The 144,179-nt window shown below is 40.8% G+C and overlaps 1 protein-coding gene across 1 annotated transcript; it reads left to right on the top strand.

The window, feature by feature from the left end:
* The first annotated feature begins 74,057 nt into the window (after nucleotides 1-74,057).
* Nucleotides 74,058-131,230, top strand: LOC132830975 (calcium-binding and coiled-coil domain-containing protein 2-like). The gene is made up of 16 exons (XM_060848942.1): nucleotides 74,058-74,104; nucleotides 74,222-74,268; nucleotides 77,628-77,817; nucleotides 87,185-87,284; nucleotides 88,653-88,822; nucleotides 96,430-96,588; nucleotides 99,394-99,543; nucleotides 101,662-101,810; nucleotides 103,035-103,104; nucleotides 103,960-104,130; nucleotides 105,308-105,523; nucleotides 120,169-120,264; nucleotides 120,685-120,838; nucleotides 127,368-127,426; nucleotides 129,698-129,738; nucleotides 129,878-131,230. The coding sequence occupies exons 3-16, from the start codon at nucleotides 77,638-77,640 to the stop codon at nucleotides 130,050-130,052; spliced, it is 1,890 nt and encodes a 629-aa protein (XP_060704925.1). The 5' UTR covers nucleotides 74,058-74,104; nucleotides 74,222-74,268; nucleotides 77,628-77,637; the 3' UTR covers nucleotides 130,053-131,230.
* Nucleotides 131,231-144,179: the final 12,949 nt, after the last annotated feature.

The raw sequence follows: 144,179 nt of genomic DNA, 5'->3' as shown, positions 1-144,179 counted from the left end.
AGCTTGTTCTTGGCTTTTCCACCATATCCCTTTATCCCTTTAGCCCTAAATGCTATAGCTAACTCCTTCTTGAAATCATACAATGTTTTGGTCATGATTGCTCCCTGTGGTATTGAATTCCACTGGCTCATTGCTCTCTTGACGAAGAAATTTCTCCTCATCTCAATCCAAAATAGTTTCTCTGCTTCCTTAGACTATGAACTCGCCCCTGGCAACATCTTTCCTGCATCTAACCTGTCAAGTCCTGTTAGAATGTGATAGGTTTCCATGATATCTCCCATCATTCTTCTGAAGTCCAACAAATATAATCCTGACTGATTCAACCTCACCTCATACATCATCCCTGCCATCCCAGGAATCTGTCTGGTAAAGCTTTATTGCACTCCATCTAAAGCAAAAGCATCCTTCTTCAGATAGGGAGACCAAAACTGCTCACAATATTCCAGGTGTGGTCTCATCACGGCTCTTTATAATTGCAGCAAGACGTACCTACTTCTGTACCCGAATCCTCTCACTATGAAGACTAACATATCATTTGCCTTCTTCACCACCTGCTGCACCTGCATGCTTACCTTCAGCGATTGGAGTACAAAGACACCCAGATCTCATTGAACATTTCCCTCTCTCAATTTATAGCCGTACAGATAATAACCTGCCTTCCTGTTTTGTTCTAGTCAAGTGGATTCCATGTTATTCTGCATTTGTTCACTCACTCAGCTGATCTAGATCAAACTGCAGTGATTGGAACTAGGTGGACCTTGTTGACTATGAGGTCCTTGACTGGTGATTTTAACCCAGGGCAATCAGGAAAGTCCTTGTTGACCAATAGAAATGGGTGATTTAGAAGCTCCTCAGTCCAGGACACTGACTCTGAGCTGGCTGGCTACAGGCAGTGTATAGTGCACAAGTAAAGAAAGGGTGACAGGATACCAGTCTCTGTGCAGTTATTTCACATACTCCGTATTTCTGCATCTGCCTCACAGGTCACCTTCCCACTCAACTAGATATCATCTACAAATTTAGACGCAGCTCTAGCTCTCTCCACAGGTGCTGACATACCTGCTGAGTTTCTCCGGCACTTTTAGGTTTCTTTACAGATCCCCTGCAGCCAGTATTTTACTATGTTTGTGGAATTACCGTGAAATCGAAGCAATCACTGAGCAGTTAAATCAAGAAGTCAAAGTCCAACTTTTTTTTAACTGAATGCTGTATACATCCATGGCAAGGCCAGCATTACTTATCTTCTGTAATAACCTTTAAGACAGTGATGGTGAGCTGCCTTATTGAAACAACCCCATGGTTTGGTGGGCACTTCAGAATGGCAGTTAAAAGTCAATTATGCATCAGCCATACTGAGTGAGGATAGCAGATTACATCCTTAAAAGACTTTAGTGAACCACATAGATTTTACATGGTCACCTTTAAGGATACCATATTTTAATTCCACATGTATTTAAGTTATTTATTTGAATTTAAGTTCCTCAGCTGCTCTAAAGTGATTTGAACTGAAATCTCTGCATTAATAGCCTAGAAGCCTGACCTACTCAACTGAATTTTACTCTCCCATGGCGTTGGAATGGATATAAAATTGCATGTAATGCCATTGTCACTTTTCCTAATTCCCATTTACTCTCTCAGCCTCACAGTAACTTTACCTGTGGCAAGGAAGGCAACAGACTTTGAGCCAATAAATGCCCTTAAGTATTCAACTGAAATGACCACCTAAAGGTTTCTTCCTGCTCCAAAACACATTTTCATGAAGCAGTTGGAGATTGGATCCTCACCCTCTCCTTCACTGAAGTTTGGCCGTCACACTGGTTTTTTGATAAATGCACCATAGGCCCTACACCCCCCCTTAGTCCTCTCTAGTGACACTGCAAAAGGTGCTCACTTCTCTCCCCATCAACCCTCCACTCCCAAACTAACTTCCATCTGGCTCCAGTGATGATCTTTGCTGGTGATTGGATGTAGTTCCAAAAATGGCCACTACTCCCAGCTGGAGCAGAGCTGGGTTTGCTGTCCGCCTTTTCAGCTTAACAACATAACCTCTATGCTACCCAGCTTATGTTTTTCAATGATCAGGCATTTGAAATGGATAAACATCACACTCAATGGGACTTTAATGCAGATACTTTAATTGTTTGCCCCATTATTTAATCCAGGGCCTGTGTTGAATTAACTATCTCATCCTGAGGAACATATGGGAGGAGAACAATATGTTTCCTGTTCTTGAATTGGGGGAAAAGGGAAATGGGGCTGTGTGTGGATTAGAGGAATCAGGAAATTAATCAAACAGTTCTCATTCATGATCAGAAGCTCATAACTCAGAAGCGGCTTGGAGATAAATTGAGTGCAACGTCAAATTCAGCTCTGACTGGGCCCTCCCCATGACACAATCTTCCACTAACTCATCATCCTTATGGAATCTAGAATTATCGAAAAGTGCATCTTAAGAGAAGATCATATAGCCCAAACTGGGTGTTTGAAAGGACCAGCCAAATAACTTCCTGTTACTTTTCCACAGCTGTTCAATTTTTTTCCCTTTAAGTATTTATTAAATTCCATTTCAGAGGTTTTTATTATGAATCTACTTCCACTGTCCTTGCATGCAGCCGGGTCCAGACTGGAATGAATGACTATGCCAAAAAAAATTCTCATCTCATTAATGTTCCTTTTATCAATTACCTTATATCTGTTTCCATTGGTCACCATTATCTGTGTCACTGCTTTCAGGAGAATACTAATGAATGAAGCAAGACACTACAGAATCGCATTTATTTTTATGTGACCTTTTATCCATTGGTTAATTATGAGAAAGCCTTGTTTCCTACCTCTAACCCTTCACCTAAAACATCACCTTACTGCCAACCCGACTACAATCAATTCCCTTAGTCATTCAGAACCTGTATGAATTCAAACAAAAGAGCTTCCAGGTGTACATGGCTCAGTTTTGAAAAAAGACTTTTACCCAACTAGCTGTCAAGAGCGTGACAAACCATTTACTGAGTTGGACTTTCTTGAACAATGTTTGCTGACACCAGTGGTTGCCAATTGCACATGCATACAATATTAAGCCCATTTTTAAAAGTAAATGGAAAGAATTTTACTTTAACACATTACTTCACTTACCTGATACACATTTATAATATTGTATGCATTAATTGGTATTTGTCACTATGTTTCCAAAAGATGATGTTGCTAATTCTACTGTCCCTTGATATCAGCAAGTGCAGCCTGTTTTGTAAACAAAGTCCCATTTATGAGGCCAGGGTACAAATTTGAAATCGTGGGGCTGGGGCATTTCCAATAAGGAGGAAACTGAAGACGCCATTGTAGAGGCCTTTGAGTTGCAGATACTCACCACTGGACTGCTTGCAGTTTGTAAGATTGATCCATATTCATCTGAAAGAGGAAAGATACAAAGAGACAGACACATGCACAAGGAGCTTTGGTTCAATAAAGAAAACTGCTTTCATTATCTCTCTCCTACCCTCAGGTATCATAGTTCCAGGGATACTGAAATGAAGTTAGACAAATAAACAGGTTTTCCTTGAATTTCCAGTCTGTGATGAGTGAGTCAACACCTGACAAGGTGACTACAGGAGAATGGAGCAAGTAATTTAAATCTCTTTTCCTCCAAAGGATACTAGAAGATGAGAGATTGGATTCTGTCCTGATACCCAATTCCTGCGCTGTTATGGAAGCAGAAGGGGAGTTTTTGATTTTGGCTTCATTTGTATAATGTATAATTAAAAGTACCTGGCAATTGGAATCTAATAGACCACAACTCTGAACATTGACACATATAGAACACAGTTACTGTTGTGACGAGGATGAATTCTGATGTGCGACTCCGATCATTCACCCCATTTGGCTCGTGTCTTTTTTCTCTTTCCTTTTCTTCATTACTTTCCTCTCCTTCATTCCATTTTCACTCTTTTCCATCCTACATTTCCTGCCTCACATATAAAAATGACTACAATCCCAAGCCACTAGTTCAGTTCCTTGATCAAAATAACTTTTACTTTTTCCTTTTAAAACCAAGACTTTATTGTCCAATATCTCGCTCCAACTCATCATTGTTCAATTCCTTACTTCCTTCTACCTTCTCTACTCTCCGCCAACCTTCAGACTTTAAACCCTGTGATTAGTATCGCTCAGCCACCGATGAATTGATTTATTTTCTAAAACAAAGAATTGAGGATGTTGAAGCTCTGAAACAGAAGCAGAAATTGCTGGAGAAACTCAGTCAGTCTGTCAGAACTGAAGAATGGTCACTGGACTTGAAATGCTAACCATTTCTCTCTCCACAGAGCCTACCAGACCTGTGGAGTTTCTCCAGAAATCTGGTTGTGAGGATGCCTTACAGTATGAGCTATTGATCATTAGGTTAACCAAGATGCATGAAAGTGATTTGAAAGCAGTAATCAGATTCAGGCAGAGCTTAAATGAAGATGTAACAGAGTTCGAATGACAAATTAATTATTTTTTTCAAATCCTTTATAAATATACTTCACATTTTCAAGCACCTCACAACCAAGGCCTTCATGAAGAATACTGACTGGTTATGTCAGGAACTGTGATTTTCAATAAATCACACATTTGCTAACATCCTTCCCTCGCAACTGTCAATGTCCTTGTCTTTTTTTTTAAACTGTCCTTCGGCTGTTCTTTAAACATTCACTGATCCCTCAAGATTCCATCACTCCAAGGGATTTATTACTTTTGCTCTTCCAACATTCTCCTCTTGTGAGAATTGGTGGTTTCCGGGACAAAGATGCAGCTATTCCTTCACCAGAGCCATATGCCTCTGGATATCTCATCTCTTTTGCTATAATGCAGATGACTGATTTTGTACATTAATTGCAAACCTGACTTGCTGTCTCAGGTTGAGAGAAACGTTTCTAAATTTTCCTTGAAGGTCTTGCATTGTTCGTGTAAGAAATGGTTTGGAGATTTGGAGAGTCTGAGGTGAGGGGCAGGGACTGGATGCACAAAATTTTTCTCTCATTTCCACAGGTCTTCCTTTGTTAATGTTCAAAATGTTACTACAGTCACAACTGATAAAAAGTCTATTGTTTATTAATAAATTATACTGTTCTTTCTCCCAAAACCTATCTCAGTTTGTTAAACACTAAGTGGACATTCTGTGAGTTACCACTAATCAGAAACTAAATTGGGCCAGTAATACAAATACTGTGGCAACAAAAGCAGGTCAGAGGTGAGTAACTCACTTCCCGACACCCCAAAACCTGTCCACCATCTCCAGAACAAGGCAGGAATGTGCTCCACTTGCTTGGGTGAGTACAACAACAACAACACTGAAAAAGTTTGACACCAATCGGTGCAAAGCAGCCAGTGGTGTCTCATTCACCACTTTCAACATTAACTCTCTTCACCACCGATGGATGCTCAGTAACAGAATGGTTCACTGTTTCAACTCGTCAAAGCTCCTTCCAAACTCATGCACTTCACCACCTTGAGGGAAAAAGGCAGTAGATACATTGGAACACCACAATCTGAAGCTCCCCTCCATGCCAGAAAACTCTATCCTGACTTGATAATACATCACTGTTCCTTCACTGTCACTAGGTCAAAATGTTGAAACGTTCCTCCCCAACACCGTGGGCGGCATGGTGGCACAGTGGTTAGCACTGCTGCCTCACAGCGCCAAAGACCCGAGTTCAATTCCCACCTCAGGTGACTGACTGTGTGGAGTTTGCACGTTCTGCCCGGGTTTCCTCCGGGTGCTCCAGTTTCCTCCCACAGTCCAAAAATGTGCAGGTCATGTGAATTGGCCATGCTAAATTGCCCGTAGTCTTAGGTAAGGGGTAAATGTAGGGGTATGGGTGGGTTGCGGATCGATGTGGACTTGTTGTGAATATGCGACATGGACTGCACTGGCTCAAAATGGCTACTAATCATTAGGGCAATTAGCAATAAGCAATTAAAGCTGGCCTAGCCACAACCAGCAAAGGAAGCAGTTTTTTAAACTACCTTCTCCTATTCTCTGGGATGTCCTGGTAAAGGATGACAAGAATGGACTGTCGATGGGGAGTGTTTCCGGTGGTGGATCCCAAGGTCAGCCTTTCCAATGAGAAATGCTCAGAGGGATTTCATCATGCGACTAGTGCCAACTTACCCACACCCAAGTATTGGTTACCAACATGTCGATCTTTGTGATGTACTATACTGCCTTTCCACACTAACCCTGGGCACTGCACTTCAGGCAGGATGTAAAATTTGAGGCCTGAGATATGATACAGATGAGGTTTACCAGGATAAGACCGAATGTGAGACACAACAGTTTTGTGGAGAGGGAGAAACTGTGATTGCTCTTCTTTGAGCGGGGAAGATTAAGGAGAGATTTAATAGAGGTGTTCAAAATTACACAGAAAAGAAACATCTCTGCATTGCTTGAGAAATAATTAGAGAATTCTCTAGCTTGCACTGGAGATTGCATTAATCAATGAAGACTGAAATTATTTTTACCTACAAATGTTTCCCCACCCCATAACTATGTTGAAAGAAGTGCACCACATAGATTTTCTGGCCATTCATTATATGAAGGGTCATCAATAGGCCATTCAACATGGTCCACTTCATAGCTGGGTGAAGGTCCTGTTTCTCAGTCCATGTTTATAATTACAATTATTTTGAAATCATCTATACTCAAATGTTATGACACATTTCTGGGACAAGCTGAAATTGAACTTGCTGGACCAGGGGCACTACCACTGTGCCACTCAAGTTCATACTGTTATGGCATCCACAGAAGGAATGGAAAATTGACTCAACCATTTTCCACCGCTTTTTCTCTCACACATGCACGCAGTTTAATGCCAATGTCCCTAGGTTTCGGGTAGCCTATTCAACATACACTAGGACTTTCGAAATCTGTCTGCCATAAAGGGCAGCACGGTGACTCAGCAGTTAGCACTGCTGCCTCACAGCACCAGGGTCCAAGGTTCAATTCCAGCCTTGGGCAACTGTCTGTGTGTTTGCACATTCTCCCTTTGTTTGTGTGGGGTTTCCTCCCACATTCCAAAGATGCGCAGGTCGGGTGAATTGGTCATGCTAAATTGCTCATAGTTGTTAGGTGCATTAGTCAGAAGTGGGGTGGGTTACTCTTCAGAGGGCTGGTGTGGACTTGTTGCCTGACAGGGCCTGTTTCCACACTGTAGGGAATCTAATCTATAGGTTGTGTTAAATTTGACAATTTCCATCTGGAATAGAAACAAAAGATCAAGTTTGCTTTTTGTTCAGTAGTTACCTCTTTTTCTTCAGCATCTTAACTCGTGCTCTGTGAAGGTCATCTGCACACATGTTACGCCTGTTGCCGGTTGTTGGAACCTCTGGAGGGACCTCAGAGTCCTTCTCCTTGTCATCCTCTATATCATTGAGAGTAACTGTTCCTGTGCTCCCCTTTTGCAGGCCATCTTTTGAAGATCCCTGAGGCAACCCCCTCAGAGGATCTTTCATTCTGCTAAAACATAAACAAAAAGTCCAATGACTCTCATTTCTTCTGAACTGCTTGCTGGAGATTCAGTGAGAAATGAATGGGGCTTAGTGTTCAGTAAGGCCCTAAATTCCTGTCAAGAGCCACAATCCCATTCATTCCTGTTGTATTCGAAGACGATTCTTCAGGCCACCCAGGCTGCCAACACATTAACCCCAACAGGCTCACTTAGGAAAACACAGAATGAAAAGGGACAAGCCTCACACTCCTGAAACCTTGAACTGGTGCCTTCAACAGTAAAAGACACAAAGGGAAAGGATTGGGAAAGAGAGAAAAGGGGAAAGGTAGAAATAAAATAAACAGTGGGCAGGTTAAAAAAAATTTAAGGAAAGAGATGCAAACAATGGAGGACTGGAACTTCCTAAATTCAGCAGCTACTGAGGCGTAAAAGGGTGAATCCAACACAATCAGGTCAGGACAAAATTGACAGTTGAGTCAAATAGAATGTTAGACTTGTTTTTTTTTCAAGTGATTCCTACACTTCCAGTCACCTAGCGATGTTCACCTCAATATTCCATTGTCAAAGGATTGGAACATGAAGATGGCACCAAATCATAACACAGCACAGAGAATCCCATGTGAAGTGATAGCTGCAATTAATTATTCATTGATTAGTCTGTCAGTACAGGGAAAACTCCCACTTTTTAAAAAAAAGCTGACTTCAAGGGGCAAAAACAGGTTTGAAGGTATGTTCAGAGTCAATGAGCTGGAATCCAAAATAGATTCAGTTCTTGGCTTGGGACAGACAAGATGCAGCAAACTTTCTCAAAGTTTCAAGCACGTCAGGGAGAACAACAACATGCATTTATATAGCATCTTTTGTTATGGACCAGATCAAACATAGGCCGAGATCCTAACGTTTTCTTCTTTAAAGGCAAGTGTAAGGTGCCGTGTTCCAGATGTAATTTGATTGGTTACACTATTTGGCTTTAAGCAAAACACGCTTCATTTGTACGCTTTTTAAATCATTTATATAAGTGATTTGGATGTGAACATGGGAAGTATAGTTAATAAGTTTACAGGTGGCAGCAAAATTGCTGGTGTAGTGGACAGCGAAGAAGGTTATCTCAGAGTACAATGGGACTTTGATCAGATGGGCCAATGGGCCGAGGAGTGGCAGATGGAGTTTATTTTGATCAATGTGAGGTGCTGCATTTTGGAAAAGCAAATTTGGGTAGGACTTACACACTTAATGGTAAGGTCCTGGACAGTGTTGCTGAAAAGAGACCTTGGAGTGCAGGTTCATGATTCCTTGAAAGTGGAGTCACAGGTAGATAGGATAGTGAAGAAGGGTTTGGTATGTTTTCCTTTATTGGTCAGTGCATTAAATATAGGAGTTGGGAGGTACAGGACATTGGTTAGGCTACATTTGAAAAACTGTGTTCAATTCTGATCTCCCTGTTATAGGAAGGATGTTGTGAAACTTGAAAGGGTTGAGAAAGGATTTACAAGGATGTTGCCAGGGTTGAAGGGTTTGAGCTATAGGGAGAGGCTGTATAGGCTGGGGCTGTTTTCCCTGGAGTGTCAGAGGTTGAGGGATGACCTTACAGAGGTTTATAAAATCATGAGGCACATAGATAGGGTAATTAGACAAGGTCTTTTCCCTGGGTTGGGGGAGTTCAGAACCAGAGGACATAGGGTTATAGGGTGAGAGAGGAAAGATTTAAAAGGTACCTAAAGGGTAACGTTTTCATCCAGAGGGTGGTGCGTGTACGGAATGAGGTGTCAGAGGAAGTGGTGGAGGCTGGTACAATTACATTTAACAAACATCTGCATAGGTATATATAGGTATAGAGGGATATGAGCCAAGTGCTGAAAATGGGATTAGATTAAGTAATCCAGTATATCTGGTCAGCATGGATGGGTTGGACTGAAGAGTCTGTTTCTGTGCTGTACATCTCTATGGTTCAGTTCATATACAAGCAAAGGAAAGAAGACCTGGTCTAACTTCAGCCTTTTTGGAAAACTTAACAGAATCAGAGATCATTTAATTATTAAATAGCAACTATTTCAATATAGCAACATCCCATAAATACACCCTTGGCAAGGCCAAAATCAGTAAAACAGATGGTCTCACATGTGATTCTGGCAAAGAGAACCCAAGCTTTTAATTGTAGCAAAGACAGAGAGAAGTAGCTGCTTTCACAAACAGCTTCCAAAAAACCCTGACAGCTGCTAGAAGTTAAATTAAAACCCTGGTTCTGTGGAAGCCTGACTCCACCCATTCAGGCTGCTTCTATTGTGCAAACTTTTAAAAAAACCCTCAAGGCCTCACAAGCTGCTTACTTTATTAGCTCTTAACAGACTGCTCACAGCCTCTGTATCAACCTCTCTTCATTTAAAAAAAAGCCAGGGCAAAATATGCCTCTTAGAGCCAAGAAAAAAACTTAAAGAACTGCGGATGCTGAAAATCTGAAACAAAAACAGAAATTGCTGGAAACACTCAGCGAGTTTGGCAACATCTGTGGGGAGAAATCAGAGTTAATGTTTTGGGGCTGGTGACCCTTCCTCAGAACGTATAGAACTTCAGCTTGAATTGGCTCTGCCATTTTATAAGATCATGACTAGTCACATTTCAGCCTGAACTCCACTTTTGTGCCCACTCCCTTCAACTCATTACTAATTAAAAATGCTTATCTGCTCCTTAAATTTATTCAATATCATGACATTCATTGGACTCTGGGGAAGCAAATTCCATAGATTTGCGACCTTTTGACAGAAGTAATTTCTTTACAACTCTATTTTAAATCTGCTAACCTTTATCCTAAAAGTATGACCTCTCATTCTCAATTGCCCCGCATGAAGAGATCTTCATTCCTAATGATTACTACATGGTCACACCCATCTGAAAAGGCACAGGGGACTTTGGTTTTACATCTCACCTGAAAAGCACCTCAAACTTCCTCCGCGCTGCACAGAAAGTTGTATATTATGTACTTTATGTTCAATTCTCTTCTAAATGAATGACAGCATCCTATTCATTTTCTTGATTACTTAATGTACCTGCACACTAACTTTTTGTGACTCATGCATAACATAATCTTAAATCCCTTTGCTCTTTGAAATTCCATGGTTGCTTTCCATTTTAAGTCATACTCTCCTTTAACAATCTTCCTTCCAAAATAAACAACTTCACATTTTCCCACATTATATCCTTCCGCCAGATTTTTGCACACTCACCCAATTTATCTATATCTGTCTTCAACCTCATGTCTTCGTCACAGCATACTTTCCTATCTATCAGAATATACTCTGCAAATTTAGAAAGCATTCCTTTTTTCTCCTCATCTAAGTCATTGATATAAATCATAAACTGCTGAGTCCCCAGCAGATCCATGTTGCCCTCCACTCATCACATCCTGCTACTCATACAAAGAGTGTGGCGCTGGAAAAGCACAGCAGATCAGTTAGCATCTGAGGAGCTGGAGAATCAATGTTTCGGGCATAAGCCCTTCCTGATGAAGGTGCTGACCTGGTGTGCCGTTCCAATGCTACACTCTGATTTCTAGCATCTGCAGTCCTCACTTTCGCCTAGTCATACAAAAATCCAATTACACATTCTCAGTTTTCTGGCTGACCACCAAATTTCTATCCTTGTTTATAAGCTACCTCGATACCATGAGATTTTATTTTCCACAATAACCTTTGACATGGCACCTCACCAAAAAAGGTTAAAGAGGACCCTTTGGATCTATTGCACTTCAATTCCAAGTTTTTTTTTAGATTAGATTACTTACAGTGTGGAAACAGGCCCTTCAGCCCAACAAGTCCACACCGACCCGCCGAAGCGCAACCCACCCATACCCCTACATTTACCCCTTACCTAACACTACGGGCAATTTAGCATGGCCAATTCACCTGACCCGCACATCTTTGGACTGTGGGAGGAAACCGGAGCACCCGGAGGAAACCCACGCAGACACGGGGAGAACGTGCAAACTCCACACAGTCAGTTCCCGACTCAGGCGACTGACTGTGTGGAGTTTGCACGTTCTCCCCGTGTCTGCGTGGGTTTCCTCCGGGTGCTCCGGTTTCCTCCCACAGTCCAAAGATGTGCGGGTCAGGTGAATTGGCCATGCTAAATTGCCCGTAGTGTTAGGTAAGGGGTAAATGTAGGGGTATGGGTAGGTTGCGCTTCGGCGGGTCGGTGTGGACTTGTTGGGCCGAAGGGCCTGTTTCCACAAAAAACTTGGAATTGAAGTGCATTAGATCCAAAGGGTCCTCTTTAACCACAATGCATGTTAATCCTTCAATAACTGTAATTGGTTAAATATGATCACTCTTTGATAAAACCATAATGGCTCTTAATTACTTTGAGTTTTTCTGAGTGCCCCTTTGACTGATCTCTATAATCTCCTTATTGATTGATTCCAACACCTTCCAGAACTCAGTCTATTGTTTCCTGTTTTCTGTCTCACCCCCTTCTTCTTGAATAGAGTGATTATATTTGCTAATTTACAGTTGTTGTGATTGCAATGAGGTCGTAAGCTAGATGCCATAGAATATGAGTTTCCTGTTTGGGGTTATTAATCTGGACCAATCAGGGAGCCTACAGTTCAGTTTGCTAAGTACTAATTCACTCATGATTCTAATTTTTGTAATTCCTCTCTTCCTTCCACCTCCTGATTTATAGCTGTTAATGGATTTTCATTTGCATTCTCTATAGTGAATGCATCTCCTTATTACATTCGTGCTCTCAAGAGGACCAACTCCACTTTTCTCACCCTTTTCCTTTTTAAAATAATGGTAGATATTTTTACTATCCATTTTCACATTTCTATCTAGCTTCCTTTCATACTCTGATTTCTTTCTCCTGACTAACTATAAATCATTCTCTGTCATTCTTTATAGTCTGATCTATCAACTCATCTGCCACTCATCTATGTGCAATAATATGCTTTTTTACTTAATTTTAATATACTTAGTTAGTTGACCACAGATGGCCAATCCTCCCTTTGGAATGTTTCTTTGTAGTAGTATTATACTTATACTGCATAGTTTGATATATCCCCCTTTAAAGTTTACCATTGTGTTTTGATTGATCTTTCTCCCAGCCTATATCAGTTCACTTCTGCTAGCTCAGGTTTCATCTCCACATAGTTGCCTTTATTTAGGTTTACAGTACCAGTCTTTGACTCAATCTTCTCCCTTTCATCAGTGGATATAAAATTCAAATCATATTGTGTTCACTGCAATCTAGGAATGCCTCAACTCTGAGGTCATTAACATATCCTGTCACATTACAAACGTACTGTTTCTGCAGTGAGGCATTTAGAAATGAATAAAGGAGTATATTAATTCTAAAAACTTATTTCCAGAGAGAATTATGGATATATTCTGCATCCCTTGCTCAATTCTGTTGCAGAAATATTGACTTTTGACACTTTATTTACTGTTTTTTGGACCCTGCTGTAAACCTACCTTGTGATCCAAAAATAATTTCTACTGGAAAGGTTGCAGATATTTTTATTATGAAAATGAAAGCCAATACAGGGACTTCAGTGCAGCTTTACGGGGCCCAGATCCTTTAATTGGGAAACCAACTCATATATCAAGTTGGCTTGTGAACTGAAACTTCTTGCAAACCACAGCTATGACATTCCCTACCTGCTGTGCGCCCTACACTTAAAGAAAGACTGCTCGCATTCACAATCAATGTTTGGCCCAGACTCCAAAATAACCAGGTTTTCAGTAGGCAATTATTTGGTGTGAGGGCTTGCCAAATTCAAGATTACTTAAAAAGAACATAATGCAAAATTCTTCTCAAGCTTAAGAGGGCAGGAGTAAATCAAGGCTAAAATAATGTCTTGAATCTGAATTCTGATTAATTATCCTGTGTGTATCAGAGGGTAATTTTAATTAAACTCACTCGAATCAGAATCAGACAGGGAATAAACCCTGGGCCAATCTGATCCCATTAGTTTACTGCCTGGTGAGTCTGGTGAAAATGATTCCTCCAAACCCCAGCTGAGTGCATTCATTATGGAATTTTCAACACAAATTAAATTGTTAATACGCAATTTTTACAACCTTATTTTACTCAAAGTTCACTGAGACATTTTTGAATACAATCTTATGTGAAGATTATTTTCTAAGGTATTGATTGCAGTTGTGATGAAAAGAGTAGTTAATCAGCATTCTGTGCATTTCAAATGTCGTTTTTTGAATATCCATGTGATGCTAGAAATTACTGACATAATCAACACACAAACACAACATATTAATTCTCTACATTGTCTATTTTATATTGCAGGTTTTGTAACCATCCCAAAACACAACATATTAATTCTCTACATTGTCTATTTTATATTGCAGGTTTTGTAACCATCCCAAAACACTGCACAGCCAATGAAGCTTTTCTGAAATGTACTCAGTTATTGTAGTGTAAGAAACGCTACCACCACTTAGAAACAGCAATGTGATAATGAAATAGATAATGAATCTGCAATTCACAGAAGCAGCTAAACATTTAAAAGTCGAACCTCCCTGAGACAGAAGCAATTTTAGTGACCCCGGTTTCTGAAATATGATTTCTCGGCTTTAGACATGGGGATAGGAATAAATCTATTGCAGCTCTTTGGTGACCCAAGATATCCTTTTGGAGAGGAACATCCCATGTATACCATATTAACATGGAAATGAACTGCGAGAGTTAGGGAGGTCCCTTTGACTAATTTCTCTCTTTGTATTTGCTTGCAGAAACAGGATGTTAGCAGTTCATTTTGGGAACAGACAGAGGCAGTTGCATCTTACTTCTATTACTGTTTGCACTTCATTAAGCAAAAGAGAAAAACATTGGCTCTTGCCTACACCTTAAGTTGAGAAAATACTAACTTTATTGTTCACACATAGAATGTGAAAACGTAGGAGCTTAAACTGAATTTGAAGGTAGAGCTCACAAAAGGAAGAAAAGCGACTAGAAGATTTATTTTGGAGAGAAAGAAATCTCCAGTAATCCACATGTTGAAAATAAGCAGTCAGGTTGAAGAACAGAAATAAAGTCTGCCAGCAGTTGTAAGAAGCTGAGACCAGGAGAAGAGAGCTGTTAAAAACCAGTGTTGTTTATACTTATTTGTTTAGTCCACTATTTAAACTATTGCAAAGAATTTGAGATTGAAGATTGGGCTTGAGCTGAGAAATCCTACATTTTACAAGACAGCTCTGGAAAAGCTCGGAGTTGATCCCAAAAAGTGAGGAACCTCTACAATATGAAGGTAACAGAGTCAGAGTCATAAAGAAAAAGGCTGATCAGAAACAACCAGCCAAGTAATTATAAGACATACTGAAGCTGTTAGGTGGGGGAGGCAGTGACAGAGTTGCATTATTGCTAGACTATTAATCTACAGACCCAGGTAGTGTTCTGGGAATTTGGTCCAATTCCGCCATGGTGAAATTTGAATTCAGTAAAAATCTGGGTATAAGGGTCTAATGAGACCCATGAAACTGTTGCTGATTCTCGGAATAAACCCATTTGGGGAACCTCACCTGGCCTACATGTGACTCCAGACCCATAGTATTGTGGTTGGTGCTTAATTGTTCTCTGGGCAACTAACAATAGGCAATAAATGCCAGCCGAGCCAGCAATACCTTATACTGTGACTGAATTAAAAACAAAGCAATTTTCATCCAGGAATAAAGTATTTCTCCCCAGAATGCTAATAAAAATGTGTAATTATTGTTGAGCAATTGTTCTGTAAATATTGTTTTAAGGAAACCCCATTGTATAAAGTTTGCAATATAGAAACAAACCATTCAGCAAAACAGATATTTACTTTCTACGAAATAATAGATACTTAGTACAGCGATCTAACTCAGCTACAATACCTGAAGGATTCAAAGGTCCATCTGGGATACTTTTTTAGAACACAGTGTAATTGGCCACTTACCCCAAGGTCACCCTTGTTTTCTGGTAACTGGCACAGCCAGATGAGCACCACGGCAAAACCCACTCTCTTGAGGTACAGGTAATGAATCAACCAAGAGGAGTGGGAGGGTAGGGAGTCAAAAGACAGGTACTGACATCATTAACTTATAATTTTGTGATTTTCTTATATCAGCCCTGGATTGATAGAGCAAGCTTCCAAACCACTATTTAATGTGTAACTCCACTTTGCTCCCTGTTTGTCACAAATACAGACAAAATTGGGAATGATACCTGCCAGGAGATGCAGAAAGTACAGTAAGAAAGTCGCTAAAGCTCACTCATCCCACTAACCCTTCAAGATTCAACAATAATCCAGTCCATAATATCACCTTGAATGAGCTACCTGCCTCCTGACACGAACACTGTCAATCTTACTTGTACACATAAAAATTTATGAAGAACTCTCTTGGTGACCCAAGAATATAGTGAAAGGAGAAGGCCTGTAGGAAATGAAGTGAATGCAGCCCATATCTCCATTCCTGATGTCACTGGAGCAGAACTTTATGATGTCACAGTAAGATGATATCAAGCAAACCACGGACAACATACCGATGGACATAAACAGCAACATAAAGGCCGTCACAAGAGCAACTCCTTTACTATAGGTTGGTAATTGAAAGCAAAAGTCTTCCTCAGTCTTACCTCATTTTCCCTCCAAATAAGAATTTTAAAAAGCCAATCCAGCACCTTAATTTACATTACCTTCCTGGGCTTCTCCTTTGACAAAGTACTTTTTTCTTATGATCCTTTTATTTTGCCAAATGTGGCCACAAATTAAATGCATTGTCAATAAATGTAAAGAAACTGGCATGAAATTATGATTTTCGAAGGCCTATAATTCACTGTGCAATCTGATGTCTTTGATATGAACAACTGCATTATAGGAAAATCAGAAAATTGGGCAGATGCACATCAACAACTAATCTCAAATAATGTGCAGAATTTTCACCTCCCTGGCTAAAGAAGTGGCAAGTAGCAGAAAATAATGAGGCGGTTAGCCCTGCAGAGAGACCTGCCACCTTTCTGTCACTAACCCAGTTAACTTCTGGGCAAGAACATCCATTGGCGATTTTCTCAACTTGTTTTCAATTAAGGCCCTTAAGTAGGCAATTTTTGACCTCTTAAAATCCTCAACTGGCTACCTCCTGGATTAACTGTCTATCTAGCAGGGGCAAAAGTTCCTATTTTCCAATGTAGAAACAAAGCGACATTCTACTTGGATATAGCAGCCTCCCCTGGCCCAAATCTGGAAGCAAACAGAAGCAGGAATGGCAGGAAAGAGGGTAATATCTGAAAATCACCACACACACACACACAGACACACACACAGACAGACAGACACACACACCTTGCACTAGTCTCTAATCCTAGTTTCCCATGATCCCTACCCTTCAACAATAAGGTTTTATTGTCTCAGAATTCTGCAAGTAATAGGACTCATTCGACTGTGTTTAGGACACTAGCCTCTTATTGCGCCCCAGATCTTCAGAAGCTGCTGACAAATGGTGGAAGCCTGCTATAGGCTTAGAAGCTTGTCTATACTCTACCTGTCAGGTCTTAATGAGCTGAGTCACATGTGATAGCTCATTTATCTTGAGGGTAGGGATGTCATGTCAGTCACCACCTAATATTCTCCCTGCCACCATGGCCACTCTCCACACTTTGGCTAAAAACAGGAAAATTGTGCCCAATGTTTCCTGGTTGCATGCATTATTACTTGGGAATGAGGTCATCTACTCTTTGTGACAGCAAAGTAGAAGTTCTGGAATAGACCTTCTCAAGTCTCTTCTTTTAAAACAAAAGTGATTTTGCAGTTTCCATCATTTTGTACTTTCTTAACTCTGGTCTGTGGATCAGCTCTCATCGGCCTGTTGCCTTTCTCCTGTCTGAGCCCAGACATTGAGTATTGACATTTGATAGAACTAATAAAGTTGACTGGGTGAAAACGTCTCCACTAGTTGCAAAGTCAAGATCTCATAGGGCTATTAATAAAATTGAGTTCTTCCAGAAGGAGGCACTAGATAGTGATAAGGAGCAAAGGGCATTAGTGTATTTTCATCTCCTCAGTCCAAAGTCACTGAGATTAATTGCAATTTCCACCTGTCATTACCCTCAATGAGATCAGCTAACTCAGCATGGATAGGCTGTTTTAAAATAATCTCACAGTTTTCATATGCAATCATGCAATTTAAATCTTCAGTTTCTAGATTGCTGATTTGGTATCATTCGACTAGGATACTCCATACCCAATTTTGTGGCGGGTTTGGAGACATGTGAGAATTTCTTTTAGATGATGTTCTGACTATGACAGATACATAAAACAAACCAAGGATAGTTGCACGAAATTAGAAACTAGAGGTAATGCTTTGGAATGGGATAGTGTGATCAACAATATCAAAGAGAAGCCATGGAGATGTTGTGTCTATGTGTGACCTTGATTCAGGTGTTTCAGTGCTGCATCAGGTGTATGTGGAAAGCTGACTGGCGGACAGGTTGGCACAAGTCCAGGAGGTGCCAACATGATGAAACTTCCTAGAAGAGGAAAGCAAGGACAGAAGTTTGGGTGTTTTGTATAGGACCAATGTTGTTTTGCAAAAGGGAATATAGTATAAAAAGTAAATTTTGCATTTATACAATGTCTTTATAAACTTGGGATGAAGGAATGAGAAGGTGTATTCACCATTGTAATGGAGTTGAGAGAAGTGTTCTGTCATATTAAATTGACAGAAAGAGATTCAATTAAAAATTTGTTTGAAAAGCCTCATCTCAGCTTTTCTCTCTCTACTGCGCTGCTGACTCAGAATCAGACAGATGAAAAGGCTTATTCAGAAATTAATAAACCAATTTCAGAAAAAGTTTACTTTATAGAACACCTGACACAACTCCTGGATATTCCAAAACACATTTCAAGGACACCCATGAAATACAACATAACAATCAACAGGTAAGTAATTTAGTGACAAAACAGAAACTGCTGCAAAAACTCAGGCCAGGCAGTATCTGTGGAGAGAAAGCAGGGTCAACATGTTCTGAAGAAGGACCACTGGATCTAAAACATTGACCCTGATTTCTCGCCACATATGCTGATGTTTCTCCAGCAATTTCTGGTTTTGATTCTGATTTTCAGCATCCAATTACAGGGGGTTTTTTTGGTAAGCAGTTTAGTGATCTTGGTTGAAGGATAAATGTTTTAAAGGAGGAGACATGGGAGCTTTGAACCAAGGTCTCAGACACAGTGTCCTCTGGGAGCCTGAATGTGTTTCTTATAGCTGAACACATATATCTACAGCATCTTTTAGAAATCAGCCATAATAGAAATGAACAGAAAATGTAATTAACAGTGAAAAATGACACTTTTTATAGTGCATGCCATTCTTTTCATTACAGTTTCAGTTTTTAATTTATGGACCTGTTTTATTACGCTCTCTAAAATAAGCTTGTAAACGTTCCACATGTTTTGTCAACGTAATCTTGACAGTATTAGAAATGGAATTTCTTAAAGGCACCCAAGATTTATCTTTTTTAAAAATGCCATACAGATTGGCAGTGAACCATATTTGATCCATAGGCTGTACTGGTGATCACAGTGGGGAATAGCACTCAGCAGAGTGCAGGAGGGGTTGAGCAAAGCAGAATGAAATTCAGTCAGGACTTTCACTCCTGATCACTAACTGGTGAAGCCACATTAAGAGCATATTGTGTAAGGAGAACATTGAATGTGGATGTGATACCTTCCATGGTTGGACTGCCTTCCCATCCATACTATCTGAGCTTATCAGGAATACTGCTTAGGCATGAGACACAGGGCAGGTGGCAGAATCTACAGCCATGCTCAAGCAATGAGTATCTTCAGTGGAAGAAATTATCACAAAAATAGATAGAAGATGACAAAAGCCTTGGAAAATGAACAGATGGCAGTGCCTGTTGGTTGCTGTAGAGCTTTTGGCAGAGTAACTCAGTTTCCTGCATTGATCGATATATCCTGAGTATCCATTTGTAGAAATAAAACAAAACAGTTCTGAAGAAGGTTCGCTGGACATGAAATGTTAACTCTGTTTTCTCTCCACAGGTGTTGGCAAACCTTTCTCCTGTAATTTCTGTTTTTGTATTGACTTGCAGGATTTGCATTGGGGCAAGAGTGGGGATGGAGGATAGACGCAAATCTACTTTTGCAGCATGAGGTATGAAGGCCATCGGTGTTGAAGGAAAAAGCTGAGGGCCTTTGCAATCTTTGTCTTGAGATCACAAACATACTGGTTCTAAATTTTAAAAATGTTAGAAAGAAATATAACCATAGAGCACCTTTAATAACCTTGAGATATCCCAAAGTAATTTTCACTTAGTGCAAGGTATTCAAAGGATATTCAGCATTGTAGGAAACACAGCACCAATTTGTACATAGCAAAATCTCACAAGCTGTAATGTAATAACAACCAGATAAACCATGTTTAGTAATGCTGGTGAAGAGATAAATGTTATTCAGCACATCAGAGTAAACGTTCTTCCTCTTCCAAAAATAATCTTTTTATGTGCACTTGAGAGGCAGGTCAGGCCAACAGTTTAACATCTCACCCAAAAGTTGGCATATCCATAGTGCATCAGTCCCTCAGTTTTGCACTTGAATTATTAGACTCGAAGGTGCCCTCAGGTCTCTGCACCAAGACTTGAACCCACAATGTTTACGAGGGTTAAGGTATTCTGACCCCTCTTCAACAATGCTTTGTACAACCCGTGCTTTGTAAAACTAAGTAGCACCTTGGGTCCCAGAGTATTTCAGATTATCTGCACTGATGGTCCTGACCATGTCCAGTTACACTAGCAGGTATTTCAAATTACTGTAGGAGCAAGATCACACAAGCAGTTTCCAACAGGAAGATGCTAGAGAGTGATTTAGGATGGGAATCCTGTTTGAATAATCCTCTTCTTATGGCCAGGACCATTTGCAAGATCCCCTCTAACTTCTGCTACATGTTAGGCTCCAACTTGACAACTCATTTCCTTTGCAGGTGAGATGGAATTGTGTTATTAAGCGAGCTTCAAATGTGCAAGCCGAGCCTGGAAAAATACATTCCAAAGTCCCGACTGGAATGAATGGAGTTTTTATTGTGGTTTCGGAACTGGTTGTCCATGGGAATATTTTGCAACCACACTCAATTCTGCAGCCTCAGCCTTGGTGCAGTCACACGCTTTTGTCAAGACATTCTTCACAGTTCTACTGCCAAGACACACAGGAGCCAAATGTTCTGATTCAACAGGCTCAGTTTATTCAGCTGTCTCACCATGTTTACTAATTTTTCAACATATACCATGAAGTTTACTCGATGGCAAATCTGTGTTTGGAATCATACTGGCAAGGACCGCCCAGTTCCAGTAAGACAGCAGGCATACTGTCAAAAACCTCCATTCCTCAAGATAGTGAGTGAAGGAAGTTTGGGGAGTAGGTGTTGTGGGAATTCTAACCAAGCTCCCAACTCGAATTCTGTCCAGTTAAAGTGTATACACATGGACACCAGCTTAGGGCTCAACCACAACTGTCTCCATGATCAAACTGCTTGCAAGCACTCTGAGAGAGATGGTTCAAAGAGTGAGTATTTTACCTTTGAAGAATATCCACTTAGTATGAGAGCACTGCTGGGGTCTAAGAACCATATACAACAAGGGTCATTTGCAACAAAAAATTGCATTGATATAGTGCATTTAATTTGGTCAAATATCGCAAAACGCTCCAAGGAAACATCAAATGAACTTTGTCAACAATCCATATAAGGAAGCATGAGGAGAGTTGATGAAAAGCATTGTCAGCAAGGTAGGTTTTAAGGAATGACTCAAAGAGGAGAAGTTTAGTCCTGCTTCTGTAATGTAGGGATTCTCATTTTTGCCTGACATACAGATGTCCCCATTCCAAAGCAGGCAAAAACATCGTTAAAGCATGGATATCAAGAGATGGGGAGTGGGTGGATTGCCCTTCTTTGCAACAGGCAGAATCAGTTGATTTTGGGGCTGTTGTGGTGTGGTGGTAATGTCACTACATCTGGGCCAGAAGGCTGGGGTTCAGGTTCCACCTGCTCCAAGGTAAACAAGTTGATTAAAAATATCTGAAGAAGACATAGGAGTGTGGAATTGAGGAAAAAGTGAGGACTGCAGATGCTGGAGATCAGAGCTGAAAATGTGTTGCTGGAAAAGCGCAGCAGGTCAGGCAGCATCCAAGGAACAGGAAATTCGACGTTTCGGGCATAAGCCCTTCATCAGGAGTGTGGAATTGCGGCCACATTCAGATCAGCTCTGATCTTATCAAATGGTGGAACATAGAAACACAGAAAATAGGTGCAGGATCAGGCCATTTCAGCCTGCATCACCATTCAATAGGTTCATGGTTGATCATACGATCTCAGTATCCCATTCCCAGCCTCTCCCCATTCCCCCATATCCCGTTAGCTGCAAGGGCCATGTCCAGCTCCCTCTTGAATCTATCTAATGAACTAGCCCAAACAGCTGCCTGAGGGAGAGAATTCCACAGGTTCACAACTCTCTAAGTGAAGATATTCTTCCTCATCTCAGTCCTGAATGGCTTACCCCTTGTTCTGGACTTTCCCAACATCAGGAACATTCTTCCCACATCTAGCCTGTCCAGTACCATCAGGATTTTGTATGTTTCTATGAGATCCCCCTCATTCTTCTAAATTTCAGTGAATATAAGCCTAGTTGACGCAGTCTTTCCTTACATCAGTCCTGCTTTCTCAGGAATCAGTCTGGTGAATCTTCACTGGACTCCCTCAATAGCGAAAATGTCTTTCCTCAGACTAGGACACCAAAACAGGCTAGAAGTAGCCAAATGGTATATTTCTGCTCATTATTCATAGGTTCATACTTATGTTCATATATGAGTGTGACAGGGAATTCCAGAGATCAGGATTTAAGCAGCTGTAAGTGAATCCATCAGTAGCGGACTAAGTGTTTACACAAGGCCACCTCTGGAAGAACACATACTTCCTGCAGTCTAGAGCAGATTAAAGAGATCAGAAGGAGCAAAGCCTTGGGGAGACTGAACAGATGGATAAAGACTTTAAGTTCATAACGTTGGTATCCAGGAGCTTATGCAGGTCAGTGAGCACAGGTGAGACACGTGAAAAGGACTGGATTTTAGTTATTATACGGACAGCAGAGTTTTTTTGGGATCCTTTGAGAGAAGAGGGAGGTTGTCATCACTGGAGCTTCTGTATTTGTCCTCCAGTGTAAAGCAGGGGACTGAACCCCAACCTTGGATATGGGCTACTTATGGTTACCCTAATTGGCTGTAGTAGTGTCAACCTTTGCAAACTGGATAATGTAAGGAATAACTCAAAGTCCTTTCACTGGTACCCCTACTAAAGTTCCACTTGCTTATTTCTCTCATCTGTGCAAAGCCAGTAGTACATTCTGGAACATACTTCACTGTTGACCGTGAATACAGACTTAGTTAGAGACAAAAAAAAACTGCAGATGCTGGAATCCAAGGTATACAAGCAAAAGGCTGGAAGAACTTAGCAAGCCAGGCAGCATCAGGAGGTGGAGAAGTCAACACTTTAGGTGAAGTCCTGAAGGTTACACCCGAAACATTGACCTATCTACCTCCTAATGCTGCCTAACTTGCTGTGTTCTCCCAGCCTCCTGCTTGTCAACAGTAAATACAAAACATTGAAAAGTCACAGATAGCACCAACTATTGTCAGTAGACACCAGGTTGACATCAGGTGGATATCACTTGCACATCAGAAAATTTCAGGTTGAAGTGCCACTCCAGAGGCTTGGGCATACAATCCAGATAGATTCTCTCACTACAGTGTGGATACTGATATCAGCTCAGCCATCATTCAGTTAAGGTGCTAGACCAAAGTTCTACCTACCCAGCCTGGTAAATGTAAGCAATCCAATGGTAATACTTTCAAAAGAACAGTGTACTCAGTGTCCTGGCCAATATTTATCCTATAATAAATATTACTAAAACAGGAGAGCAGGCTATTTATTTCTTTGCAGCTTCTGGGAACTCGCTTTGTCCACATTAACTACAGAATTTTCTTCATTATAGTACCATTCTCTACACTTCAAAAATATTTCAATGGCTCAGATGCACATAGGACATCTATGGTCATGAACAGTGCTAAGTGCAAATCTTATCATTTATTTTAAAATTGAAATACTTATATTGCGTTTCTGATGAAACTGTATTCCAAGAGTATTTGGATCATCAAATATTGCAAATTTTCTATAAAATGCACCCAAATGTCCTCATTGCGATAGCATTGCCCCTTTAAGGCCAGAAACTTGTAAAAGCTGTAAAACATAGCAGAGTGCCAAGCAGTGAATTTTACCTAACACAAAGCAGACTTTATTGGACAGCTGAAATTTACAGACTGTACACAGGACAAAGGTACAAAGTCACAAAGTCACATTAGATCAGTGAAGAAAACTCTACAGTTAACAAAAAAGAATTGCCTTTAACACTGAAGTCACGGAAATTTATCAAGGACAAAATTCACACCTGGAATAAAAGTTGATCTTATGGAAAATCTCCAAATCGACTACAGCTTTTAAGTTCCTCTTACTTCAAGATCACTTTTGAGTGACATCAGTGACTTTTAATGTAAAAATGGTATGCCTCCATTGCTAAGCCATCATTCAATGGCAAAACTCTCACATCGGATGTTGAAAATTTTGGAATCAAATCATTGAGAAACCTGAACATAATGTAGAAGGACACTTCTAGTATTGAGTGAGTGCTCTTGCAGATGTCATCCTTTGGATAGATGCAAGGATCCCATGGCACTGTTCCCAAGAACAGCATATCTGTTCTCACCTGTATCCTGGCCGATATATTTAACTCTCAACCAACATCACTAAAATGGATTAAATGGCCATTATCATGCTGTTACATATGGAAGCTTGCTCTATACAAATTGGCTACTTCATTTCCTACTTTAGAAAAAGAACTACACTTCCAAACAAATCTACCTAATTATTTATAAGCACATTGGGAGGTCCTGTTATAAAAGGCATATATATGGTAAATGAAAGTGTTTTCCTTTCATTTTCTTCTCATGTCACTCCTTGATTCTATGTTGACTTAAATGGCTCTCCAGCCAGTTAAAGCCATTATTATAGGTGTCCAAAATCTTCTGTTAGACAGGAGAAACATTCAAGACAATATTCACTTTCCTGCTGTGTAGCTCAGTTGGCTGGGTGAAGGATTGGCAGTACAGACCAACAACAACAGCGTGATCCAATTCCCACACCAGCTGAGGTTACCATGCTTGTCCCAGTTTATCAAATTTGCACCTCGCCTGAGGCATGGTGATCCCCAGTTACATACGCCATCACTAATCATCTGTCTCTTTTATCAGAGAGCAACCCTATGGTCCTGTGGATGCTGGGACTCAGGTGAAAAATGTCTCAACTGTGATGCTCTGTGCAGTCAAATGTCTTACCTATTCTCTCTGTCTGGTCTCACATATGAAGACTGCAATGTTAGCTGGCTGGCATTTGTTAGAGAGAGGTGAAGACAATAGCTTTGTAAGAAGAGAAAGAACATTTATGAAAATCATTATTCAAAAAACCTATTAGAATTTTAACTTATGCAGTACTGCACTATAATATGCATGTGTGTGAAGACTTTAGGAGTAACTAATTGATTGCTCCAGATAAAGCTCTGACTGGGTGCCATTTTGTTTTGTGACTAGCTTTGGCATCCCCCTGCAGGAAAAAGAAATGCTCAGACTATTTTATCCAAATTGAAACCAATTGTTTGCAAGTTGTTCTCAATGACTATTAAGCAGGGAGGGAGATGGGGGGAGCACGGTGAGGATTAAAGATTAGAACCAAAATGAAGAAATTAAACTTAAAACACAAAGAGCCAGGGGAATTTAAAAAAAAGTATGAGCAGGACAAAAGAGAATGAATTAAGGGAAAGTAGTTAAAAATTAATAGCAATAAATTTAAGGCTAGGAAGTATCATAAATATACTGCACCTGATCTTTGACCGCTTAATGTACCAGCCCAAGGATTGGGATGTGAGTTATGTGGAAAGACTGAAAAAGGAAGGATTGCGCTCCTTAGAGAAGAGATTAAGGGGAGTTTTAATAGAGGCACTAAAAATTATGAAGCATTTTGATCGGGTAAATAAGGAGAAATTTTCAAGTGCCAGGACAGTCAGTAACCAGAGGACATCAATTTAAGATGCTTGCCAAAAGAACAGGAGGGGAGATGAGAACTGTTTTTTTAGTAGTGAGTTGTTGCAATCTGGAAATGGAGAGTATGAAAAAGCAGTTAAAGCTGATTTACTAAAAATGTTCAAGATGAAAGTAAACAATTAAAAGTGAAATAAATTAGGTTTTACAATGAATAAAATAACTTATAAAATGTTATCACTGATATAATACAGGAAATGTACTTGCCAATTTGTGCACAGCAAAAACATGAAAACTAACCAGTAACCTGCATTATTTTGTGATGTTGATTGCAGGATAAATATTAGCCAAAGCATTGAGAGAACTCTCCTGCTTTTCTTCATAGTCATGATGTGGCACCTTTTATGTCCACCTTGGAGGGAAATAGGGCCTGGATCTAGCATCTCGTATGAACAACAACTCTCCAGCCATTGTAGTTCCCTTGCTATTTTTTAGCAGTTAATAGACTCCACACATTATTAATTGGAATGATTGGAAGAACAAAGTCATAAACTGAACAGATAATACGAGCAGTTTTTAATACAATCCCTACTGTGTGGAAACAAACTCTTCAGCCCAACAAGTCCACACCAACCCTCTGAAGAGTAACCCACTCAGATCCGTTCCCCTACCCTATATTTATCCCTGACTAATGCACCTAACCCACACACCCCTGAACACTATGGGCAATTTTGAATTACCAATTCACCTAACCTGCACATCTTTAGATTGTGGGCGGAAACCGGAGCACCTGGAGAAAACCCACGCAGACACGGGGAGAATATGCAAACTCCACGCAAACAGTGACCTGAGGCTGGAATCAAACCTGGGTCCCTGGTGCTGTGAGGCATCTGTGCTAACCACTGAGTAACTGTGCCACCCCAGTCAGGCTGACATTGTCTGTAGAGCAGTCCCTAAGTAGAAATATTGGAAAAGAAAAAACACATGGCAAATAAATTACTTGGTAATACAGAACTCGAGTATTGCTGAAAATAAAAGGAACATGCCATTGAAGCTTTTGTCTTTCATTCATCAGAACAAATGCAAGAATAGCAAAATTCAGAGGACAACAATGGGCACTTCTTTTTGTCATGCAGTCCTTTGAAACGTCTTGCTTCTGCCCAGATGGGAGAAAGTGAGGACTGCAGATGCTGGAGATCAGAGCTGAAAAATATGTTGCTGGAAAAGTGCAGCAGGTCAGGCAGTATCCAAGGAACAGGAGAATCGATGTTTCGGGTATAAGCCCTTCTTCAGGAACGCCCGAAACATCGATTCTCCTGCTCCTTGGATGCTGCCTGACCTGCTGCACTTTTCCAGCAACATATTTTTCAGCTTCTGTCCAGACATTAATTAATACAAGGGACGTGGGGCTTTGCTGGCTGGGCAGCTTTGTTGCCAATCCATATCTGGCCCTCAAGGTGGTGGCGAGCTGATTTCTTGAATCACTGCAGTCCATTTGCCATAGGGACACCCAAAATGCCATGAGAGAAGAAGTTTCAGGACTTGCCCAATCCCAAGAAAGTGTAATGGCATATTTCCAGGTCAGGATGAAGAGTGGTATTTTCCTGAGTGCCCCCTGTTTCAGCAATACTTTGCAAAATAATTCTTTAAAGGTGCCAATTAGTCATCAGGACTTTGAAAGTTTGCTGCAATGTATTGGACTTTTAAAAGCAGAAATATAACCAACTGAGAAGTTTGTAATCTTAACTGTGCACTCAATAGCTTGCAGTGACCTTTTGTTCACAAATTATTACAGACATTGTATAAGCAGACATCTCAAAAGTGGCATCTTCCCACTTCCTGAGATATGATTAGTGATGATGATTTCACTGGCAGGATATACTATGAATGTCCTGGAGTTTCCAAAAATAAAAGATTCATCTCCAGAACCCAACTTCTATCCACATCAGGAAAAAAATAAGTAAGGGGCATTAAGAGAAGTGTGTTTAAAATTTTTTTTCTTTAACACTTGATGTAATGAAGGAAACACTGTTACCAGTTCACTGTTTGTGAAATTTTGCTGTGTACCATAATATAATGACCATAGAGTCATATCGCATCGAAACAGTTCCTTTGGCCCATTATGTCTATGCAGGCCAAACTGCACTAATCCCATTTACTTGCACTTGGTCCATAGCCTACTATGCCCTGGCATTTCCAGTGCTTCTCCAGATGCTGTTTAAATTTTGTGAGAGTATCTGTCTTCAATCAATAGTGCCATGATATCTTTCATAACTATCTGAATGGAAAGGCAGTCCTTACCTTATCTCATTTCTGACAATACAGAAATGCCTCATGTGTAGAACTGAAGTGTCTGCTAGATTTTATGCTCAAGTTCTAAGTCAGGGCCAGAACCTATAACCTTCTGTCGCAGGAGTAAGAGCAAAACAATGGGACAACTGTGCAGAAACAAGCAAAATGATTCTGGCCACTTGTGCATCTCTGGATTCCATTTCTCCACCATCGATGAGCTGCTTTCAGTTTTTTTTAAATTTCAAAATATACTTTATTCATTTAAAAAAAACTTTGTGCATGTATATACTATATATGTACGTAGTCACAAATACAGTTCTGTCCAGTATCAGATCAAGGAAACAAACTTTGCAATTTGACTCTATCCAAACAAACCAGAATCAGACTGTTTTTACAGGTATTTAAGGCACCAGGAGGGTCCGATAACTGAACGTACTCCTATTTAACTTCAGCAGTAAGACTTCAGACTGTGGTCTTTCCTTACTGTGTCTTGGAAACAGCTGCCCCAAGCTTTAGTGCATCCAACAACATATAGTCCTGGACCTTGGAATGTGCTAATCTGCAACACTCAGTCAAGGTCAACTCCTTGCTCTGGAAGACCCACAAGTTTCAGACAGAGTGTCTTCCACTGAGTTGCTGGTCCTCCTGGCCTCGCTCTTGCCTCGATTTACCTTGGCTCTCAAGGTCAGTTCGAACTGGTCACAGATGCTCATCAATCTGACAGCGGATCTGAGCAGAAAATGGTGACATCATCTGTACTGCCTGTAATAGTCACTCCTCTCAGGCTGACATCCTTCCTGAGGGACTTAGCAAAAGACTCTATCCAACACACAAACAAGGCAAGAAAGAATGAGCAGCCCTGCCTGACTCCAGATCTGATCAGGAAACCTTCAAATGCCTTAAGCTTAACTCCAGCATTCCTCCCTTATCTTCTCTACTCTTTTTTGACTGCTCAAAATCAACCGCAAGGGCAACCTTTTGGTAACTTGCACGAGTACTGTTTAATGTGGTACTTCTTCAACATCTGTTAGGTAATGTTTAAGTCAAGAGCCCAGCAAGGTATTACTGCATGATAGGTGCGATATAATTGATTTTGTTTATTATCAAACATTTACCAATTAAGTCGATTTCTAATGGCAAGCTGATTAAGCTGAAAAACTTTCATGTCAAAAACTCATCGGAGATATACTCTTTTAAAAAGTGGAGGATATGTATGAAGTGTTTATAATGAGAAATACACTGAAAGCATGCAGAATAATTTAACAAATGACAAGTCAGGAGAAAAACTGAGTACAACATGTCAGAATAAAGTGACAATGTCAGGGTCATTACACTCAGTTGTGCTTATGGCACAGCGGTAGTGCTCTTACCTCCCTGGGTTCAAGTTCCACCTGCTCTAGAGGTATACAACAACATCTCTGAACAGGTTGATTAGAAAATATCTTTTCTTAAAAGGATGCCTAACATTCATAACTTGGCACAACTTTTGCTTTGGGAACCCAGGATGGTGGTCACTGTAGTAGTTAACACAGCAAATGCCTGCACCCACAGTGTCAGACTGTCTGCCAGCCCTTTAATTGCTGGAAGCTGTAGATCAGTCTAATAGCTGCATTCTTCACAAAGTGTACATCTCCCTTTTGCAATCAATTTTGAGAAAAACAGCCATAATGCTTCATCACTGTCACAAGACTGAGCTGCTACCTGATTTGTAACCTGCCTTTAACTCTTGAGCTATACTCCTTTCAGCAAAACAAATTGCCTTAAAAGCCAGGAGCAGAATGTGCCCAGCTGACAACAACATTTTACCAACAAGGTTTCCCACAAACACCACCCCATCCCCCCACCCATTCCCTCGTGTTGGACCAGTCTGTGTTTTGTGTAATTGAGTTATTTTGCATTAGGAATAAAATAGAATGTCAACAAAATAATAATATATCAGTAAAGCACAATGGAATGCAGAGATTCACAGTGGTATCAGTGGCTGCACTCTATAAAAATGCTAATGCAGAATAGCAATAAAAATGGAGAGGAGAAAATGGTGAGATTGGACAAAGATCTGGAGCAAAACTATTTTATGGTGCAACAGCCTGAAGGGTTTGAATTCAGTCAGCTATCTCAAGCATTTTAAAAGCTGGTCGAATTAAATGAATAGCGTGGGTTCTGATACTGTTCACTGTCCAGCACAGGGTATTTATGTCGGGCTATTCTGCAACGAACTTGCTTTCAAAAAAAAATTACATTGTCCACTGCTCATTTAATCATTCACCATTGTAAGTCTGGGTTAGTCAAATCATGCTCAGGAATGCCAACTGCTCAGAAAAAATGATCTCAGTCTTAACAACAGTGGATCAAACCTGAACATTCCTCCCTTGAGATAGTTTAACATTGCTTAAGTATAAAAATAAGGGGGGAAAATAGCTGCAACTATTCCACACATTTCACGAGCTTTGGATTTTCTAAGCTAATGAACATTTGAAATGCACTCAGGCAATTTTGGAGCCAACTTCCACACAGCAAGACCCCACAAAGCAATCTGATAGATTTTCTTTTGATCATATTGATTGATGAATAAACATTGGCCAGGATACCATGGAAAATGCCCCTGCTTTTCTTTATAATAGTACCAGGGTAGCTTATGTTCTCCTGAGTAGGAAAATAAGGCATCGCCTAGTGTGTCATCAATAAAACAGCTCCACCTAATAGTGCAGTACTCCCACAGGACTGCACTGGAAGGGTCAGCAGTGTTCTTTCTTTCTGGTTTCTGGAATGCTATGGGCTGGACCAATGCTGGCCAAATAAAACTTCTTTGCCCACCTAAGCTGAGGAACAACACAGGTCACCAAAAAACATATAGAAATAGGACAGAGTTGTTGGGAGTGGGGAGCAAGAGTGATAGAATTAAACCAGGAGAAAGGAGTCAGGTTTTTTTATCTTTAAACTCTACTCAATAATTCAAATCTGTGAAAGTGAAACCTGGACAATTTGTAGACCAGGAATATTTGAAGACTAATGTCACAGTCTTTACAAAGTGAAGTCATGAACCCAGTGAAATATCCTGCTGAATAGTACATGGATCAGCCAATTCAGCAGCAGCCTGCCAGCATTTAAATAGTTTATGCTGCATTAATTTGCAAATGTCAGTGCTGTGAATGGATCCACATTTGAAACCTTCAAACCATCACTTATAGCTGCAGTTGAGTAATTTGGCTCATAAATCTGAACATAAATCTGTTCGATTATGAATAAGAGGATATGATGTCAGTACAAACAAACAGGAGAAAAGGTGCGTTGCTGACAAAACATTTAAACAGTTACATCAAACTCCACTTTAACATTATCAGCATTCAGATAGCTCAGGGGATTGAGATTAATGCTTCTCACTTCACAACTCTACAACCACTGTAGTGGTCAAACTCTAACAAGACTAACTCTCATTCCCAAGTCAAAATGTTGCAGGTTCAAGTCCTCCCCAAGAGACAGGAACAGAATCGATACTAAGGAACTGCTCCATTCTCTATTATCGCAAATTTCAGATAAGATGTTAAACCAAAACATTGTCTGGATTTTGGATTAAAGATGCCAAGGGTATGATTCATAGGAAAGTAGAAACATTCTCACTGGCAAAGTCTGCCACTCCTCAGCCTGTGATCAAGGTCTCATTGTAATTTGAGGTAACTTTCCACACGGACGGTTGTTCAAGGATGGAATTGAACCAAGGTCCCTGGAGCTGTGAGGCAGCAGTGCTAACCACTGAGCCACCGTGTCATCCAAATTCCCTAGCTTCCATATCCTTCTCTGCAATCAATATTGATGTAAAATACTTCTTTAATATCTCATCCATCTGCTGCGGTTCCACACAAAGGCAGCTTTGTTGATCTTTAAGGGCTCCTATTCTCTTTCTGGATTAGTGGTGCTGGAAGAGCACAGCAGTTCAGGCAGCATCCGAGGAGCAGTAAAATCGACATTTCGGGCAAAAGCCCTTCATCAGGAATAAAGGCAGAGAGCCTGAAGCGTGGAGAGATAAGCTAGAAGAGGGTGGGGGTGGGGAGAAAGTAGCATAAAGTACAATGGGTGAGTGAGGGAGGGGATGAAGGTGATAGGTCGGGGGCGGGGGGAGGGTGGAGTGGATAGGTGAAGAAGAAGATAGGCAGGTAGGACAAGTCATGGGGACAGTGCTGAGTTGAAACGTTGGGCCACAGGGCGGTATGATTGATTGGTGTGGGTATCCTGGAGATGTTCCCTAAAGCGCTTTGCTAGGAAGCGTCCAGTCTCCCCAATGTAGAGGAGACTGCATCGGGAGCAACGGATACAATAAATGATATTAGTGGATATGCAGGTAAAACTTTGATGGATGTGGAAGGCTCCTTTAGGGCCTTGGATGAAGGTGAGGGAGGAGGTGTGGGCACAGGTTTTGCAGTTCCTGTGGTGGCAGGGGAAGGTGCCAGGATGGGAGGGTGGATTGTAGGGGGGTGTGGACCTGACCAGGTAGTCACAGAGGAAACGGTCTTTGCGGAAAGCAGAAAGGGGTGGAGAAGGAAATATATCCCTGGTGGTGGGGTCTGTTTGGAGGTGGCAGAAATGTTGGCGGATGATTTGGTTTATGCGAAGGTTGGTAGGGTGGAAGGTGAGCACCAGGGGGGTTCTGTCCTTGTTACAGTTGGAGGGGTGGGGTCTGAGGGCAGAGGTGCGGGATGTGGACGAGATGTGTTGGAGGGCATCTTTAACCACCCCTCAGAAATTGCATTGTCTAAAGAAGGAGGCCATCTGGTGTGTTCTGGGTGGAACTGGTCCTCCTGGGAGCAGATACGGCGGAGGCGGAGGAATTGGGAATACAGGATGGCATTTTTGCAAGAGGTAGGGTGGGAAGAGGTGTAATCCAGGTAGCTGTGGGAGTCAGTGGGTTTGTAAAAATGTCCTATTCTCTCCCTAGTTACTCTTTTGTCCTTAATGTATTTGTAGAATCCCTTTGCCCTCCTGATTCCCTCTTAAATATATTCCTCCTATGGATTCACTCATTCCCTGCTGTCTATACCTGACATATGCCTCCTTCTTTTTCTTGACCAAAACCTCAATTCCTCTAGTCATCCTGCATTCCCTTTACCTTGCCCTTCACTCTAACATGAAAATTCTGCTGAAGGCTCCACTGGAACGACAATATGGTCATTTCTGGACTTAAAAAAGTATCAGATACAGGGTGTCCACAGCCTCCTCCAAGAGTGACATAGATGCACAAGGCTGATCTCTCAATCAGAAACAAATGAAGATGACCCTTAATGTTCACGCACAGTATGATGTGGCATCAAGTCATACAGACCAGTGGCATTCCTGGCCAATACTGAAAATACTGTTCTTAGCTCCTTTACTCAGTTTACCCAGAAACAAAAACAGATCATGGAATTATTGCATTGTGGGAGATAGCAATGCACAGATTCGTTGTCATATTTCTTACAATGGAACTGTGGCTGCATTTCAAAGTATCTTGTTGACTAAAAGATGTTTTGGAATGTCCTAATTTTATAAATCGTACCACAGGAAAACGAGAACTTACGATAATTGCCACTTTATACTGGTCAATAAAAATAATTCCTGGGAGACCAGGAGAAAACTGGCTAGAAAAACAAACCAAGAGCACTAGAACATATCAAATTAATCCATTCTCCCAAAAAACCCAAACTAGCTTGTTTCATCTGAAGGAACAACAGCTGAAATGTTTCCATCTGCAAACAGTCCCTTGCATTTGAGTGACTAATGTTACATTTACACTTGGTTCATTTCAAATGGCTTTTTGAAATTATTTCAGTGAAGGGAATGTGTAATGTGAATCTAGTGTGCTTCGGGTGGTAATGATAATGTTCCACAGTGTAATGAAAATATGTACAAGGTATTGAACACAGCAGATTGCCCATGGGCACTAGTGTGATTTGATTTTTTTTTGTCTCTCCTTTCAGGTACGTGACAACATAACTCAAGGTTGAAATTGTAAACCTACAACTCAATGCTACAGTGAGTCTTCAATAAATTATTTATTTTCAATCAAAGTGTCTGTCTTCCAAAGATATTTTTAACAAGATAGATATTTATTTAGTGAAATGGTGATGTCATAGCATCTAAAGTGCCTTCAGAAAGCAGTGATTATTGTTATGGAAGTAAAATCAGGTCATCTTCCAGAACAAGGTTTCATCGAAACAAATCCAGAACTCAGTGATGGTGGTGGTGTGGGGAATAAGAGTTGTTGTTCCTTCAGATGAAACAAGCAAGTTTGAGTTTTTTTGGAAGAATGGATTGCTTTGATATGTTCTCGTGCTCTTGGTTTTGTTTTTCTAGACAGTTCTCTCTTGGTCTCCCAGGAATTATTTTCATAGACTCACCTGTGTTCCATCAATTAAACGTTCCCCTCTCTCCTCAAGCTTAAGCTTGACATGGTAATCAACATCCAATGACCCACCAACTTGGGTATACCCAGTCAACAAGGATATATTCCTGGAAATGGTGTTAATGATCTCTTAACTCCAGCCATTCAACCCACATGCTTCCATCACTGATCTCTGAAGACATCATTTGGCATCAATTTAGATAATTAGCAAACCCTTTGTTAAACAATTGGCTGATTTCAGAAATCATCCAGTCAACTGCTTTCCACAGATTTGATTTTTTATTTTATTTTTCTCATTTGTTATAAAAATGTGTTTATGAAAAAACAATATTTTATTGCCCCTGGGATTTTTCTGCCTGGTCTTAATTATAAGCAATACCCTTGAAATTAATCTCTCATTTGTGGAAATTCCAGTGTAGTACTGAACAGCTCGAATTTTAATTAAAAATAATATTCTACAGATGATGGAGATATGAAATAAAAACCAAAATGTGCTGCAGAAACTCAGCAGATCTGGCAGCACCTGTGGAGAGAGAAAAACAGTTAACACTTCGAGCCCCACATGATGCTTACTGCTACCAGACCTGCTGAGTTTATCCAGAACGTTATCCTTATTGACAACTTCTAATCTTGATGGACCCATTAAAATAAGTTAATCCAGTGAAACAGTACAGTTTCCCAGCAGCAGACGGAGTAGGTGATACATTGCCAGTCTCCAATTTAAGGCCATTTATGAATTATCCAACAACCATCATCCCACCCACCAATTGCTAATCTCAATCTATTGAAATAAGCATCCCTCAGCACACATGTACTGGACAAGGGTGGGATCAGCATCATTTTGCTGTCCTCGCAATGGTATAATCTGTTGCCGCACTGCTACGATGCCTAAAAAATCTATTTGAGTCTGCAAAATACAGAATCAAGAACTGGAATACAAAATGCTTTGCATTCAAATTGGATGTGCGGCAGAATGCTCTCATCGTTAATGAATTGCTTTTGCCTGATTTGAAACAGCAAACATGTCATTCTCTTTGCATCCAGAAACTTATGTATAAATCATGAAACCCACAGCAGGTTCTTTTCAATGTCATTAATCCTAATGTTTTCTCTGAACGTCAAACAAAGAAATCAATTGATGTGCAGTGTATGCAGATTTACTCAGTTCTGCCTCTCAGAGATAAGTGACTTCTTTTACCTCCCACAAACATCAATACTTAAACTGTTTCCCGTTATATATCCAGTCAGCAAACAAAGTTGGGATTGCAATAGGACTGCTCCCTCAGTCTTCAGTCACTGAAAACACCAAATTTGTATTTAGCTAGCAACTTTAATGCATTAACATGCCCCACAGCATTTACATCAGCAAAGATCAAACACAATTTGACATCATGTGCTCAAAATAATGATCGAAGAGATAGGTTTTAAGCAACATTTTGATGAAGGACAGTGTAATTAGAAATGTTGAAGAGGTTTATGGAGGGAATTCCAGTAATGAAGGATGGAGGCAGCTGAAGGCACAGTCAACAATTGTGGAGTGATTAACCTCAGGGATGTGGGAGAGTCCAGATTTAGAGGATTGCAGATATCTCAGCAAAGGGCTTAGGGCCTGATGGAATTTTTGAGAGAAGGCAGTGAAAGGTGTACTTCATGGTTCAAAGCGCAGGAAGAGTGGATGTAAGAAAGGTTAACAGAAATAATGACAATATCAAACCACTCATGCTGTGTAGCTCTAAGATTCCAAGGTGCAGACTTCGAGTAAGGATCGCATTGCTGCAAATTAGAAAGAGACAGACACTAGGTCAGTGTGCATTTGTGCTCAATATTTAACTTCATCTTCAGTTTTTCACACTGATTTGTTGGGGGTCAGATGTGTTGATCACTGTCACAAGGACAGCATGTTCCAAAGAAGCAGCAACTCCCTTTGAACTTTGTGCAACTGTGACATTCGAAGCCAGAGAATGCTGTCTGTGATTTGGAGTCAGAAGCACATTCCTTGGAGATTCCAGGCTGCAGAAACTGTCAGCACAGGACAGGTTTATGAAAGATGCAAAACAGGCTAACTCACCAGGAGCTGCTGAACCCTGCACATTGATTGGTCAGTACAGAATTCAGTTTGGCCTTTTTTGTCCCTTTGAACTATGATTGAATTGAGTTTGAATCAGAATAATGAACTTCCATATGTGTGTGTGTGTGTATGCATATAGGATAGCATGCGTATATGAGCATGTTGTAATATCTGTGTACTTACAAACATTGACTTGAGCACTTATGTGATTACTCAAGTACCAAATGTCATATACAAAACCGCTCTTATTAAACATTTGAATTAGAATGCCCAGAGTGCAATTCATGAGATATATTAAACTGGATTTAATCCTGCCTTCCCAGCAAGAATGATGGGTTCAGGTGTGGTGTCCAGTTAGTAGACAGGCAGAATCTGGGAGTTGCTGCAACATGTTCTCACGCCAAGTGGAACCATGAACTGTGACTCAGAAGCAAAAGGTTTTACTATTGGATGGTAAATGATACACCATGGGTATCTCTCTCATGAGTTTCCACAAAGTTTGAAGATGAGGCAAGCTGCCTTAAATCAGACATCCGCAGGAAGAAGCAGTGAACGTTATTGCTGAACATTCACTTCTATCCCTGAACGTGCAATGGTCCAGTGATGCTGTCGCTCTTACCAGTGATGCATGACTTTGAGGTCCGGTGTTGGACTGGGGAGGACAAAGTTAAAAATCACACAAACCAGGATGTTGGACTATAACCTGGTGTTGTGTGATTTTGAACCAGCAATGCAGATTTTCTATACGTGGTCTTCTGCAATGTTGGCTAAATATCCAAGATTACATGCACACGAGTGCAGCTTGTAACCTGATGTAATCCAATGCATAACTCCCTTGGTCTGAGAAAGAAGGGTCTGGCTTCAAGTCCCACTCCAGAGACTTGAGGCTAAGTACTCAGGCTGACACTCCTATTGAAGATGTGAGAGAATGCTGCTTTGTCAGAAGTACTGTTTTTTAGATTACATGGTGGTCTGTCTACTCAGGTGGAAGATCCCAGGACACTGTTTCAAAGAAGAACAGGACATTTTTCTCCAGTATCCTGACCAATACTCATCTCTTGATCAATATCAGGCAGGAATTACACAGTTAATGGTAAGGCCCTGGGGAGTGCTGTTGAACAGAGAGACCTAGGAGTTCAGGTGCATAGTTCCTGGAAAGTTGCAGCATAGATAGATAAAGTTGTCAAGAAGACCTTTAGCACGCATGCCTTCATTGCTCAGACCAATGAGTGTAGGAGTTGGACATCATGTTGCAGCTATATAGGAAATTGATGAGGCTACTTTTGGTGTGTTGTGTCCAGTTCAGGTCACCCAGCTATAGAAAGGATATTCATTAAATTATTACTGGGCTTAGAGGATTTGAGTTATAAGGCGAACTTGGATGGGCTAGGACTTTGTTTAGTGTAGGAGGTGAGGCATGGCTTTATAGAGTTTATTAGATCACGAGGGACATAGACAAGGTGAATAGCAAAAGGTCTTTTCTCTAGGATAGGGGAGCTCAAAATTAGAGGGTCTAGGTTTAAGGTGATAGGAGAAGGATTTAAAAGGGAATCTGGGTGCAACTTTTTCACCCAGAGGGTGGTTTGTATGTGGAATGGACTGCCAGGGAGTGGCAGATGCAGGTAGAGTTAGAACAATTAAAAGACATTTGGACCGATACATGGTTTAGAGGGGTATGGGCCAAATGCCAACAAGTGGGGCTAGTTTAGTTTGGGAAATCTGGTCAGCATGGGTGAGTTGGAGTGAAGGGTCTGTTTCCATGTCATGTGACTCTATGACTCTAAATGGGTGGGATGGTCATTTTCTCTTGATTGTCTTTAGGACCAATTGCCTGTTGTGTTTCTAAAAAATGAAAGCATTGGTTACACCATTATGCTGGCACTTACACCCCAGTGTTAGTTTGGGACACAGGAATTACTTCGAGTTCCAGTGACCTTTCAGACACAAAGGACTGAAAAATAACAGGCCTGGCCTGACTGGGAAATAACAGGCTTGGCTTGACTGGGAAATAACAGGCTTGGCTTGACTATTTTGGCTATTTGCGCGGTTTCTGTTGTTTTTGGTCCAAAATCATCAAAATAACGATAACATGGAAAATGGCAAACATTAACTTTTTCAATTAATTTATGTTGTTGTGGGCTATGCCAGCATTTATTGCCCATACCTAACAGTCTGGGGAAGGTAGTGGTGAGATGCTTTCTTGAACTGTCATAGTCTTTGGGGTGTAGGGACACGTACATTGCTTTTAGGGAGGCAGTACCAGGATTTTGATTTGGTAACAGTGAAAAATAGCAATAAAGTTACAAGTCAGGATGGTGTGTGCCTTGGTGGGAAATTTGAAAGCGATGGTGTTCCAATGCATCTGCAGCCCTTATCCTTCTAAGTGCTAGAGGTCTTAGGTTTGGAAGCTACTGTTGGAAAAAATCCTTGGTGAGTTGCTGTAATGCAAATTGTAGTTGGTACTACCACTACCATTGTGCATCAGTGGCTAAGCAAATGCAAAATGTGAAGTATGGGGTGCCAGTCAAGTGGGCTGCTTAGTCCTGAATGATATTGAGCTTCTAGAATGTTGATGGAGCTTTACTCATCCAGGCAAGTGGAGAGTAACACCATCACACCCCTGACTTATACCTTGTAGAAGGTGGGCAAGAGGTGAGAATTACTCACAGGAAGATTCTGACCACTTTTTGTATCCACTGCATTTATACAGCAAGCCCGGTTCCATTTCTGTACAATGGCAACCCCAGAATGTTGATAGAGAGGATTCAGTGATAGTAATGCCATTGAAGATCAAGAGGAAATGGTTAGATTCTTTCTGGAGATGATCATTGCTGGCATGAATGTTACTTGCCACTTATCGATCCAAGCATCTAGATCTTGCTGCATATGGACATGGGCTGCTTCAGTATTTGAGGAGTCACAAATAGTGCTGAACATTGTGCCAGTGGACATCCCCACTTCTGACCTTAAGATAGAGGGAAGATTATTGATGAAGCAACTGAAGCTAGCTATGCCTAGTAAATACCTTGAGGGATTCCTGCAGTGATGTCCTGGAAATGACTTTCAACTACAAATGTCTTTCTTTGTGTGAGATATAATTCCATTCAGCAGAGGACTCCCCCTAATCCCAATCAACTCTAGTTTTGTTTCAGCTCCTTGATGCCACATTTGGCCAAGTGCTGTCTTGATGTCAAGTGCAGGGAACCCTGGAGGTCGATTCATTTGTCCATGCTTAGTCCAATCGATGATTTCCCTAGGGGAAGTTGAACTGAACATCAGTGAATAGGTTATTAATGAGCAAGTGTCACCTGATAACACTGTCAACAAACCCATCACCTTGCTAATGCCTGCAAGTAGACTGATAGGGCAGTAATTGGCTGAGTTGGATTTGTGCTGATTTTTATGCACAAACTGCGTGCAGCAATTTAACACATTGCCTGCAAAATAGCTGTAGTAGATCAACTTGGCTAAGGACGTAGCTGGTTCTTGAGCATAAGCCTTCAATAGTATTGCAGAATGCTTGCAGGACCTAGAGACTTTGCAGTATCCAGTGCATTTAGCCACTTCTTGATGTCATTGGGATGAATTGAATTGTTTGAGGACTGCTCTTGAGCCGGGGAGCTCATGAGGAGGCCAAGACATTCTCACTAGATAATAGAGCAGATTTAATTAATAGTCACTCCTAAATCATTTAACTAATCACAGATTACTTTGATAGCTCTTCATTTTAACTGATTTTTCTTGCCACTTTTATTTTCATAGCTCTCCCGGACTATAGAATCACAGAGGTATGGACAGCTAATGAGCAGACAAAGAGAGACAGAGGGAATCTGCAAAGAGATTCCATTGATTTTCACATCTTCATTACGTCAAATGTTGATGATAGACATTTCCTGGTCTCCTGACCTCCCCAGATCCAGAAATCAACTCACCAGAGACAGCAAAATAAAATCTCTTACCAAAACCAATCAACTGCAATTGGAATAAGACATAAGACAGAAGGAGGCCCATCAACTGCTAGAGCATGTTCCATCGATTATATCATGTGTGATGTGCAAATTCAACTACACTTCTCCACCCATTCACACGGTCATTGCTGTAGTGCCCAACATTCTATTGTTCCAATTCTTGAATTTATTTAGTGACTGTCATTTTTCTGGGCTAGAGAATTCCAAATATTTACAACCTATTGAGTGAAGAAATATTTCCTCATCTTACTCCTAAATGTGTGATCCCTTATCCTAAGAATGACACCCTAAATCTAGCCATTTTAGTAAAGGGAATACAGACTCTCAGCTTCTGCTCTGTCCAGCCCCACTAAGAACTTGCTATATTTCAATGAGTCAGAGTATTTGTTGACAATCCCCAACCTCTCATTTGCTGCATTTCCCACTTTCCCATTTCACACGGTCATCTGACAGCACCATGCAACTCCCTCACTGAGTGACCACCATGTTAACTTGCAACTTGGTGCTGAATCAGAAAGCTACTACTTTGTGCTCATCACAAATCTGCATGGGTTGTTCTGAAAAACAGTACGGTAAATTTGTGCAACTCTTTCCCCATTGTTTTTGTAAATGGCATTCATACTTTGCTGTGAAAAGAGAAACAGAGTTAATATTTTGAGTCCAGGATGACTCTTAAGAACTAGAGTGTTCTGAAGAAGAATTATACTGGACTTGAAACATTAATTTTGTTTCCAGACCTGCAGCATTTCTCCAGCATTCTATGTAGTTGTTTTCACCTACAATATCTCCATTTACTAAATTATTCTTTAATCTAACTCTTGGTTTATAGCTTCCATGTCGACTATGTATATAGTATCATTCATGAACACCTTGGAAAACAAATGGTATCATGTGCCAGCATCAGAGGCTGACTTACTCCACTGTCCCTCAACATCTTTATTGATTTATTTCATTGCTTTCAGATGAAATATTCAGAACTTCAGTTTCTTGACTCTCACTTCTTAGTACATTCTAAGAAATGATTGCTACAGTTTTAAAAGCCATTTCTTTTCCTAATCTCTCTTTTGCAGATTCCTTAGATATTCCTACTACTACAACCAGTCTCTCATTTAACTTCTAGCAATTGGCTTTTTCTCTTATTATAACAGAAGCATTTAATTTTCTTTACATAAAGCTTTTTTGGTTCTAGCCTTTCTCCTTTCTTAATTTGGTGTCCTACAATTTCTGCTCTAAATCTAGGTTCACATTTCTGTTTGACCAAATCACTACCTGTAACTCTGCATGAGATATCATAGATATCTGCCAGAACTACCCCTTCCCTAAGGCATGGTGGCTCAGTGGTTAGCACTGCTGCTTCATAGCACTAGGGTCCCAGATTCAATTCCAGCCTCGGGTGACTGTCTGTGTGGAGTTTGCACATTCTCCCCATGTCTGTGTGGGTTTCCTCCCACAGTCCAAAGATATGCAGGTCAGGTGAATTGGCCATGCTAAATTGCCCAACGTGTTCGGTGCATTAGTCAGAGGGAAATGGGTCTGGGTGGGTTACTCTTCGGAGGGTCAGCGTGGACTTGTTGGGCACACTGCAGTGAACCTAATATTAACACTCACCTAAATAAGTTTGCAAGTTTCTCACATTCAGAATTTTTCTAATTTTAGTGATCTAATCCATTTATCCCACAGCATTTCTTTCTCTCTCATAAATTCTACAAATGTCTGATCAGATTTCTTTATGCTTCTCTAAACTGTCATTGATATGCTTCAGAGACAAACTCTTAAGCATTGAATATTGTTTTTTTTCATTTGTTGCATAATCTGATTTCTGTCTTCTGACAAACTTACACATACAGTCATAGCTGTAGCTGTCAAAACACAATAAGGTTAGGATCGAATAGCTTTCGGCTATATCCTCTACTCAGCCAACCTGTCAAGTAAGGTGAAAAACCTTTCAACTCCACCCTTAGTTAATTTAATCATGAATTGTAGATTTTAGTTGTCAAATCCTTAATTGGAATCAGATACATCCTCCAATGTATTACCTGTCCTTTCCTGCTTTACACTAACATTTTTCTGGCCAAATCCTGTTATCTAATTTCTTTAGTTCTTTGGAATTCAAGCATTTTAAAAAAATTCCACCTCCCTTTCTATTACTCTTTTTCTTTATCTTCTCTTTCAAGCCCAAACTATTTTTTGGAATCTATTTTCCTTTCTCCTACTTTTCCATTTTATTCCCTTTCCATTTCCTTTTCTTCTTTTTTCTTCCAATTCACATCTTTTCATTTCATTTTCTTTTTTTTTTCTCTTCAATGTAAGTTTTTAATTTCCTTAAGTCAAGTTTTGGTTCCATTTCTAACTGTATCTTAACTAATCCTCGAAGTGACTAAGCACTTCAGAAAGACTGTAATGTTTAAACTTTCAGCTTTATTTCTTTACTTTCTACTTAAAACTAAGAATGTCTGCAATGTGTAACTTTGAACTGTATTTCATATGTTTTACGCGACACTATAATACTGCACTGTTTAACTTTGTTCTTTCTTACTACCTTGTTCTTGTTGCTACCTAAGGTGGCAACTTGTGTGATGATGTTATACACTTTTCACTGTACTCCTGTACTTTAGTACACATGACAATAAAATCAAAATCTAGATATGACATTTCAAGTTCAGGTTTCAATCCTTCTAATTCTGAATGTGGGATAATCACTTTCAGCATCTCCACCTTAAAAGATTCTGCTTCAGTTTCTGTTTTGACTTTATCTGCTGATATTGTTTGGCTTTTTATCAAGGATTTCAAATAATTCACTGTTATACCCTTTAATTCTGAGAAAACACTTAGCAACTATCAAAAACATCTAAAAAATCCAATCATGCAATGAAACTTCACAACACAGTCACATTCAGAATCTCCACATACCACTTCTTTAAAAGAACCACAGATCCCTCTTAAATTCAATAACTTCAAATACTCTGGTTCATTCTCTGAAACAGTCACGTGGCAGCAGAGATTTTTAAACAACAGAGGTTTACTGTTCAAAAGACAAAAATGCAAAAAAAATCTAGATATAAAAAATCTCAAAATAGCAGCAAAACGAAGTTCCAACCTATTTCCCAATATCATCACTTCACAGCAATTCAAATCCAGGGAAATACGCCCTTGCATCAAATAATTGAGTTTGACTTAACTGATTCTCCCCAGTTTCTACGTGAATACCCACAAAACTAAGTTTATATTTTTCTACTGAAATACACATTCTCTTAACTGCTCTGGAAAGCTCCTGTGAGACAGAGAGAGAGAGAGAGAGGAGACCATATACCTTCCATCACATATCTTTCGTTATATGTAAGGTGGTATATATACATTTTATTATAAATGAAGTCCCTTATCTCTGGTACATTCTGACCAGGATCTTCATTTTGCAGGATGAATGTGCTTTATAATCTTAATTCTTAATTGAATCAAATACTATAATTTTAAACATCAATAATTTTTAAAACACATTTTGATGCTGCATTTAACTTATACAGAATTTTCGGCAGCTCATTAAAAAACAGAATGTGCAGTTAAATCGTGATGTTGTGAAACAACCCCATCACCCCCCACCCCTTTTACCTTTCTCTTTTGTGTCACGTTCCATTATGTTTGTCCCCCTTCCCAGACACTCTCCAGTAACCCATCCCATTCTCTCCCCCATGCTCCACTTTCCCCATCCTTTTCCTCCACTATCTGGCAGTCCCTTCTCTCTCCCTCCTCCTCTACTCCACAGTGTCAAAATAACTTTTAAGTCCAAATATGATTGTAAATGTTGGTGTTCTGGGCGAATCTGATGCAACATTCTTGTTTCTGGTGTGCGTTCACAATGAACGGCAGAATTCTTCAAGACTAACAAATGTTACTGTAGACTGCCCTCTGGTGGGCAGAAATTATTGAACAATGCATTTGCCTAATTCAAGGTATATTAAGCACATTTATAAATGCGACAAGCAACTTAATTTATTTTAAAAGCAACAGAGTTCAATTACTTTCTCTACCTGTTATGTCTACAAGTCATCATAACTTGTGCAAAATTAAACCTGACAGATCATTGCTGCACAGCTAGATGGAAATGACCAATAGTCTTTCCGGACTCCGGCTGAAAGTCCATTTGTATTTGCTCGGGTGTGGGTCTTAATGTGAATGCGTGTGCATGTATTCCGGTATATGCGTGTTTGGATGGGTGTGAGTTTGTGCATGTCTGAACACGCATTTGTATTTCTGTTTGCGTGCCCATTTGTGTCCATGTTTGTATCTGTACTCATGATCATGTATGTATGTGCATGTATAAGGGTTCGTGTGTGCACGTGCTTGTATGTGACCTGCATACGTGTACGTATGGGAGCTGTGCACAGAATATGAGGACAGAGTCAGGGCCGGTGACTTCCCCACCCCACTTCCAAACACAAATCCAATTGATGCTGACCACTGATGAGGGAATAGGGAGATCCTAGAAGGAAGCCACATCTCAGTTTGACAGGGAAATTGTGATGGAAATATTATTTTTCTGCACACCTGCTTTTTTTCCCCCTCAACTGATCTGATCTGTTTTACTGCTTCCCCACCCCTCCCTCCTCATTCCAAAATCCAGGTAGTTTATATTAAAGAAAAGGGGAATGGCAGGCAGGAAAAGAGCAGCTGGTGTAAACTGAAGGGCCTGCGGCAGACAGTTGTGATGAATGAAGCCTGTCATTCATGACATCCCTGCACCTAGCAGCAGCTAACGTAATCTCCCGGGAGAGGTAAACCTCACGACCCATTGGAGGGATTTACATTTTTTTTAATGATCAAACTGGACGGAACTTTGAGGAGGAATTGCCTGTGTTCATTTGGAACTTTACATCGATCACTGTCAACCGTTCTCTAATTATAACCTCTTGCCTTTAGTTTTCTAAGTAAAAGTCAGCCTGAGAGAAACCACTTATTGGAAACAAAGGCAATAAGGGCAGTCTTGGCCTTTACCTCTTGTGTATGATGAACTAGGGCAGAAACCAGCAGCCCATTATCAGAACCACAGCATTTGCAACTCCATTGAAATCAAATATAAAAAAAATTGCAGGCTACAGATTCCACCTAAAGGGGTGAAGCTAAAATAAAATTACCTCCAAAAGTTCTTGTGTTGCCTTCGTTCTATCTTAAAACATTTTCATCCTTCTGGCAGCTATCGCTCTTGGTCCCTGTTTTATATAGGGGCAGGATGTGTTATCGCCAGCAACAAAGTAGCTGCTTGTGACATCGCCCTGACCATGATTACAGGGACATGGGACCCAAGCCAGCCTTCCCACTCAAATGGCAAGGTTGGTTTGTCTGACCATGATCACTTGAGGTTTCCTCAGGAGTTCAGTGGGTGTATTTGGTCTCTTGTGGAATTTAGCCTAGGGGCCTGTTTGAGTTCAGTGAGCTGATTATGACTAAGGCACCAAGTTGGATCTAAAGGGATTTAATAACAACCCAACACACTGGATCATTGTTCCCGATCACACTGATGAATGTGTGCCCTTTATAGTCACGTAGCTTGTCCAATGTTATTCTTCAACACCTTCCCATGAAGAATGACCAAATTGGGCTAAACACCCCAGAGCAGCTGAATTTATGCACCATGAGAGATCCTGTGTCCCACTAAGAGTTAATACTTTCAGCTAAAGAGGGGTAAAAACATTGGGGGGAAAAAAAGAGATGCTTATAGAACACCTGGAATGAGAAACTTGAGCATGAAGTTTCTGAGCATTACTCCCACATGTATATTAGTCACCAATTTTTATCTCACTGATAAGTACATATTCAAAAAAGGTGAGACATGAATCAATGAATTATAGACCAGTTAGTCTAACATCAATTGTGAAGGAAATGCTCGAGAGCATTTTATAGGAGGCCATCAATATTAATCTAAAAAGCAGAAGCGATGGTCTCGTGGATTTAGGCACGATAGGTCATGCCTCATGAATCTACTGGAATTCTTTGAGGAGGTAAACTGAAGTTGTGCATTGGGGAAGTCTGAGTTTTGAGATTTTAAATAGTATTTGATAGAATTTTACATCTGAGATTTTATTTCGAAGAAAGTGAGTGAATTAACAGAAAAGTATTTTCCCTCAGTTTCTCTTTCTGCCATTCTAACCTGACTAGCATCACAGTCAAGCCTAACTCTGTTCTGTACTATAGTGTTCATGCATGCAAACTTTGTGGGCAAGATGATCCTATAATTAGGTACTCGGGAGATTTGTTTTTGCTCACAGAAGGATTAGAATGTGGAAGTTGCTATCTGAAGGAGTGACTAAGTAGGACTTCAGAGATACTGTTAGGGTGGACTGCAAATCCAAAAGCAAAATAGGATTAGGAGGATTGCTGATTGGATAAGGTAAAATCATGTGGATGGAGCATAATGATAGTCATGAACCATTTGGGATGAATGATTTATTTGTTTCTATAGTTCTTTGTCATTCTGTATGTTATAATAAGAACGTAAGAATCAGGAACTGGCTTTGACCAGAAAACTCTTTGCACCAGCTCACCCATTCACTGGAAATATGAGTAACCTTATATTTCAATTCCACATTTCCATCTTCTCTGCATATCCCATTAATTTCTTGAGATCAAAAATCTGACTATCCCAGCCTTAGGTAAACTCAATAATGTATGTAGAGGAAGAACTCTGGCTGATTTTTCCCATTGCCAGCTAAGAATACTGCAACTAATTGTAAAAGTGCATTTGTTCACCAACCTTTCTACACTGGAAACCCTATTCTCTTCTTTCACTGCTAGTGCACAATGGTGATATTGTGTACCACCTGCAAAGGGGTAAAAACAATGACTGCAGATGCTGAAAACCAGATTCTGGATCAGTGATGCTGGAAGAGCACAGCAGTTCAGGCAGCATCCAAAGTGCAGCGAAATCGTTTCGGGCAAAAGCCCTTCATCAGGAATAAAGGCAGTGTGCCTGAAGCGTGGAGAAATAAGCTAGAGGAGGGTGGGGGTGGGGAGAAAGTAGCATAGAGTACAATGGGTGAGTGGGGGAGGGGATGAAGTTGATAGGTCAGGGAGGAGAGGGTGGAGGGGGATAGGTGGAAAAGGAGCTAGGCAGGTCGGACAAGTCCGGACAAGTCATGGGGACAGTGCTGAGCTGTAAGTTTGGAACTAGGGTGAGGTGGGGGAAGGGGAAATAAGGAAACTGTTGAAGTCCACATTGATGCCCTGGGGTTGAAGTGTTCCAAGGCGGAAGATGAGGCGTTCTTCCTCCAGGCGTCTGGTGGTGAGGGAGCGGCTGTGAAGGAGGCTCAGGGCCTCCATGTCCTCGGCAGAGTGGGAAGGGGAGTTGAAATGTTGGGCCACGGGGCGGTGTGGTTGATTGGTGCGGGTGTCCCAGAGTTGTTCCCTAAAGCGCTCTGCTAGGAGACATCCAGTCTCCCCAATGTAGAGGAGACTGCATCGGGAGCAACGGATACAATAAATGATATTAGTGGATGTGCAGGTAAAACTTTGATGGATGTGGAAGGCTCCTTTAGGGCCTTGGATAGAGGTGAGGGAGGAGGTGTGGCACAGGTTTTACAGTTCCTGTGGTGGCAGGGGAAAGTGCCAGGATGGGAGGGTGGGTTGTAGGGGGGCGTGGACCTGACCAGGTAGTCACGGAGGGAACGGTCTTTGCGGAAGGCAGAAAGGGGTGGGGAGGGAAATATATCCCTGGTGGTGGGGTCTTGTTGGAGGTGGCGGAAATGTCGGCGGATGATTTGGTTTATGCGAAATCATACCACCTGCAAATATATACTGTAGCCAATGCCCTTCAACAGCACCTCCCAACTATACCAACCAGCCCCAACTCTGCTTTCTCTCCATAGATGTCACCTGACCTGCTGAGATTTTCCAGCAATTTCTGAGTTTGTTACAAACAAAAATCATGCTAGCTCTAAATAAATTCATTGTGTTTTTCATTTCAACATTTTTGTTTCTTATGCTGTTTATGAAAATGCCCAAAAGCACAATCTCTATCATGGGTATGGCAAGGAGGCACGACCCAAATCCATCCTCACCAAACAGAGAATCAAACCCTGGGCTGTTCTCAGCAATATGATCAACAAAGACTGTCCACTCAAATGATCCCCCTTCATAAAGAAATTCAAGTTGTTTTGATACAATATACTTTCACATGCGTTTTGGAGTCTGAGCAGTGATTGTACAGGCACCAATTGCTGACCAGGAATCACATCCACTATTGCCAGCTGCCGCAGGCATTTGGTATAAGCTGACACTGAACCTGTACTGTCGTGTTATGACACCCTTTCCTTGGCCATCAAGTCTCAGATAAGGACTCAAACCCAGGACCTCTGGCTCAGAGGCAGGGATATGACTCACTGTGCAACAAATCCTCTTACCTTTGTTAATCGGTTTGAAGTATTGTTGGAGGCTGCAAAAAAAATCAGCCACTCAAGAATCATCCAACCAACCATTGAACAATCCATTAGCTTTTCGATTAACTGCAAAGAGGAGGATGAAGGGGCGATATGATTAATGATGGGAGCATGCAGATGGTGGTCATTGGAAACAAAAAGCATGTGATAAAACCACCAAGTAAAGTTGACAACTTTATGTAGAGAAATAAAAGCTGTTGAATGGATTATCAGGAAATGCTTTATATGTAAACCATAAAAATGGATTCAAGCTAAAATTAGATGAATATTTGGAAAGAAAATGGATTGTGTGGTTATATTGTAAAAGTAATGAGGTTGATCTATGAAAAAGGAATAGATGCTTTGGACCTTGCAAATTTTTATTTTTCTAAGTGAGATAAATGAGCTGGAGAATGTTAAATGTGTTTTAATGTGGATAAATGTGAGGTTAAGCACATCTGTACAGGAAGTACTAATAGAGTACACAATGTGCATTTGTCCATTAGTAAAGATAGAAAAGGAAAGGAAAAATTATTAATCATTCATTGAAATATCCAACCAATGTGAGGATATTGTAACAACTTATATGTAAATTTACTTTTAACATGGTAAAATATGCGCTAAGGCACATCACAAATCAAGTAAGGAGATGTTAGGACATTCCTAATGAAGGACTTATGCTCAAAACGTCAACTCTCCTGCTCCTCAGATGCTGCCTGATGGACTGTGCTCTTCCAACGTCACACTCTCGACTCCGCTCTAGAGCATCTGCAGTCCTCACTTTCTCCTAGATGTTAGGACAGTTGACCAAAGATGAAGCTTTTAAGGAGCATCCTGACAGAAGTGAGAAAGAGGGAGATGGAGAGGTTTAGAGAGATACTTCAACGTTTAGGGGCTATGTTATTGAAGATACAGTCACCACTGGTACAGTGATAGAAGTCAGGAAACAAAAAAAGAACTGAGGATGCTGGGAATCAGAAACAAAGATATAAATTGCTGGAAAAGCTCAGCAGGTCTGGCAGTATTTGTGGAGAGAAATCAGAGATAACATTGTGGTTCCGCTGTTTCTTCTTCAGAATACCTTGACCCTCTGCTTTCTCTCCACAGATGCAGCCAGACCTGCTGAGTATTTCCAGCAATTTCTGTTTTGTCTGTGATAGAAATCAGGGATGTGCATGAGGCCAGACACAGGAGCATCTGACCTCTTGATTATGATTATGGTTATGGGAATGGTAGATCTGGAATATTCCTTACGTTAATTTGAGAGTGTGGGACAAGCTGAAATAGATTCAAATGATAATAAATTTACTACAGAAACCAGACAATTATTTATGAAAAAGGTAACTACATGTTAAATAAATTTATGAATAATTATTGAAGATATTAAAGGCTGAATTAGAATTTAGAATTTATTATCATACGTATTTTTACAACAAAAATACAATGAAAATTGTACTAAGTCGCCCTACCATGGCACCTGTAATGTCAGAAGTCATGGTAAAATCATGACTTACAAAATTAAGTGAATACAAGACAAGGAGAAAGTGAGGACTGCAGATGCTGGAGATCAGAGCTGAAAATGTGTTGCTGGAAAAGTGCAGCAGGTCAGGCAGCATCCAAGGAGCAGGAGAATCGACGTTTCGGGCATGAGCCCTTCTTCAGGAATGAGGAGGGTGTGCCAAGCAGGCTAAGATAAAAGGTAGGGAGGAGGGACTGGGGGGAGGTGGTGCTGAGTTCGAGGGTTGGGACTGAGACAAGGTGGGGGAGGGGAAATGAGGAAACTGAAGAAATCTGAGTTCATCCCTTGTGGTCCCACATCTCCCGCCTAGGAACCCTCCAACCAGTCCCAACCCTCGAACTCAGCACCACCTTCCTAATCTGCAATCTTCTTCCTGACCTCTCTGCCCCCACACCCACCCCCACTCCGGCCTATCACCCTCACCTTATCACCCTCACCTTAACCTCCTTCCACCTATTGCATTTCCAACGCTCCTCCCCCAAGTCCCTCCTCCCTACCTTTTATCTTAGCCTGCTTGGCACACTTACCTCATTCCTGAAGAAGGGCTCATGCCCGAAACATCGATTCTCCTGCTCCTTGAATGCTGCCTGACCTGCTGCGCTTTTCCAGCAACACATTTTCAGCTCTGAATATAAGACAAATTTATCAGAGGCCATTTAAAGCCTCCTGGTCTGGAAGAAAGTCAGTCCACAATAAGAATGACAAGATGGGATGAAAACCCAAACCCCACTCCATTGGACCGAAAAATAACTGCCTACAAGAACACTACTTTAAAAACGTCGCTGGGCCATTGGATCGCTGAACTGCTACCCGTGGATAACACAACATGCTGAGATATCGCAACGCCAAGCCGGGAGTACTCACTGAAGAGTAAGATTGAGCTGGATCATTATAGAGATCACAAACCATTCCAACAGAGACCTCTCCTCAGGGCAAGACCAACAACACCGGGAAAGACTGTCACTTCAGACCGCTGGAAGCAATTGCCGCTCAGGAAAAGCTCACGGTACAAGTGTTTAAAATGAAGGTAAGATGAATTTGAAGCTACCTATTTCATATACTCTAATTGAGAAACCTTAAAAATAGAAAAAAAAAGAAAAGAAAATAGTAAAGGCGAACGGAGCAGATAAGCAATGGGCTCTTGGCCTGAGGTGAAAATATGTTGCTGGAAAAGCGCAGCAGGTCAGGCAGCATCCAAGGAGCAGGAGAATCGACGTTTCGGGCATGTGCCCTTCTTCAGGAATGAGGAAAGTGTGCCAAGCAGGCTAAGATAAAAGGTAGGGAGGAGGGACTTGGGGGAGGAGCGTTGGGGGAGGAGCAATTCCTGAAGAAGGGCTTATGCCCGAAATGTCGCATCTCCTGTTCCTTGGATGCTGCCTGACCTGCTGCGCTTTTACAGCAACACATTTTTAGCTCCGATCTCCAGCATCTGCAGGCCTCACTTTCTCCTCTTGGCATGAGGAACCTGCACTACATGCTGCTGCTTCATTGCCACTATTTTACACAATATAATGAAAGTTATAGTGGGCAAGTTGGAAAGAGGAGTCAAAATTACGGTCAAATCAAACATGATCTTATTGAATGACAAGTGAAAAAGGATTGAAAGTCTGAACAGCCTCCTCTTGCCCAGGTTTCTTATGTACTTATTATTGAATAGAAATGGATTGGACACGATGAGAACATTTGATTCAGGCTTTTAAAAATATTACAGAGTATTGATTAGGGAGATATACATTAGTGTGTGGTTATGGATATGTAATAAAAAGATTCATAAGATTCAAAAGGTCCTGGTAGTTTGAGGATTTCTCCCGTATGGATTGATATCTGTGTGGTATAAAGGTCCCACTCTCTCATTAGAGAGAGAGAAAGAGGTGATTGGTGGTGGTTTAAACCTGAGGGTCACCACTCCTCAGATGAGGGGAGAGGTTGAGTAGGAGAGTCCTTTGTAGGAACCTCAGCTGACGTTGATATCATTCTGCATTGAAACCCAGCTATCCAGCAAACTGAGCTGACCAACATTCCAGGATAGACACCCTTGGGAAAGATTTCAATCACAACGGTTCTGATAAACGGTCTAGCCTTACTCACTAACTCTCTGTCTTTCTACAGATGCTACCAGACCTGCTGAGTGTCAGAGAGTTGTACAGCATTGAAACAGTTTCTTCAGTCCAACTCGTCCGTGCCAACCAGAGATCCTAACCTCATCTAGTCCCATTTTCCAGCACTTGGCCCATATCCCTGTAAACCACTTCCAATTCATGTATTATCAAGATGCCTTTTAAATGTTGTAATTGTGCTGGCCTTCACCACTTCCTCTGGCAGCACATTCCATCCACGCACCACCCTCTGTGTGAAAAAGTTGCTTCTTAGGTCCCATTTAAAACTTCCTCCGCTCACTTTGAACCTGTGGTCTCTAGTTTTGGACTCCCTCACCCCAGGAAAAACAACTTTTCTATTCACCCCATCCATGCCCCTTAAGATTTTATAAACCTCTATAAGACCATAAGACATAGGAGTGGAAGTAAAGCCATTCGGCCCATCGAGTCCACTCTGCCAGTTAATCATGGCTGATGGGCATTTCAACTCCACTTACCAGCATTCTCCCCGTAGCCCTTAATTCCTTGTGACATCAAGAATTTATCAATCCCTGCCTTGAAGACATTTAGCGTCCCAGCCTCCACTGAACTCTGTGGCAATGAATTCCACAGGCCCACCACTCTCTGGCTGAAGAAATGTCTCCTCATTTCTGTTCTGAATTGACCCCCTCTAATTAGATTAGTTTAGATTACTTACAGCGTGGAAACAGGCCCTTCGGGCCAACAAGTCCACACCAACCCGTCGAAGCGCAACCCACCCTGTGGGAGGAAACCGGAGCACCTGGAGGAAACTCACGCAGACACAGGGAGAACGTGCAAACTCCACACAGTCAGTTGCCTGAGGCGGGAATTGAACCCAGGTCTCAGGCGCTGCGAGACAGCAGTGCTAACCACTGTGCCACCGTGCCACCCACAAATTCTAAGACTGTGTCCATGGGTCCTAGTCTCCTCGCCTAACGGAAACAATTTTCTAGCGTCCACCCTTTCCAAGGCATGTATTATCTTGAAAGTCTCTATTAAATCTCCCCTTAATCTTCTAAACTCCAATGAATACAATCCCAGGATCCTCAGCCGTTCCTCATATGTTTGACCTACCATTCCAGGGATCATCCGTGTGAATCTCCGCTGGACACGCTCCAGTGCCAGTATGTCCTTCCTGAGGTGTGGGGACCAAAACTGGACACAGTACTCCAACTGGGGCCTAACCAGGGCTTTATAAAGTCTCAGTAGCACAACGATGCTTTTATATTCCAACCCTCTTGAGATAAATGACAACATTGCATTCGCTTTCTTAATCACGAACTCAACCTGCATGTTTACCTTTAGAGAATCCTTGACTAGCACTCCCAGATCCCTTTGTACTTTGGCTTTAAGAATTTTCTCACCGTTTAGAAAGTAGTCTATGCTTTTATTCTTTTTTCCAAAGTGCAAGACCTCAAATTTGCTCACGTTGAATTTCATCAGCCATTTCCTGGACCACTCTCCCAAACTGTCTAGATCCTTCTGCAGCCTCCCCACTTCCTCAGTACTACCTGCCTGTCCACCTAACTTCATATCATTGGCAAACTTCGCTAGAATGCCCTCAGTCCCCAGTCACCCCTCAGCCTCCAATGCTCCAGGGAAAACAGCCCCAGCCCATTCAGTCGCTCCCTATGGCTCAAACCGTCCAATCCCAGCAAAATCCTATAGCATGAAGACCAGAATTGAACACAGTATTCCAAAAGTGGTGTAACCAATGTCCTATACAGCTGCAGCATGACCTCCCAACTCATATACTTAATGTACTAATCAATAAGGGCAAGGATACCAAATGCTTTCTTTACTATTCTGTCTACCTGTGACTCCACCTTCCAGGAACTATGAACCTGCACCACAAGATCTCTTTATTTGGCAACACCCTTCACAACCTGACCACTAAGTGTATAAATCCTGCCTTGACTTGCCCCATCAAAATATAGCACTTCATATTTATCTAAATTAAACTCCACCTGCCACTCCTTGGCCCATCTAATCAAGGTCCCATTGTACTCTGAGATAACCTTCTTCACTGTCCACTACACCTCCAATTTTGGTGTAATCTGCAAACTTACTAACTGTACCTCTTATATTCATATCGAAATAATTTATATAAATGACGAAAAGCAGTGGGCCCAGTACCAATCCATACGGCAAACCACCTGTTGGTTTCCTAAGTCCTTCTATGTTTCTATCACTACAATGAGGCTTGGTAGCCTCTATCTATCTGTGCCTTAACACTAAATGCAGCTGTGCATTTACTGAATAAGCAATGAATGGTGACAAAAGGTTATGATCTCATAACAATTAAGACAGTTAAAGTCACTGACAAAAGCTAAGCAGTGACTCTAAAACTGCGTTGGTTGTGATTGAATTGAGAAGCAAAAGAATGGGCTTTGGTTGTGCACCTATCTGGTCAACCGACTTATTGATGTCCAATGCAAGCCTCAAATGCAGTGAAAGATCACTTGCCTCTCTAGCAATGGCTGCAAGAAATTGACAAACTGGAGCTCAGCATCAACTAACACATAAAGGAGCGAAGGTGGCAAGATCGATGTGTTAGTGGGTGTGGGGTATGGGTGTGGGACTGGGTGGGATGGAGAGGAAAGGTAGACAACAGAATTTGGTAACTAGATGTTAGAGCTCTGTGTATTGAATAGAATTTGGGGCCTAGTTTCCTTTAATCCTGCTTTTCAGTTAAACTATGAAATAAATTATCAAAAATGTTTGAAATCAAGACTCCCACGGTTTCCTAAATTCCTTGATTCCAAACTCCATACGCATGGTGCACATGAATCTAATTAAGGTGATTTATAGAGCAGTTTTGGTAAAAAAGGAAATTATGTTGCAATATATCATGGTTAATGTCAGTCTTTATTACTCCACATTTCCTTTCTACGAAGACACAGGAGAGTCTGTTAATCAGCAGTGAATGTAAAAATAGGTAAAGAAATGGGATTAAAAAAGGAGTAAGATTTCTTTATCTGTAAATATTACTTCAGGTACAGATGGCAGGGGTAAAGGCAAGCATAGTGTTTTATTGATAAACCTCTTAGAGCTGAATATCAGGAACCTTCATCATCAGCACCAGTGTTCAAGGATTTAGGTTTAGTTGGAATATACATCCATTTTTTAAAATTTCATTTTTCTCTATTCCTCTATTATCTTCTTCCTTTTTGCCTTGTTCATTGTACTGTTTTATTGTTCAGTCTCCAAAGTCTGCTGTAAGCGACCTTTATTCACCCAGCAGACTGCATTAGCAGATTATTTGGCCAGAGGGAGGCTGAGGGTTAAATTCAATCCTGTCTCATTCAATGTTCACAAGCCCACTATCAGCTAGAGAGACATGGAGAGTAGTCAGGATTCAGTTCCATATTCCCCATTTGGACCCCTCTTGTACTGAGAGTCATTGTGGTGAACCCCACCTAACCCCCAGCAACCACCCCACTCCCACCACCAACCTGCCCCAGTTAGTTAGCTCAGCAGAAACCCTGGTCTGACATTGGGAGTGAGAACCTGCCGGCAGAATAATGGCAAGTTTATCGGTCATCACAGTTATTGCTTTGAACATGGAGCAGCTAATGACAGGGAAGAAATATGTCACATGTTGTCAATCGCCACAAATTGCTGGATAATGTTTGCTGCTCCACCCCCTCCACCAGTTCCACAAATAAAGCACATCGGCCTCTATGTCCTCTTGATTTTCAACAACTTGCTCTATTAAAACAACTTGCATAAAATTCATGCACACATTGTGGTAATTAAACACTTATTACCTTCCATTATTGACATTAAGGTTGTGGAGAACTGGCTCCTTGAACTGCTGCAATCCATGTGGTCTCATTGTACTGCTAGGGAGGGAGGTCCAGGGTTGTATGCCAGTTACAGTCAAAGATATAATACATTCCCAAGACAGAATGGTGTATGTCACAGAGGTGGCGTTATTACCAATCTCATAGCAGAAAGTTTGACATTTGTATTTAATTTCACTCTAATTCATCTTTATCCCTTCTCTGTTCTGCTATTTCTTTCTCTTTCCTTATATCTAATTGGATAAAGAGTTAGAATGCTGACTCTTTCAACAACTTTTAGTGCAAGTTTGTTGACAGAGCTGAAGGGTGATGAGCAAAATTGAACAAATGGAAGATGCCGCAAGACGCCCGATACAAGCAAATTCGAAGTCTTGTACTTTGACTTCAGAGTCTTTAGTGTATGGAGGGGATCGACCAGCTATTGATGTACATTGCTGAAATGATTCTTTGAATTTCTAATGTAATAACTTGTTAAATCACAACGATGGCATTTTAGGCAAGACATCAATCCATGCCCCATACTTTATGAGACTGCTCTATGGAGAAAGCAGCATCATCAAAATATTGTTGATAGCCAACTGCCCATGGAGTGAGGATACTGAGAAAGAAGTTAAACCAGGCAGTACATGAATCGTTGAGGCACTCATTGGTTTTTTTGTGGTCTAATGTTTTCTTCCCACTCTGAGCAGTCAGGAAGAAGCAAAGTGCAGGGAAAACAGGAGAACATTTTTCTCTCAATTGGGAACAAGAGTCTCACTAATACCCAGCCTGCTAATGTAACCTTGCCTTACTGAGAAAGACCCTGGAGAACTAATTAACTCGCAATTTTGAAATCCACTCCTGTTAACGGCTGAGAAAATGTTTGTAAAGTTACACCCTACCTGGAGAGTTGGAATTGAAATAAAATGATTATATTACAAATGAGTCACTGTCAGGGCCCTGTTAAAGAATCATTTTCACTGATTAGAATTTCCTGATCTTGGTGTTGTGCTCACTGTTCATAGCAATAAAAAGAAGATTGACTAAAATGTAGAGTGTGCAGGCAATGCAGACAGGCTCCCAACAGTGTTTAAGGAAATCAGTCATAACATAATACTGATTAACCTCCTTTAAATCATTTAAATATAGTTTAACTAATTCAGTATATGTGAATGGTAACATTGGATTTAAATATTCATTGTGCCAGGAATACCATTAGCAAAGCGTGGTACAGATATTTTCTAATCAAACATCTCTGGAGCAGATGGGACTTGAACCCAGGCTTCTTAATCCAAAGGTAGGGACATTACCACAAGAATCCGAAAGTCTACTGCACTTGGCATTCTCAGGCAGACTCCCATCCAACCACTAACCAGGCTTGACTCTGCTTAGCTATCAAAAGCAGATTACATCAGATATTTTTAGACTAATATAGCCGTAGGCAGCAAAGTATGCTGGAAACTCTGGGATGACTGAATAACAACCCAGACTGTTAATTGTGATCCATTGACTGATTCAACCCTGCAGTCTTTCCAAGTCAGCAGCACTACACGCCTCAACTGCACATTTCCAATACACCCATATTTTGGAACAAACACACATGCACATTCTTCAGAAACAGAGACATATAAATACATACTCAAAGCCAAAGGCACACATAGCAGAATGCACAGTAGTGCTTACCTGAGATGGAGACAGATTTACAGATACATTCTCACACTACAGGATCAAATAACTCTTCTTCCCAAAAATATAAAACTTATATTTTAGTGATAACATTTCTAAGAATATATTCCAAAATAATTTGACTTGAAAATTGCAGAAATGGCAGTAAAATTCAGTGTGTCTCCATGTAGAATGTTTTACTTTTACGTGCTTAAATATAATTGTAATTCTTTCAATATGTACAATATAGATTCCACATCAGGTATACAACCCAAGGGCGTAACTTTTCGATTTGAAATTAGAGTGCAATAAAAATAAACTTTTAATTCACCATGTTCTGAATTGCTTCAATACAGTGTCAATACTCTTCATGTCTACAATGTATATTTTTTGCTGTTCCCAACCCTCTACAGAATCTCACACACACCAAGAAACAGAGACATATAGATACAATAGGAATATACACCACAGAAAAATACAGGGACACACACATTCATATACTCATATTACAGAAACAGACATGCATACATGAACTAGGGGGGCACTCATATACATGTCTCACACACACACATACATACAAATATAAATACTCTTTCCTAATAACAGATTTTCAAAAGTTAACAAAGTTATATGGAATGCAAGAGAATATTGCTATTAATTATAATTACTTTGATCAAGTTTAAAACAGTCCCATTTTCCAAAAACTGGCATATGAATTATTTCTTCAGTTGCCTGTGTAACTGTAAAGGGTCATCTTCACATGACTGTTCAGATGCCCCAGTGGTGAAGCCCATCCTCCCTCCTTCAGTTTAAAACTATAATTTTCCAGTCACACTCAGAGCCCTGTGGACAGTCAGGATATCAAAGATAAGCCAATTATTTCCACAGCGAAGAGAAAGACCAAAGAAGAATGAGAATAATTTCATTGAATGTGTGCTTATTCTCTCATACAATTACAACACCGTTAGGACAAGGCACATGAAACTTTCAAATCACTGAGGGAGGTCTAAGGAAGGAATCAAAATAATATATTTTAGAAAATAGAAAATTCAGTTATAACTACATCCATTTTGCAGATGTCAGATGATGGAAACCATGCAGAGTTGAAGAGCTGGAGAGGAAATTCCATATCTTACTGCTCAAGTGTGTAAAGATCGCAATTCACTCTATTACATCAGTGCTAAAAAAAAAATCCAGTCTTAACATAAAGCTGAATTAGGGTCGGCAGTTTCCCAGTCTTGCCCTGGAGTGTCTATAAAATAGAAGTTATTCTCTAGCAACAGTACCACAAACAACTTTTGAGGAACGGGGATAAAGTCACGGGAAAAAGTTTTTAAAAATTGGGATCTTTTCTCACGTTAATTGAAATATATTGGAGATTAAATGAAAAAATCCATGAAAGCATTATTAAAGTTTGTTTCCAGTTTGATTGGTCCTAGGAAAGTGGGATTCTGCAGGATAGTCATGTTGGGTGACCAATGACCAGAAGGTAAGAGCAGGGCTGTTGGAAGAAGGATGTCTAGGACAGAAGGCATAGTATCAGAATAAAGATTAGATTACTTACAGTGTGGAAACAGGCCCTTCGGCCCAACAACTCCACACCGACCTTCCAAAGAGCAACCCACCCAGACCCATTCCCCTACACCTAACACAATGGGCAATTTAGCATGGCCAATTCACATAACCTGCACATTTTTGGCTTTGGGAGGAACCCAGAGCACCCGGAAGAAACCCACGCAGTCACAGGGTGAATGTGCAAACTCCATACAGACAGTTGCCTGAGGCGGGAATTGAACCCTGATCTCTGGCACTGTGAGGCAATGGTGCTAACCACGGTGCCATTGCGCCGCCCAAAGGGTACCAATTTAAGATTTGAGATGAGGAAGAATTTCTTCGCTCAGAAGGTTGTGAGTCTTTGGAACTCCTTGTCGCAGATAGCTAGCCTTTGTATAGTTTCAGACTGAGATAGATAGATTCTTGATCAATAAGGGAATCAAAGATTTTGGGGAATAGGCAGGAAAGTGGAATTGAGGAAAGTCAGATCAGTCATGATCTCATTGAATACCACAGCAGGTTTAAGGGTTCCTATTTCTTATGGTCACCTGATGCAATCTCTTTGAATACTTGGAACAAGAAAGTACTGGAAAAACTTCACTGTAAACACATCATAATCCAAGCAAGATGACATTCCCGTAGAAAATGTTGGAAAACCAATTGCTATTTCAGAGATCCTGATTAAAGCGAAGTCTTTGCCCTTTTGTTCAAAGTTCAGAGTCCTGGGTGAAAGGTCAAGGATGGAAGGCAGAAACCAGATTGAAAAGAGTAGGATAAAGCACATCAGCAAGCAATGGACTAACCTTGGGTTTTAAAAGTCTGTAGCTGATTGTGAGAAAGAAAACAAGACTTCCGCAGGTAAGGAGGTGTGAGGTCAAGCAAGTGCTTTTTATTAAGCCTCTTATGCACTATCTGAGATCGATGGTTTATTATTTGATTTGTTAAGCCAGAAAGATTTAATACCAATTAAAACACCAATGAACATTCTATTGCTGATTTTGCTGATTTCAGCCAGAAAAGGAATGAGTTAGCTCTGCATCAAATTAACGACCCAGTCCAGGAAATAAGTAGCCTGATTTGCCTTACCCCTTCACTGTCCATCTGCCACTCTTGCAGATGTAAATCATACAGTACTGAAAAGGTCCTTCACACCATCAAAACTGCACTGACAAAAACTGCTCTAATGAAGGTTTCTGCGTCGATCAGCTTTTCAGGCAATGAGTTCCAGATTCCCACCACCTTCTTGGTGCAAACATTCTTCCTCACATTCCCTCTAAACCTCCTGCCCCTTGCCTTAAATCTATGTCCTCTGGTCATTGATCCCTCTATTAAGGGAAAATGTCTCTTCCTATTTACCCTGTCTATGCTCCCCATAATTTTATACATCTCAATCATACCCCCCTCAATCTCCCCTTTTTTTAAGGAAAACAACCCCAGTCTATCCAATCTCTCTTTGTAACTAAAACTCTCCAAACCAGGCAACATCCTGGTAAATTTCCTTCCCCTACACTCTCTCCAGTGCAACCACATCCCTTCTATAATATATGTTCCTGAACTACACACGATCGTTTAGTGGTGGCCTGCCTAACCAAGGTTTTATACAGTTCCTGCATCACCTCCCTTCTCCTAAACTCTATGTCTCAGATAATAAAGGCAAATATCCAATATGTCTTCTTAGCCGCTTTATTAACTTGTCCCAAAACCTTAAGGGAATGGTAAATATGAACATCAAGGTCCCTCTGATTTTCAGTGTTCCCCAGGGTCCTAATGCTTATCTTGCATTTCCCATGCCTTGTCTGCCAGAGTGGATCACCACACATTTATCCAGATTGAATTCTATTTGCCTTGATCAGCTCATCTGACCAGCCCATCTTGGTTCTCCTGTAATCTAAGGTTATTCTCCTCACTCTTTTCCACCCCACTAGTTTTCATATTATGTGCAAATTTCTACTTTCAAGTCTAATTGATTTATGTATACGAGTCAGATATTCGATATCCCAGATGATGCTTACTGGCTCTGTTACATTTTGGAGGATGTATAATGTGTTAGCATGTGATTCAGAATAACACCAACATCATGAGTTCATTTTCCATTCTGGTTGAAGGAAACTTCGACCCTCACTCCTCAGCCTGCTGCTAAGAGTGGAAAGTAATGCTAAAGCAGAATGTGAAAGAAACTGGCATGGAAATAGCTCACGACAAACTGTCAGCTGACAACAAGCCAAGGATCTGACACTTGGCACAGCACATACAGTCATTGAGTCATACAACATGGAAACAGACCCTTTGGTCCACCCAGTCTATGCCGACCATAATTCCAAACTAAACTAGTCCCACTTACCTGCTTTTGGCTCATATCCCTTCAAATAGTTCTGCTTTGAAAATACATTATTCTGAGTTTATTCTGATGGACTATTCCCAAAAATTGTTGATACTAATGTAGAAATGTGCTTAATGTTTTGTCACAAATAGCCTTAAATCTGATGAACAGATTTAATAAGTACTCGATTGTTCTCATCTCAGACATATTTAGAAAGAAACAGGTTCAGAAGCTCATGCTGCGAAAAGCTGCAATTTGATTTCTTCAGAGTTCAATGCTGACAATAATAGATTTTCTAAGATATTATTAAAACTCTTTGCTGAGTCACTTGTAAACAAGACCATGGTAATTGTGAACTTGTATTGGATTGTGCTTATCCTGGACAGTAGGGATGCGCTTACAATGAACAAGGATTATTTTGTGACACCTCCAACTCCAACTCCAACTCCAACAGACTAAGGGTTATTAAGTTTTTGCAATTTGTGATATCTTGCTATCTTCAAACTGGCTGCTGGATTTCCTACATTTCAGCCACAACAGGGTAGATGCTGAATGGTTGCTTTTTCCTGGCTGGAGAGTCCAACGCTGGGGGTTATGGTTCCAGAATATTTAGCACTAAAATTAGGACAAATGTGCTCATTCTAGGGTTGTGAGTATTTAGAATTCTCTAACCTGAAGATTTGCTCATTCTTATATTTTATTCAAGATATAAATCAATATATATTTGGATTTTGAGGGAATCAAGATTACTATCTTTGGGGTGGAGTGAGCAGAAGTGAAAGTTCAGTCAAGATCTTATTGAATAGTGGGATAGGCTTGAGGGGCTATATGGATTACTCCAGTTCTTATTTCTTAGGTTCATGTATTCAAGAGCAGTTCATTGATTGCACATTTGATATTAGGTAGGAGGGAGCCTTGGTTTATTACATTATCACAATGACTGCACCTCAAAGATAAAGGACAGAATGTCAACAATGTTTGGTTGAGTTTCATTGAGGGTTTCTCTCCATGATGCCTTGCAAGTTTTCTCATACGATCTTCCCAAACATGCCTCACTAACTTGCTACCCACTCTACCTACCCCACGAGCTGGATTCTCCTACTTGTTGTAGCCAGAGGAACTTGCCGATGGCCAGATATCCCAGAATGCACTAGCATTTGTGGCACTGGTGCCGCCTTTAAAATTCTGCATGACAAAGCAAACTCCCAGATGAAGGGAAATTGGCACTGCGATTTGCTGACGGGGACCTTGCTGTCTCGGTGGACAAGGTGGTGCTGAGGAAGCCTGTCCTCTTCCCCCAGGAGGTGGCCATGACACCCGGTCCTGCCAACTTGGATCAAGGTGGCTACCCGAGTCAATGCAGTCTCAACTGTCTGGAGGAATGCAGGAAGAAGTTGGTCCCTTCAGCTGTTGAAATACCCTCTACATCATATCATTTTGCCTCCACTCCCTATCATTAAGTTGTCCAGTCTCTCTATCACCCCAAGGTAATCTCCTCTCCCTTGATATTTTAGTGGGCAGACCCAAAACCTCCCCCTCTCCTCCTCAAGATTGACCATGGCCTACCTCCTTAAGTAACTTTGTCAGACAGACAGTCTGATGCTGAGTAGTCAGCCCCCTGATTGATATCTCAATATCTCTTCAACTGTATTCCCACAACTGTCCACACTAATTGTGCTGGACATACAGAGTTGACTGAGAACCACTTCCACACTTGAAGAGGTAAGGAAGAGCACCTCAGTCAACACATGATCATGCTCAAGCCTCTGCTCTGATAACTTGGACAATATGTAGATAGGCCAGCTAGGGGTGGGGAGACCATATTTGATTTGGTGCTAGGCAATGAGCCAGGCCAGGTGCCAGATCTTTCAGTGGGAGAGCATTTCAAAGACAGTGACCACAGCTGCCTCACCTCTACCATAGCCATGGAGAGAGATAGGAGCAGACAGTATGGGAAGGTATTTAACTAGAGGAGGGGAAATTATACCGTTATCAAACTGGAGCTGTGGAGTATAAATTGGGAATAATTATTCTACTGGAAATGCAGATGGAGAACAGAATATGGAGGCTGTTTAAGGAGCATTTGTTGCGAGTGTCGGATACCTTTGTCCCACTGGGACAGGCAAGGAATGGTAAGGTGAAGGAGTCTTGGATGACAAGAGCAAAGGAGCTTCTCGTCAAAAGGAAAAAAGGAAGCTTACTTAAGGTTAAGGAAGCAAGGGTCAGGCACAGCGTTAGAGGATTACAGGGTAGCTAGGAAGGAACTCAAAAATGGACCAAGGAGAGCTGTGGGAGGCACGAAAAAGCCTTGTCAGGAAGGATTAAGGAAAACCCAAAGACATTCTACATGCACGTGAGGAACAAGAGAATGATCAGAGAGAGGATAGGGCCGATCAAGGGTAGTGGAGGGAACTTGTGTCTCGAGTCTGAAGAAGTAGAAGAGGCCCTAAATGAGATTTTTGTTTCAGTATTCACTAGACAGAGAGACCTTGTTGATAGTGAGAACCTCCATGGACCAGATTATTGGCTTGAACAGATTGAAATTAAAGAGATGGATGTGCTGGAAATTCTGGGAAGCATTAAGATAGATAAGTCATCAGAATTGGACCAGATATATCCAAGGTTACTATAGGAAGCAAGGAACGAGATTGCTGAGCCTTTGGCAATGATCTTTGCTTCCTTACTCTCCATGGGAGTAGTAACAGCTGATTGGAGGGAGGCGAATGTTGCTCCTCTGATCAAGAAAAGGAATAAGGAAATCCCTGGGAATTACAGACCAGTCAGCCTTACGTCTGTGGTAAGCAAGGTACTGGAAAAGATTCTGAGAGATAGAATTTATGACTATTTGGAAAAACATACTTTGATTAAAGATGGTCAGCATGGCTCTCTGAGGGACAGGTCATGCATCACAAGCCTTATTGAGTTCTTTGAGGATGTGATGAGATAAGTTGACAAAGGTCAAGCAGTGGATGTTGTATATATGGATTTCAGTAAGGCATTTGATAAGGTTGCCCACTGTAGGCTCATTCAAAAAGTTAGGAGGTATGGGATACAGGGAAATTTGGCTATCTGGATACAGAATTGGCTGGCCAAAAGAAAACACTACGTGGTATTGGATGGAAAGTATTTTGCCTGGAGGTCACTGACCAGTGGTGCCCAGCAGGGATCTGTTCTTGGGCCACTGCTGTTTGTAGTTTTTATAAATGACTCAGATGAAGATATGGAAAGGTGGGTTAGTAAGTTTGCCGATGACACAAAAGGTTGGTGGTGTTGTAGACAGTGTCAAGGCTTTTGCAGGCTTCAACATGACATTGACAGGATGCAGAGCTGGGCTGAGAAGTGGCAGATGGAGTTCAACTTGAATAAATGCGAAGTATTCATTTTGGAAGGTCGAATTTGAATGCTGAATACAAGGTTCAAGACAGGGTTCTTGGCAGTGTGGAGGAACAGCAGGATCTTGGGGTCCATGTACATAGATCCCACAAAGTTGCCACCCAAGTTGATAGGGTTGTTAAGAAAGCGTGTGGTGTTTTAGTTTTCATTAACAGGGGGATTGAGTTTAAGATCCGCAAGGTTTTGCTGAAGCTCTATTAAACCTGATTAGACCACACTTAGAATATTGTATCCAGTTCTGGTCGCCTCGTTATAGGAAGGATGTAGATGCTTTAGAGAGGGTGTAAAGGAGATTTACCAGGATGCTGCCTGGATTGGAGGGTTTGCATTATGAAGAGAGGTAGAGTGAGCTTGGGTTTTTCAACTGGAGAGAAGGAAGAGAGGAGACTTGATAGAGATATACAGGTCGTGTGAGGCATAGATAGAGTAGTTAAACAGAGACTTTTCTCCAGGGCAGAAATGGTTGTCATGAGGGGTCATAATTTTAAGTTGATTGGAGGAAAGTATAGGGGAGATGTTAGAGGTAGGTTCTTTACACAGAGTGTGATGGGTGCGTAGAATGCACTGCCAGCGGTGGTAGTGGAGTCAGATACATCAGCGACATTTTAGCAACTGCTGCAAAAGTACATGGAGAATTGTGTAGGTTAAGTTGATTTTAGATTAAGATAAATGCTTGGCACAACGTCATGGGCCAAAGGGGTTGCACTGTGCTGTACTGTTCTATGATATCAGATGCTTCCTTTGACATACTGAAGGGGGGAAATCCTCTGACCCCTAACTGACACATGCCACCCTGGACATTAGTGAGGACTTTGAGACATGGCCATTTGTTTACAGCACATGCTTGCCATGTATGCAGCTGACACATGGTGCAAGCGTGTAAATAATATAACACAGTGCTGTCCAGCTACATGTCCACCCCCTTGACTGCTGACTGCTAATACCTAAGCTGTCTGACTTCATGTCAGCACTGAATAGCAAGGTCAAACATCAGCATCGAGTGCCTTTAAGTTCTTCCTGAAGGGGCCTAGTGCTAAAAAGCAAAGTCAAGCAAAATGTGTGAGAATCAATTTAGGCGCAAAGTGAGTGAGCAGTAAGACAGCAGATGAGCAGCCCTGAGATGCAAGCTCTGTTAGAGTTGAGTCTTTGCAAGAGCATTTCAATGATAGTTACCAGCACACTCCATAGTGCAGCACTGAAGAGCAGCAGTGATCTGCCAGTAAATGTGCACTGATGGCTTGGAGGTGCTGGTGCATGTTGACTGACAGTGCCTGTAGATGTGGGATGCATACAGCTGCTGTCTGGGAGTGTGTTCTGAGACTTTGGTGTCCGATGTCCAAAACCGCAGACCACAAGAGCAAAAGGTGAGCAGAAGTCGCCAGGTACCCTTGCAGTCATCCATTTCAGGAACTTTCTACTTTCTATTCGTCCCATGGTATGAAGGAAGCTGTATATTAATCAGCCAACATTTCCAATTAATTAGGGTGAATAGGCCTCTCAGTGCTCATGATTGAGAATCACATCTCAGCATCCAGAACTCTGTTTGGAAATGCAATTAGTTGCTCCCGAAGTTGAGAAAGGCCTTACTGTACTTCTCACGTAATCCTCCCAAATTTATTACCATCACCCAAATCGTTCAGAACATGATAAGCTTCTGTCCAAACTATCTAAATGAAGTTCAAAGCACTTTGGGACATCTAGAGGTCATAAAAGCTGCTACTAAAAATTCAAGTTGTTCTTCTCTTTCTTCCACTAAAAAAAGGAGCCATGAGAGAAGCACAAAGTCTATCAGTGTGAAGAGAAGTTATAAAATAATAAACTGTACAGAATAATAATTAAGTGAATACAACTCTTCACTTACTAATCAGAAATCCTTGACTATTAAGCAGCCTTTAACTTTCTCATCTTTTTTTTACAATTACTAAGCAGAAATGTTAAAAGGAATAAAGCACAATTTTTTTATTGCTTCTAGATTTTTCTCTTAATTTTGCACACACAGGTGTCCTAGGAATTTAGTTTTAATTCATGAACTCTAATGTAGCCTTTTCTTGATTCTCTGCTCAAGTCTCTGGCTTTGCTTTCAAGGGTCATGTTATTTGGTGAGAGTTTTCCCTGGAATATGAAGAATTAAGAGTGATTTTGTTGAGCTTATGTGTGAACATAAGATTTGGGTGCAGCAGTAGGCCATTCAGCCCCTTGAACCTGCTCTGCCATTCACAGCTTGTGTTTCAAATTGCACATTCCCACCTACCCGATAACTTTTAATGCACTTGCCTAACAAGAATCTACTTATTTCCATCTTAAAAATATTCGCTGACCCTCCCTTCACCGATTTCTGCAGCAGAGTTCTAAAATCACGCAGAAATCAGATAAGAAAATTCTCATCGCTGTCTGGAAAGGATGGCTCTTACCTTTTAAAGCATGCCCCCTACTTCTGGACTCATGTAAATGAAGAAGTATCCTGTCCATGTTCATCTGGTCAAGATTTTCGGATTTTTTACACTTCAATCAAATCACTTTCATTTTCTAAATATCAGTGGAAATAAGCCCAATCTGTCCAATCTTTCCTCATAAAATAGCACATCAATCCAGGTTTCAATCCAGTAACTCTCCCCTGAACCACCTCCAATGTACTTCCTTCCTTCCTCAGATAGTAAGAATAAGACTGCATGCAGTCTTTGAGATGTGTCCACCACCACATGTTCTGTATAAAACTTTATTTAATTCACCCTCAGGATGCAGGTATCGCAGGCTGTCAACATTTATTCCTCAATCTTAGTCACCCTTGAGAAAGTGGTAATGAATTGCTTTCTAAAACCCCTGCAGTCCATTTCATTTAGGTAGACAGGGTATGTCAGGATCTTGACCCAATGATACTGAAGGAACAGCAATATATTTCCAAGTCAGGAACGTAAGTGGCTTGGAAGGAAAGTTGCAAATAGTGGTGTTCCGATGCATCCACTGTCCTTGTCTTTAGGTGCTGTACAAGGATTCTTGGAACAATTTCTGCACAAATTCACATAACTCTCTAGAATTCTTCTCATCTCCATCCTGCTTTTATCGTCCTCTAAGAGAGGAATCTCATTGTTATCTCAACATGCTGTTCAGAAAAATAATTTCCAAACACTTTCAACTACTCTCCTGACTGTCCACCCACTTATCACCATCAGCATGAACTAATTGAAAACTTACCTGCCTTGATCCTTGCTCACACTAAATGCTACTCAACCATCAGCACTATGTTCACTGACTTGTGTTGTTTCTTTCTACAACAGATCAAGCCCATTTCGGAGTGATGATAGAAAACACTTCTTTATGTAAATGATGACAGAAATGTGGAATTTCCTCCCACAAACAGTGGTCAGTGTTAAGTTAATCAATTGTTTTAATTCCAGGATTGGTGGTTTTTTGCAAGCCAAGTGCATTAAAGAAGACAGAACTAAGGAAAGAGAGTGGAGTTCATCTACTGATCAGCCATGATAACAGTGAATGGCAGGACATGCTTAAGGTGTTGAATGGTCACCTGCCGTTCTTATGCTTCTATATTTATCCTTTCCAGACCTGCCTGAATCAGTGTGGAAGGTTCAATGGCCAGGATGTGAATTAGAGTTATCCCAGTTTAACAGCATTGCTCATGATGGACATTCCAAATTATACACATTACTAACAAGATCGATTCCATGGCACTGGGAACCCCAGCATTTAGCAGGTACAATTCTGCATAAAGAGGAAATGACCGAATGAAAGGACCAAAATCGCCAACATTAAAACTGGCTGTCTCAGAACCCATTGGCTGATTCTTTAATGTTTCAAAATAATTGTTTTTTTTGTGTGTAACCTTCCTTAGCACCTTAACTGTGACATAGTCTCCAATAAATCCAATAAGGAATTCAGCAGAAAGTTTTTTACTCAGAAAGTGATTTGAATGTGACACATTTATTGGGGAAGGACTAATAGAAGTGGTCAGGCCATGAGGAAGCCCCCTGTGTTGGTCTGTTGCAGACAGCCCTTGGAGAGAGACTATGATGTCTGTCTTTTAACTTTGCTTCTTGTTTTTCTTTACCTCTGTGTAATTTTTTTCTTCATTTCTCTATTCTGTAACTAAGCATGTACATCAGACCCTTGTACCTAAGATGGCACATGTGTTGGTGATATTGTTACACTTTAACTAAATTTTTTAATGCAAAAATATATTATTTTCGTAGAAGAAAATCTTTACGTACATACACAGTTAATGAAGTCATTTAGATCTATACTGTCTTCATTTGCAGAGAAGAAAACAAACAATGGGATCCGGCTTTCTTTATATTTACAAATAAACTCTTAGTATTTAGCTGAGGCATCAGGAAAGTCCGAGTACTAAATGGACCCTGGGTATGCTTTGGCAGAAAGACCTTAGACAGTGGTCCTTCCCCACTGCAGCTTGACTGAAGCTGCCCCAAGCTTTACTACGTCCCTCAGCACATAGCCCTAGACCTTGGAATGTGTCAGTCTACAACACTTGGTCAGGATCAACTCAACCAATCTTGGAACTCAAGAAGCTGTACCTAGGTACTTTTTACCTAAGATGATGCTGTAAGTGGCGACTTATAAACTTTTCACTGTACTCATTTGAGTATATGTGACAATAAAGCTAATTAGCAATTCAATTCAATCAGAAAACAAGCACTCAAAGGGCCAAAAGTTTTCCTTCTGAACTGTAATTATCCTATCCCATGAGTGGTTCAGATGAATAGTAAGGGAAAGTATAAAACACGTGAAGGAGAAAGGAATCAGGAAAAATGCAAACCATGTGGTAGAGTAAGATGGGAGGAGACTGGTGTAGAACTTAAACATCAGAATTAATCTTTTGAGCTGAATAATCTACTCTTCTGTTGCAAATTGTATCATTGGAAATATACTTGTATTTGATGGTGGTCCCACACTTTGGATATTTCCCAATCCTCTCAGATAAGCCCTTTCCAACATCTGTTGGACAATACACATGGGGGTTGAATAGAGTAATATAGGTGGTGGGGGTTGGAGGGCACAATGACACCATGGACTACAGATGGAGGAATCTCTGGTGGTTAAAATACTGATATGTAAATCGCCTTCTCAATTTTTTTTCGTTGTAAATCATTCATCTGACAGTTCCTTGACCTCTGGCAGTCTCCTTTTTTCTTGGCTATGCACTCTGAGACGGTCTTTGGCTGTTGTAGCTGCTGGTTGACAGGGTTATTACAAACAGCTGACACACTCCTGATGGCAGTCGCAGTCACAGAACATGCTATCCACCTGTTTAAGACTCAATCATGTGCATTTCTCCCTCATACTGGTCCCTTATTCCATCCACATAATTACATTTGTTATGTAAATCTGGTTAACAACAGAGACAAGCTGCTGTCTTCCCTTCGCCAGTATCACAGAGAGATGGGTAGATCTTGGCTACAATCCATACACTGGTTTTTAGTAGTAAGATTCTGCAGCTATAAAAACTCATATATATATATATATATATATAGCATTTATATATTATATGCCCAAGATAGGATCATAGGAAATAGATGCAAGAGGAAGTCATTCAGCCCATGAGCACCACTTCTCCATTCAAAAGATCATAGCTGATCTTCTATGACATTTTCTCAACTGTCCCCTTCTCATTTTCTCAAATATCAACATACTCTTTGATATCTCTAATATCTACGACCCTATCAACCTCTATCTTGTCTATGTTCAATGACTGAACCTCCACAGCCTTGTATGAACATATAAAATGGGAGCAGAAATAGACCATTCGGCCTCTTGACCCTTTTCCAATTAGGCCATGGCTGATCTGTTTGTATTTTGAAACTCACATTCACATCTACCCAGATAACCCTTGATATGACTGCCTAACAAGAATTTGTCCAACTTTATCTTAAAAAAAATTCAATGACTCCGTCTCCACCGCCTTCTGTCCTGCTTTGCCAACCTCTAAGATAGGAGTCTCATCCTCACCTCAACACATTGTTCAGAAAAATAATTTCCCACCACTTTCAAGTATTCTCCTGACTGACCAACCATTTAGAGTCATTGAGTTATACAGCATGCCAACCAGATTTCCTAAACTAAACTAATTCTATTTGCCTGTATTTGGTCCATTTCACTTTAAACCTTTCCTATCCATATACCTATCAAAAAGTATTTTAAATGTTGTAATTGTACACATCTCTATCACTTTCTCTGGCAGCTCATTTCATACATGCACCACCCTGTCTGTGAAAATGTTGCCTCTCAGATCCCTTTTAAATCTTTCCCTTCTCAGCTTAAGCGTATGACCTCTATTTTTGGATTTCCCTACACTGGGGAAAAGGACCTTGGCTATTCACCTTATCTATGTCCCTCATGATTTTATAAACCTCTATAATGTCATCTGTCAGCCAGTTATGTTCCAGGGAATAAAGTCCTAGCCTATCCAGCCTCTCGTTATAACTCAAACCTAACAGTCTCATTAACATCCTTGTAAATTTCTTTCGCACCCTTTCCAGTTTAATCACATTCTTTCTATAGAGGACGACGGGAAATGTACACAGTACTCCAAATATAGCCTTAGCAATGTCTCCTACAGCTGTAATATGATGTCCCAAATCCTATATTCAATGTTTTGACTGATGAAGGCAAGCGTGCCAAATATATTCTTCACAATATACACAAAATTATTGCAAGTTTTCCAGTCCAAGTTTTCACTAAATACAAATGCAATGTTCACACATCAGCACTGTTCTCACTGACTCGTGCTGCTTCTCAAACTGGAGACATGTTGAGTTTAAATTCCACATCTTTGTAATCAGTCTCACCAGGGAACTTGTGCCCATGAGTCAGAAGCTTGGTTGTTCAAGCATCATCTTAGAGATTCAAGCAAAAATATCTAAGCTCATATTCTCAGGACTGCACTGAGAGAGGGCCCCCTTACTGTAGATATTTCTTTTTTTGCACATAAGATGCCTTCTGAGATAAACATAAAAGAAGACATAGCACTATTTCAAAGACCAGTGCAAAAACAAAATACTTTGTAGGCTGGAAATCTGAAATTAAGATATAAAATGGTGAAAGCACTTAGTAGGTCTGACAGCATCTGTGGAGAGTGAAACTGTTAAACATTTCAGGTTGCTGTCTGTTCTGTTGTATGCAACAAGTAAATTGGGCCCATAAGTTCTCCAGTTTAGAGGAATGAGAGGTAATATAACTGAAATATATAACATTCTTAGAAGGTATGCCAGGATAGATACTGCGAAATTGTAGATATTTTAATCAACCTGTTCAGATGTGTTACAATTCACACCTCTGAAGCAGGTGGAATTTGAAATCAGGCTTTCTGACTCAAAGGTAGGGATTCTACCACTAAGCCTCTATACCACTGCTGAAAAGTGGGATCCCTCTCATGCATACAAAACATTAGTTTTGATGTCTCAACAATGCCTTGTATAACTAAAGCATAACATCCTCAACTTTGTGTTCAAATCCTCTTCTAATGAAGGATAGCATCCCTTTAGCTGTCTTGATAATGTGCTGTACCTACATACAAACTATTTGTGACTCAATCTAAATCAATCTCAGAAGTCTGCAGTTTTCTCTGTTTAAAACTAAAAAATATTCAATTTTTATTCTTCCTGCCAAAGCAAACAACTTTACATTTTCTTAATTATACTCCTTCCTTGGTTTTACGTCCACTCACACTCAACCCATCCTTTTGAAAACCCCTTACACCGCCTGCACAACATACTTTTCTAACAAGGCATTTGGCACATTGGTCTTTATTTGAATGGGGGATTGCAGATTAAGAATGAGGTTACAACTTTACAGAGCTTTGGTAAGACTACATTTTAGAGCACTGCGCTCAGTTTTATCTCCATATTTACGCATGTACTTGCATAGGGAAGTAATACAGCGAATGTTCATTTCGAGTTATGGAGTCATAGAGATGTACAGCATGGAAACAGATCCTTCGGCCCAACTCATCCATGTCGACCAGATATCCTAAGTTAATCTCGTCCCATTTGATCTAAATCCTCTAAACCTTTCCTTTTCATATATCCATCCAAGTGCCTTTTAAATGTTGTAATTGTACCAGTCTCCACCACTTCCTCTGGCTGCTCATTCATACATACACCAGCCCGTGTGAAAAAGTTGCCCCTTAGATCCCTTTTAAATCTAACCTCTCTCACCTTAAACCTTTGCCCTCTAGTTTTGAACTCTGCTATGCTGGGGAAAAGACCCAGCACTGTATTCATGCCTCTCATGATTTCATAAACTCCTCACCCCACAGCCTCTGACACTCCAGGGAAAAAAGCCCCAGCCTTTCAGCCTCTCCCTAAATCTCAAACCCTCCAAACCTGGCAAACAAACGGGATTGTTTCTCCAGCTGGGAAACCTAGAACATAAGGATGCAACCTCAGAATAAGAGGTCAATCATTTAGCAGTGTAACGGGAAGAAGTGTTTTTTTTTAAACTCAGAGTTGTGAAGCTTTGAAATTCTCTATCATAAAAGAATGTTGTGGATGCTCCATTGCTAAAAATATGTGAGATTGAGCTTGATAGTGAATCAAGGCATTGTGGGGAACTGCTGTTTTGATTTTTCACGTTCCAAAATTCTTTTTAGTTTAAAGAACAGCTCACAACTTTTTTATTGGAGATTCTTGTTTTTTAAAAGTTTCAACTGATTTTGTATAAAATCGTTTAGGAAAGGGTTAGAGTTAACCATTTAGAGTTAGGCTTCTCATTTGCATTCAGTTTCGGTGCAAACTCAAATCCCCTGAGGATTCTTTTCTGACTCAGACCGAGAGAACAAGAAAAGGAAACAACAAAGCGGAGACTCTCGGGAGTTGTAGTCCACCGGCTCCGAGTGTGCGCAGTGGCAAGGGGGTCATGGTGGTGGGAAAAACTACAGCCTCCAGCGTGCACCTGGGAGGCAGCGGCTGTCACTTCGCCCTAGCTGCTTGTTTGTGACGGAATCGGCGTCTCATAAAATACAACATTTTCAGGTTTTTTTTTCAGGAAAAAAACCTGGGCTGGCGGCAGAAAAGTTTGTGTGTTTTTTTTAAAGTAAAAAATGGTTCCCCCTCCCTTTTCAAATTTTAGTTAAACTTTGTGATGTGTAAGTGCGTAGTTCCTTGTTAAAGATTCTCCCTTTTGCTTTCAGTTTTTAAACCTGGTGTCAGTCAGCTCTGTTTCGAAGTCTTTACTTCGGTAAGTTTTGCTTCAGACAGATTTTATTCTCGGTATTATATGGTTACTGACGATAACTTCCCATGATGTTGGGAAGCAGGTTAATATAAGTTTGAGGTCTGTTCGAGCCCAGATACAATTCTGGTTTTATTTAAAACGGAAGACTGGCTTGTGATGAGCTCCAGATTACTACTAAAGACTGATCGACTTGAAAATATGTTATTTTTATTTAATTCTCATCATTTGAAAGCGTTGTCAGTTAATTGGTATACAGTTCCATGGCTTAGTGGTCTTTTCTGGTTTCCTGGCCAATTGCCTTGCTCAGTGCTTATGGTGGAAAGGATCTGTGTATACAAGAGTATATCACGAATCAATCAGGGCACTTAGTGAGGCAGGGAACATTGTATCAATATTAGAGTTATAGAGTCATATTGCATGGAACAGGCCCTTCGGCCCACATTATCCATGCCAACCAGTTTTCCTGAACCAAACTAGTCCCATTTACCTGTATTTGGCCTATATCTCTCTAAATCTTTCCTATCTATTGGTTGCTATATCTCACTAGAGTGGTTACTGGGATCAAAAAACAGAAATTGCCAGAAATGTTACTCAACCTGAAATGTGAACTTTTAATTTCTGTCCACCAGACCTGCTGCATTTCCAGCATTTTCTATTTTAGTTTCTGATTTACAGTATCTGGTTTTTACTTTGTTACTGGGATGTTAGAATTGGACTGTGGGGTGAGATTGAGTGGATTGATCTGATTTCCAGGAGTTTAGAGAATGAGCAGTGATATTATTGAATCAGTATTCTAAAGAACTTGACTATACTGCAGGATGCTTCCGTGACTAAGAATCGAGATTGTGGGTTTGATGCTGCAGAAGAAGGTGTTGACCATTTAGGACTGTGATGGAGAAAAATGCCTTTTATTCACAGGATTGCAAATCTTTTGAACTCTGAAGGCTAGAGAGCTGTGGATGCTTTTTTTTTATTTTCCACTCATGGATGTGTACATCGCTGGCTGTTGCCTTTGATATTGGTGGTGGGTATGTTTAACACAAAGCGTCACAGAGCTTTGAGTACTAAGGGATATAGGGTTAGATTTTAGGGTGGAATGAGGCAGGAGAATAATCCCTGATCGAGTTGAATGGTGAAGTAGACTGGAAGGGCCAACTGGATGAATTTATTGTGATGAAATCCTATCCATTGTTTGGAGATGCCGGTATTGGACTGGGTTGTACAAAGTTAAAAATCACACGACACTAGGTTATGGTTCAACAGGTTTAATTGGAAGTACTAGCTTTCGGAGCCCCACCTGATGAAGGAGCAGCACTCCGAAAGCTAGTGCTTCCAATTAAACCTGTTGGACTATAACCTGGTGTTGTGTGATTTTTAACTTTCCCATCCGTTGTGTGTCAGTATTAAACTATTTTATCCTGCTTCGTTATTTTATTAGATTAGGCTGTCCTGTGCCTCAACTCTACTTACCTGCCTTGGTTCCAATCTCTTTGATACTTTACCCAACAAATTCCTGTCATTCTTGAACCTGAAAATTTTAATTGATCACTGGTTTTCTGGGTGAATAAGTTCCTGGTTACCATGATCCTTTGTGACAGCAGAGTGTTCAACATATATTCGTCTTACCCTACCTTCTCCTCATCTAGGTGTACTTCCAGGCAAGGATCACCGGTGATCTGGAATTAGATTTTGGGCTTCCTTTCCTTTCACTTCTGTGCAAACTGAATTTCTTTATCCCCAACTGTTTTGTGTTTCTGTATGTAATTCATTGCCACCTCTGCTTTGAATGTTAATACACTCTGGTTCCCAGTCTGACAATGTATTGACATTAAAACCATCATCCTTGTTTTAAGCCCCTCCATGCCCTCTCCCTGTCTCTGTAAACTTCTCCCAATAACCTCTATAATTCTTTCATTTGTCCACTACTGCGCTGCTGCAATTCCTGAGTTTATATTGCACTGCCAATGGAAAGGTCCCTTCATTGCTTATTGTCTAAGCTTTAGAATTCTCTCCTTTTGAGATGGTCCTTACATCATACTTCTTTGATTAACTGCCATTTTTTTTTCTATAGCTTGATGTTAAATTTTCTTTAACAGCTTCGCCTGAAGCATCTTGGAATGTTTTACTATACCAGTGATGCTATAAAAATGCAAGTTATTGTTGAATCAAAAATTTCTACATAAATTTGGAGATGCTTATTAGTATAATACACTATAATTAATACACATGTTAGGAATACTCTTATGAACTTTGTTCAGAAACCATTAACCAGTACTGCTGTGTGCAGTATCATTTTTATACCAGAATAAGAAAATTTCTGTTGAATTAATGGATTTGTGTTTTTCTCTAGAACTAACTTTGATTCCATGCCAAACCCTCAATCAGGTTGCTGTAATCCCTCAAACTGTTTTTTTTCAATTGTGGATCACAGTAGTTCACAATTAGCCTCAAGCCTGTGGAAAAACAGAGTAGAAACCCCAAGGCCCAGGTGGTAGGCATTGACTGGTTTCAAGTGTATGATGTCAGAAGGTTCTTGAGATGCAGTGTAGTGTCCCAGGTTCAAGTACCACCTGAACAAGTTGATTAGAAAATATCTGTGTTATGTCAGATTATTGTATGCAACCCGTTGAAGAATTTTCCTCAACGTATTGTTCAAAGTTTGTGAGAAGATTTGTAGCTCGGGTGCTCGTTGTTGCGGTTCTGTTAGCCGAGCTGGGAATTTGTGTTGCAGACATTTCGTCCCCTTTCTAGGTGACATCCTCATGCTTGGGAGCTTCCTGTGAAGCGCTTCTGTGTTGTTTCCTCCGGCATTTATAGTGGTTTGTCTCTGCCGCTTCTGGTTGTCGGTTCCAGCTGTCCGCTGCAGTGGCTGGTATATTGGGTCCAGGTCAATGTGGTTGTTGATAGAATCTGTGGATGAGTGCCATGCCTCTAGGAATTCCCTGGCTGTTCTCTGTTCGGCATGTCTTATAATAGTAGTGTTGTTCTACTATTATAGGGCAAGCCAAACAGAGAACAGCCAGGGAATTCCCAGAGGCATGGCACTCATCCACAGATTCTATCAACAACCATATCGACCTGGACCCAATATACCAGCCACTGCAGCGGACAGCTGGAACCGACAACCGGAAGTGGCAGAGACAAACCACTATAAATGCCGGAGGAAACATCACAGGAGGCTCCCAAGCACTGAGGATGTCACCTAGACAGGGGATGAAATGTCTGCAACTTAAATTCCCAGCTCAACAAACAGAACCGCTTCAACTTAGTGTATTGTGTCCATCTCTTTACTACAGAAACTTGCCACAGCTCTGACACAATCGACACATACTGTGATCGACACATTGTCTGTATTCTTTCAGGCTGGCTACCATGAATGAAAATCAAGAAAATCAACAGACCGACATTTCATCACTGTATTCCAGCACCTTTGCCCAGGTTATCTTTGTCAATGTAGAAAAGGTGTACATGACAGATGTTCCTGTGAAATGCAACTACACACTGACACCCAGGATCATTGCCCATAAGAAAGACTGGATTGGAATTTTCAAGGTAAGTCTAATATCTTATTAGAGCTGGATTCTGACAGTGCAAACCTTCGTGCTATCTTAGAGTGGCAGTCAGGTTTTGGAGTTAAGTCCACTTGAACCCATAACCATCTGATTCCAAGGTGAGAGTACTACCACTGAGTGCAAGAAGTAGTTGTGAATTATGAGGGGCATGGATAGGATAAATAGACAAAGTCTTTTCCCTGGGATCGGGGAGTCCAGAACTAAAGGGGATAGGTTTAGGGAGAGAGGAGAAAGATATAAAAGAGACCTAAGGGGCAACTTTTTCACACAGGGTGGTACGTGTATGGAATGAGCTGCCAGAGGATGTGGTGGAGGCTGGTACAATTGCAACATGTAAGAGACATTTGGATGGGTATATGAATGGGAAGAGTTTGGAGGGATATGGGCTGGGTGCTGGCAGGTGGGACTAGATTGGATTGGGATATCTGGTCGGCATGGACGGGTTGGACCTAAGGGTCTGAGTCCATGCTGTACATCTCTATGACTCTGTAATTGTTTATTTATCTACCCCACACTCCTTAGATGTTCCAATCATTACCAGTAATTCAGTGTGTTTTTATAGAATGGAAAGAGACTCTTTGGGCCACAATGTCTGGAAGAAAGTCACATTCCTGATGAAGACCTTACACTCAAAATGTCGATTCTCCTGCTCCTTGGATGCTGCCTGACCAGCTATGCTTTTCCAGCACAACACTTTTTGACTCCCACTATATGTGTGCCAGTCATCAAGCATCTATCTACATATCACATTTTGCAGCACCTGGCCCTTAGCCTTGTATGCTGTGATGATTCCAGTGCTCATCAAATAGTTTTTAAATGTATGAGGGGACCCGCCTCTACCACCCTTTTCAGGCTGTGAGTTCCAGATACCAACAATCCTCTGGCAGAAAGATTCTTTCACCATTGGACCAAAGGGTCTGTTTCCATGCTGTACACCTCTGTAACTCTCTCTGACTCTAAATCCCTTCTAAGCATCCTGCTCCTTACCTTAAAATTGTGCTCCCTGTACTAAGAGAAAATGTTGTTCCTTAATTACCCTGTCTATGCTCTCAGAAGCTTATACATCACAGTCAGATGCACCCTCATTCTCTCTGCTCTAAGGAAAATAACCCCATCCTATCTAGTCCCTCTTCATAACTGAATTGCTCCAGTCCAGGGAATGTTCTGGTGAATGCCTTCCACACACTCTGCAGTTCAGTCACATTCTTCCTATAGTATGTTGATCAGAACTGCACACTACTCCAGCTGTAACCTAACTAATGCCATAAACAGGTACACCATAACTTCCTAACTTTTATATTCACTAATATAAAATTCACTAAAATATCTTCACTAATAAAGGCAAGTGTCCCAACTGCCAAATTGACCACCTTATCTACCTATTTTGCTGCCTTTAAGGATCTATGGACATTCTCACGAAGAAATTCTCTCTGATCTTCTGTACATCATTCAGTCCTGCCATTCATTGTCGACTCCCTTGCCTGTTTAGTCCTACCAAAATACAGCACCTCTTAATTTTCAGTATTGAATTCTATTTGTCACTGTTCAGCCCATCTGACCAGTCTGTCTATATTGTCCTACAGTCTGAGGCTTTCCTCCCTGCTATTTACCACATTACCAATGTTCATATATGGCAGGAGACATAGAACATAGAACATTACAGCACAGTACAGGCCTTTCGGCCCTCGATGTTGCGCCGCCCTATCATACTAATCTGAAGCCCATCCCACCTACACTATTCCATGTACGTCCATATGCCTGTCCAATGACGACTTAAATACACTTAAACTTGGCGAGTCTACTACCGTTACATACCCTTACTACTCTCTGAGTAAAGAAACTACCTCTGACATCTGTCTTATACCTATCTCCCCTCACTTTAAAGTTGTGTCCCCTCGTGTTTGCAGTTCCCGTACTCAAACAAATTGACCATATCTGCTGCATTCGCTCCTATATCATTAGCACCAAAACTTATGGCAGACCATTGGACACAGGCATCAGTGACAAAAACATTCTTTGACCTTTTAACTCCAATTTTTTCCACTAAGCCAGTTTTGGATCCAATTTGACAAATTGCCCTGAATTCATGGCCTTTTCCTTTCTTAACCAATGTGCCGTTTGAGACCTTATCAGAGCCTAACTGAAGTTCAAGTATACTACATCAACTGCGCTGTTAGAGATGATCTTCCCTTTACAAAGCATTGCTGACTATCCTTAATAAATTCAGAATTTTTTCCAATAGTTTTCTACTACGGATGTTAGACTCCCTGTCCAGTAGCTTCTTAGGACCATGTTAGCTGCACTCCAACCCTCTGACACCCCTCCTGTGGTCAGAGGGGGATTTGAAATTAATTTCAGACCATAAACAATCTCTGTCCTTGCCTCCCACAGCAGCTTTGCATGCATTTCATCTTGGCCTGGGAATTTATCTACTTTCAAGGCTGCTAAAACTGTTAATATCTCCTCCCTGTCAATTCTAATTTGCTTAACTGTATCACAGTTCTTCCTCCTTATTTCTAGACCTACATAATCCTTCTGTATAGAGAATACAGATGCAAAGTACTCATTTAAAACCTCAGCTATGTTTTCTGTCTCCACACACAGATTGTCACTGAGGTTCCTATACGCCCTACTCTTTCCCTGCTTATTCTCTTGCCCCTAATATACTTTAGAATGCTTTTGGATTTTCCTTAATGTTATCCACCAGTTTTCTTCATGTTCCTTCCTCACTCTTCTACTTTTATTTAAGCAAGCTTGTGCATTTTAGATTAGATTAGATTACTTACAGTGTGGAAACAGGCCCTTCAGCCCAACAAGTCCACATCGATCCTCCGAAGCGCAACCCACCCAGACTCATTCCCCTTCATTTACCCCTTCACCTAACACTATGGGCAATTTAGAATAGCCAATTCACCTAACCTGCACATTTTTGGACTGTGGGAGGAAACCGGAGCACCTGGAGGAAACCCATGTTCTTCTATGGCATCTATTAGAGTCCTAGAGATGCACAGCATGGAAACAGACCTGTCCATGCTGACCAGATATCCCAACCCAGTCTAGTCTCACCTGCCAGCACCCAGCCCATATCCCTCCAAACCCTTCCTATTCATATACCCATCCAAATGCCTTTTAAATGTTGCAATTGTACTAGCCTCCACCACGTCCTCTGGCAGCTCATTCCACACACGTACCACCCTCTAAGTGAAAAGGTTGCCCCTTAGGTCTTTTTTAGATCTTTCCCGTCTCACCCTAAACCTATGCCCTCTAGTTCTGGAATCCCTGACCCCAGGGAAAAGACTTTGTCTATTTATCCTATCCATGCCCCTCATAATTTTGTAAACCTCTATAAGGTCACCCCTCAGCCTCCTGCACTCCAGGGAAAACAGCCCCAGCTTGTTCAGCCTCTCCCTACAATGTAGCTCAGATCCTCCAACCCTGGCAACATCCTTGTAAATCTTTTCTGAACCTTTCAAGTTTCACAACATCTTTCCAACAGGAAGGAGACTAGAATTGCACGCAATGTTCCAACAGTGGCCTAACCAATGTCCTGTACAGTCGCAACATGACCTCCCAACTCCTGTACTCAATACTTCGACCAATAAAAGAAAGCATACCAAACGCCTTCTTCACTATCCTATCTACCTGCGACTCCACTTTCAAGGAGCTATGAACCTGTATTCCAAGGTCTCTTTGTTCAGCAACACACCCTAGGACCTCACCATTAAGTGTATAAGTCGTGCTAAGATTTGCTTTCCCAAAATGCAGCACCTCGCATTTATCTGAATTAAACTCCATCTGCCACCTCTCAGCCCATTGGCCCACCTGGCCCAGATCTGTTGTAATCTGAGGTAACCCTCTTCACTGTCCACTGCACCTCCAATTTTGGTGTCATCTGCAAACTTACTAACTGTACCTCTTATGCTCGCATCCAAATCATTTATGTAAATGACAAAAAGTAGAGGGCCCAGCACCGATCCTTGTGGCACTCCACTGGTCATAGGCCTCCAGTCTGAAAAAGAAACCTCCACCACCACCCACTGTCTTCTACCTTTGAACGAGTTCTGTATCCAAATGGCTAGTTCTCCCTATATTCCATGAGATCTAACCTTGCTAACCAATCTCCTATGGGGAACCTTGTTGAACGCCTTACTGAAGTCCATATAGATCACATCTACTGCTCTGCCCTCATCAGTCTTCTTTGTTACTTCAAAAAACTCAATCAAGTTTGTGAGACATGATTTCCCACGCACAAAGCCATGTTGACTATCTCGAATCAGTCCTTGCCTTTCCAAATACGTGTACATCCTGTCCCTCAGGATTCCCTCCAACAACTTGCCCACCACCAAGGTCAGGGTCACCGGTCTATAGTTCCCTGGCTTGACTTTACCACCCTTCTTAAACAGTGGCACCACGTTTACCAACCTCCAGTCATCTGGCACCGCACCTGTGACTATCGATGATACAAATATCTCAGCAAGAGGCCCAGCAATCACTTCTCTAGCTTCCCACAGAGTTCTCGAATACACCTGATCAGGTCCTGGGGATTTATCAACTTTTAACCATTTCAAGACATCCGGCACTTCCTCCTCTGTAATCTGGACATTTTGCAAGATATCACCATCTATTTTCCTACTGTCTATATCTTCCATTTTCTCTTCCACAGTAAATACTGATGCAAAATATTCATTTAATATCTCCCCCATTTTCTGTGGCTCCACACAAAGGCCGCCTTGCTGATCTTTGAGTGGTCCTATTCTCTCCCTAGTTACCCTTTTGTCCTTAATATATTTGCAAAATCCCTTTGGATTCTCCTTAATTCTATTTGCCAAGGCTATCTCATGTCCCCGTTTTGACCTCCTGATTTCCCTCTTAAGTGTACTCCTACTTTCTTTATACTCTTCTAAAGATTCACTCGATCTGTCCTATCTATACCTTGACATACGCTTCCTTCTTTTTCTTAACCAAACCCTCAATTTCTTTAGTCATCCAGCCTTCCCTATACTTACCAACCTTTCCTTTCACCCTGAGAGGAATATACATTCTCTGGATTCTTGTTATCTCATTTCTGAAGGCGTCCCATTTTCCAGCCATCCCTTTACCTGCGAAAATCTGCCTCCAATCAGCTTTCGAAAGTTCTTGCCCAACACAGTCAAAATTGGCCTTTCTCCAATTTAAAACTTCAACTTTTAGATCTGGTCTATCCTTTTCCATCACTATTTTAAAATGAATAGAATTATGGTCACTGGCTCCAAAGTGCTCACCTATTGACACCTCAGTCACCTGCCCTGCCTTATTTTCCAAGAGTAGGTCAAGTTTTGCACCTTCTCTAGTAGGTACATCCACATACTAAGTCAAAAAATTGTCTTGTACACACTTATCTGCTTTACTTGCAAGATTCCTTGCCTTAAAATAAATGGCATCCAACCTTGCCATGCCCCCTTGTTCCTTAGCCTGACTATGTTTTCACTGCCCTTCTAGAGTAACAGAATCTGATTTGAGTTACCTCTAGATTCTCATTGAGTTAATGACTGCTTTACAACAATTAAAGCATTTCTAATTGTCTTGATTTATTTTGATGTATAGGCACTGTCTGATTCCCAGCATTTCACAAGAGTAGCCAGTGTTCATGGAAAAACGCAGCAGGTCAGGCAGCATCCAAGAAACAAGAGAATCGACGTTTCGGGCATAAGCCCTTCTTCAGATCCTGAAGAAGGGCTTATGCCCGAAACGTCGATTCTCCTGCTACTTGGATGCTGCCTAACCTGCTCCGCTTTTCCAGCAACACATTTTTCAACTCTGATCTCCAGCATCTGCAGTCCTCACTTTCTCCTAGCCAGTGTTCATGTTTGCTTGAGGTTCAGGATATGTTAACAGGCTCTGTTACCTATGGGGTCTTGATGACTATCCTCTGTCCTGTAAATCGTGCACTTCCCAAGAGGAGTCATTGTCCAAATGATTGAAGATGCAAATCCAGCTATTTCTTTCACCTCAGTTGAACAATCCCTGCTAGGGAGTTTTCGTTCATCAGCTTAACCTGATACTGAACTTTGCAACGAGTCAGTTGATTCTGAATTTTCAGTGCTGTCATTGGGGGACAAATGGCCCAAACCGTCTAATATGGGTCAGAATCTCCAATTCTAGTGCAGAACAGGCAAAATAGGTGGCATGGTGGCTCAGTGGTTAGCGCTGCTCCCTCACAGTGCCAGAGACCCGGGGTCAATTCCAGCCTCTGGCAACTGTCTTTGTGGAGTTTGTCTGCATGGGTTTCTTCCAGGTACTCCGGTTTCCTCCCACAGTCGAAAGATGTGCACGTTAAGTGAATTGGCCATGCTAAAAATTGCCCAGTGATGTGTAGGTTAGGTACGTTAGTGAGAGGGTAAATATAGAGTAATGGGGAATGGGTTTGGGTGGGATATTCTTCAGGGGGTCACTGTGGACCTGTTGAACTGAGGGGCCTGTTACCCCACTCTGAGCTTTTCATAATTACTTGTCTCCAGTTTTCTGGCTGGTATCAAGTAAAGGATCCCTCGAAACACACACCACACACGTAGAAACCATGCTCTCAGTGCCCAGTACTGACTGCCAGTGCCACTGCATAAATACCCAAAGTCTCCTTGAGACACAATGGATAGAAGTTAAAAGTGTCAACTAAATGGTGAAAAGATAGGCGGGCAGGTGCATGGATGAGAGAGTGGGCGGCACGGTGGCACAGTGGTTAGCACTGCTGCCTCACAGCGCCAGAGACCGGGTTCAATTCCCGACTCAGGCGACTGACTGTGTGGAGTTTGCACGTTCTCCCCGTGTCTGCGTGGGTTTCCTCCGGGTGCTCCGGTTTCCTCCCACAGTCCAAAGATGTGCAGGTCAGGTGAATTGGCCATGCTAAATTGCCCGTAGTGTTAGGTAAGGGGTAAATGTAGGGGTATGGGTGGGTTTCGCTTCGGCGGGTCGGTGTGGACTTGTTGGGCCGAAGGGCCTGTTTCCACACTGTAAGTCTAGTCTAGTCTAATCTAATCTAATATGTCGGTAACGTGAATTGGGTTGGATTGAGGAGGTAGCTATGGGACTGTTGGTATTGTTGAGTTGTATAAGGGAGTGTTGGGGTAAGGTCAGATGGTGAGGGGGTGTTACCCAAGCATTAGAATGGTTTATTATTGTCTAATGGGCAACTATCCAAGCAAATCAACTTGAGCCCTCAGAATTCTCTAACTCTATAATTCACAACTGGAGATGTTTTTGAAGGGTTTTGAAAGCAGAGTAATTGCCCATTGAAAGTTTAAACTTCTTGGGCAGTTTCCATGTGGCTATTGGGACCTTTGAGAGCTGTATCTTTGTGGGTTATATCCTATTTCCAACTGCACAGAAACCAGAAGATCCTGCTGATGATTTAGGTGTCACATACCCCAGATAAGCTTAGTCTATTGAACACCGTAATCAGGTTTACATAAGAAATAGAAGCAGGAGTAGGCCATCAGGCCCCTCGTGCCTACTCCACCACTCTTCAATAAGATAATGGCTGATCTTTTCGTGGACTCAGCTCCACTTACCCAGCTGCTCGCCATAAGCTTTAATTCCATAATTTTCAAAAATCTATCTTTGCCTTAGAAACATTCAGTGAGATAGCCTCAACTGTTTCTCTGGGCAGGGAAGTCTATAGATTCACAACCCTTTGGGTGAAGAAGTTCCTCCTCAACGCAGTCCTAAATCTGCTCTCTGCTCTCCTTTAGTTTGAGGCTATGCCCCTTAGTTCTAGTTTCACCCTCCCTGCTTCTAGCTTATCTATTCCCTTCATAATTTTACATGTTTCTATAAGATCCCCCCCATTCTTCTTAATTTTAATGAATACAAGGATAAGAATATTATTCCAACAGTTGAATCTTTTGACCCACAATCTCAACGATTGTCGGCAATAATGAAAAGCTGTCTGAATTCCCACTGCTCGTAGCAAATCTTGAACCTCAAAGTTAATTTGTTAAGAAACACTATATTGAGCAAGAAGGCTAATTTTATATTTTAAAGAAAGGTGGGTTGGGGGAATTTTGAATGAAATAATGATACCGCCCGCCCCCCCCCCCCCCCCCCCCCCCCCCCCCCCGGCTTATTACACTTCCCAGACTTCAGATTTTTTTCCACTTCAAATGTTTTCACAAGGTAAAAGCAAATTTCTGCAGGATCAGGAAATTTGGGGTGAAATCAGAAAATGCTGGAGAAATTCAACAATCTGGCAGTATTTATGGAGACAGAAACAATTAACGTTTTGAGTCCAAATGATTCTCTTTGAAACAATCTTTATTAATACGCTTCTGTTGATATTTTTGGGCATGTTTAATACAGATTGGAAAAGAAGTCTTGCAAAGATCCCTGGAGCGTTGGAGGCTGAGGAGTGACCTTATAGAGGTTTACAAAATTATGAGGAGCATGGAGAGGATCAATAGACAAAGTCTTTTCCCTGGGGTCAGGGAGTCCAGAACTAGAGGGTGTAGGTTTAGGATGAGAGGGGAAAGATATAAAAGAGACCTAAGGGGCAACTTTTTCACACAGAAGGTGGTACGTGTATGGAATGAGCTGCCAGAGGATGTGGTGGAGGCTGGTACAATTGCAACATGTAAGAGACATTTGGATGGGTATATGGATAGGAAGGGTTTGGAGGGATATGGGCCAAGTGCTGGCAGGTGGGACTAGATTGGGTTGGGATATCTGGTCAGCATGGACGGGTTGGACCGAAGAATTTGTTTCCATACTGTACATCTCTATGACTCTAAAAACCTTAGTTATCTACTCTAAAGTAAGCTCAAATTAATCTTGGTTAGATTCTATTACATGACTAATTTGACAGAAATTCTTTAACTTCTATGGTGGGTTTAGAGGTTTCATTTATATCTATCAGCTATATCTACCTGTCTTTCTCATAATGCAACTATCCATTATCTATCTTGTACCCATTATGAATTTATCCTGGGTGCAATTGAAGTTGTATTAAGATGATGCTGTAAGACCAGAGGTGCTGTTCTTTTTATGAGATTTTAAACTGTGCCCCTGAATATCTAATTACTAGTAATTAGTTTTGAAATGTCATTGTAATTACAAAGTGGGAAATGCAGCAGTCAGTTTGCACTCGGTAAGGTGCCACAATGTGGTAATCACCAGATAATTTGTTTTAGTGAATTGGGACTAGCCCCTCTTCAACTATTGTCTCATTCTCCTTACCTCTTTAACTGTTGAGTTTTCTGAGAAGGTAATAAACTTTAAGGAAACAAATTGCCTTTGGCATTCCTATTTTTGTTACCTGGATACATTTTGCCAGCTGTTTGCAGTGAGACTATTTTAGCAATGTGGTTCTTTTAATCAAGGTTGGGTGGAGTACAGCTCGTGATTACCACACTTTTGTTTGGGCTCCCCTCCCAAAGGAAGACAATCAGGTGGAGCGGCAGCAGCAAGTGACATTTGAAGGTAACTTTCTTTTTATAAAAAAAACTGGAACAAATGTGTGCATTTACCGAATCGTGCAGTCTTCCAGTATTATGAAATCAGAGTTCCAGATTCTTTTAAAACAAGTTAATGTTTTAAGCTCACGTTACTTGATAATAACTTTGTGTCCTGGTCTCTGGAGAAATTTATGTCTAGACCTATGGGGGAAAAGAAAGCAAATGTGTTCTCTTACAAGATTTCTCATCCTCCTGTTCACAATGGAAGGCTGCTGCCTAAGACCCTTTGATCATAGGATTGGACTGCAAGTTGAACCAACCAACTAACTGGTGAAACACAAATGCATAAAACTTGAAAGATGCTGCTGTCACACCATTACCCTGTAGGAGGACTAATGGGTACGGCTCCTACATGGAGGCAGTGAAAAATTGTTTCCCTGGCAGGAGGATCAGTTACTGAGAGATGCAATGAAAAGGTAATGAGAGGAGGTCTCATTGAGATATATAAGGTGATTAAAGAGGATTAACAAAATAGACATGAAGTGAATGTTTTCCTATGTGGGAAAGTCTCGAATGAGAGGTCAGAGTTTTAGGCTGAGGGATGGCAGATTTAAAACAGAGATGAAGCATAATTTATTTCAAAGAGTTGTGAATCTGTGGAACTCACTAGCCCAGAATGCACTGGACGGTGGGACGTTGAATAAATTTAAGGAGGAAGTAGACAGACTTTTAATTAGTAATGGGCTAAAAGATTATGGGAAGCAGGCAACAAAGTAGAACTGAGGCTTCGATGAGTTCAGCCCTGATCACATTATCTGGAAGAACAGGCTTCAGGGGTTAAAATAGGCAGAAGTGGGTACTGCAGATGCTGGAGATCAGAGTCAAGATTAGAATGGTGCCGGAAAAAACAGCAGGTCAGGCAGCATCCGAGGAGGAGGAAAAATCGATGTTTTGGGCAAAAGCCCTTCATCAGGAATGCTTCTTTGGGGACTGAATTGCCTATTCCTGCTTCTAGTTCAGATAGGAATTTCTTTGCAGCCACCTCCACTTATTGTCGATAAACTGGTCAAAAACGTAACCAGTTTGAATAAGAGTTGATTGGCTGCTTTCAACCGCGACACTCCATGGTCGTCTTTGATTGTAAAATTGGAAAGGAGTTGAAAGAAAAAAATGGGTGTTGAAGCTATTTGGAATATTGAGAAGAGATGGTGTTTGGATTCTTGTCTTTTGAAAAAGATTTTAATTCAAAGTAAATGATTAACATAAACTATATTTCTTAATTGTGTCAAATGATGGAGCAGGCTTGAAGGGCTGAATTGCCTACTTTAGCTCCTAGTTCTTATGTGCTTAAACAGATATGCACAAGCCTGACAATATTTTCCTTCTGTTCTAGCTTACTACCTTCCGAAGGACTATAATGACTTTTACCAGTTTTGCTATGTTACTCAGAAGGGGGAAATTCGTGGAGCCAGTACACCTTTTGGATTCAAACAGGCTCATTCTAACTTGTCTGACCACCTGGACAATGATTTCAGTCAGGAAATGCTCATCATCACTACCCAAGTGAGTCGCTTTTACGATAGTATGCACTCCATCTAGTTTTGAAGCTTTTTACATGTAAGTAGGGTTATTATGAGGAGAGCTCCACATGGTACAAATGATTTGATCTCTTAAAGGATATAATTGTTAATTATATTCAAGAGAATTATTATTTTTGAGATCAAATTTTGCGATCCAGGCTGAGAACTCTCCAAGAGCTCTATACCTCTCCACTTTTGTTTCCTTGTGCATTCCCAATTTATGTTGGTCTACCATTGATTCTGCCTACAAATGCCAAGGCTGTAAACACTGCAAGTCTTAACCTTATATACCAATGTCTGACTACTTCACTCTCTTTCGTACCTATCTCTTTCAGTTATCTCTTCCAGTATTTTCTCCTGTGGATCAGTGTCAGATCTTGATTTTCTTTGTTTTCACTGTTTCTTAGAGGTGTATCATTATTTAATATGTGCATTCTAATGTGTGTTTAGAGTTCGATTACAGATGAAAATAGCTTTTTGCACTGTGGGTAAGGATGGATTGATTAGTTTTGTTGGGACTGCATGGTCTTTTCAGCTTGCTTTCTGTCCTTGTTCGGCAGGAGGCTGGAAGAACACAGCAAGCCAGGTAGCATCAGGATGTGGAAAAGTTGATGTTTTGTGTGTAATCCTTCTTCAGGACTGGAGATGGGTGTAAGGGGAGCTGCAGATAAAGAGGGTGGTGGGGGCAGGGTGGTGAAGTGGGGATAGGTGAAGACAGGCAGAAGGTACGACCTGGTTGATCAGTGAGAGGAATGAAACCAGTTCGGAGCATGGAAGGGAGAGGAAGGGGCTGGGAAGGAAGCTGGAGGAAGGGAGGGGAGGTTATTTGAAATTGGGGAACTCTGTGTTGAGTCCTCACGCTATAATCTGCCAGGTGGAAGATGAGGTATTCCTCCAATTTGCAGTTTGGTACATTATGGCAATGGAGGACGCCAAGGATGGTCATGTCAGAAAAGGAGTGGGAAGGGGAATTGAAATGAGCAGTGACTGGGAGGCTGGTCCCAGCTGAGATGCTTGGTCAACCATTCCCTGAGTTTACATTTGGTCTCCCAAAGTAGAGAAGACCACATTGGGAGCATGTGGTGCAATAAACTAGTTTAGAGAAGAGGCAAGTGAACCTCTTTCACACCTAAAAGGACAATTTTGGCCCCTGGATTGTGGTGTGCTGGCAGGTTTTGCATCTTTTCCAGTTGCAGGGAAAGGTACCTGGGGGTTCAGGAGGATTGGTAGGGAGAGTAGTGCAAACCAAGGACTGTGGAAGGGAATGGTCCTTGCAGAAGGCAGACAGGGGTGGGGAGGGGAAGATGTTCTTGGTGGTGGGGTCTAGTTGGAGTTGGTGGAAGTGTTTAAGGATGATGCGTTGGATGTGGAGACTGATGGGGTGGTAGGTGAGGACAAGGGGACCCTGTCTTTATTGCGTTTGAAGGGGGCTTGGTTTAGAGCAATGGAGTGGGGAATGGAGGTGGTGCAGTGGAGGACTGTTTGGATGACCAAGGGGGAAAAGCACATTGTTTGAAGTAGGTGGACAGCCAGGATGTTTAGAAGTGGAATGACTCATTGTCTGAGCAGATGCGGCAGAGGCAGACGATTTGGGAGAATGGGATAGAGTTGTTGCACAATGCTGGGTGGGAGGAGGTGTAGTCCAGGTAGTTATGGTAGTCTGTGGGTTTGTAGTAAACATCCGTATGGAGACTGACGCTGGAAATGGAGAGGTCAAGAAAGGGGAGGGAGTTGTTTGAGATGGACCAAGTGAATTTGAGAGCGGGTTTTCTGTCCTTAGCTACTTGTACCCTTAAAAGGAAACAGTATAGTTAGTTGATATTGGTGCCCAGGTAAGTTCCAACCTGTATTTTTCTCCTAATCTGTGGTGGAAATCTGCATTGCTGGAGGTTCACCTTCAAGAAACAATGAATGTTCATCTTGTCCGACCTGACCAAAGGTGTCCACATTTATGATCTCCCCAGCTGTACAAGCTAGCAAAACACTTTTCCATCTGAGCTGGACTTTGATTATGAGTGCTTCAGTTTCAGACATTTCTACTCTTCAAAGTACCTTAGTCTTGACCACTTTGAGTTCATATTGAATACCCATGATGTTCCAGCGCATTTCCTGTATATCTGCTGAAGTTGATATAATGTGTCTATGCATGGAGGAGGAGAGACATTACTGTAAGTGTACATAGCAAGACTGATCCCTCTTTTCATTCACCATCTCTTGCATAAATGAGCAAATACAGATCTTGTGTGGAAATTCTATTTTCCATCTCGCTGCCAATTATGACATTTATGGAGATTGCATCTGGGATAATTTCATCTATCAACAGTTTTCAGGATTGTGCCGTTAGTAGTTACAGAACCTGGTGGTGGGGTAGTTGGGGTTTCTGTCTTCCTGCAGCTGATGATTAGTCTACAGTTGACCATCACTTTTGAAAGTCAGTCCAGGAGATCTGTTCAACACATGAAGAGCTTGTGGTAATGGATTTAGTTCTCCATCTTACGCCAATCTTAACCTGTCCTTGACCTCCTACACTGTTATAATGAAATTCAATGTAGGCTGAAGGGCAATAGACAATAGGTGCAGAAGTAGGCCATTCTGCCCTTCAAGCCAACACACCATTCATTATGATCATGGCTGATCATCCTCAATCAGTATCTTGTTCCTGCCATATCTCCATAACCCTTGATTCCACTATCCTTAAGAGCTCTATCCAACTCTTTCTTGAAAGTATCCAGAGACTTGACCTTCACTGCCTTCTGGGGCAGAGCATTCCACACACTCACCACTCTCTGGGTGAAAAAGTTTCTCCTCAACTCTGTTCTAAATAGCCTACCCCTTATTTTTAAACTGTGTCCTCTGGTTCGGGATTCACCCATCAGCGGAAACATGTTTCCTGCCTCCAGAGTGTCCAATCCTTTAATAATCGTATACGTCTCAATCAGATCCCCTCTCAGCCTTCTAAACTCAAGGACATACAAGCCCAGTCGCTCCAATCTTTCAGTGTAAGATAGTCCTGCCATTCCAGGAATTGACCTCGTGAACCTATGCTGCACTCTCTCAATAGTCAGAATGTCTTTCTTCAAATTTGGAGACCAAAACTGCACACAATATTCCAGGTGCGGTCTCACCAGGGCCCTGTACAGCTGCAGAAGAACCTCTTTGCTTCTATACTCAATTCCTCTTGTTATGAAGGTCAGCATGCTATTAGCTTTCTTCACTACCTGCTGTACCTGCATGCTCGCCAGTGCAGAACCTGGTGGTGGGGTTGTTGGGGTTTCTGTCTTCCTGCAGCTGATGATTAGTCTACAGTTGCCCATCGCTTTTGAAAATCAGTCCATGATATGTTCAACACATGAAGAGCTTGTGGTATTGGATTTAGTTCTCCTTCTCACCATTGCATGCTCACCACCTCTTTGTTGATTATGCTCTTTTACAGCCTTCAAACTCTTATTGTTGAGTTTCTATAATTCCCAATAACAACCACCACGCTGCTCCTTTTATTTTCCAAACGCCTTCTTCACTATCCTATCTACCTATGACTCCACTTTCAAGGAGATATGAACCTGCACTCCAAGGTCTGTGTTCAGCAACACTCCCTCAGACCTTACCATTAAGTGTATAAGTCGTGCTAAGATTTGCTTTCCCAAAATGCAGCACTTCGCATTTACCTGAATTAAACTCCATCTGCCACTTCTCAGCCCATTGGCCCATCTGATCAAGATCCTGTAGTAATCTGAGGCCACCTTCTTTGCTGTCCCCTACGCCTCCAATTTTGGTGTCATGTGCAAATTTACTAACTGTACCTCTTCTGCTCACATCCAAATCATTTATGTAAATGACGAAAGGTAGTGGACTCAGCACCGATACTTGTGCCACTCCACTGGTCACAGGCCTCCAGTCTGAAAAACAACCCTCCACCACCACCCTCTGTCTTCTATCTTTGAGCCAGTTCTATATCCAAATGGCCAGTCCTCCCTGTATTCCATGAGATCTAACCTTGCTAACCAATCTCCCATGGGGAACTTTGTCGAACACCTTACTGAAGTCCATATAGATCACATCTACTGCTGTGCCCTCAATCGGTCAGAGTATTGAGTACAGAGGTTGGGAGGTCATGTTGCAGCTGTACAGGACATTGGTTAGGCCACTGTTGGAATATTGCATGCAATTCTGGTCTCCTTCCTATTGGAAAGATGTTGTGAAACTTGAAAGTGTTCAGAAAAGATGTACAAGAATGTTGCCAGGGTTGGTGAATTTGAGCTATAGGGAGAGGCTGAACAGGCTGGGCCTGGAGCGTCGGAGGCTAAGGGGTGACCTTAGATGTTTACAAAATTATAAGGGGCATAGATAGAATAAATAGGCAAAGTTTTTTCCCTGGGGTGGGGAAGTCCAGAACTAGAGGGCGTAGGTTTAGGGTGAGAGGGGAAAAATCTAAAAGAGACTAAGGGGCAACTTTTTCACACAGAGGGTGGTACGTGTATGGAATGAGCTGCCAGAGGAAGTGATGGAGGCTGGTACAATTGCAACATTTAAGAGGCATTTGGATGGATATATGAATAGGAAGGGTTTGGAGGGATATGAGCCGGGTGCTGGCAGATGGGACCAGATTGGATTAGGATATCTGATCGGCATGGATGGGTTGGACTGAAGGGTCTGTTTCTGTGCTGTACATCTCTATGACTCAATAAGCACACATCTTCTTGTGGTAGTTCTGTTCTGCTCAATAATATTGCTTCTAGTAGCATTTTAAATTTTTAAAAATTATTCGTTCTATTTAATAAATTAAACTTTTTTTATAGCATTTTTCAAGTACGCCAAACTTCTCAAAACACTTTGCAGTTACTGAAATACTTTTGCCACTTTTTTTAATGTGCACAAAATGGCAGCCAGTTTGCACTTGGTAAACTTCCACAAATGTGCAGTGTGATGATAACCTGATCGTCTGTTTTGATGATATTGGTTGAGTGAGGGATGCAGGACAATGAGGAGAACTGTTCTGCTCTTCTTCCAAGCATTGCCATGGGTTCTTTATGTCCATCTCTGAGGACTCCAAAGGGATCATGTCTGACACAGCATCTCCCTTCCTGAGTTTCAAAAAATTAAGTTGCTTTTTGCACTTAAGTGTGGAATGGAGCTTGATCTCAGTTTTTCAACTCTCAGGCAACAGTTCTACTAATTGAGTTGCAGCTGCCACCATTGACAGTCACTTTTGTTTTTATCAGCCCTCTTATTTTTTTCCACTCTCATTTCACTATCACAGACCTTCCATTTATTTCTTCTTCTCCCACTGTCGTTTCCCTCACCCTATGTCCTAGCTTGATGACTTCTCTCACTAACGTTTTTTCCAATTCTGTGAAACAACATCAAACTGAAACCTCAACCTTTTCACTCCCCATAGATGCTGCAAAACCTGCTGAGTTTTCCAGTGTTTTATGTTGTCATTTCTGATTCCCAGCATCTGCAATAATTTGCTTTGATGTTTTAACGGGGAGTAGTTGAAGTTTCGAGGAGCAGTGGCACTGGTACTGGAATGGCCATCCAGGGCAGAGACAAGACATTGCTTTCAAAAAAAAACTGAGCAGGCTTTGCTTTGTTTTGTATTGTCGGGGACTTCTGATTTTAACAGGGTGTGGCTTATTAAGCTAATTAGGATCAGGAGTTAGCTGTGGTAGCACTGAATAATTTCAGTGTCCATGAACTGTGACATGCTAGCGTTTGAGCATTTAAATTTATTGCAGTAATTAAAGTCACCTGGGTCCTCAAGTCGGAATTTGTACAATGCATCCCTTCGAAACCCTTCCAGTCACATTGCTGACATTTTGTAGATTGGTTGTTTTAAGAGCTGGGGGATTACTTTTTGACGTTTGCTGGAAGCTAGATTAGACTGCAGGGCTTCTTGGTGTGACTGTTAAGACTGCACTTTTATCTGTCGGGAGTCAAAGGTGCAAATGTTTTGAATCAGTGATGCTCATAAAAGAGTCTTGCAGCCTGCATTTCCTTTATCTCTGACTCTCAGCATGATGGCTGCTCCCATATGTTTCTCAGCCTCCATTCGTAGATCTTGCTGTGGAATGTTCATGGTGGTGCTCCCTCACTTTTTCTCTCCAGTAAAACAAATCCAAGGAATGCTGAAATGTTGTTAGGAGACTTCCATTACCATAGAGCAGGCAGGAAGGTCCTATTAAAATGGAATGGTTGCTCTTGTGCAGTCCATGTTTGCTGTGAGGAAGCAGCTGGGCATTGTTTGGCATTTTGGTCTTTGTGGAATGATGGAATTTGGTTGGTTACCATGTGAGTGGTTCCTAATTAGATAGGAGTCTCATGCTGTATTCCTGAGAGCAGCTTTCCAGACATTGGATGGCAGTGTGGCACAACAGCAAGTCAGTAACACTATTATATGTTGGGAATTCACTGTTGTCTTTGTGCACAGGAGATATTATAGTCTCTCAAACCTGGAATAACCTGTTTCCTAGTTATTGTCTGTAGTTTATCATTCAGTGATTATATCATTACTACTGGAGTGTGGGTTTGAAATAACTGCATGAACCATCTATTAAAATCTTCAATAAAACAAATAACTGTGGATGCTGTAGATCTGAATCAAAAACAAATTGTTGGCGAAACTCAGCACATCTGGCAGCAACTGGACTCAAAAGGTTAACTTTGCTTTCTCCCCACAGATTCTGCCAGACCTGTTGAGCTTCTTCAGCAGTTTCTGTTCTTCTTTTAAATCAGTGCCCTCTGATTCTGCATTCATTTCTCCCTATCCACTGTACCCAGACCTCTTATGATTTTGAAAATTTCAACCAAATCTCAACTTAGCTTTCTCATCTCTCAGGAGAACAATCCCAACTTTCTTAATTACCTTCATAATTGAAGTTTGCCATCACTGGAACCATTCTCATAAACCTGTTCTGCACTTTCTCTAATGCATTCTCATCCTTCCTACAGAGTGACGTGCAGAACTGTACACAATATTCCACCTGAGGTCAAACCAATGACTTTGAGAGGTTCATTAGAATCTCCCTGCTTGTGTACTTAGTGCCCCAATTATGAGGTCTGGAATACTATGTGCTTTATTAACAGCTCCCTCTATCTGTCTTACCACCTTTAACTTAAGTATATAATACCCAGATCTCTCTGCTTTTGCACACAATTTAGAGTAATACTCCTTGTTTTATATTGTTGGCCTCTAGCAACTGACCAAAGTTACCCGGGTGAGGCATGAAGCACTTGTCGGCTGCTGATATCCTTTAAACCATAAATCAATTGTCAGCTCCTTCAGAAGAGGTGGTGTGAAATCTGAGTACAATTTCAGGAGCTGCATATGGCATTGCTTGGACCTTGATTTTATGACAATATAAAAACTTGTTTCGTGATTAAAAACCTCTCCAGATTCTGATTACTCAAATATTTAATGCAGAACCAGTCGAGAGTCACCATGGTTTTTATTTAGCTTTAATACCTAAGGTTTTCACAGTGCAATTCAAAGGGGGATGGGGATGATATTCTTGAAAACTTTGCAATGATTCCAACATTCCCAAATATGTCTCATGCTTTTCCTTTTTTTTTTCTGAAACACATCTGCAATAGGACAAACTTGAAGAAACAGAAAGAGAGAAAGACGATTTGAAGGCCAGCAATGTGAAACTAGTGGAGGAAAACACAGCCCTGAAAGAAAAGATCAAAGAGTTTGAAACACAGGCACAACAAGACAAGGAAGAATATTTTAGAGCATTGGAGATAAATAAGGTACATTAAAACTCTCCTAATCGTTGTGTAGATATAGTCATTGGATCTCATGCATCAGAATTATTCCTGTGAAATAGAGACCAGCAGTTAAATTTGAAACATTACACATGTGAATTTAAAAGCTTTCCTTCTCTTAAAAAAAATTCTGCAAAGTTTTGTATATCCATGAGATGAATCAGAACCCCATTTACCGAGGCTTGTAAATATTGAGTTGTCCTGCTCTTATTGGATCCTGATCCCTCATACAGCATTACCAAACAGTTCTAGTTATTCTGTATTATTATGCCTTTGGCTACTGGCTAATGCAGGCTTGTTTGTAGCTAATGGCAGCTGCGGATGAAACTCGCTGGATGTTTTTAGAACAGTAGCCAGGAAGAGCTTTTTGTTTTTAACTGGCTCTTGCTGTCTGCTAGTGATCTTCCTGGGGTCCAGGTTGTCCTGAATGTGATTGATTCCTAAACTGACATAACATTGGAACAGTAGTAGGCCATTCAGCCCCTTGAGTCTGTTCCATCATTCAATGAGGTCACGGCCATCTGTGCCCTAACTTCATATATGTGCCTTTGGTTCACATCTCTTAATACATTTGCTTAACATTAAACTATTTATCTCAGGTTTAAAATTAACAACTAATCCAGCATCCACTGCTATGTGTGGAAGAGAGTTCCAAACATCTACCGCTCTCTATGTATAGAAGTGCTTCTTAACATCTGTCTTGAGTGATCGGACCCTAATTCTTAGACTATGTCCCCCTGGTTCTAGAGTCCCTAACCTGTGGAAATAGTTTACCTACCCTCCCTTTCCTGTTGTTATATTGAAGACTTTGATCAGATCACCCCTTAACCTTCCAAATTCTATTGAAAACAGATCTATTTTGTGTAATCTCTCATCAAACTCTAAAGTTACATTGATAAAGACTCACTCTGTTCAAACTTCTTCATAAGACAAGCCCTCAGTCCTAGGAAGAGACAAACTCTCAGAATGGCTACTTGTGCAATATCCTTTTAAAGTAAGGAGATTAAAACTCTGCAGTACTCCACATGTTATCTCATCAAAGCTTCACGTTATGCAGTTAAACTTCCCATTCCTATGTTCTTTTCCTATTGAAATAAACACCAATATTTCACTCCATTCCATCAATATTCTGAATTATATGCAAACTAAGTTTTTGTGAGTTCTGTACCAGGGCACCCAGATTCCTCTGAAACTTTTAAATTCTACAGCCTCTTGCCATTTTAAATAGGATAATGCTTTTGCATTCTTCCTGTGAAAGTAGGCAAGGTTATATTTACCCCCATTATATTTCATCTGCCGAATTTTGGCTGAGTTGTTTAACTGTTGTCTACATCCTTTTGACTCAATTTCTTAGTGATCTTGATGACACCAGAAAATTTAGCTGCAGTACATTCAGTCCCCACGGTCCAGTTTTGACTGAGATTGCAATTAGTTGAAGCACTGCACTGGTTACAATTTGCCAACCTGAAAAAGATTCATGAATTCCTACTTTCTGCTTCCTGTTAGCTAACCAATCCTTCAATCGTGTTGCCACCGATATCATGAATTTGTACTATGTGTAGTAAACTTGGAGTTCTAAAATGCGCTTAATAAGGTGCTACATCAAAGTACAACAAAACCTCAAGATTCACCCCCCCCCCCCCATTTATTGTTACTTATGACTACAGCAGTGTTTCTTGAATTAAATATTGTGAAGACTATACTCCACATTTAACCCCCACCAAAACTTCAAATAAATGAAACGTACATAGATTATCTTTTGTGAAGTTTTGTAAGTCCTCACCATATTGCCCTAAAGAGCAGAAACTCTGGGGTGGCATAGTGGCTCAGTGGTTAGCACTGCTGTCTCACAGCGCCAGGGACCCAGGTTCAATTCTAGCTTCAAGCAGAGTTTGTACATTCTCCCCATGTCTGCATGGGTTTTCTCCGGGTGCTCTAGTTTCCTCCCACAGTTCAAAGATATGCAGGTTAGATGAATTGGCCGTGCTAAATTGCTCAGTGTTCAGGGGAAATGTAATGGGCCTGGGTGGGATACTGTTCTGAGGAACGATGAGAACTTGTTCAGCTAAAGGGCCTGTTTCCACACTGTAGGAATTCTAATTCTAATTCAAACTTGAGATCTGGATACTTGTAAAATGTTTCAGCTGGTCGTTGTGAACCAAGTCATGTTTCTCATTGTAAACTTAATAATTGGTGTTAAGCCAGAATGTTTTACAGAGCTCTCTATTGAGTGCAGAGGTGGTTAGCTCAGTTGGTTAGATAATGAGAGTGTGGTGCAGAATAAAACCAGTAGAGTGTGATCCATCCCCATGCCAGATGTGATATTTTAGGGAGGCCCTGACTTCTCTCCCCTGCTCCACTTTGTGGACTGATGCTGTTTGAGCTATAAATAACAATTGTCTTTGTCTAATGGAGAGAGATACCTATTGTTCTTTTATAATGATGGCTCTGTACCATCTAGTGAGCAGACAGATACTCTAGTGTAATCTCTTCACAATTTAAAATACTCTTTCACAAATGGAAATCAGAGATAAAAATGAAATCTGTTCACAAAACCAGATTCTGAGAAAAATCCCAAAAAACGTCTTGGGGTTGGATCTTCCATAAGTGTGAATCTAGCAAATAGTCATCCCAAATGTAAATCTGTCTTCTTACTTGACTGTGTGCTGTACAGTATTTCCAGCATATTTTGCTGTTGCCTGTCCTACCCCATTATGGGCTCAATATGCAATGGATATAATTCCATGCTAGAATAATTATTCCTTCCCTCTTGTTGTTTTTATTCAACAGAAGCACATGGTGGCATTAGAGAAACAAATGTTGGAACAGAAGATGGAAAATGAGGTAGAATTAAAGGCACAGAGTGAAAAGACTGAGCAACTTAGAAGGGAATTAGCTGAGAGAGACACAATGTTCTTAAAAGTACAAAAGGAAAATCAGGTAATAATGGTGTGATGCTATTTTTAAATGTGATTTGAGATTTTTGACTCTAAAACCACTCAGTCACTGGCTACAAAGTATTCTTAAAGCTTGGTATAAAACTGCTGAAAGCTTTTTAATAAAACATCAAGATCATATCATGGTGCGTGAAAACAATCTCCCAGCTCCTCTTCAAATAGGGCAGTGGGTTCTTTTATGTTGAGCTGAGAGAGTAGACGGGACCTTGAATCAATGTCTCATTCAAGAGGTGGCACCTCTGACAATACTGCTGCCTGTTGGTACCACAAGAGTGTCAGTTGCACTTTGTGTTCCCAAGCTCTGGACTTAGAGTCTAGCTCAAAGATGAGTTTTCTACCTGTTAACTCATGGGTGTGCTGCTTGAAGTAAAATGTAAGTGTTTCTCACATTTGAAATTTTTTAATCACTGACATGTTATGGTTGCAGTCTGTATCCCAGAACTCCATTTTGTAGGTGTATGGAAAACTTTGGGAATCCTCATGCCTGAATAACAAAACACTAGCCTACATGTTCAGCAGGTAATAGGGAAGGCCAACGGAAATATGGCCTTATTCCAAAGAGAAGGATGGAGTATAAAAATAGTGAAGTCTTGCTGAACCTGTCCCAGCCTTTAGTTAGAGTAAAGCTGGAATATTGTGTCAGTTTTGGGCCTCTTGTCTATGAACAATGTTCTAGCACTGGGGACAGTCCAGAGAATGAGTTGTTGGTTGATCAAGTCTATGGAGGGATTTTCTTATAAGGAAAGGGTTGACTAGGTTGGGCCTGTATTCTTGTGTTCAGAAGAATGAAAAGTGATCTTAGGAGACTTGATAGGGTAGATGCAGAAAGGTTATTTCTCGCTGTACAGGAGTCTAGACCCAGAGGGCATATTCTCAGAATAAAGGATGGTACACATAAGGCCATCATCTTTCAGAGGGTAGTGACTCTGTGGAAGTCTTTAATATGGTTGGGCCTTTAAAAACCTGAGACCGGCAGGTTTTTAATCTTTGTGGGACTTGAAGGATATGGGAAAAGCAGGAAAGTGGAGTTGAGAATTATTACATCAGTCACAATCCTATTGAATAATGCAGCAGACACTGTGGCCGAATGGTGTACTTCGGCTCCGACATCTCATGCTGTTTGCATCATTTCTTATTAAGACGACATCCTTCCAACTCCATGCATTGCACACTTATCTCTGTCCCTGCCACCTCAGTCAATTCCTTCATTACAGACAAAATCCACACATTTGTTGGTCTTCTCACACTCCTTCATTTCTCTAACATTTACAAACCACAGCTAAACCAGAAATGCTGATGCCAGAGTCTGCTTCTGCACAGTCTATCACTTGCAGTTGGTTTTAAAGTCTCTGATCTAATTTTCAAACCTGTCTAAATCCTTGTTTCTCCTGACATGAGCAAACTGCTATAGCCTAAACCATTTGGCCAGAAGACTAGGAGGAAGGAATTCAGCCCCTTTAGTAAGTTCTGCCATTTGAAAAGGTCACGGCCAATCTACAACATAATCCCGAGTACCTAACTTTATCCTGAATCCCTTGGTAACTTTGACGAACAAAAATCTATCAATCCCATTTTTAAAAATTGATTATTAATCTCCCAATTGTCCCTTGTAAAGAGAGTTCCAAACATTAATGTGACAAAGTAATTCCTTCTTTCGTTCTTGAAGGTCTAGTTCTATTTGTTTAACAATTCTGCTCCTTGTAGACTGTGCAATTAGCCCTCAAATTCTTTAACTTTGGATGACTCTTGGACTAGACCGAAGAGACTGTTTCCATGCTGTATATCTTTATGACTGCATTCCGCCAGTTTTGCCATCAGACACTGGCTTGCTGCCACTGCTCGGCTTCTCCCTGAATTTCTCGTCCAAAATGATCTTTGCTTTGCTTACTATCCCCACTCTTTATTAAAGCTACTTTCCCACTGCATTCCTGTCACCATGCCTTTAGCCTCATCAAACATCCCTGACTGTTCCTTGTCCTGTAAATATTGTCATTATTCTCTGTAAAATTCACGACTGTGTGTCACAGCAGAGTTACCTCTATCTAGTAGGCTGAATTTCGACATTGGTTTGCTACATCTGTTTAATTTTTCTTTGTTTAAGGACTTGCAGGCAAAGTTGGAGTCGGCACAAGTCTCTGTTGAGCAGTTAAAACAGAACAATGACAAAGCTGCAGATAAAACAAAACATATCCAGCAAGAAGCCATGACATTGAGAATGGAGATCAGCACAAAGGAGACTGAGCTAACAAAGTAATGGGAAAAAGAAACTTATATTTATGTAATATCTTTTGGAGTCTACAGCAATTTAAATATTTTTAAGTGTAATTGTACTAGTAGGGAAAGTTGACAGCCAATTTGCACTCTGGAAAATCCCACAAACAGCAATGAAGTGAAATACCACACGACCTGTTTTCAGGGACCTTGGTTGGGGGCTATATACTGACTGGCACCCCAGAGTAGCAGAAACAATTTTTCTTGCTGTTCATATTCACCTCAGAGGGCAGATGGCTCTCCAGTTTAACATCTGTTTAACATTTCATTCAACTACTATAACATTCCCTCAGTCTTGCACTTGGAGTGTCAGTCTGAATTTTGTGCTCTGGGTTCTGGAAAGGGATTTAGATCCTAAATCTTCTGCTGTAGCAGTAAGAATGCCAACACTAAGCTGTGGTTAATATCTATGGTACGGTTCATGCAATGATGTAAACCTTGTGCCCAGCAGTGTTGTGTTTAAAGGACAAATATCAGGATAAGGAGTTCTGTGCCTCTCTTCGCTAATCGACAAGAATCTCTATGAACACTGTCTTAATCTAGACTGGATTTTTTAATATCAGTTCAACTGCTGAATTCCTGATTTGTGTTGCAGCAAGCAATAGTTATTGTACCCATTCAGAAGAAGGGAAATTAATTAAGCAACCAGTATGATGGTTAATATCTTCTAGCTGGACAGAGGGATTACAGGAGAGATAGGGCACACCTTTTGAGCAGTGTTAGCTTAGTAAAGAGATTTGTCTGGGTGCTAAAATATTGAACTCCTACAGATCCACTGCAATTTGCACAGCCTAGAAAATGCTGTGGACCATGTGACGAAATCCCTAACTTTTGAGCTTTTAAGGCTGAGATAAGTAAATTTTTAATCAGCAGGGAATCTGGAGATAATGCAGGAAAGTAGAGCTAATGATTATCAGATCGGCTATGATGTCATTAAATGACAGCATAGACTCTGGGTGGAGTGGCCTGCGTTTGTTCCAGTGTCTTATGGTATGGAAAGATTAGATTTACGCTGATAAAAATATTTCAGTCAATATAAAATGTGAATTCTCATGTTTTGCACAAGGGCCGTTCATTTCATCGTCCTTTTCTGAATGAATATTCTAAATGGATATACTCAAACTTCATGAATAGTTTATTTTTCAAAAGAACATAAAAGGGAAAGTGTTTCTTTCTGACTCCTCACTTTACTTGGACTTGCAGCCTGGCAGAAACCAAGAATCAGATTGCCAAAGAGTTGGAAGTTTCACTGGACAACATCAAACACCTTCGGGTAAGGCAGTTTCCACTGAGTTAAGGGCTTTTGCTGATTCCTGAGGGAACACCTTGAGATTGTAGCTTCTGGAAGGGTAGCAGTCTGTTCAGCTCAGATCTCCACTCAAACACATTTCATCCACAAACATGGGATCTCCAACTTCTCATGCTCAGTCCAAATTGGTTTCCATACATCAGCTCCAGGAAAAATAGGTGTGTTGCCTTTGAACCTCCTTAGAAGATTCACAAAGAGTAAACTCAAGTAAAATATTAGTAGTGCTATTCCTGATGGGTTTTTTTGGTGATAGTTGTCCTGTCTTAAGATGGTACTAAACAACTGAGGTACCTTTTCTCTTCTGTGCTAGGTTTCCTGCCTTCACTACCCCTCACCCACTCAGTAGAAACCATTAGCCCCTTGTTTAAGATAGAATTCCACAAGTTTGTGTCTCCTTGGGCAGCTTGACAAATGGCCATTTCGTACGTGTGATTCCTCACAGCAAGTATTAAGCAAGTAAAGATTGTGAGGATGGCAGATGACCCTGATTCCCCCTTTTCACTCAATCCTTGACCGAGCACCTTTTCTGAGGTTGGTAAGGGCTCCACCTGCAGTTCTGGTGTGGCCAACTTTGTAAATTTTCTCATTTTTACTGAACGAAGCTAAACTGTAACAGGAAACACCACCCACAGCTGAGATCAGTTAGTCATCCTATCCGAGAAATTGAATCTTGAACCTTCCTCACCAGGAATGCCTGCACAATGTTATTCATCATAGAGTCGACAAATGAGAGGAGGTGGAACAAATTAAGGACCTTCATTATGCAATTGGTATTCTTTGCTAAAAGATTGTAATCTATTCTTATTTTCTGTTTCCTAGTCTGAACTCGATTACCAGAAAAAAGAAAACGGGAAGTTAGCAGAGGGTCTGAAGAAGATGTCTGGAATGGAGATAGAACTGCAGAAGCAAACAGCCAAGGTTCTGCACTTGCAACAAGCCTTATCCGACTGTGAGAAACTGAAGGCAGCCAGTCTAACTACTGAAAGACAGGTACCGTCACCTCCAACTCAGCCTAGTTCCAGACTACAATCTCCATGTTCTTCACATTCATTCTTACCTGTCTTTGATTTTTTTTAAAAGTGCTGTGTTTATTTGGGATAAGAGTCCACAAGTTCTGTGTATCCTCTCAACCTTCTCAATTATTCTTCACTTGGAAGCTAAAGCAAGAGTTGGATATTTTACTGTTGACTGCATTGTATTTGTGCATAACCTTGGTGTGGGCTGAACAGTGAATTAGAATATGAGCTTGAGATGAATTTCTTTTCTTTTTCTTTAAGTCTAAAGGTTCTAACGATAGCAGTCTGGCTGCGGTAGCTTAACTCTGCAAAGAGAAGAGTGGCCAAATCTGTTTCCACTAGTAACCACAATGCTTAGGATTAAGATAGTTGACAAAAAAAATTGGAAGGAAATGAGAAGAAGTAATTTTTGTTTAACAAATCAAGTTGCTCTAATCAGGAATTCGCTACAAGAAAGGCTGAAGCAGAGGGTTCAATAATACCTTTTCAAAAGAGGAATTGGAAAAAATACTTAAAAAGAAAATCTCTCTATGGGGATAAAACAGGGAAAGTGGGATTAATTGAACAACTCTTTCAAAGATACAAATGGCTTCATTCTGTAATGTAGGATTCTAGCTTGTGACATTCTTTGTAAGTACCACTCTTTTTATAACTCAAACCTTCACGTCTTGGATACACTGGGGCTATATTCCTTGGAGTGTAGGAGGCTGACAGGTGAACTTACAGAGGTTTATAAAATCATGAGGGGCGTGGATAAGGTGAATAGCCAAGGTCTTTTCCCCTGGGAAGAGGAGTCCAAAACCAGAGGGCATAGGTTAAGCTGAGAGGGAAAAAATTTAAAGGAGACAGGAGAGGTAATTTTTCACACAAAGGATGGTGTGTGTATTGAACGAGCTGCCAGAGAAAGTGGTCGAGGTGGGTACAATTCCAACATTAAAAGACATATGGACAGGTGCATAGGAAAAGTTTAGTGGAATATGGGTCAAATGCAGGAAAGTGGGACTGGTTCAGTTTAGGAAACCTGGACCGAAGGGCCTGTTTCTGTGCTGTATATCTCTATGACTCTGTTTCATAGGTACAGGACTTAGCGTAGTCATACTTTTAAACAAAATGATGTTGTCATTGGTCTGGTTCTCATTTTGTACTGATAGCTGCAAGAGCAAGTAGTGAATCTCCAACAACGTCTGACGGCCATGGAAGAGCAGTTGCAGCAGGCTAAAGAACAGCAGGTTCAAACTGTTGTGGAGCTGAGAGCAGCTAAGACTGACTACGAGAAGAGTAACACCGATCTCCGAGATGCGCATGAAGAAATTCAGCACTGGAAAAGCAAATTTGAAAAGTTGGACCAAATTGTTTCTAAGAATGAGGTAAGCGTGACCCGAAAATCATTGTTAAATAGCCGCAACAATGACAACTTGCACCTTTCTCGATATAATTACATAGCTCATGTTTGACATTGAGCCACATAAGGAACTGTTCGGGTGGATAACTAAAAGCTTGGTCAAAGAGAGAAGTTTTAGGGAGCGTTATAATAGAGGAGACAGCAATAGAAAGGCAAGGAGATCTAGGTAATGAATTCGGAGCTTAGAGTTCCAATCTGTTTGAAAGGAGTACTTGTAATTCCAAATTTAGACTGTTGAATTTTCAATTCATATTTCAATTCTGCTTCCTTTGGTCCTTTCACTGGAGAGTTCACTGTCCTTGATGAAGAGGCGGGGAAAGTGGGTAGGATGATTCATAAAGCACTTTGTATTTTAAAGCATTTGAAATTTTAATTTGTGTGTCAACTACTTAGTTCACACACATTAATTGTTCCACTAAAAATTGTGATGAACTGCTGCCCATAGCATAATTTCTAACTAGCTTTTTACTCGTCCTCTCAAGTCTGCTCTGCCATTCGGTAAGATCATGGCTCATCTGTTTGTGGTTTTAGTTCCACACTCCAAGCTGCACTGATAACCTTTGCCTAAGAGGAATCTAATTCTTTTCACCTTAAAAATATTCCGTGTGCCCCCACCTGAACTGCCTCCTGAGGCACAGAGTTCCAAAGTCATTTCCAAAAGAATATGAGTCCAATGATTTTATTAAAATGTTGAAATTAAGGGGAATGAATGTTGTGAGTTGAAACCCTTTTAATAATGCATGACCAAAGTATCAGGAAAACATAGACAATAATTGAAACCTGTTCCTCCAAAGTAATGATAAAATTCATAAGTTTTAATGCTTGATTTGTAAACCAATTGCATATAAAGTTTTCTTTAATCAAATAGCAATGGGAAATTGAGTTGCAGAAATAGTCACCATTTTTATAGGGAGTCTGTTTTTGTTAAATAAGATTAAATTCATTGCATCTTTGAATGGAAGGAGAGAATTGTGTTTGTGTAACTTTCCTTTTGATTGCTCTAGGAGGTCCTGTGAGCTCACCAACAACCAATCTCATTTTTATTCCAAATTTGTAAGTGTTGGTCAACACCAGCAGAACAGGCAAATAGTTCCTTCTGTGCTGGATCATTTCATGATCAAATTCTAAGTAGGAGGTCTGATAAGTGGACAGGATTCTGACTCCATAAAGTGACTATTGACATGGAAATGTTATTAATTAGAAAGATCTCTATGAATATAAAGCATTCAGCTCCAAGCCCTCTATCCTAGCCACATCTGTTGACTTCAATTTTCTTCCCACTTTGTTCTTTCCGGTTTGCTAAATTAAAGGCTGATTTGCTTTCTTCTCATTAGGGAAGAACAAGTTCTCTTTGTTTTTGTTTGTATTGCATGGCTTTGTGCTTCACAGCTGCCTTGATTTGTTGGTGATCTTTTGATAGCTTTGGTAAAAATTTCTAAATTCAGTGATTGGAAAGAAGAAAGATCTTCCAAGTTGTGGAAAGGTTTGTGAATCTGTGGAATTCCCTGCTCAGTGAAGCAGTTGAGGCTACCTTGTTGAATGTTTTAGGGCAAAGAAAGATAGATTTTGGAATAATAAAGGAATTTAGGGTGATGGTGAGTGGGTGGGTAAGTGGCACTGAGTCTACAAAAAGACCAGCCACGATCTTATTGAATGGTGTAGCAGGCTTGATGGGCCAGATGGCCTACTCATTTCTTATGATCGCATGTCTTGGGATCCTATCTTGTAGCCCTGTTTCAGAAAGGTTTACAAATGATCTGCCAGTTGGTCCATCAACTTGTGTTACACTCCACAGAAGTCTCTTTCCACCCCTCTCCAACTAACCCCACCCATTTATTCTTCTATTTCTTTCTCCTTGTTTCTCCCTCCTGTTTTTGTCCAGCTTCCCCAGAAATGGATCCGTAATATTCATTGCACTTGTTCCTTGTGGTAGCATATTTCACATTCTTGCCACTCCCTGGATTAAAAGATTTTTTTTTTCCTGAATTCCCTTTTGGATTTACTAATCACTATCTTCAGAGTATTTGAAGAAGATGGTGGAGAGGCATATTAAGGGGAAGCTGGACAGGTAGGGATGGGAAAGGATATTCTGTAAGGGTTAGAAATGGGTGGGAGGAGGCCCAAATGCATCCTAAAGCAGCCGGTATGGACCAGAGGGGCTAAGTGGCTCTTGCTGTGTTGTAAACGCTGCAGTTTCTGGGAGGATTTGATTTAAGTTAGCAATTGTAAAGTGGTTTTAGATCTACCCATGTTTTGACTTTTAAACCCAGGATCCTGTTTAGAGGCAGCTATGGCTTGGAGTTGTGCCAGCAACAAAACCCCTTTTTAAATACTTGCTCTTTTTGATGGAGGAGGCCTATTGGATTTCTTTGCAATGCCTAAAGCTGCAAAACATAAACTTACTACAGGGAAAAAAAATGCTTTTTTAACATCCTATGTTCCACTCCTGTTCCCCCACCCTCACCTCATTGCTGCTGCCACTACTTGTGAGAAGCAGTGCATTTCTACAATTATAACAGTGGCATCTGCCAACCAATGTGGAAAATGCACAGGTATGTCCTAAACATAAAATGATGGGAGAATTACAATCCAGCCATCACTGCCACATCAGTCCCAATCATTAGCAAAGTGATGGTCAACAACACTATCAAGCAGCACTTGCTCAACAGTAATCTGCTTTGTGATGCCAGGATGGGGTTCCATCGGACCCTCTCATCTTGTGACCTCATTGTGGTCTTAGTCGAAAGATGGACAAAAGATCTGAACTCTAAAGGGTGATGCAAGTGGTTGCCCTTCACATCAAGGCTGCATTAGACCAATTGGGATGTAGAGGACCCTAGTGGAACTGGAGTCAACTGGGAATCAAGGAGAACACTCAGCTGGTTGGAGTCATACTTTGCACAAAGGAAAATAGTTGTCGAGGTCAATCATCTCCACTACATGATACTTGCAGGAGGAGTTCCTCAGGATAATGTGCTTAGCCCAATCATTTTCAGCTGCTCCATCAATGATGTCTTTCTACATAAATCAGAAGTAGAGATATTCGCTGACTGCACAATATTCAGCACCATTTGTGACTCCTCAGATACTGAAGAAGTCTGTGACCATTTGCAAGCAAGACTTGGACAATATCCAGGCCTGGGCTGAAAAGTGCCTGTAACATCTATGTCACTCAAATGACATAAAATGACCATCTCCCATGAGAAAGAATGCAACCATCTTTCTTTGAAATTTCAATATGCAACCACTTCTGAATATCCCTCCCACCTCCCCCTGCTATCAATAATATGGTGGGGTGGGGGGTTATCTTTGTCCACAAACTGAATTGGACCAGCTGTGTGCATGCTTTGGCCCCAAAGGCAGGCCAGAGGTTAGGAATTCTGCAGTGGACAACTCATTCCCTGAATCCACAAAGCCTCTATCACCACCTACAAGACATAATTCAGGAGTGTCATGGAATATTCCCAACTTATCTGGATGTGCAGCTCAAGCAACACCAAGAAGGTTGACAGCATCCTGCACAAAGTATCCTACTTCATTGGCATCTTATCCACCCCCTTCAATAATTACTTCCTTCAGCACATCACCTTTATAAATACATGACCTCTACCAGCTCGAGGAACAAGGGCACCACCTTGCATGTTCTCCTCTGAGCATGACTCCATCCTGACTTGGAGCTACATTGCTGTTCCTTCAGTGTTGCTGGGTTACAATCCTGGAACTCCCTCCCTGACAGCATTGTGGATGCACTGACACCACATGGACTGCATTGGTTCAAAAAGGCTGGCTTAAAGGTGGACAGATCCTCCAGTCTGAATGAATTGGATCTCAGGCTTCTATGGAAGACAAAGGAGGAAAATACAGGGATTCTGACCCAAATCTTCAATTCATGTCTGGACACTGGGGAGGTGCCAGAGGATGGGAGGATAGCTAACGTGGGTCCACTTTTCATTTTGAGAGGCACGGTTTAGTCAGAAGGAGGAAATGCCAAACAAATTTGATTGAATCTTTTGAGGATATGACCAGCTGTGTAGATGAGGATAGTACAGTCGATGTAGATAATATAGATTTCAGGAAAGCCTTTGACAAGATTTGATATGGGATACTGATTTTTTTTAAAAAGTAAAGCACATGAGATCCAGGCTAACTTGGCAATTACTGACTTAGGGTAAAAAATGAGGTCTGCAGATGCTGGAGATCACAGCTGCAAATGTGTTGCTGGTCAAAGCACAGCAGGTTAGGCAGCATCTCAGGAATAGAGAATTCCTTGTAGAGGGAGGAAGAGAGCTTCTTCAAGGAAGGCATCCTTGTAAGAGGATTCGCAGTAGGTTCTTGTAGAGGGAGGAAGAGAGCTATTCCTGAGATGCTGCCTAACCTGCTGTGCTTTGACCAGCAACACAATTACTGACTTAGGGACAGGCAACACAGGGTAGTGGTAGAAGGCTTTTTGTATGACTGAGACCAGTGTCCAATGGTATATCACAGGGATCAGTGCTGGGTCAGTAGGATATCGAGGGATTAGTTACATGGGCAGATCAGTGGCAGGTAGAACTTAACCCTGAGAAGTGTGAGGTAACAAGACGAGGGAATATCGATGAATGGCATTTCACTGGGAAGCTCGGAGGAACTATGAAAATTGGAATGCTTGTCTACACTTCCCTAAGTGCAAGTTAATAGGGTAGATGATAAGGCAGTCAAAGTGTGGTGCTGGAAAAGCACAGCAGGTCAGGCAGCGTCCAAGGAGCAGGAGAGTCGATGTTTCAGACATAAGCCCTTCAGGAATGGCTTCATCGCAGTTTAACTATGAAGAAAGGCTGGATATGTTTGAGTTGTTTTCTTTAGAACAAAGAAAGCTGAGAGGAGACCGATACAGATGTACAAGATCAAGAGGGGCATAGAAAGCAGCTGTTGCCCTTGGGTGAAGGATCAATAACAAGCAGCATCATTTTAAGGTGAACGGCAGGAGGTTTAGAGGGAATTTGAATAAAAATATTTTCACCCAGAGCTTGATGGTAATCTGGAGAGCGCTGCCTGGGAGAACAGTAGAAACCTCACAACCTCAAAAACTAAATGTCACAACATACAGTGCATTGAGCCAAGTGCTAGAAACTGGATCTTGTGTAGATTTTAAGAGTGGTTCTATTGCTGGTGCAGACTCAATGGGCCAAAAGGCCTTTCCACTATTCTGATTTTAAGGCAGCTCACCTTCACCTTCAGGGCATTTATTGATGGACAATACATTCTTCTGGTTTAGCTAGCAATGTCCACATCTTGACAACAAATATATCTTTAAAAAGTGAGACTTTAATATATACCACACCTTCCGCCACAGTATTACACATCCAATTAAATACATTTAAAATGTACTCATTGTTTTGTAATCCAGAAAAGACATTATGCAATTTGTGTACCGCAAGTTCTCACAAACAGCAGTATGAGAAAGAACAATTAATTTGTTGGTGCTTTTGAATGAAGGGTGGATATTGGTGAAGACATTGGGAATATGTTTTCTTTCCTTTTTCTCCTCCAACTCCATAATGGGCATCATGGTGACTTCATGGTTAGCATTGCTGCCTCACTGCACTAGAGATGTAGGTTCAATCCAGCCTTGGACAATTAACTGTCTGTGTGGATTTTGCACATTCTCCCAGTGTCTGCAAGGGTTTCCTCAAAGTGTTCCAGTTTTCTTCCCACAGTCCAAAGATGTGCAGGTTAGGCGGAATGGCCATGCTAAATTACCCATCATGTCCAGGGATGTGGAGGTTACGTGAATTAGCCATGAGAAATGCAGGGTTACAGGGATAGGGTAGGGGAGTGGGTCAGGGTGGGATGCTCTTTGGACGGTCAATGTGGACTGGATGCCTGTATCCACAGTGTAGGGATTCTGTGATCCTACGAACTCCTGTGCTCTTGTTGGAAATGAGAAGTGATGATGCCTGGGTTTACTGTCTTGTCTGAACGGTGTCATCACCAGCAGTGCAGCAGGCCCTCAGTCTGCATGACAGTCGAGATTTTTCATGAGAAAGTAAAGCTCGGGAGCAGTGAGAAGAGAAGGGTCCACTGTGCTGATATCAGGTCCTTGATGTCATGTCACTTCAGAAATATAAACCACCTGCAATCAGCTGATCCTGTTTAGCAAATTAATTGTCCTGCTATAACCTTGTGACAATGCATATGCTGAGAATCACTGCAGCACCACTGTAGATAATGCCATCACTGAACTAGAACTAACAGGCTTTTTATTAATAATAAAAAAAATGCACAATTTAGAGATGTCTGCATCATCAGTTCAAATTACACTTGAAGTATATATTTCTGCATAACTGCAGTAGCAACAAGGGTGGTTAGTTTTACAGGATGACAAATGTCTGCTGAATGACCCATGTGCCGATTTAAATCATATGATGGAATCATTTTTTTTCTCTCTGTGTGAGTCATCTTATACACAGCAGCATTGCCTCCAGAGTAGACCTTTGTCAAGTTGTGTAATAACTTCTCCCTTTATTTATAGAGTATTATCTAATCTCTCATTAACATAACAAAATCTGCTTTGTGTTGGGTCAATTGCCTTTATTACATTTTAGGAATAATATTTCATTAGATAACTTTACAGTTATGAGTTCATTTGACATGTTATTATTTTATATTACATTGTATGCGATTCCGTATCTTTGGCATTATTTTTAAGAATTCTAATTTGGTAAGACTGATTTCAAATAGGATAATTACAAAAGAAATCATTGACCATTATCTTAGTCATTTCGACACCTTTTTCTGAATTAGTGTTGTTTGAATTTTTTATCCTGTTTTAAGAATATTTGCAATTTGAGACTGCCTGGTGACTTAACTGGATGCAGGATGTTATGGTGGTGCCTACATGATTATAATTAGCATAGAACCTTGCCTTTGTACCTGTAACCTGTATTTCTGAGTCTTGTTGCCTTGTGCTGTTCGAGAAGCAAACAGCCATTTGCACACCATGCTGATGCTTTCTGTTCGAAAGAAGATTTCAGTTCGCCCTGTTCTCTTGCTCTTTGCTTGTTGCCCTGTGAATATTTCCAATTCTATCGCGTGAATGTTTTTAACCTTTATTATAGGGCTATATTCAAATTTCAGTGCTGATTCACAATATAAAAATAAGTTACAAGAATTCTTTCCTATCCTACTGCCCTGAGACATGTTAGGATGATATTCCCAACTTTATCTGCTGCTTTGAGAAGCCCTCATTCTTGCGTGATCTAAGACTGTAACCCAATAGCCTATTGAAATGCAAGGGGATGAAAGGCGGGCAATGTCTACATAATGATCAATAACAGCTTATTTTTATATTATTTCCTTCCACAATGAAGTTAACTAGTTTGACGTTCTGCAAGCTTGGCTGAACAGAATGCAATAGAGATATGCTCATATAAAAAATGATGGATAAGAATAGCCAGGTCTAAACCATGATTGCTGGCACATTATGATGAATTCTTCCACTGAGCGCGCACACACACACACACACACACACACACACACACCACCCTGAACCAAACCTCCCACACCCCACAGTGACTGAAACTAATCCATGAGATCCCATGGGCCAAGTGTTATTTTTTAACGACCAATGCAGTCTCAACTCCAGTCAAGAACTGATTCATCTGCCTCTTGAAGACTACAGAGAGGGTCAGACTCTCTCAATCAGCTGGATCTGTCTAGTTCCCTTTTTAACTGGAGTCTGCAAAATACAGTGTGCCAATGGCTGAGCCATTGGAGTGTCTATTGTCACATTGTTTACTTATGACCATATGTTAAATAGGAGCTAGATAAAAACCCTGGTTAAAGCTGTAGAAATATATCCATTTGTGTCTATTGTGCATTATAGGGTTGTACTGAGGGGGGCAGCACTGGAGACCATCCACTCCAGAAGGAGATTGCAAGTTTAAAGGCTAAGTTACTGACAGGAAAATCTTGCTATGTACAAAAGTACAAGGAGTGCCAGAGGCTGCACAAACAGATCGACAAGTTGAAAGCATTATTGGTACGTTAGTAGGATCTCTCTGGGAATAAGTAGTTTAAGTGGGAGTTATATGATGAAGGCACCATATTTTAATTAAAAACAAAAGCTGCTCATGCTTCTGGTACATGTATAAAAAAACTCAACAATAAAGCTGTGGTGATTTGGACATAAATTGTTCAGCACAATACCCTGTTATGGAATGTTCACTGTATTATTGTCACCAAATTCATGGAAATTCCTGACTTAAGTTCAATCTGTTCTTTATCATAAGGAATTGGAACACTTTCCATTTCAGGCTCCTGACACTAGTTGGTAATTTTGAGATCTGGTGTGGCAAAATTAGACATAATCATAAAAACCTTCCATTTTACCCTCCCTTTTGAGCCACATCCAGAATAGACCAGTTTCTCCTGTGCCATTGTGATGATTTCCATTGCTCAACAGGCAATTGATTTTACGTTCATCACTGACTTAAGGGGAGATAAGTGGACCGAGTCCATATCTATTAGGAACAGGGCTAAGGCTGGCTTGGCATTAGGTTCAATGAACAAAGGCTGATGTATATCAATATATCTGGTAACAATTTGGAAGAGGGAAAGGCCTGTGTTGTTTCCACTCTTGGAATCGGCATTGCTAGAGGGGAGCTGATCCTTCACAGGAGATATTCTTGCATCAGCAGAAATTTCCTGTTGTGAGAAGTCTGAAGAACAAAATCTTTGAGTGACTTCTGGCACTATTCTCTCCCACCCAGAGTCTCTGATCTGATGGCCCCAAAATATGTTTGGGCCTCTTATTTGTATACCTGAGTTCAGGGGGCAGCAAAGGGCATGAATACAAAAGCACTTACCTTCCAAATTATCAGATTCGGATGGAAGGATCATGCTTTGAAAAGTGAACTTCTTGTGGATAGAGTCAAAGCAGCAAAATGTTCCTTTTCCTTGTGCTAACATGATTATCCTCCCCACCACTGCTTTTTAATAAGATGAATTGTGAGTTAGTTTTGATTAAATCGTACTCTGAAGCTTTTGATTCGAAGCTTTCTCTTAGTTGTATGAAAATCCGAAAGTTGACTGACCCTTTTGCTTTCAATATAATATTGTTCTAAGGATTCCTAATGTCAGGAATATGTGCAAGTGAACTAGGCAGGAAGGGCAGCTCTGTTAGAGAGTCTTTACAGAGTCCATCAGTGTTGCTCCTGGTTCAGTGTTCAAATTAGTTCATGATTCAGTTTGCTTCCCTCCACTTGGCTGACAAACAGGGATAAAATTATTGAAATGTTCAGCTGATCCAAAAACCTTATGCTGTTGTACCATGATTTGCTCACCATTTCAGTTTTAAGCTTTTTTTGGGTGGCTGGCTTACCAGGTGTGATGAGACCATTTTTGGTCTTGGGTCCTGCAACCAGATGGAATGATTCAGCAGCAAACCTGCCCTTCCTCCTGACTATCGTGATGTGTATTTGAATATGTGAATATCTTTCATTGGAAGAACTCTTTGCAGTTGTAAACCAATAACTGTTCTCTGTGCAACAGGAAGACAAGAATAAATGGCACTCTCCAATCAAGGAGATAGTTGAGATCACAGAGAGTGCAGAGACAGGTAGAGGAATGGAATAGTTGGAGAAAAAGAACTGGAAATTAAAGCACAACAGCTGGAATTCCAAATGTGTCTAGGAAGAGTGCTGCAAAGCAGATGGTATTGGATCAAGCATCTGTTCAGCACAGCATCCAATGGTCCATTTCATTGCAATCAAAGGAATTAAACATCACATGCTGGTGGAACATGTGGGAAATCCATTATCAGCCACTTTGCACCACTGCATAAGTCAAACCTCTCTCTTTAGCTTTTAATTATTTCAAATACCTTCCACACTCATATGGTAATATATCTGCCACAATCAGTCCTGTTCCACAGTAATCTCAAACATAAATTTCCTTGGCTTAGATTTAACAAGATTTCCAGGTTTTTAATAATATTGGATCTATTTGTGAAGTTCTGACCATGGGTGGTTGGACTATTGACTAAGTTGAAATACTGTCAAGACTTCTGTTTTTTTTAAACACTGCAGTATTTGTTTAGCTCACTGAGTACCCCTGATGGCCAGAACCTGGTACTGGAGTGGTGCAAAAGAAAATGGACCCTGCACTGTATTGAACATGGTTCTGTTACAATTCTGTCCTGCCTACAATGTTAAATTGTAAAATTACTTTCAAAATTGGACTGTTGTGTAGAGGCAGTGTAGCGCAGATGAAGTCTAGTTTCATCACAGATCCTGATTCTTTTTTTAAAAAAAGATATTTACAGAGTGCTTTTCATAAGTTCATGATGTCCCAACGCATTTGGCAAGCAATAAAGTAGTTTTGAAGCATAGACACTTCTGTTGTAGGAAAAACATTGAACAATTTCTGCACAGCATGCCCTCATAAACAAATTTGTTGATTTTTGTTTTAAAGATGTTGGCTGAGGGAAAAGTATTGGCAAATGTATTCGGACGAATCTGCTGCTCTCCTTAGAAAGTGCTGTAGGCTGTTTTGTTTTGAGAAACCAGCAAAAATGTAGCACTCCCTCACTCCAGCAGCCTAACTTAGGCACCTTGGATGGAACACATGGCTTTCTGACATTAAGATGCAAATGATGGCATATGGTCAGTTGAGGACTTTGTCCCAAAGTTTAAAAAAACTGTTTGTTTCTTATCCACTGTAAGGATCAGTGATTAAGATTTAAAGTTTTAAATTTCCAAGTGTTTACTTTAGTAAAACAAAATGCTTCCACATTTGAATGAAAGCACGGCAACAAACATTGCGGGGAAATTTCATTGAGAAATTTACTTAACACATGATCACTGTTTTACTGAAAGACTAGGATGTGTGCACAGTAGAGGCTCTGAAATTGACTGCCTGCTCCCCTCTTCCCTACTTTCCCCTCGCCATCCTCGAATGATTTTTTTGAGTCTTAAGATGTTTTGACCTATCCTCTTCTTTCTGAACAAGTGCATTACCTGAATTTCAAATAATTTTTTTCATGAAAGGAATTCTGGAATTTTCAAAGAATAGCAGAAAGTATTGGAGATGCATATCTAGAACTGGACCAGTTCTCCTGGGAGTCTAAATGCAGAGTTATCAATCATCTCTCCCTTTCCAAATTTGAGTTAGCCTCTGTGTTTCCAGTGATTGGTGGCAGATTTGAATTGGATTAGTTTTAGTTTCACTGTATATTTGGAGAACACAGCAGATGCTGTCACTAAAGGTTTAAGACTACAGTAGAGTCCTGCTTTGCGAACTGTTTTCTTGTCTCTGTTTCCTTACCTGTGTTTTTTTTTACTTTATGAAAAGCAGCCAGTTCAGGGGGGGTGTCTGTGCAGCAGCCTGGGACTGAATTAGCAGAAATAAAGTCAAAGCTTGGGGACAGAGCAGAGAAAGCACTGGTGAGTGGCTTACACGCTGCTGAGCTTATGAAGATATTGCCAATTTTACGTTGGTTTTCAGGTTGGTGTGTTTGGGCCCTTTATTTTTGCAGCGGCAAATATAATCTCACAGCACAGAAGGGCCTGCCTTATGAAAGACCTATCTAATTTACTGCTGTTCTCTCTCACTATTCCATCCCGTCCCATCCCATCCCCCAATATCAGCTGTTTCCTCATAGCATTGCAAATTTCTCCTTTTCAACAATTTATCTAAATCCGTTTTGAACATTAAAACCTGTCAAGCAGAGACAGTAACAGATCACAATGTAACACTTTTTCTTGTTCATGGGATCTAAGTGCCACTCATTAAGCCAGTATTGCCCCTTCCTAATTGCTCAGAGGGCAGTTAGGGTTAACCATTTAGCTGTGTCGGTCTAGAGTCGAATAAGTAAAGGATGGCAGATTCCATTCCCTGCAGGGAATCAATGTACCAGGTAAATCTTTACCACAATCAATAGCAGTTACATGGTCACCATTAGGCCAGCCTTTTATTCCAGACTTTTTTTTCACCTGAGTACCAATTTCACCAGCTGACATCATAATATTCAACAGTAGGGTGCTGGAAAAGCACACAGGTCAGGCAGCATCCAAAGAACAAGAGAATTGATGATTCGGGCAAGAGCCCTTCATCAGGAATTCCTGAAACATCGATTTTTTTCCTACTCCTCGGATGCTGCATGGCCTGCTGTGTTTTTCCAGCACCCCACTCTTGACTGTGATCTCCAGCACCTGCAGTCCTCACTTTCTAATAGTAATATTCAACCCCATGTCACCAAAACATTAGCGTGGAGTTCCGGATTCCTGGTCCAGTGACACTATCACTGCATCATATCCATGCCCAGCCCTAATTACCATGGAGGGGTGGTGTTACTGAGCTGCCTTCTGAACCACTGCAGTCATGTGGTGTAGATACACAGAGTGCTGTTACAGAGAGGATTCCTGAAGTTGAGGATAATTTGTTAAAAATCACACAACACCAGGTTATAGTCCAACAGGTTTAATTGGAAGCACTAACTTTCAGACCGCTGCCCTTTTATCAAGTGGTTGTGGAGTATAAGATCGTAAGACACAGAATTTATCACAAAAGTTTACAGTGTGATGGAACCAAACTTATATACTAAAAAAGACCTGGGTTGTTTCTTAAGTCTCTCATCTTTTTAGAATGACCATGTTGGTTTCAGTTCTTTCATACGTAAATCCCAGACCTTTTGTTAAAGTTACATTCTCAAGTGAACTTTAACAATTGGTGCCAATGTTGGCCCAGATAATGCATTGAAGGTGTGAGGTGCCCTGTGTGAGGCTGTCGGTGCCCTGTGTGAGGCTGTCTGTGCCCTAGTGTTCAGACTGATTCTATTTCTCAGAAAGGGATTTAAAGAATCTTACATGGATTCATGCAGTTTTTGAGCAAAATAAAATGTAATTGTGCAAGTACAAATTCACCTCACAACCATATATGTGGGTGTGAATGTGCTTGCTTGGGAGGGGTGGGGGCGTGGGTAGTATGAGCGTCTTGTCTGTCTGTGAGAGTGTGTGTGTGTGAGTGTAATTGGTATAAGTCTGTAGGAGTGTGTGTATATGTGAGAATGTGTAATGCAGAGGGGTCACCTGGAGTGTGACATGAACTGAAAGGTCCCGGTTGAGGCCATCCCCATGTGTACTGAACTTGGCTATCAGCCTCTGCTCAGACACTTTGCATTGTTGCCTGTCCTGAAGTCCACCTTGGAGGATGGTCACCCGAAGGTCTGAGGTCAAATGTCCCGGACCGCTGAAGTGTTCTCTGACTGGGATTGGACACTCCTGTATTTTGTTTGTTTTGCAGTGTCCATTCATCTGTTGCTGTAGCCTTTGCTCAGTCTCATAAATGAGCCGTGACTCAGGACAGGAATGTTACCTCCCAGTCGGAGAACACTTGCATTATCTGGGTTGGCATAGCACCTATTGTTAAAGTTCATTTGAGAATATATGCTTAAGAAAAAGGTCTGGCATTTATATGTGAAAGAGCAGAAACCAACATGGTCATTCTAAAAGATGAGAGACTTAACAAACAATCCAGGTCTTTTTCAATATATAATTTTGGTTGCATCACACTGTAAACTTTTGCTATAAATTCTGTATCTTGCGAGCTTATACTCCACAATCACCTGATGAAGGAGCAGCGCGTGGAAAGCTAGTGCTTCCAAATAAACCTGTTGGACTATAACCTGGTGTTGCGATTTTTTTATTTTGTACACCCCAGTCCAACACCAGCACCTCCAAGTCAGGATAATTTGTGTTTATATTTAATTCAGATGTTTGTTGTATTTCATTTGGTTTTGTTTTATGGTTATTTGTTTGTATTATGGTCTTTTGAAAATTTTACTGAGATATCTCTATAGTAACTTGTATTTATGTAACAACATAATCAGACAAAAATTTAGCATTGAACTATATGAAGGCACATTACAACAGGTGACTGAAAGCTTATTCAAAGCTGTGAGCTTTAAAGAGCAAATTATAGGAAGAAAGAGAGAAGCAAAGTGGAAGAGAGGGTTAAAGTGTGAAGTCTCGAGCACAGTGTCTACACATCTGTGATCATTGGTTGAACAAGGTATTCCTCATCTTGATAAACAATAAGTTGTTACAACTTGCCTGGACGATTGCAACACTTGAGAAACTTGACAAAGCAGGATGAAGCAGCCCACTTATTGGCATCACATCCACAAACATTCGTTCCATTGATGGTCAATAGCAGCAGTGCACACTATCTACAAGATGTACTGCAGAAATTCTCCAAAGTTCCTTCAACAGCACCATCCAAACCCACAAACATCGCCATCTAGAAGGACAAGGGTAGCAATACATGGGAACACTAACAGCTGTACATTCCTCCCCAAAGCCCTCCTCATCCCAATCATTCCTTCAGTGTCGCTGTGTCAAAAACCTCTAACTCTGTCTCCAACAAATGGATGGCAGCGATTCGAAATGGCAACTAACCACCATCTTTTGGAGGACAGCTCAGGATAGGGAAAACTTGCTGACCAAGCATCCTGCAAATTAATTTTCAAAAGCTTATTAGACTTTCCTTTGTAAATGTGCATTGTTTGTTAATGTATTTTATCAGGCAGCCCGTTTCTGTGTAAATAATCGTATGTTACTATGCTTCTTTTAGATTAGGTTTAAAGAAATCGAGCATGAACTTGATAATAAGACCCATCTTGTGGACCTTCGCACCATGGAAGTGGCTGATTTACAAGAAGAGGTCAAGGTGTGTGGATTCAGTGCTGTATTTGTGTTAACACCAAAGCCTTGCATTTATATATAGACACTTTAATACAGGAAAACTTCCCAAAGGGTTCATAGGAATGTTGTCAAACAATCCAGACACAGAGTTGTATAAGGAGCTATTAGGACATAAGCAGTATGTATCATCATTGCATTTGGCAGCTGTTGTGCTATCAGATACTTTGGGGAGAAGGTTTTTAAGACTACAGGACAGTGGGACCAACTGGATCTCTGCTTTTAAAAGCCAGCACAGGGATGATGGAAAGAACGACTTCCCGTGGTTTATTTATATGAATTAATCCAGATTTGAAAAGTATGATCCTGATAAATTCTTAGTGCATAAATTTTGTTGTTTGGATCTTTTCCTGTGAGATGGTTACAACAATTTGACTTGTGTTCACAGAAGTTGAATAGGAAGATTGACAATTTGAGGGTGGATTCAAACCACCGAAATGGAACGTTTCAGCTGGAGCATCCTAACCCCTACAGCTTGACTGTTCCAAAAGTCCATTCTGGACATTCTGGACTCCTGTTTGGCAACCCATACTCCGAATGTGGTAGGTGACATTGAATTTCATGCTCCATGTCCCTTTGTTCTTCCTCACGCTCCTGCTTGTACCTCAGTCTGATCTGGGTTTTTGGTTCAAACTCAGTGTCTTTCAAAATCATGATTTTCATGAGGACGTTTTTAACATGAGACAACATTCAATAAGCTTCACAGCATTATCAAACAAAATAAGTTTAAAGAAGAATCTTGGAAGTGGGAACCATAAGCTTGATTAAAGAGGAAGATTTTAAGGAGAGTCTTATAGGAGAATAGAGAGACATTGAGGTTTAAGAAGGGATCTCCAAAGCTTAGGACATTGGGAGCTCGAGACTCAACTGCTACTGGCAAGGAATAAAAATAGCCGGGAGTGGGGTGGAGGGAATACGCATAGGCTTTGGTTCGAGCAATATGGTATTCCCAGGGAGGAGTTAGCTTGGAAGAGATTAAAGATAGGAAGGGACGAGGCTATGGAGGGATCTGAATGTAAGAGCGAGAACTTTTAAAAACCATGTAGGTTGTCAAACACACAAGACTTGGGTGAGCAAGACTTGCTGTGAGCAAGGGTATGGGCAGCAGAGATTTGAATGAGCACAAGTTTATGAGGGGTGAGCAAGAAAGATCAGTCAGGAGTTTTTGGATGGTTAAATCTACAGGTTACAAAAGTACGAGGGTTTTAGCAGCTGGTGGCATGAGGAAGAGCAGTTATAGGTGTGAAAATAGATAACTAGGTCCATGCCAAACTTTGGAGTGGGAGATTTAAGAATTGAGATGGAAGTCTTGATTAATAACAATAATTTTGATGTTCTTAAAAGATGGAAGTTTTCAGAGAAGGCGTTCACAATCTGATATTTCCTTGTCTCTAATCTCCTCTTTTCAACAGTTAATGCTCTGTAATATGGAATGTGACCTTTCACTTGAAATTTTTATTCAGAAATAACAACACCATGGTTAGATTAGTATTTCTGTTCAAGGAGAAGAAATAAAGAAAAAAAACTTCCATTTACAAATCACCTTTCACAGCTTCAGGACATCCAAAAGTGCTTCACAGCTAACAAAGTATTTTTGAAGAGTAATCATTGTTGTAATATTAGAAATATAGTGGCCCAAGTAACAGAGCAAGATCCTTCAAAACACAATTATATGACTAGCAATAATCTGATGTAACTGGTGGATAGAGGGTAAATATTGGCCTGGCCTGGACACCAGGCAAAGCAACCTTAATCTTCTTTGAAATTATTGTCTTGAAACATTGCCTTCAGGATTTGATAATCAAAATAGTTAATATGTTTCAGGAAAGCCATCATTTAAGTGTCTGATGAGTATTCCCTGCAAGTGAGTGTAACTTTTCAATGGAATACTGCATATAAAAATGGTAAATGAAATTTCTACACAGAATGGAAGGGTCTAAAGTTTTCATTTTCATGGAAGATATAGACGTGTCCCCTGAATCAAATTATTCAGTGATTTCTCTGTTTAAATCTTTATCCGTATTAATTCTGTGCATTTCAATTCGAGTATTGCCAAAAAAAGCCATTTTATCAAAGTTTATCATCTTGCAGTCATTAGGACAATTCAAAGAATCACCAAGTCAAGGGGAAACCCAATATTTACACTGCAGAATAATACTGACTGGTAAAAATGATGCCATGAAGGCTGCACCAGTTAATAATGGTTGTCAGTGAACTGCCAGATTTTGATTACATTTTAGAGCAGACAAGTTGCCACTGTGATTCTTTACACTCTCTGGATCATCCACTAAATGTTCAATTGCAGAATTACATCTAATATTGGAGACGGTAATACGCTTTTTGCAAGTGTGGGCTGATTGGACATGGTCGGTATCTTGTTTGTTGTGAACAGCGGAAGGTCTGTGTTGTTTAATGTGATTGTCAGCCCTTGAACTGAATGACCTATATTTCTGACATCATGTTTGGCATTGATATTCACATGGCTTATTTGTGTAATAGACAGAACATATTTGTCCTGAGGGTGGCAACTATCACTTTTTGTGTTCCTCCTGCATCGTAGCAACATGAAACATTTCGATGCACCTATTGCTCAAACTCTTGAGATATCTTACCCTTCTAGTATAATTTGACGTAGACTAGATGCTTTTCAGGATCCGTTTAGGTGGTGTTATGAGTTTGTACAAGAAGGAAATAAATTGATCAGGATAGCTGTTACCGCACAAGATGGCTTTGATAACTATTTCAGCATCCGGTTTGCACAAGAAACAAAGAGTTGGCCATTATTCATGAGGTTTCTGATTAATGCCAATCATCTATTAACCAGTGAAGGTAAGATTGCAGTAGACAAGTAGTAGAGATCTCCCTGGCTGATTTCTTAACTCAAACATCAAGGAAAGGGAACTTTATTTGACTGTTCCATTTCAAATGTCAATTTCAGCACACGAGACAGTTCATTAAGATATTTAAGGAAATTCCTATGTGTGACTGAAAATTCAAATAAAACTCCTGTATCACCTACATATCAGAAATCTGAAAGGTGTAAATTACTTTTCATGCCATAAAAGATATATTTTTTGCATGGAATCTAACAAGGGCTGGGCCTAATGGGGCTTTCATGACAACATCATCCATTTGTGGTATTGTTAAAATTGAACTCAAGCACAAGAACTCCTGAGTTCATATGTTCAATGGTTACTGTTTCACACACTGTCAGGTCTGGATTGACTGGATACAGTGCTGCACTGCAGATGTCTGTAGCTTCCTTGAGATGCACATTGATAAATAGGTTAACGATGTCAAATTGCACATGGACACTGCATTGTTTTTGATATAGTCCTTCATGATCTTCACCTTATAAGCGGAAATCCTGCTCACAGCAGGTTATAGCAACTTACTCAACTGTTTGGTCAGTTCACGTCATACAGACGCTGTTGTGCATAGGAGGAGCATAAAAGCATATCACTGTGTGCATTGGGCAGTCTTCATAAAAATGAATGCTGTGAGCCATGAGGACAGACCCTGTTTCTATCACCCAGCAGCTCATTGTTGTTATGTGGGTTCAGCATTTTTTTCAAGCTTGCTTTTGATAAGGACTGTCAAAGCATCAATTGGACAACATTTGCTGCATAATCCCGAATGTGTGAAGAATTACGCTGACAACCAATTTATGATTGGTTGTTGGGCTTTGTGTGGCACCCTTACATGTATTGGAAGCTCCTTGGATCAACACACAGGGCCTGTGCTTAAAGACAGAAAGAACAGGTGTACACACAATACCTGTTTTAACTCAACAGGTATGTGACACTATTTGCAAATTGGTCAGTGCGTTGCCCCAAGAAATCAGTCACTTGGTTGGCCTTATTAAGAAGCCTGCAGTTAACTGTCAATCATAAATAATTGGTGTATTCTCTATGGTAATATCTTTACTAATCAAAGTCCACTTGTCAACCGATCAGTATTCTTCCGTGCAAATATAAATGTTGGTTCTCCTGTTAAATTAATATTGTAGCAAATTGTCCTGTTGAGTACTGCAACACTCAATTCTGCCAAACTAGATCTCACTTTGTTCGTACTGACAGGTCTTGGGACTTTGTTTTAGGAACCAGTGAGGGTACTGAACTAAGAGCAGCCTTTGCAAAGTTCCAGGCCCATGAAATTCAGACAGAACAAACCAGGCTAGTGGAACAGTTCCCTGGCATTCATGTACCATGTGGGACCAAAGCCACTATTTTGAGAAACCCAAATAGCTGAGGTGTAGATCAGATGTGCTGTCAGTGAACAACAAAGCAGAGGCAGAATGGCCTAGTGCTAAAGTTCCAAAGCACAAAAAAAAAGATAATCTGCCTGTCGTACCTGATTTTGAATTTTAGTGATTTGAATTTAATGAGTGATATGTATGTATGTGTGCGTGTGTTTTTTTTTCTTTTCCTCCTTCATGCAGGGTTAGGGAGATGGGGCTCTCCTGCAAGATAGAGGGTGGGGGAAGGAAAGGCTGGAGTAATGGTGGAGTCGCATGCAGAGGCAGCAAGACAACAAGGAACTGTTCATCCTGTTATAAACGTGACCAGTGAGGAGAGGGGAGACAGCTCGCTGTGTGATTATTTCAATAAAGAGTCCAAACTTTGACATATCTGTCTCTGCACTGTTGTGTTCTTCATGTTTCTACTTTCACCAAAGTCGCCACTTTCCAAGTGACAGGATTTCCCGTTTATAATGAAAGCTATGTGACCTAGAACGTTATCGCTAAAAGCTAATAAAATAATGGGCAAAGTTTAAACACTTTGGACGGTGGAACTCTGAACCAAAACCAGAAAGTTGTCAGAAATATCAGGTCAGGTAGTATCTGTGAAAGAGAGTTGGTGTTTCAGGGTGATGAATTTGCTTCAGCATTGGAAAACTTTGGAATGGAACTGGATTTAAGAAACGTGAAGGGAGGGAGAAGGGGAAAAAAACAAAAGACATGATGGTGCAAGGCAACAGTGATGGAGCATGGAAAGAAACAAAAATAGGACTGGAGGAATTGTGAATGGAAATAGCAGAACCGTCCACAACTGCCACTCAAAAGAACAATGAGGGCAGAGATTATATGATGTGAAATTTTTGAAGTCAATAAATCTGGAAGGCTGTAATCAAAAACAAAAGAACTGCAGATGCTGGAAATCAGAAACAGAAATTGCTGGGGAAAAGGGGTGTTAACATTTTGGATCCAATTAATTCTGCTTTCTTTCCCCAGATGCTGCCACACCTACTGAGGCTTTTTTCCTCCAGCAATTTCTGTTTTTGTTCATGTGCTTAATCAAACTTACTTTGAGTTTCTTTGTAACTTTGTAGGAGGCTGAGGACAGTGAAGCTGGAGTGGTAATGGGAGGAGAATTAAAATGACAGAGTCAGAAGTTCAGGGTCACACCTATAGATTGAATGGAGGTGTTCACCAAACAATTAGTCAATCTGCGATTGGTTCTTCCAATTGAAAGAGACTGCAACATGAGCAGCAACTTCAGTGTTGTAGATTGAAAGAAGTGCATGGAATTCGCTGTTTCACTTGGGAATGTGTTTGGAAATGTTCATAGGAGGTTTGATGATTTTCGAGTTGAACCAGAGAGAATGGATTGCTGAAATACAAATCATGTTGGAGAAACTCAGCAGGTCTGACAGCATCTGTGGAGAGAGAAACAATTGATATTTCGAGTGTGTTTTACTCTTCCTTGGAACTGAATGTGCTGCAAGTTCAAATAGGTTAAGAGAGGATTGAGGGAAAGTGAGATAATAAATACTTATGGGAGTTCTCAATTAAACAGTTTAGAGAGGGTAAGACACCAGAGGCAGAGATCTAGACAGAACAAACACTTTAAGGATGGTAAAAGGGAGCCACCAGGTAAAGGGGACAGCATCTGATTGTCATTTACTCTCTGCTGTTTTGTGCCCACCCACACAATAATGGACCTTCCCTTTTGTGTTTTGCCGCCTTCCCTGCTTGTGTATTTATAAACTGGGAACAACTTTACAAAGTGGAGCTCCCTCTTGAATGCATGTACCCCTACACATCCCCAACCCATGGAAACCACCATCTGATTGGCGACATCATCACTCATCAGTGTCTCTAGAGTTTGTAATTTGCCTGGGACCAATCTTTCAAAGGTCTTCAAAATTTTGATCTTTATTCAGAAGCTATTTTTTGAATATCATGATGAATGAGTATGTTCTGACGGTTTCGAAGTAAATCACGGAGTTAAACCCATCTGACATTCTGTTTAAAACTCCAGTATAATTATTGGAGATTGGGACTGAGTTACCCTATAATTTCAAGGAACAATTCCAAGTCTCCAGAAGCTCTGTTGGGTGAATCCCAAAAGGCCACATCGCAATGTCTCCTTGGAGAGTTGAAGTTTTGCTGTTTAAAATGTAAGGTTATGTGGGAATGATGTGCCCTCATTGTGTGAAAACAATGCAATAGACCAAAAGTGTTTAAATTTTATTTGCACAGAGGGGAGCGCCTCCTTCAGCATTACTGTACATATGATCAGCTGTTTACACTCCAGAGTTCAGCATATTGCCCAGTGTGAAGCCAGGATCTCTTTAGATCCTGCATGTTTCTGTAACTAAGCTTGGAGAGGTGCTCTTTTGTATCCAGTATCCCTGATTTAATGTTTTGGTGTTGATAGGTCAGTGTTTTGACATGTTATTTTAATTTCATTTCTTTACGTCATACCATGTGGCTACCCTGAAGACCAAACTGCAGCCACCTGTGTTCTAGTCAAAAACCAATCACTGTAATTCAGTTTCCTCCCACAGTCTGGGGATGTGCGGGACAGGTGAATTGGCCAAGCTAAATTTCCCGTTGTGTTGGGTGCATTAGTCAGAGGGAAATGGGTCTGGGTGGGTTTCTCTTCGGAGGGTTGGTGTGGACTTGTTGGGCCGAAGGGCCTGTTTCCACACTCTGGGGAATCTAACCTAATCTAATCTTTCTGAACTGGTTAATCCTTCAACAGTCCCTCAATTATAAAGATCCAATTTGTCTAACCTGTATTTATTTTTTTGCTTTTGATTTGTCTTTATTTTCTAATGCTCCAGATGCCAATGATTCACAGACTGGTGGAAGCCTTGACGCTGTACAAAACCTGGATGGCACGGTAAATCATTCCACTTTCAAACTAACTCTTTAAAACTTATTTCCTGTTCTGGGGAAGCACTTGATCTGAAATGGGATTTGATCCCTCTCAGCACTTTCACTGTTGAGCACAGTGGAAATTTATTGGACATGCATGAGGTGCTATTAATCTCGGCTAGACTATGCAGTTGTACAAATTCAATTGAGACAGACACTTGGAACAAATCAGATAGGAATACAGGAGGACAAACTGAAGCTTGACTTTGTTCTTCATGTATCTCATTTCCCTGCACTTTCCCCACAAGCTTGAGCCAGCAATTTCTATTTAAGTGCAAAACTTGGAAGATGAGGATGAAAGTGTGAGAATGTTGACCACCTTCACTCGCCTTGACTAAATCATTGATTCAAAGTCAAAGACCCAATTATATTAAGCCTTTGCTTTCTACCAGTCAGCCAATTTTCAATCCTTGACCATTTGCTCCCCCCTACACCATGTGCTTTTACCTTACACAATAGTTTTTGTTGTGACACGTGATCAAATATCTCTGGAAATTGTCTGCAGGCTCACTTTATCTGCAGTGCATGTAACTTTTTTTAATATTCAATCGTGGGACGTGTGTATTGCTGACCTGGCCAGCATTTGCTGACCGAGTTAGTTGCCCTTGAGAAGGTGCTGGTGAGTTGCCTTCAATTAACTCCAGTGCATTGATTTAAGCATGATATGTCTTTTGACAAAACAATCCTGATTTCCCCCAACTATCTTGACTTTTTCTAAATGTGTAGCCCTAGTCTCTTCAATAATCAATTGTAACATCTTCCCATTGACAGACATCAAGCAAATTAGCCTCCTGTTTCCTGTTTTCTGACTTTCTCCCTTTTTGAACGTTTTCTACTTTAAGTTCAATACATCCTTTCGGGAGTTTTGGAAAATGAATACTGACGCATGTACTCATAACAATCTCTTTTAAGACTCTGGGATGATGTCTGCCAGCACCAGCAGACTTGTCACCTCACAGCTCCATCAGTTTACTCAGCTATTTTCCTCAAAATTGGAGTTTCATTGAGGACCTCTTCTTTGTCAACCTCCTAATTTACCACTATTACTGAAAAGTATATTTGTTTCCACTATAGTGAAGACAGAAGCAAAATAGTTAATTAATCTGTCTTGAGAAATCTCAATGCAAATCCATCTCTGTGCTGAAGCAGGTGAGTTATTCTGAATGACAGCAGTCCTGAAGTATATTCAGGGACACCTAATGCATTATTCACAAGATATAGAGCACATTGGTAAGGACAACATTCATTTTCCATCCTTCTTTGTCCTTCAGGAGGTGGAAGGGAACTGCCTTCCTGAAACACTTCAGTTCTTGAGATTTTGGAATCAGTTTGGTAAAACTGAGTATCTTGTTGGGTAATTGCCAAGAATGGTGGTGGAGGCACTTACATTAGGGGCATTTAAAGGACTTTTAGGTAAGCACATGAATATGCAAGGCATGGAGGGATGTGGACCAAGGCCAAGTAGAAGGATTAGTTTAATTTGTTGACATGTTCGGCACAACATTGTGGGCCTAAGGGCCCGTTCCTGTGCTGTACTCTTCTATGTTCTGTGTTGTATTCCTTAGTTACAAGCCTCTGGATTGCTAGCCAATAATGTCATCACAAGGCTACTGTGGCCCAGGGGCTTTTGCCCGAACGTCGATTTTACTGCTCCTCGGATGCTGCCTGAACTGCTGTGCTCTTCCAGCACCACCAATCCACTCTGAATATGCAAGTCTATACAAATTACAATGGCTGGTTTAGTGACCGTGGAGGACTATTGCTGCCAATCCTGGCTCTGCCTTGCCTTAGATCATTGGCAGTCAGGAGCTGGATCCTTGGTTCATTCCCACCATTTCCTTTTTTAAATCTGCAAACAAGTACCAGGTTTGTATTTGCACCTCTCCTGTGTAATAGTGGTTCAGTAGTTGCATGATTTGTGCACAGTCATTGCAGTTTAGTAATTCTTTAAGAGGATAAAACAAATCACTTTAATTTGACAGCACCATCTTAGAAATTGTTTCAGTGATACTTTTTCTTTCTCATTGAACAAATTACTTTGGACATGCAATATTTTGAGATAGGGTGCAGAGAGAGAGAAGGACTCCTGGTGTATTCAAATTTTCAAAATTTGGATCAATCCAAGATCAAATCCTGGAGCACAGTGTCAGTCTGAGCATAGGTACAATCAATGGTGATTTGTGCTGAGGGAGCTCCATACTTGTGGAGTGGACTAACTGTTTATATCTATACACAGGAGGACACTCCAATCAGGGAGGACTCTCTTCCTGCTGACTGGTAAGGGCACATTGTTGTGATGTTTCTCTTTTTTTAAAAGAAAGTTACATTACCTGACATTAAATGAAGTTAAGTGTAATTGTGTTTTGTCTGTTCATGAAATCCCATTCTTACATTTAAACAATGTGAAATTTTACAGCCAAAAGTGTCCAGTATGTGAAGTCCTATTCCCGCTCCACATGGAGGATTTTGACTTCGAGCAACACGTTCAGAAACATTTTTTGTTCAGTTGCCCTGTTTGCCAAAAACATTTTGCAGAGAACCAACAACAGGCTTTTGAAACTCATGTTCAGTCCCACTTTTTGGAGTTTTGAGGGGCAAGTAACAAAACCAAGTTCTGCTTTATAAAGGTAGTACCACTTTTCAGTCTGAATTTTATTTTATAATTTTGGCTCTTATCTTATTTTATTAATTAAAATCTTATTACTGTTCACTCAAATATGACACAGTTGAAGGGATGAACAGGGAGCTTGTTGCCTCATCCTATCGATAATACTCTTGCATGAGCCCTGCAGAGTGACTTGAGAATAGCGTGTGTGATTTTCCTCATGAGTGAGTGCCTGAGTATGTGTGACTTACTGATTGCATTGGGATTCAGTCCAAAGATGGACTGGTATCCAACAGTGACCTTTTGAAAGGCTTTTTCACTTGAGCTAGTTGCAGATCTTAGAACACAATTATTCTTTAGGTCCAGTTGCAAAAATTACATATATATGGCTAGATGCAAATTTTGTTTTTAAAACGATAAGTACTGGGTGTTTTTGAACCAAAGTCTCAAACGAGCAACCATATACAAATCTGCAAAGTCTCTGATCTAACAACCATCAAACTTGACACTAATTAGTACGTTGTGGAAAAATCCTGTCCTAAACCATACTATCTCACAACTTGCTTTCCATATGCATTTCATACGTAAATAAATCTCTAGAGTTATGCTTCAAAGTTTTAGCTACACAATTCACCTCAAATGTTGCCTGTCTGCAAGCCGAATATCACACAGAATTCTCTCTTATTAGCAGAACATGATATAGTATTTGCATTGCAATACCCTCCTCAGTAAGTAATCTGGTATCCAAATACGGTTTAAAAACACGAGGAGGTCTGTTGATATCTCGATAATTTTTGACATTTCCATCCTTGTTTGGATGGATTGTATTTCCAGGAAATAAAATAGTTCTGAATTTCATGTGATTTAAATTGGAATTGTGCATTGTCGGAAATAATTATATAGTTGGTTAACTTGAGATTTATGGAGTTGCTACAAAGAGGCCTTTCTTCCTGGTGTTTTATTTAAAAGTGTTATGGAATTTCCATCATACTTGTAGAATATCAAATGTAGCGTACATTCTATACAAGTTTATTCCTAATGATTGTGAGAATGATGGATACTTGGTTTGACTGTTGGAATTAAAATGTGCCTGTTACAAATTTAATTTTAGTGTACAACACATATGTTGTATTTTCAATTATTGAAAGATGGAATTGTATTGCTACACATTAAAAATGCTCACATTATGACATTGGATTGTTCTTTTCTTTCTCGACAATTAGCCTAATTTCGTGAATCCTGATTGTTCATAGAGCTACTTTAGATCAAAGCTTTCCCTAACATCAAGCTGAGTAGTTGTGTAAAGAATCTGTTTAAAATTAGTTATTATTTCCCTCTCCATTCTACTCATAGATCTGTCCTTACTCACTGGCAGCCCTTGTGCCATTCTACATTGTGGTCTTTTAGGAATGTTGATGTTTTCTCCTTCACTTCCATTCCCACAGTCAAGTCTGCCTTCAGATCCACAGACCAATACATCTCAGCAAAGACCCTGTTATGGTCCACCCCCCATCTCGCAGCCCAGGGAGCTTTGGACCCAGTTGTAGTTGTACAGTGGCAAAAGTGAGGACTGCAGATGCTGGAGATTAGAGTCAAGATTAGAGTGGTGCTGGAAAAGCACAGCAGGTCAGGCAGCATCTGAGGAGCAGGAAAATCGACATTTCAAGTAGGAGCCCTTCAGGTGTACAGTTGCCACCCGGAGGGTGACATATTCACTCAGCACAGATCACACGTATAAAATGATGACTGTTTTTGAAAATGACAATTAATTTTACCAAGAATATGTTTGTTTTTAAACTTGAATATTGTCCTAAGTCATTCAACAAAACAAAATGATTGGAAAGAGATCTGCTGGGTCCTCCTTGTCATCATTTTTTGCAGTCTGGTAGCAGATAACTCAAAAGAATTATTAACTTCTCTCGATGTGAGAACTGATATAATGTCCCTCAGGATTGAGTTAATCTCAAAATTGTGACTAAAATTTCAATTTAACTTTAAAGACAGTCTGGTTCAGAGGTTCCTTCATTATCAAATGCCTCAATTTTCAAGCCGTATTTCTTCTTAATTATCATAACAGCTGGACTGTGGGCTGTTGATATTAATCATTGATGTCTCTTAATAGAAGAGTTTTTGATGATTCAGTGTCAGAAATTGAAATAATTGAAATTTTAATGAGATCTATCTGTAACTGAGTTGTATAGTGGCTACACTATACATGGGAATGGATTGGAATTTTATTTTTAAATATAACCAGCAGTACATTTTTTTGCTTTTGGTTCTTCGTGTGAACTGCCCAGGATCCTTTAGAGTGTTGAGCTGTTCCTTGAAGCCAGGCTGAGTGCAGAGCTCCCTCTGCTGTAACATCATAGAGATCTGTCCACAGGGTTCAGCCCTCCTCCACATAGGGTTGCATCAAAGTGGTTGTAAGTACATCAGTTGGGCCATGCCTTCTCTGATCAGTCATTCAAAGCAACAGCTTCAGGTGGTTGGCCCCAGCAATATACAGATATTTCCATTCATAATGCTTAACTATTTGTCCTACAATTGGTGAGACAGGCTTTCCCCTAAATTGTTTTTTTGTGATGATAGCAGCTTTTAGGAACATATGAACAAGAGCAATCATGAAGCCCTTTGGGCCTGCCACATCATTTCCCAGACTGAAAAAATCTAGAAAAACAAAAATACTGGAGCACTGTTCTGCGGTATACAAAACCAGTTGGACCAGTCGATGTTATCAACAAGTTTTACTGGTTTTTCCTTCTGGGTTGAATTGTATAGTATTTTACCTCTTTTTAGTTTTGTATTCCCAACACCATTGTCTAATGAAAATCTCCACCACCCCTCCTCTGCTTTGAACAGTTGATATAATCCTCAGCTTCAGCAGCTTTCTGCTTGGGTGAGCAGATATTTGCTTATCCCCTGTTGTGCAGTTGTACTTCCTGACATCAGTCTGAAACAGCCTGGCTCTAAGTTTTAATGTTCTGATCTCCCCACCACCCATAAATAGTTTCTCCATCATATCACATGATCTTAAAACCCCTTTATACCTTCAGAACGTCCTTTTAATCTTCTCTCCTCCAAGAAGTAGAAGGCTCAACTAAGCAAACTGTTTCGACAATTCAATCCTTCTAGTCTCGATAACATTCTGGTGACCTTGTGCCTCCAACCTTTCGAAAAGTCAGTAAATCCTTCATGACAGGAGGCCCCTGAATGCACAGGCACAACACAGACATGGAATATCCTTACCTCGAGGTGAGACGGTTGTGGCTTTAAGCCTTTCATAACAGGGTTTGAAAGCCTCATCTGGATTGACATGCCAGTGCACTACTGAGCTAGTCAGACCATCATCACAATTGATTGCTTCACATTGGGGGGAGGTGATAGCCTCGTGGTATTATCGCTGGACTATTAATTCAGAAACTCGGGTAATGTTCTGTGGACCCAGGTTCGAATCCTGCCATGGTAGATGGTTGAGTTTGAATTCATTAATAATCTGGAATTCCAAATCTACTAATGACTGTGAAACTACTGTTGGAAAATTCCATCTGGTTCACTAATTTCCTTCATGGAAGGAAATCTGCCATCCCCCCCTAGTCTGGCCTACATATGACTCCTGACACACAGCACTGTGGTTGACTCTCAACTGCCCTCTGAAATGGCCTAGCAAGCCACTCTGTTCAAAGGCAACAGGCAATAGATGCTGGCCATCCAGTGACTCCCATGAATGAATTTTTAAAAAATCCAAGGTAGGGTAGCAGTAACTCGGATGTCTGCCATGGACAAATGGCCATACTGAGTTCAGACTCACAGTTTAAATTGTCCATGACTGAGTGGGAATACATGATGGCTGTTTCACTTTATCCATATGCTTATTCTTTTCTTGTAAGTGAAGATAGTGAATGACAAGTCGTGTGGTAACAAGAGGTTTCACAATCACTTTCAACTGTATCCTTGCTCATTACGCAGTCTCAATCACAAGTTGTTGGATTATAGTCCGAACCAGGATGCAGTCTTTACTTGACCCTACTGAGCTGAGAAGCCAGCCCAACTATAGACTCCACTGCCATCACCTTTCCACAGTAGTTTCCTCCAGAAGAAGTCTGCTAATTTTGTACAAACTGAGTACTAATTGTGAAAGTTATCTCTAATTTCCAAATTGCCACATGAAGTATTGACCAACCTGTTGAGCTACAGATATACCATGTTCTTTTGATGTTAATCTGTTTGTTTTATAGTGCATTTTGGAAAAAAAATCTTAGCATCTTTCACATTGTCAATGCATCCCAAACCATTTACCAGCCAAATGCATTTTTTGAAATGTTAGTCAATATTGCAATGTTCAATACAATAATCAGTTTGCAACCAGGAATCATAAATAGCAATGTGATGAACAACCAGCGATGCTGGTTCAGTAATAAATATTAGTCAGATCACCAGGGAGAACCTCCCTCCTCCTCTTCAAACATTACAGTGACATGCTGAGCCTGAAAAGGCAAAAAACCAGCTTGTCTCGAGCTGTCACTTCTCACTATGTCCTACTCCCTCAGTACTGGTAGTCGATGTTCTTGAGCCTCGGGACTGGGATTTAAGTGCACAGTCTACAGATTCTAAGGTGAAAACTTTTCTAATTTAGCCACTTCTAGTGCCATTGCACATCTACATTCACCACATATTTTACACCTATTTTTCCACAGCTGAACACAGAAGCTAATATATTATTATAGCACTAGTTACATCATATCTGATCTTCCCATGGGTTATAGCTCATCATCAGTGTGTCCATGTACCTTTAAGAGGTATGCACATGATATCACTATCATAGCATATGACCTGAGGATGTAAAGATTGCAGACTCCATCTTAACTCTGATCACTTAAAGTATGACACACTAATGGAGGTATACTGTTGTTTTATAACCTGGTAGTTTGAGGTGATCCCAGACACTGATGTGCCTGTGAATTTATTACTTAGTAGGCTGGAATATATCTCTAAGGTCTTTCAATACATTATCTGCTTTTTTATGCTGTGAAGAATAACATAGGTGTTGCTGTTTCCGGTAAAGAAAGGAAGTAACATTCACATCATTAACTCCACGGAAACCAGGTTTTGCTCACTGCATTTATGCAAAGTAATCAGTACATGCATATGGACATGTTGGATCTTTAAATTTAAACCGTGTTTGACATCAAGTTCATAAGTACAGGCTTTCATAACACAAACGTTTGTCAAGTGGGGACACCCCGCATACTCTATTTGCAATTTCCCCATTTGTGTACAGTGCTCCATATATATTCTGCAGTGCGATATAATCTGTATTCAATGCAATGCAACCTCCCAGAGAAAAAGATTTGCACTTGTAAATGCCTTTCATGATCTCAGGACATCCCAAAGTAGTTCACTGCTTCAGAGGTTTTTTGTTTGGAACGTGTGTTTTCTGCCTCAAAGGAGTATTCAATGCCTAATTTTGGTACAGGAGAATTCCACAAACTCATCTTTAAATATTGGTTGCATGTTTAGCTCTTCAGTATAGTGCAGTGGGAATTTTTTCTAAAGTGCCTGACGGAAGATGGGACTTTTCATTAAAAGTGTCATCTGAAAGGCAGCTGACCTATATGTTTCATCGTCTGTGAAAAATCTCTAAACATATCATGCTGTATTCAAATTCCACTTTGTCTAATTGCATTTTTCATGGAATGCTCCTCTAACTTGCCAATTTAATCACAACAAAACTTCAGTAGAGATGAAAATGATATAATTTTTGACTGCACAGCTTTGGTTAATGTTATTAAAAGGACAGAAAGAAACAAGAGTGGATAATTAAGAGTTTTGTTTGCAACTGGTAGCAAATATGTCCTTTTTAATTATTTTATTGTATGCTTCATTGTCAAGTGAAAAGGTTGCACTCAGCGTTCATGTTTTTTTTTCTCTCCCAGCTTCCAGTGCAATGCAAGTAGACTAACTTCAAACACAGCCTGGAAATTCTGGCTAAATCCCTTCCAGTAAAAAGGTGGGCCTTTAAGTGCATCTGCAGATGCCACTGCCTCAGATAAGAACCAGACAGCTTTCTGTCACAGTTTTTAATTGGATTGCAGGGAAAAGAGGAGGCAATAAACTCAATCTTTTGTCAAGCTGTAGAAAAAAGTTTTTAAAAACCTCAACTTTTTGTGTGTGAATTAACCTGGCCATTCTTTGGAGGGCCTGTGGAGTGTTAAAGACAGCTGGCTGTGACAGCTGTTTATAGAAATGCTTTATGTTTTAGCGTGACTACTCTGCATAACACACACACAGAAAGAAATTCATAGAAGTGCTTGTTTTAAGTGTGAATTTGTAATTCCAAATTTGGGAAGTGGAGTCTAAAGAATTTTCCCAAGTTTACCTGTGAGCTGAGCATTATTCCTGCTGAATGCCTGTTGTGCCTGCACATTGTCACAGGTTTGTTAATGGAGCATTATTACAAGACTGAAGTACAGACACTGCTATCACCATTTTTGAGAATTATTACCCACCCAGCTTAAGATAATCGAATGGGAAATGCCAACCTATCCTTATAACCCAAACATCCAACATGCTCCCTGGATTGGAATAGAGAAAATGTAATGTCTTAATGAATTTATGCATCTTTTCTTTCCTTTCTCCATTCCTCTTCATCTCTGCTATTATTTTCTCTCTCGCCATTTATCCTTTTACTGTTGAACTGATCACACAAACAAGAGAACAGATTAAATTTCTCAGGAGTTTCTAGGGCTGGAGAGCTTCAGTTTTTTTTTAAAAACCTTTTTGGGGATGAGCGTGATGCTGGAAAGGTCTTGCTAGGTCATTTCAGAGGGTCGTCAAGAGTTGACCCCACACTTGTGGGTCTGGAGTTACATTTAAGCCAGACTGGGTGAGGATGGCAGATTTCCTTCCCTAAAGGACACTGGTGAGCTAGATGGATTTTTACGACAATTGCTAATAATTTTGTTCTCAGTATTACTGAGACTAGCTTTCAATTCCAGCTTCTTATTCATTTGACTTTATATTTCACTACCTACTATGCTGGGCTTTGAACCCACACCACAGGGCTTAGGCAGGACTGCTGGATTATCAGACTGGTGAAGTTACCCCGATGCCATCAATCCCCTCCTCCCCCCCCCCCCCCCCCCCCCCCCCTCCAGTTTTGCTGTATGAGGAGAGATTGGAGAGAGCTGTCTCTTGGAAACAGGAGACGTTGCAGAATATTTGACACTTAATAAAATTATGAGTGACCAAGATAGAGTGGATAGGACGGACTGATTTCCTTCAGTGGAGAGATTAATAAGTAATGGGCAAAGTTTTAGTGTAACCAGGAGGTAGTTTTGGTGGGAGTTCAGAAACAGTCGGGGTCTGTAACTGCTTGAAAACCGATCTTTATTACATGGCAAAAAAAAACTAAGATGCACTTGAAATGCTGTAAGTAAGAGGGCTGGAGACTAAGAGCTGGAATGTGGCATTGGATTCAGCCTGCACAGACATAGTGGTCATTCTGCGAGCTGTCATGTCAGTAATTTATCTTCAACTATTTTCCTAGTTCCTTGGAAGACTTGATCAGGAAATCTACCACAGTGCGGTACTAAGATTATTACACTGTCAAAAGGTGCCACCTCCCAGATGGGGCATGAAACCAAAGTCTTTTATGCTTTTTTTTCTAATGGATGTCAATGATAGTATTTCAAAAAAATGCCCTTTGTCAATAATCATCCCTCAGTCAAAGTCACAGATTATTGGGTTGTCGTCATGTTTTTTAGGAGCTTGCGATGTGCAAATTGTCTGTTTTCGCAAATTATAAAGAGTAGCTGAACTTTAGGATGTTCTGAGGTTGTAAGGTTGCTATATAAATACAAACTCTCACTAATTTCTTCTTTCTCTCCAATGCTGTTGTTAATTTTCAACTTCTGCTATATTCTGTTTTTTTTAACTCATCCTCTCTCACACTGTCTTATTGCTGCACATTCTCTCTCTCTCTCTCCCTCTCCCTCTCTCTTTTCTCTCTGTCTTTCTCGATGTATCTGTCTCTCTGTCTCTCTTCTCCTGTCTCCTGAAGTTTTCATAACCTTTTTCTGCCTTCTCACTTCCAACCATTCTTTTAACCGAGAAAATACAGTTTGTGTGCACTGTTCAAGGACTCCTATACTCAGTCAAACGTTATCATTCCTCATCAGTGTAGAATAATCTGCAGATTTGTCACCAACATTTGTTCTGTGGGGTGAGGCAGATTTTATTTTTGACTATTTCACAAAGTTGGTACTCCTTTGTTATATCTGTATGCTCATCCTGGACAGACAGGTCATCAGATTTCACCACTGTTCCCAGTGTACTTTATCCAAGATAGTGTTCTAGTGTTTCAACATTCGGTAAAGAGCCCTTGATTCTATCAAGATTACTGTCAAGTGGCTGGACTGTAAAGGAAGGATTTATTGAGTGGACACTTTGTGTCTTTTTGCATTTGATGCTCTTTGAGGAATCATTAATCTTGAAGGATCTTTTAAACAAAAGCCATGCTTGCTTTTGAAGTCTCTTGTCATCTGTTCTGAACATTTTAAACCCAAACGTCCCCTTAGGTGGATGAACCTCTAAACAGTGAACAGACAAAGAAACGGTTTGAGAAAAATGCCAATTCATAATTTTCTCAATCTCAATATTTATTTGTCAGTTTAAAAAAAATCTAAGCTTCCAGTGCACCTCTTACAAATTGAGGCCATCACTCAGTGCATCATTGCCAATTGTAGGATTTGAAGTGTAATGATGTAGGAAACATAGCAGCTAATTTTGGCACAGTGAACTCCTGCAAATAACAATGTGATAATCACCATGTAATCATTTTTTAGTGATTTTTGGCAGAGTGGTAAATATTGGCCAGGACGCCATGGCTGATTATCTTTGAATGTGTAAGATCTTTTGTTTCTACCTGCGAGGATTGATGTGGCCTCCGTTTAGCTCACAGCACCTGGGACAGTGCAGCCTTCCCTCAGTCCTGCACTGGGATTATCAAACTGGTTTTCATGCTGCCGTGTTGCAGTGGAACTTGAAGCCATTGACCTTTTTCACTCAGAGGGAGCGTGCTACCCATTAAGCCACAAACAGATGTGCTTGCTAATGCTCCCTGCCATTTGCAGTGGTATTCAGGAGGCTGTTGGCCAGGCAAAATGTGAAGCCTCCAGAAAAAGTAAGTAAAATCAACAATTTTCTCTGTATCATGTACCAACTTTTTTTTTAATACAACACCAAATTTTTAAAAATTCTCCTTGTTGCTGGAATTCTAAAGACTTTTTCTTCCAGTAATATTTCCAGGCAATATTGCACTGCTTAGAATATGTAACAAATCCCCAGGTCAGATACTTCAAGGGTTAACTGCCTTGTCTATTTGTGTAAGTAGATCCACAGTGAAAGGCTTCTCTGCCTGATGTTTAGAGCCTGGAGTTTTGCTAAAAGCTGAGGCCCAGGCTAAAACCCATCCCTTGGTAAACAAGTGGACAGAACCTTGACTCTCCATTTATCCATTAGCTGCAGTCTTTTTCTTTCACTCCAGGCTTCAGACAACACCATGGATCATTAATTCCTATCATGTCTGGCTATCTCGCCATTATTGTCAGGATGATGCACCACTGGGACTGTCCCTCACTTAAGGCACAGGAGTCCTCTTAATTAGAAAAGATATAGGGGGACTCACTTCCCTTTTAAGGAAGTAAATCCTCTTGTCTTTAAATGCAGCCATTTTTAACATAAGATTCGTTCAGCAGCACCTGAAGATTCCAGTGACCCCATAATGAAGTCAGTTTCTTTTTAAAAGCAGGTAACTGTGCAAAACATCAAACTGTATGTTCAAAGAACATCGCTCACAGAAAGTGCTTCATAAACAATGAATTACTTTGAAGTGTACTCACTGTCATTACATCAGCAAACACAGAGGGATCCCAGACACAGTAATCGTCACATTGATCAGCTAATTTATTTGCTGGGATTGGAATGAATACTGAGGACAATGAATAGCTCCCTGGTTTTCCCCTACACTGTGTGCTCCATTTTGGTGAAGCAAGCTGATTTTGAGGTGCCTCTTTAAGGTTTAGTGAAGTAATTCCAGAGTTTAGAGCGTAAGCCCCCACTGGCGGAGTGATTAAAATCGGGAATGTTCAGAGATGCATGGATATCTTGGAGGTTAGTGGACCGGGACAGATTACAGACTCGTGAAAAATAGCCCATGTGCTGGTGAGAAGTTTACATGACTGAACTGTCGATGAGCAGTACAGGAAGACTGTTGGCTGATGAATTATATAAGCAAGAGTACACACACAGGAAATATTGCAGGATGAAAACTGGCCAAGTGAATAGGACTTAGGATGCAGAAGGGGCAAAAACTTGCATTTACATTGTACCTTACACATCCTCCTGCTAATCTGCACTCGGCAAAATCCCAAAGCAGCAAATCAGACCATGGATAGCTTGGGTTGAGGGATAGACTAACATCATGGCACTTCTTTAAGTATTGTCATTGGACTTTCTGTATCAGTGAAGTAGAACATATGGTACAGACACAGTTAAGCCATTCCCACCCAAGCCAGTGTTTTTAATTTCACAAAAACCTATTCATTTCACCTAAATCAACACATCCTCCTGTTGCTCTCTTGTCCTTAGCAAGCTTCCTCTTAAATGTATCCATGACATTCGCCTCACCTGTTTCTTGTGGTCACAACTTTGACATGCCAACAACAGCCTGAATAAAGAAATTCCCAGTATGTTTATTAGTAATTGATTATTAGTAATTAGCAATACCTTATAATTGATGCTAGTTTTGGTTTCACCACTACTGGAAGCAATTTCTCAGTATCTACCCTATCAAACTACTTCTGAAATATTCTTGAGCCCGATCTTTAATCTTTCCGTGATCTGAATAGGTAGATGGACCTGGATTTATCACCTCTTAAAACGTTCACCAAATACAAACATGTTTTGCTCGATGGTATGCTCAAGTGCTGAAGGTGTGTGCAGGAGGAGGGGGAGGGGGATTTTAAACTGATAAACTTAAACCCATGAGCTTGCTATCACACAATCAGGACTAGCTGTTGGACACTATTAAGTGAAGAAATCTATTTTGCACAAAATGCATGCTTAAAAACACCCTTGCAAATTTTCATCTCTGTGCGACTGAAGTGTGAATCTATTAAACTAATTCAGAAACTGCAGAGTTTGCTGAAGTGTTTTAAGTGATTCAGGCAAACATTCGGAATATAATGAGCTGAGAAGATTGCACATATGGGTTCCTGCCTAGTGTCAGCAAAGCTTCCATGTCCCCCAGGAGTATTCACAATCTTTCTGTTTTCACGGATTGTTTAGAATTGTGTGAAGGATCTTTTTAAATGGATGGTCACGTTATAGAATCTGTATAAGATTAATCTGTACATATCCCGGTTTAAAGTTCTGATTATGGATTTATACAATAATGGGATTTAGCAGCTTCATGATCGAAGTCCATGTTAAAGTGTTGAGCCCCACTCAAGTGAGGTAAAAGACAGTAAGTGAGAAATAAAGCTGTTTGAGTCAGATTGCCATGGTCCACATACCTACAATCGTCTCATGTTGGGCCTGGTAGAATAGCCATTACTCGACTCACCCAGTGTTCACAACTCGAGGTGTAGATGGGGCTCACAAGATCAAGAGGATTATTTCTTTAATATTTCACCTGAAATATGCTGTTAAAATGTAGCTCTACACCTGATTAATGCGTTCAGTCATGATTTTTGGATGATCATTTAACACAAACTGGTAAATAGTTTAAAATCACTTTCCATTTCCACTGAGTTTGGTTGATTTTCTGTCTGGCTATTTAAATCATGACAGTGCATTATCAACAACTTAATGAGGAAATACTCTCTTACCTCACCTTCAGCAACACCTGCAGCTGAACCTGAGTTCCTAACCAAGCTGCAAATGGATTGTGATGTTCGAGAAAAGGAGCCTTTGAGAAGCTTCTCAAAGGCAAACAGCATTGTGCAATAAATACCAGGATATCTGCACCCAGAGAATTCATTGCAAAATTGCTACCTTTGTAAAGATGCTATTCCTTGAATCAGATGTTAAATTGGGGCCCCACTGTCTACATGTGGCTATATTCAAAGCACAACACCAGGAAGATCTCAGTGCCCTGCTCAACATTTCTTCCCAAGCCAAGAACAGATCGATACGTCGAATTCCCTATTCCTGAGATGCTGCCTAACCTGCTGTGCTTTAACCAGCAACACATTTTCAGCCATAAAAATAGAAGCAGGAAAAGGCCATTCAGCCCTCAAGCCATTCAGTATGATCATTGTTGATCTTCCATCGCAACATAACTTTGTAGCCATCTCCATACCCCTTTGTCCCTTAAAATTTCTCCAAATCTAACACTCTCAATCTTAATTATCTTCAATAACTAAGCATGCAGAGCCTCCTGAGGTCAGGAATTACAGAGTTCCACAACAATCTAAGTGAGCAAATTTCTCCTAATCTTAATCCTAAATGGCCATCCTCTTACCTTGATACCATGGCCCCATGTTCTAACCAAAACATTTCTGCACTGCTTGTTTATCTCAATGCTATTTGCAAGGTTTTCTCTTTAAACAGCTGTGTATTTGTTGACATACAAACAGTTGCAACACCTCAAAGTATCTGCGTGGGTATAGTGTTTTGGGACATTTCAGAGAGCTGAGACAAAAAGCTGTATAAATGCAAATGTTTTAATGTTATTAAAGGGGTGAATGAGGAGTGAGAATGTCCCAAGCAAATTTTTAATAAATCTGTGACTTAGCCAAAGAAATGTTGGAGATAATGTAAACTAAGAGGTACAAAGCTTGAATTCAAAGAGACCAGATTAATAAATCAATACTCTGCATGAGCTAATTTAATAAATTGGGATTTAAAGTTTTAATATCTTAATGTTCAAAGTCAAAGAATTATTTATGAAAGGTGGAGTGATTAAGGGAATATTGTCCAAAGCTGGATAGGATTTATCTACAAGTTCAATTTTAGAAAATGATGGCATCTTTAAGGGTCTGGAAAATTGACGCCATAAATCTGGAAAGGGCTTTGTGCTGGAACCAGGAGGACTTTATTACACACTTTTATCTTAAGGATTTCCAACTATTGAAACTGTGAAGGTTTGGATCTTGAATCGCTTTGAAATTTGCTCAATAGATCCAGCAGAATGACACACTGCAACAGATTGCCCACATTATTCTTGCAGTTTTCTCTCTTTTCTCCAGAGAAAGTTATTCATGGGTTAGAATAATGTAAAATACGTTACCACTTGAAAGAAAGTCACAATTGCAATTCTGTAACATCTTTCTTAAACTCTGGACATCTCAAAGTATTTTACAGCCAATTAAGTAATTAAAGTTGGATGCGCACATCAATTTTGCTGAAATAACAATGTGATAATGAATGCATTTCTTTTTGTCTGAGTTCAATTGAGGGATAAATAGCAGGACCTGAGGAAGAACTTGCTTACACTTCTTCAAATTAGAGCTATGGGATCATTACATCCCCCTGAGAAGGCAGGTGGGGTCTTAAGAATGCAGCACTCCCTCAGCACTCACCCTCCCAACAGTGTGGCGCTTCCTCAGCACTGACCCACTGACAGTGCAGCATTCCCTCAGTACTGACCCACCGACAGTGCGGCATTCCCTCAGTAATGGCTCTGCAACAGTGCAGCACTCCCTCAGTACTAATCCTCCGACAGGGCAGTGCTCCCTCAGCACTGACCCTCCGACAGTGCGGTGCTCGCTCAGCACTGACCCTCCAACAGTGCGGCACTCCCTTAGCACTGACCCTGCAACAGTGCTGCACTCCCTCAGCATTGGCCCTCCAACAGTGCAGCACTCCCTCAGCATTGACCCTCCAACAGTGCGGTGCTCCCTCAGCACTGAACATCCGACAGTGCAACGCTCCCTCAGCACTGACCCTCCGACAGTGTGGCGCTCCCTTAGTACTGATCCTCTGACAGTGTGGCACTCCCTCAGTACTGTACTAAAGTGTGAAATCAAGTTTTGGAAGTGACACTTGAATCCACAGCCTGCTTGCTGCAGTGAACCGTGGCTGACACGTGCAGTGGTTACCTTTTGAAGAT

Source organism: Hemiscyllium ocellatum, chromosome 32 (genome assembly GCF_020745735.1).
Source record: "Hemiscyllium ocellatum isolate sHemOce1 chromosome 32, sHemOce1.pat.X.cur, whole genome shotgun sequence".
Taxonomy (NCBI): Eukaryota; Metazoa; Chordata; class Chondrichthyes; order Orectolobiformes; family Hemiscylliidae; genus Hemiscyllium; species Hemiscyllium ocellatum.
The sequence above is the reverse complement of the archived record's forward strand: the minus strand, read 5'-3'. Positions and strand labels throughout refer to the sequence as shown.

Coding starts and splice junctions, on each gene's coding strand:
- LOC132830975 (XM_060848942.1), top strand. CDS start 77,638: ATGAATGAAAATCAAGAAAATCAACAGACCGACATTTCATCACTGTAT. Junction 88,823..96,429: donor TGCTCATCATCACTACCCAA/GTGAGTCGCTTT, acceptor CATCTGCAATAG/GACAAACTTGAAGAAACAGA. Junction 103,105..103,959: donor ACAACATCAAACACCTTCGG/GTAAGGCAGTTT, acceptor TCTGTTTCCTAG/TCTGAACTCGATTACCAGAA.